Consider the following 135,958-nt stretch of genomic DNA (forward strand, 5'->3'; position numbering starts at 1 on the left):
CAATATGAAGCTGAAGCTTAGCCGCCGAACGGCATCGAAGGCATTCATTGAGCGCCATTGCTCCGTCACACGTCGAGGGGAGAAGATAGCGCTGTGCTCAGAACCGCGTCATTTCCCACACTCGAGCCGCCGTTAGCTCAATTACATCCTTTCCAGCATGAAGTGTCGTTTTTATCTTACCTTTGTACCACGCCGCGCGCATCTCGCGCATCCTAATCGGGCCACCCCTTCTCTTCGCGAACCGAAGAAGACGGCCGTAAAGGCAATCCACTGTGCATGGGAATTCAATCCATTGCCACCGCGGCCCTTGCATACGCGCCGAGAAATTGACGCTTTCATTGGGGCACGTGACTAAAATACTATCCCAGGATGGCTCCCTCTCCCTCTCCGCCTCCTCTCGCCTCTCTCTCACACCCCTTCCTCTCTCCATTTCTCGCTCCTCCCCGTCCAAAGCCAGACCGTAGGCGCTGCGTTGGTGATGCTTTTTACCGGCGCCAAATTGCCCTATGACCGCACCCTTCTCCGACAGGTAGAAAAGAGCGCGCGCATTTTTCTCGGCGCACGCGCACCGCCGACAAATCGGCGCGACTCGCCAGCTGCTGGCGCGCGCTTTTTTGGCGCGTTTTTGCCGCGGCAACGTATCGGTTGAGATAATCGCGATGGGTGTGGGTTCGAATCCCGTTCGGGTAATTAATTACCGGGCGCTCAATAATGGAGGCGCTCTTAGGTGCCGGAATGACAGGCGAGCGTTAGTGTTTGGATGCGAGAGAGAGTAACGACGAGGGGAGAGAGATGACTGAAATGTGAGAGGGAGAGAAGGAGAAAAAGAGATAGATAGAGAGAGAGAGAGCGAAAGAGATAGAGAGAGAGAGAGAGAGAGAAAGAGAGAGAGAGAGAGCGAAAGAGAGAGAGAGAGAGAGGAGAGAGAGAGAGAGAGAGAGAGAGAGAGAGAGAGAGAGAGAAAAAGAGGAATTATTCAAAGCTGTTGACTCTATAGGTGTCAATTACAAGCCTCCAATGTCATAATCATCCGTTTGTGAGGCTAGCTGAGAGCGATGTTTGATGTTTATCTGTCAATGACTTCAAGCTCCGGCCGGTAAATTGCCGGAAATTGACAGTGCGGGGTCAAATGCCGCGATGGGATTAGACGTAATAGCGCTCAACCACCAACAACGAGTCTGATGCCAATCAATTCGACCGTTCACGCATTCGAGTGTACCGTTTCCGCCTGTTGAAAATAGCTCGTGGTCTTACTGGCGTGGGTTGGTTGTCCGGTTCGGGCGGTTGACCAGATCACCGAATGCGAATGAATATCGGCTTTGCTGGTCCAACCAGAATTAACAGGTACGGTAATACAAACGCTGAACATGGCGATCTATCGGGATTAAAAAAAAAAACAATGAAATGACAGTGGTCAAACATGAGCCACTCCGAAACTGATCACAGTCCAACACGAACCACTGAAACTGATCGCGGTCTCCGCCGACACTGATGGAAGTCAAACAGAGTGACACGCGAAATGAAAACCCTTCTCTGTGACGGTCAACAGACACCCACTCTGCAGCTGTCCAGTCGTGGACGGGATTTCTGGGTCAACTCCTACCAGGCTCACTTCGGTTCAGTTCAGAACATTTTGGTAACCAAAGACAAGAACATCGGAGAAAATAATCGCGCGGCTGACGCGTGGAAATGCCAACGATGATGTCTACAGCATTTTAGGCGCAATTTCAAAAAGTTAAAGACCAAATTCAAAACGTTCACGTGCATTTTGAATGTAAACTTTTTGAATTTGGTCTTTAAATTTTTGAAATTGCGCCTAAAAAGGTGGTGTATCACATTGCCATCTTGTTCTTTCCACAGGACCATGGATATTAATGTCGTTTCAAATGATTGAGCTTGATGTCTTACTTGTAACCTAAAATCGAATTATGCATAGGTAGTAGGCACCAGAGATGTCAATCGGATACCAACTTTTTGGTATACCGATACCAAACCGATACCAAATTGGTATTTGGTATTTCAATCGTAATGTGTCTGGTATTTTGTTGTTATCATGAACCCTCACTAATGTATAGGAGGCTAAGAAATCGGTAAAAAGTTGGTATTTCCCTCATTTTACCAAGTTGGTTTGGTTTCGGTATTTCCCCACGGTTTTGGTTGGTATTTGGTTTGGTATCGGTATTCCGATTTTCCGTAATTGACACCACTAGTAGGCACACATTAAATAGTCCATAGAAGAAATGAGGGCCAATATGGTATTCATGGGGCAAGCTATTGCGTCTACCTTCGTTCAATTAAGACGCCGTCTGTCTTTATGTCCATTTTAGGCAGTCACTGGAAAGTATAAACGGATGTCTTCCTCATAAGTCTTTGGTCCTTTCCCAGAAGGGAACCATATATTCTAGCACGGGATTATCACCGCTGATTTAATGTCACATGAATCTTTCCAAATATCTCCTGAATAGTCTAACGTCCCAACACTTTATTTCCTGACACGTATTTCTATTTTAGTCGCTCAGCGCAGTATGTTCGCAGGCGTCCAAAAGGAATTTAAGCTTAAAATTCCGTTGCCGTCACCCTGAGTGTAAATTTTCGTCGCGTCTCCCAGCGCCAAGTGGATCTAGACCGGCTATGAGTTGTGGCTGGTGGATCAAAATTCGATGAGTGATCTGAGCTCTGGTGCGATGATAGCTGCTCCCGGGAACAGACGCCGTCTGGGATTTAGCGTATTGATATAAATGGCTCCCGCACTGCGCGGTTGAACGGGTGGTTTTTAGCACCAAGCACATGGATGAAAGTGAGCAGGCATTTATTGAATGGTATCTGTTTATTGAACAGCAAAACTTAAGCTAAATGCATAGGTACGGGCATAAAAAAAAAAATCAGTTGCAGGGTTCAGCCCCTCTACACAGACGCAAAAGTAAAAACAATTTAAGATTGCCTAGTAAAAGAAGAAAAAACTAAACAAGCAAGTAATGTGATGCCAATCAACTTATCAGTAGCCCCGTTTTAGAAATGGCTAGTTGCCAGATAGTGGAATTCCAATACCGAGACATTTATTCCACTAGCGAGACATTTCAGGCACATTCCGCTAGTTTTGACGACCTATCCGACCAGAAGGCTGGATAAGTCGTCAGAACTAACGGAATGTGCCTGAAATGTCTCGTTAGTGAAGTAAATATCTCGGTATCGGAATTCCACTATCTGGCAACTAGCCCTATGTAAACGGGGCTAGTGATGCCAATAAGATGGTCAGCTAAATGCAGCTCCCCTGCTCTTTTTCTCCCTCGCCTCTTTGTCCACTCTCTCTCTCTCTCTCTCTCTCTCTCTCTCTCTCTCTCTCTCTCTCTCTCTCTCTCTCTCTCTCTCTCTCTCTCTCTCTCTCTCTCTCTCTCTCTCTCTCTCTCTCTCTCTCTCTCTCTCTCTCTCTCTCTCTCTCCCCGTCGTCACTCTCTGCAGCGACTGTCACCTACACTCGTCCGGCAGAAGAGAACTTCAAAGGCAAAACACTGTCCTGGGAGGACGACGATCTTTAGGAGTCCCCGCGAAACGTAAGATGTCGTTATGAAGTTTGACTTCAGTTAAAGTTATTGCGTGGCGAAAAGATGAGTCCCTTTATAAATATATATGGCTACAATAATAAGCGCCGACATGGCTAATTATGTAAATAGTTTTTATATCTTCAGACCTTTTTAAAACATTCCAACTTCTATATCAACATCTGCCTAGATATGGGTGTTCGCTGTTGATCTAAATGCATACAAAGACTCGTAAAAGTCGACAAAGTTGCTTTAGAGCAATGTCCTTCGATCGCTATGATATTACTCATGCCAGAGACCTTGTGTTCTGAACAAAAAAAAAATGCATTTCTAGAATTCAATTAAACATTATCTTATGAAACACAGATTGCGTACAAAGCAATGTCTGCATAAAACCACCTCTTAGCCAAACAGAAATATTACTTTACTATTTGTCGCATACAGTTTACTGCACATTATCGAAATTTCATAGCAAATGCAGCCTCACTTTATCAGAATATTTACTCACTGAGTTCGATCATGTTTAAATTCATAACCAAACTTCTTTTGACAGATTCCTTTATGAGTGAAGTTGAATGAATGTTTCGCTATAACGTGCCTTGTAGGGGAGAGCGGGGTGAGTTGTATCATGTCCAAGTTGTATCAGGGCGAATTGCGCCAAACTTATCCAATAGATAGCGCTCGTGACACGACCAGCCGACGAGGTTTTCCGGGCGCCACCTTTCCCTGTTCTGTCGTGTGGCTGGGTGGACGCGTCTCGAGGTGAGAGCCGATTTTATGTTTTTTTAATGTAATTCTAAAAAAATAAGTTGCAGGAAAATGTGTGTTTTGGGCATTTAGATGTGCACGAATTTGAAAGATCTCCGTAGCGGTGGTGAGGGTAGGTTCTAAGGCTGCGTGAGTGAAAATGGATTTCTCCAGCTGTCCGCTGTTTTTGAGCACGAGGAAGTTTTTTCCAAGATGGCGGCGAGGTACATGTTGTATCAGAGCCGGGTGGGGTATGTTGTAACATGTATGTATGTATGTATGTATGTATGGGTATGTTGCTTTTGATCGCGAAAGCTAAGCCCTGGCTCGCATTTGTAGGTAGCTAGTCAATACTCGTTCCATTTCGGCACAATGTGTTGGCTGCTTTGCTCTTAACGGGTCACTTTTGCGTCTAGTCTGTTGATGTTTCGTTCGTTTCGATGTTTCGTTCGGATTGACCTAAGTTTGGTCTAATACAAGTGAAGCCTTTGAGCATATACATTGTATTAACCCCATTTAATGTTGTTGTTATGTTCAAAACCAGTAGCAAGCACACTCCCTGAAACGTGAAATAGTGATAGGTACAAATTACCCCACCATGTGATACAACTCACCCAAGCCATGGGGCAAGTTGTATCAAAAACATTGTTCTATTCGGCAGACCGTAGAAGAAAAACTAGTAGAGGTAGCGGAAAAGTTACTTTGCACAAAAAAGCAGAAGAATCAAGGAAGGAGATAGTATGGAAATAATGAGTTTATCACGGATAGTTACGAGGTTATGGGTCTCGGAGTAAAAACTGATACAACCCACCCCACTCTCCCCTATGTTTCATTACAAGTGCGTTTACTGTCCAAACACTGTTTCAGTTCCCACTCTGAATTCGAACTGCTTGTATTAACTCTAGACGGCATAGTGTTTACTGTTTAACTTTCTTGTCGATTTGTTAACGACCGGCTGCTAACAGCTCTGTTCGAACTTTGTCGTGCGAGCAGTTTGTGCCACGCCCCCACCAATTAGCACCTCTTGTAGCCGCGGAAAAACAGCTCTCGCACGGAGCTGCGTCCGCCCGCTCAGCTGTTTTGCTGGCACTGCTAAGCAGGGCTGTATCCTCTGAGCCTGCTAATGAGCCGCTAATTGTCGCATTATCATGTTTATAACCGGATAAATGCACTCCCGCAGGTGGTACGAAGAAAAGAAGCAGCGCATCCTCTGTTTTTGTGCGTGGTTGTTAGCGGTGTAAAGACGCTCGTGTAGTATTTTGAGGAGACTCAAGCGTAACTTCTTCAGTTTTACGTTTAAAACCGTACACGAAGCCTGGGCCAAACTCCAAAGAAAGAAAAAGGTGAAGCTCGTTGTACTCGTTTCTTCCAAGATAAAGCATGTTCAAACTCGACGTTTTCTGTTACAAAGGTAAACGCACTCATTGACATTTCAGCACTCAGTCGAAACACTCCGTTTACCATTTTTGTCTGCATTCTACGGTCGATAGTGCACCGGGAAGTCCAATCAATCTCTCCTGGCCCCGTCTAACCTCAATGTTCTGAGCTATGCTCTTTTCCGTCAAAACACAGACCGACCGACATTCTTGACCACTGATCCCTTACACTCAGAAAACACTTTGAGAACATTTTTGAATAAGGGCTCATATGAGTGCCAAAACAGGGCTCAAATCTGTATGATTTTAAAATCGGGATCAGTTAGGCGCCCTTTTCGGGCTCAAAGTACATTAGCCCCGAAAGCGGCATCAGTTCGTCTTCCTTTTCGGGCTCAATTCGAGCTGCGTTTTAGGGCTCCATACGACATTCCGCCATTCCGTCTTTTGCTGTTTTCAGTGCCATGTGTTGGTGTACCTACCGCCGTGATTTCAAAATGAATGGTAAGTTATTAGTTATCAGTTATCGCTATCTTTTAGAAAAAATCAAGATGTTGATGCTCATGCCATTTTAATCCCTTATCAATTAAAATTGTGGTGGCATTTGTTCAGAAAAGGTCTGATCTACAATTGTGGCGCCGTTGATACGAATACGCACGGGTTTGATTATTCATTTTTCTTGTATTTGCGCCACATGAAAGCATCATATCTGGATTCAGGATGTCAAATAGTGTAAGAATGTGCAAAATTTTTGTCTCGTTCTTCGTGATGATGTGATTGAAGCAATGCTTTCAAGGGTGGGTAAGGATTTTGTTACTTGTTCGTAATTGGTTATCTTGATGCTCAACTAAAATTAATCCTAACCTTGCCTACTAACCTATTAAGTTAAACTTAGTACCAATACCTACCAACCTACAACCTATTTGGATCTTTCATATACTTATAACATGCTGCTGCTTCTGCTAACATGCTGCGGAATGCTGGTTGACATGATGGAATGCTGGTATCACAGTGTTCCATGTTTCAGAATTTTAGGTGAATAACCACACATGATGGGGAAAATATTTTCATCCTAAAAATATGACAAGTGGCTTTATTTCATCTTTGCTAAAAAAATATGTCAAAAGTTTGATTCAACAGCCAGCTGCCAGGTTACGCATGACTTGACAGTTGATGCATCTACTCTACATCATTTCATTTCAGATCCTGTGAAGGTTCTGACAAAATCTGAGGTAAAAAATGGCATTATGCAGTTTTGCGGAAAGACTAAATCTATCCAGGGCTGGGAAAAATGCTGAATCTGCTACATACCAGATATTATGAGAAACTCTTATTAGCTACATTGCCACAAATGTCCCTCACATCATTTCTGCTATAGAAAATGATTTTACAAGTCAATAGAAATTCTGGACAGAACTTTCCACTACCATTTTTTATCTTTTCTCAAAGTGAGCTTTAAATGTTTTGATTTAGTTGGCTGCACGCACAAAAAAAGATACAGTATCTTGCTTCTGCCCCGTGAATATTCTTTTTCTTATTTCTTACTCTTTGTAGGAAGCATACAAATACCAAAATAAGTTGCTGTGGGGTTTTCTCAGGGCAAGTTCCAGCACCCCCCGGAGCACCAGGAAGCTCCAGTGAGCCCTAGAATTTTCCTATCAGCATCCCAGCACCTTTAGGATTCAGAAGGTATTAGCCTACTCAGGCAGAAAGTATTTGGAAGAAATCAGGTTGATTTGGCTTATCAGTCTGGTCAACAATTTGAATTTACAATCATTGTGCATGCCGAACCCGCTGCACAAATGTTGCCAGTTGTCACCTATCAAGGTTTAGAGGTAACATAATAAGTGAACATTAAAGAAGTAAATAATTATTCTTTTCTGGGCGTTATTTGATCAATATTTCAATCAGATCTCACCTTCTGCGCAAATCCGATCATATCTCCCTGTATCTTTACATCTTGCTTTGCGTGCTGGGCGGCTACCTTGCTCTTTAACTGGGTACTGCACGCCGCTATACGGACAGTTGTCATTACAGCACTTGAAATTAGGCCTGGAACATCCCACGTCCCTAAACTAGAGGCAAAATGAAAGATACACTTGCCGAAATAATGCAAAAACACCCAGAAACACTCATCAAAACCCATCAAACTAGCCACGCGAAACGACAACTAGAATCGTCTCTAATGCGCCAGAAACAACGCATCAACCACTGCATCAACCAAACACACAAACATAAATGATGTTTTTGTATATTTTTGTAAATTTTACTTAACCCATTTATGCCCAGGAATATTGACCATCATGAAAATCGACGAAATCAAAATATGTTATGCTCCTACCAGGGCCTTGCATGGAATCGAAAATAATTTTTGCCTGCAGCAAAAGTTTTTCGAGAAAAACGTAAAAAACATGCGTTGCGAAATCGCAACGAAGGGCACACCGGGCGCCATCAGCGTTGCGAAAACGCAACGACGGGCACATCAGACGGACATAAAGTACACTGAACTGCCGTATACGCTAATATGTTTTGACAAAACATCAATCAACTGTTGACAACTATTGCTTGAAAATGCGGAACCCACATCCGTCGTGCTCTATAACCCGCCTAAGAGCCTCGGTGAGGAAGCATAACTTCATGATTCGCGAACGGGGAGCATGGCAACACGGTCATTGTCAACCATTTACGTTGTCCATTGCTGTTCATTTAAAGTTGTGGTCGACACGTATCCAGCATGGTGTGTCATTTCGGGAACTAGCGACCCGCGGCCGGGCGCCGCGGAGATGTGCCCGCCATAGGGTTTTGGGGCTATTTTTTCACGTTTCGGTCTGAATCGTGAAAAGTACTGGTCGTAGCAAATATGTTCCCTGGTTTCTGAATTTTCAGCCCACGTGGAATGCGATAGGACAAGAGTCATTTTCGTACAGACAAAACCATACCCGCGTTTTTTGGTCAAAGTAAAAATGTTCAGCAGCTTTCAACACGTGGGCCGCCGCAAAACAGGGTACACCGGAGGACTTAAGATTCAATATCTCCTAAGCCATCATAGATAGCAAATATGTTCCCTGGATCCATGTAGATAATACTTCAGAGAACACTTCAGGCCAAAAATTGTTTCTCGACAACTTACACCCAGCCCGCGTTTTTGGCTCAAATGCAATGCAATACGGCAGCCGACCTTTAGGGCTCAGTTAGCGAGTTTATTTTTTAGCGAGCACTTCGAGCATTTCAGCGTTCGATGAAATGACATATTTTTTCAACGCAGTCATTTCTTCATTTGCATCTAAACGCGACCTATATGATAAGGTGACGGTATCGTCACACTAGAAGGTGTAATTCATTGTAATTTATAGGGCTAATTCTCGGCGGACAGCAGCAGACGGCCACCGACTGACCCACCATCTAAAGGCAGTTTGGCGAAGCAGTATCGTGAATCACAGCCGCGAGATGTCCCTAGCGTAGAACACCGTCTGTTTGCCCAGTTTAAATACGTGCTGTTTGTCCTCTGTCAACCCCTGAGTCATGGGGCTGGGGTCGCGGATGAATGGGCGACCGCCCGCCGCGCGGGGAGGGGGCTGCTCCCCTGACGCGGACCGCCACGGCGTGGGGACGGTCCCGCACTCGCGTGCCTCACGTCGCCGCCTCACACCGGTCAATTACGCTGAATTTGAGGAACCGCCCATATTGTTGTGGGTGATCCAACGCAGACCATGCCAGAACCTATAGGTATTTTGTTCAATTGCTGTCAGTGTCAACCACTGAGGGGGTGTCACCCGTGTCAGCTGGCTCAGACCCATGATATCCCCATACCGAAAGCGACGTTCCAAAGAGCAATATGCCTATAGTAGGTAATGGTATAGGCATATATAGTATATACAGTGTGTTACATTAACATATATTACATTAGCCGGTCCCGTAGCTCAGTTGGTTAGAGCGTTGGACTCCGCGTGGTGAGAGCACGCGTTCCCGGTTATAACAGTCCGGGTTCGAAGCGCGACGGGCGCTTGACATTTATGGGCCTCCTGACAGGTATGGTTGCGGTTGGTGGCAGGCCGTAGCCAGGTGAAGTCAGCGAGGGGACCGGCCGTGCGCGGCTTTGTGCGCACGTTAAACTTTGGACTCTAAATTCTGCCATAGAATCGGAATTGCGCGATCGGAGGGTAGAGGGCAGGGTCATCGCAACAAGCTTCGCTTAGCGGTGGCTCTGTCCTTGTGAATCCTTCCCATCAAAAGGTTCGGACAAAATTTATAAAAAAATATATTATGTTTACTTCGAGAATGTATGCATGTAAGTACATGATGTGTTAACCTACTCCAACTGTACAACTTTGCCCTCTCAGCTCGAGGAATAATCTTTTTTTTTTTTACTTTTTAAAGACAGATTTTTAGTGACTTAGCCCGCGCCCCGCTGGGGTCTGCGTATAACACGCCCTACTGGGGGGGGGCTTTCCATAGCCCCCCCCCCCCTACTAACTTCGAAACTACTGGGCCGATCGTCGAAACTCAAACGGCGTCTGATAGCCCCGGAAAAACTGTCGAGCAAAACCTAATTTCATTGACCTCGAGGTTACCGATGACGTCACAGGTCAGGTCAAAGTAAAAATTATTAGCATTTTGGTTTGTTGATATTTTGGGCTGTGGCCGCCGTCTTACAAGTCAGATCAGGCTCATTTTTGGTTTACACACTCGTGAACAGATGTTCTAGATACCCTGAGGGTACCAAACTTGTACCTACTTTGATTTTCAGGTCAGGGTCAGGTCATCACAGATCACGGAAATATTGTATCATGCGTCGGGTTTTATGGTCCATTTAGGCCATAGATTTCGAATTTGATGTCTTCTGTGTCATTCGAGGTCATTTTTAGTCGAATTTAGCTTAGGTCAGGTCACTTTCAGGTAAAAAAAAACAACAAATTTTGATCAACAAATGATCATCGATTAATGACCCAGAAGTCGGGAAAATCGGGACCTGTTAGAAAGTCGTTAAGTGTGGCTGCTATGGGGGTTTCCCGGGGTGCCGATCACGAATATCGTGTTAGTTTTGATCACAGATGATGTCATTGAGCATTTAGACCAGGTCAGGTTAGGTCAACCAGTACGGGTATTCGTAATACGTGTCAACCGCCTCTGGCAACTTCGTAGCATGTTACGAAGGCACCAACACTACTTCGTTAATGTTCAAATGGTTGCTAAATTTGAATTCAGCTCCAAAAACTAGCCTAGAAACATGTAAAACTCGGAAAAGTGGACCGAGGTCACCAAAGGTCAATGACCTGACCCTTCAGGTGACCTTGACATCCACCCACATGCGTGGGAGCAACATCAAATCACATGTTTGAACGCTTGAAACCACAAAAAGCTTGCAAACGCGCGGCTAATTATAAGACGAGCCGACATACGCCGAATCGCGATTCCGGCCAAACATGGTCTCGGAAAGTAGGTGACAGGTCAAAGGTTATTTGGGTCAGGGTCATGAAATTTTTAAGGGTAGGTGTAAAATTGATCAATGCGACGGACTGAATGTTTCGTCGCGATCGGCCGCTTTTTACACCACTTATTCGCGAAACGCCTTAGGGGATGGTTGCATCACCCCCCCCCCCCCCTGTGCCGTCGAGGGTTAAGCAGTCGAAAAAGCACTTTTGGACAACTGACATGTGATGGAGACATGGAAGAGCAGTAAAAACAGCTGCAATGCCTTCAGTTTTACAATAGGCAATCGATTGGGATGCAACACGAGTTTTACCGGTCAGGTCATGAGCTCGACCTTAAAAAAATGTTCATCTTTAGAGGTCAAATTACACGCCATTCTACACCATTGGACGAGAGAGACATGATGCTGGCAGAACTGATTGCTTTTAATGCCTATGTAGCCAGAACAATGACAACAATGCAAAGCTGGGCTACGCTTCGCTTGCGTTCCAGGACCATTATAGTGACTAGTGATGTCAATTACGGAAAATCGGAATACCGATACCAAACCAAATACCAACCAAAACCACGGGAAAATACCGAAACCAAACCAACTTGGGAAACTGAGGGAAATACAAACTTTTTTACCGATTTATTAGCCTCTTATACATTAGTGAGGAGGGCTTATGATACCAACAAAGTACCAAACACATTACGATTGAACTACCAAATACCAAGTTGGTATCGGTTTGGTATCGGTATACCAAAAAGTTGGTATCCGATTGGCATCTCTAATAGTGACGTCACAGGAAGGGACGCGGGTGGACCGGTGATGACCCGCCCGCTGTCAAAGGGCGGGCGGGTTTGACGGGCGCACAATAGCGGCCCGCGCGCGTGTTCCTGGAAGCGCTAGCGAAGGCACGGGCGCCAGAAGGGTTGGACGCTTTGACCCTCTCCCAGACCTCCCGCTGTTACTGCTACTGAGAAGCAAAATAAGTGACGGTGGTATTCACGCAGGCTTTTCACTTATTTCTGACGTTTCGCACTTGTCGTCAACAATACCCGTCCCCTAGAGATACTGCGCGAACACTAAGGTAGCCGGACTGTTAGCTTGAAACGCTGCGCCGAGGGAAAAACATACTGCTCCATGGTATAATTTCTTCCACGTGTGACCGGTCTGGAGCCTTTTCGCGTTAGATCGATGCGTGGTTTTATCGATATAGGATCTCCATCGATCTTAGAATTTACGATCTGAATGATGGGGGGCGGGGAGCAAGATAAAAATTGGTCTGAGCCAGAACAGTAGAATCGAAGTTGGGCCCAGATTCACCAAAATCTTACGAACTCCGACTCCGGAGTAGAATCGACATCGCTAACTGAATGGCTCAAAGTCATACCCGAAGCCCGTCTGCCGAAAAATAGCCATTTTCACGACGGGCGTTCTGGCGAGTGGACTTGTATGGCAGTGTTCGCCATGGGCCGGGCCAGCCCAGTGGGTCATGAGCTGTGCTGGGTCACGGGCTGGGCTGGGCCCTCAAATATAAATAATCGATGGGCTGTGGATGGGCTGGGCCAAGGACTGTTAAGTGGACTCAGAGGTTCGCGACTGAGCTAAAAACCATAACTAGCTTATTACTGTGCAAGACTAAAAAACGAATGCTAGCATATATGTGCAATGTGCATTGTGCATGCTGCTCCCAAAAGATTGTTTCTTTGCACCTATGGGTGACATGTTATACCTGTTTGGTGTCCAGGACTTTTAATCCATTTATTTTTGACGGGCTGGGCCGGGCTGGACGGGCTAGGCCGGGCTGGGTTTAACAATTTTACTATGCATGGGTTCGCGCTGGGCCGGGCTGTCAACCCATGGGCCTGGGCCGGGCTGGACTGGGATTTTGCGGTCCGCGGCGAACACTATTAAATGGACTAAATCTGCAAAAATATCTTTTACAACAAATATGTTCATATCATGACTTTATTTTAGTGCTTTAACCCTCGGATGTGTAGGGGCAGTTGGATGGACCCGCCCCCTCGGTTTTTCGCGAATAATCTCGCTCAAAAAGCGGACGATCGCGACGAAACTTTCAGTACCCCCGAGTTGATCAATTTTACACATACTCTTTTTCTTTCATGACCTTGACCCAAATGACCTTTGACCCCTGGCCTTTTTCTCGAGACTATGTTTGACCGAAATCGCGATTCAGCGTATGTCAGAGATCACATTATCCGCGCATTTCCAGTCTATTTTTGTGTGTGTTGTAAACGTCCAAACATGTCAAACGATGTTCGTACTTCGTCCCATGGGTGGGTGCCAAGGTTCCGTAAAGGTCAGGTCAAGGTCATTGACTTTTGAGGACCTTGCTTCACTTTTTCGAGTTTTACATGTTCTTGGCATCCGTTTGAACATTGACTTAGTAGTTTTAGTGCCTTCGTAACATGTTACGACGTCGTCAGTGGTAGTTGACTTGACACCTATACTATGGATAGCCGGCAGGACGCCTACTGTTTCACCTGACCTGAACTGACCCGAGCTAGCCTAAATGCATGAACTCATAATCTGTGATCAAAACTAACATGAAATACGTGATCGGCACCCCAAAAACTCCATAACAGCTTCACTCTATAAATTTCTAGCAGGTCTCGAATTTTATGCTTTTGCACCATTCTAGTTCACTACAATCTGTTTTATTTATTTACTAATTTATTTATTTGTTCACTTATTTATTTGCATAATCGCCAACAGAGCTATCTCCACTTACAGGCGAAGTCAGGCTTAAAATCAGTAAATAAAAAAGCGTAACATAAAATAAAATAATGAGTAGGGGAGAATGGGGTAAGTAGCCAGGTGGTGTAAATTAGCCGCCCCCACCTGTACGATATCTGATAAAAGTGAATGAAATAACTCTAGTCTCTATTCATTCGTCATGGGTAGAACTAACTCGAGGACTAAAATGTCAAATTTTTCCCCCTCGTAGCTTTATTCACAATTAACCCGCCGCCATGGTGAGGCCGGGGCTTTTTTGGCCACACCAGATTACCTCAGAAAGTAAGCAAGCTAGATAGACACAGTAAAAGCAATAGATAGCTCGCTACAAGATCTTTCAGAATCATTCGGGTCATTTTTGATCAGGCTATCGCTGAGGTCACTAGAGGTCACTAAAGATAAAATTTTCACGATTGTTGTAAAGATTGTTGTAAAGATTTTGACAACTTCTCACAAATCGGCGCATAAGTCGGGAACCAATAGAGCTACAGCGCTGCGGAAGAACGCATTCGATAGCTCTTTCAAAAGCCTTTCTGAATAATGTCTCGGATGACCTAAGCTCATCGGTTTTGCGTCCAGAGTGCAAAAACTATCAAAATAGGACGTTTTTTTTGGAAAAGGTTTTCGTGTCATAACTTTTATCTCCAAGCTTGCATGACGCTGATTTTACCGGCATCGCGTTTTTCTCGTCGAGACGTGTCGAATGAACTATAACTTGACCTGAAAAGGTCAGAAAATTTAACCTCAGGTCAAATCACTGAAAAGGTCATGTTGCATGTCATTCGACTCCTATTGCTGAACTGAACACATTTATGGTGTTTTCAGCGCTCCAGCATGTTTCTATCTAAAGTTATTGTCAAAAAGCTGTTAGTAACGTTTCATGATTTGAGATGACCTCACGGGCATAAAGTGGTCACAGGTACAATTTTCCGATTCAGTGTGTCATGCTTACCTATGTCACGATGTTTGAGGTTGTTTTCGGCCAAACAAAGAGCATTTCAATTTTCCCCCGTTGACTTATAATGGAGAGGTAATAGAGAGGCAAAATTTAGCTGACCTTAGGTCACCCACCGATATGAAACTTCCGAGATATACGAATTGTTCATACTGATTTCCTCATGCAAAAGTTTCAAATTTTCAAACTTCTGCTTGAAAGTTTGAAACGAGGTTCAAACTTCTGGGATGTATGTACACTGTAGGAATGACAGAACCACAAAGTTTTTTAGAGGTAGGTTACTTAACTTGACCTGGTGACCTGACCTTACGTGACCTGGGGTCAAAATTTTCACACACGATGCGAAATTGATGCATGATAAGCTATACAAAGTTTCGTTACACGCGCAAAAAACTGGCAGGTGTGGCCAAAACGCCCCCCTCCCAGCCCCAGCCACTCGGGCGAAGGTTGATAAAACGTGAATTTCATTAGAAAATGGTAAACTTAACTTCAGTTTAAAAAGTTGTGCCTATTTCATGAAATATTTGGGCTGTAAACGAATTCCGAGAATATAGCGCCATTCCTGGGGGTGATCAGCGGTTCCAAGAGCAATATTACCTAGTTCCGTACAGCCATGACTACTTTATAGACAACAATTTTCAGAATGACAATGTGAGGTTATTTGGCCGTGACTAGCGGGCCAACGTGGCCGGTGCGCTCAAGGTCACTTTGCTGGGACGGCCGAGTTGTCATGGTCAATTATACCATAAATGACATAATTCATGACCAACTTTAACTACCTTGATCATTTATGCCTTATTTCCTATTGTACAACTGTAAGGGCATGTGACGTCATCAAATGTATTAAACGTTTTATTTTGCTAATAAATCCGTTCAGAAAAAGATACAGCCGCGCAAATTGTATTATTGTGTTCAAATCAGCTCGTCAAGGCGCATCGAACGATATACATGATGACCTTGAAAACACGTGACCTTGAGGTCAAGCAACCTGAGGTAACGTGACCTGAGGTCAACCTTTGGCCTTGACCTATCGAGGTCAACACAAATATGTTTCGATGGGGACTGGCGAGAGAATTGCGATGGTACTTTTAGTTTTGGCCTAGCTCTTGATTACTTAAAAAGCTATTCGTAAAAAAAACTGTCATCGCATCTAGAGCCGCAATTTGGACTAGGTATTTGTGACCGATTTTTTGAAAACTATGACCGCTGAGTCAACTTCCAAAATGCGTCAACTGCGTCATATGAGGATACACGTCATTGCTTAATCTCAAGTTGACTCGCCTATAACAAGAAATCCCGACCTCAAACTAACACCGGCCAAATTGCCCCACACCCCGGCCAAATAACCCTGCTGGTGGGGCAATTTAGCCGCTTTGTAGACCTTTGTAAAATGCCACAATTTCAATATAAAAAGTTACTTTATCGTTTCAAGTTTACTGTCCAGTAAAATAAAATGAATGCGACACCTGCCAGCGTTAAGGAAATGCAGAAATATGTCGTCAATTTTAAGTAGCATCGTTTTCTTTAAAAAAACGGCCAAATTACCTCATTCTTCCCTACAATAGTACCTACACGTTTAACCCTCGCCGGCCGAGGGGGGGGGGGGGGGGGCGGGTGCCGGGACCCCCCCCTATAGGGTTTTTTCGCGATAGCTCCGAACACGCTGGCGATAGAGAGCTGAAACTTGGCATACCTGACCTTTGATTCGGATCTTTAGACACCAACCGCATTTTCAGGTCAGATCAGGTCACTGACCTATGACGTCATAAGTAAACCTCTGCACGGTCGGATGTCGCAACTTCGCAACGCCCTCACTGCCAGAGGAGCTTTCACAGGGAAATGAAACTTGCAAGATCTAATATCCATTACGAGTCTCATAACCTGTATATCTCGGATTTTTCCTAAAGGTCATATGAGGTCAGGTCATTTTCGTGACCTCACCATTATAAGTCAAGGGGGAAAAACTGCTATTCTGGCGCCGGGAACGATCTCCAACTATCTCAAGCACACAGAATCGTGCTTTTATGCACTCCTTGCAAGGTTACATGCGTCACTTTTGCAATGTTGACCTTGCGTGACGTCATTTATGACGTCAATAGGGTCATATTAGTTTTTTGTCAATAACTCCCGATCAATTTGAGCTAACGAGTTGGGAAAGCAGCCAATGGACTCAGGAAGACCTGCCGAATCGATCGAATGATATGCGATATGACCTACTTCGACCAATGTCGTGACCTGGGGGCGCTGACCTGACCGTGACCTGAGGTTAACACCCTAAGTTGACATCACCCAAACAAAAAGTATACCATTTGACGCGCCTCAGCGAGGCGAACACGATGCTGCCAAAATCGCGGCTCTGCGGCCGTGTTTCGCGAAGTTATTCACCAAAAATGGAACCGTACCTTGGGGCACTTGACCTGACCTGAGAGGTCACCGGTTGACCTAGGACCTTAAAATCGGGTATCAATCTCTGCGTCTCGTAACGGCGCACACGCTCCTTTTTCCGGCGACGCGCTAGCTCTTCAGGGGCGAAACGGCGAGGGTCGTACCCGCCCCCCGGGCCCCCCCCCCCTCGGCCGGCGCGTATGTAGAAAACCAATAGGTCCGGCAAGGGTAAAAAATATACGGTAAAATTGCACACAAATGAAATAGTCTCATAATGCTTGATAATAGCCGTTTTCACGACGGGCTATCCGGCGAATGCACCTGATTTGACCAAATCTGCACCTAATTTCTTTTACAGCAAATATCTTCATTTTGTAAATTTATTTCAGTGTTTTAATCGATGATGCTCTCTGATAATATGACAAAGCAGGCATATAAGGAATTAGTGCAACCCTAGCTGATAGCTGCCAAGAGACTCACTGAACCTGATATGACCAGATCTGCACCCAATCTCTACCAGATGTGCACCAAATGTGTACCAGATGGCCGTCGTGAAAACGGCTAATGGACTGCGCCCGAAACTGGCGTCTTACTTTGTTATATATTAAATTATATTCGGCAATATATTGAACCTTATTATGAGGCTACGGTTTCTCATCAATCAGGGGTGTAATTTTATATCTCTTTGGGGGGGGGGCACATGCACCCACAATCCTGAAAAATGCCCCCACAATGATGAAAATGCACTCACAAGTCTTCTTTTACAAGCGCCCTGTCGAGAACACGTCGCCCTTTGCATGCTCTAACGACGTTCTCCTGACCGTCTCGCGTACCTGGATAATATAACGTTTTTAATCACTCAGCGCCCTTCCAGGAGAATGGCGCCCCTTTTGACAGCACTGCGCCCATCTCATGGTCTAGCGGCGCCCTCCTGAAAGTCTCGCACCCTTATGTCTCTGTCCACCGTGTATCCCTCGACTGTTCGGCGCCCTTCTGGCCTCTCAGCGCCCCTGAACCACATAGCGTTTTCAATCACTCGGCGTCCTTCTAATAGGGGAATGGCGCCCCTTGTCATGGTCTCACGGCGCCCTCGTAACTGTCTGGCGCCCCTACGTTCCCACCAACTTAGCATTAATGACTGTGCGGCGCCCTTCTGACCTCTCTGCGCCCCTGGATCATATAGCATTTTTAATCACCTGGCGCCCTTCTGGGAGTGTGGCGCCCTTTTGACAGCACTGTGCCCTTCTCATGGTCTAACGGCGCTCTCCTGACCATCTCGCGCCCTTATGTATGTGTTCACTTTGGATCCCTTGACTGTTCGGCGCCCTTCTGGGCTCTCAGCGCCCCTAGACCATGTAACGTTTTTAATCGCTTGACGCCCTTCTGGGAGGATGGCGCCGTTGTCATGGTCTCACGGCGCCCTCGTAACCTTCTCGCGCCCCTATGTCCCCGCCAACTTAGCACTACCTACTGACTGTTCGGCGCCCTTCTGGCCTCTCGGCGCCCCTAGATCATATAGCGTTTTTCAATCACTTGGCGCTCTTCTAGGAGAATGGCGCCCTTTTCATGGTCTCACGGCGTCCTTGCAACCGTCAGGCGCCCCTACGTCCCGACCAACTTAGCATTACTGGCTGTGAGGCGCCCTTCTGACCTCTCTGCGCCCCTGGATCATATAACATTTTTAATCACCTGGCGCCATTCTGGGAGAATCGCGCCCTTGTCATGGTCTCACGGCGCCCTCGTAACCTTCTGGCGCCCCTACGTCCCTTACGCGGCCTGGCGCCCCTACAGCTGGGCACCCACAATCATTTTAGGAAAATTTCACCCCTGTTTCATTCTGAGGGATTACATATTTTTGCTAGTCCATGACAACTGCCAATAGCAATCCGCGCGTTTGAATCTTTTGTCATTTTTATTCTGAGCGTCGACATATGTATTTAACGTTATTTATCAGCGTGTTGGGGTGGGCCATGTAATGAAATGAATACTGTGTGGGGAGGGGTAATAATAAAAATATTGCCCTCTGTGACGCCACTGTAGCTCTCGGGCGAACAGCACAGTATCACACAGAAAAAGTCACTCAAACCCCCTGCCAGGCCAACATAACACCATCCATATAATATTCAGGTCGGCGGCGAAATAGAATTGACCGGGTACATCGTTGATGTCCTCGGACCTCGATAGCATGCAACTCGGCATCAGTCTGCCTCAAGGGCCAGGGCAGCCACCAGGTCCGGGGTCTCGGCGTCCTCAGCTCCCCTGACGCAGGCTAAAACAGTGGATGAGCGTTTGGCTAGAAAGGGGCGGATAAGCTCAACTGTCAAGCTAACCTGCGCCGTGCTGATGGTCATAGTTTTCCGTGTCGTGCTGAGGGGAGGAGGCGTTTTCACACGTTTAACTCGGCTCCTGGGCCACGTGGTGACACGCGGTAAGTGGCATTCAAAACAGCGTCAAAAATAATGAAGAAAAAAGTTGATCGTTTTTTAAGTCATGTGAAAGGTCAGGTCGCCAAAGGTCCAATTTTGCCTATGTCAACATTTTTTTTTCTTTAAAAAGCGGCGCACAACTCGGGAACCAATAGAGCTACCCAGCCGATAGCTCAAAAACCAATAGACGCAGCAAAACGCACGAGGAAGCAAACGAAAGAACGCGACGAGTCACTTCCGATGAGTACCTGGAAGTTGAATTTCGAGGTCACAGGTCGGGTTAAGGTCAGGTCAAACACATGAAATTGGGCTTTCAGCAGCATGGGTCCAAAACACCTCTGGTGACCTGACCTTTGACCTGACCGAAAAAGTGACCTAAGTAATTTCGCCATTATTCCTGACGCTTTTTCGAACGTCGCTTTCCCCGTATCGCTACATAGCCCAGGAGCCGAATTAAAAGGGAATGTTCAAACACCCCCGCCCACCAGCAGGGCGTGTAATTCCAGGACCCCCAGCGGGGTGCGGGTTATGAAATGCATGCATCATGGTCGTGAAGTAGTCACGAAAAATTGTCAAGATTCCGTTCAAGATTTTGGAAACCGTAGAACGATAGATAATCAAAAATCGAAGATGGCGATTTGATTGTTCGTGGTACCTATTGGCAGTCCAATGACGTTTACGGCATGTCTGTAGGTATGACATTCTATTCTGTGATTTTATACCTATGATTTTTTAAACATGTGTCGTTTTTTGTCGAAAACTCAAATCATGAAGTCACTAAAACCACGATATCTCAAAAATTTTGGACCTATTTTTTTGGAAGCTTTGTCACAATATACTTCTATCAATCCCCTATACCTATGTACCACTACCCACACAAAATTTGGCACAAAAAAAAACATCGCACCTATGCTAAAATTCTGCACCAGCAATATATTCCAAGTGTTCGTGCTTACAAACGGGCCAATTGCCTATATGGACTCTCAGCTGCTCCCGGGTCATGCACAGCGCCTCGCCGACTGAGCGTAGCCAGGCGACAAGCCAGCCCGTCACCGCAAGAACGGCGCTGCCTCCCCCTCCCCTCCTCCCGTCCCCGTCCCCCGACCGGCGCGGCATTCCACAGGCCACAATAGTGACCCCCTCCCTCAGCTGACCCATCCTCAGGTGCGGTGTACAGTATATCTAAAAAGTATGTCCCCTGGTTTGGCTCTCCCACAGGAGGCGAATCGGTAACTTGGCTGAATCCCAGTTGCGGCACCCGGCCGCCAGGGTCGCTGCCGCGCGAGCGGCCTTGACCGCTCGCATGTCATTGGCAGTTCGGTCCCTCCCCATCTATACCGAGGTGGGGAGGGGAGAAGAGGGGAAGAGAGGGGAGGGAGCGGCATCCGCTCGGCACTTGGCGATACCTGGCTGACCCCGCGCTCCCTCGCTGACCTTTGTCCTGCCCTCAGGCGAAGCCCGACTTCCTGGCCTGTAGCGGCCCAGCGGAAAACCGAGCTCGCGGGGCGCGACTCCATTGGCCCAATCTTATAAATGGAATGCTGTCGTATTCACGGCATTAGATAATATTAATAGTGATACCAGCAGTGGATGTGGTAAAATACAGTCCAAAATAAACGAAAGCACTCGATTCGTGCATAATGCGCCCTCCCATTCAAATAAGCCCGCCCACTTCGATAGATGGTGTAGTTTCTTAGGGCGTAAAAGATGCAAAACACTACCGATTTTTTTTAGCTCGGCCACTGGGACCGACAATATACAATTGACTGAAATGCATGAAAACCATTTTGCATTTAGGTAATAGCCGTTTTCTGCACCCAAACTTTAGCCAGTGACGCCCTGTCCATTCTAAAGCGTTTATAAGATTGGTCCCAGCACCCGATTTTATATGAGGAAGTCGTTTAAAAAGCATCTTATTTCTAACGAATTTATTATTATGGCCACTTTTACAAGACGTCTATAGAGCTTTGACTTTTACATTTCTTCCTCGTTCAGGAGAAACGTTTTAACCCTCACCGGACCTTCAGGTTTTCTGAATACCGAGGGGACGTTGGGGGTTGGAAGTGAGGAAACAACCCCCTTCGCCGATTCGCCCCTAATTGAGCTAGAGCCTCACGAAAGAAACGATCGTGTGTGTCGTTACGAAATGCAGCGATTGGTCTCCGATTTAAGGACCAGGGTCAGCCGATGACTTCGGAGGTCAGGTCAAGTGGCCCAAGGCACAGGTTCGGTTTTCGGTAAATAACTTCGCTAAAAATGATCGCAGATCCGCGATTTTAGCAGCATCGTGTTCGTCTAGCTCAGGCGTGTCGAATGGTATACTTTTTCTTCGGGTGAGATCAACTTAACCCTCGCCCGTATAGAGGGGGGGGGGGTCGAACCGACCCCCCTCCCTCGGTTTTTCGCGAATAACTCGCGTAAAAAGCGGCCGATCGCGACGAAACTTTCGTTACCCTCGCGTTAATCAATTTTACACCCACCCTGAAATTGTCATGACCCTGACCTTAATGACCTTTGACCTGCGACCTATTTTTCGAGACCATGTTTGGCCGGAATCGCGATTCGGCGTATGTCGGCTCGCATTAGCGGCGCGTTTGCAGTCTTTTCGTGGTTTTAAGCGTTCAAACATGGGATATGATGTTGCTTCCATGCATTAGGGTGGGTGTCAAGGTCACCGGAAAGTCAGATCAGGTCATTGACCTTTGATGACCTCGGTTCACTTTTTCGAGTTTTACATTTTTTTTACATTTTCTAGGCCAGTTTTAGGAGCAGAATTCGAATTTAGCAGCCATATGAACATTTACGAAGTAGTTTTGGTGCCCTCGTAACATGTTGCGAAGCTGTCAGAGGCGGTTGCCACCTACTACGAATACCCTTACTGGTTGACCTGACCTGACCTGACCCGACTTGGCCTAAATGCATGAAGACATCATCTGTGATCAAAACTAACATGATATTCGTGATCAGCACCCCGAAAACCCCATAGCAGCCACGCTTTACGACTTTCTAACAGGCCCGATTTTCCCGACTTTTGGGTCATTGACCTGACCTGGAAAGTCAACCGATGACCTAGGACCTTAAAATTGGGTATCATCGACTTCCTCTTGTCACGGCCAACACGCTCGTTTTTTCCGCGAAGCTCTAGCTCGATCAGGGGCGAAACGGCAAGGGAGGGTCCAACGGACCCCCCCCCCCCTTATACGTTTGCAGCTGGAAAAACACCAATACGGGCGAGAGTTAACCCTATTAGTGGCAGGGGGGGTTGTTTTTATCCACCCCTCAGGTTTTTCGGGAATATCTCCGAAACCGCTGAAGCTACGATGCTGAAATTTTCTGACTTTTCCTAAAACTAAATTGGGCACATTCCCTGAAAATTTAAAGTTCATACCTTTACCAGGGGCGGCTCCAGAGCACTGGGAATTTGGGGGTCCTATTCGTGAAGCGAGTCATTTGGGGCGAAGATCACGATGCTGATGTATTATAACTGTATACACCAGTTTTACGAACATTGAATGAAAGATATCATGTGATAACATATACAAAGTTATTGTGCATCCTCTTTTGACACGTTTTTGCTATAATAGGCGGATCCAGGCGTCCAAAAAGGGGGGTTATGTTTTACCTCCCAACATAGGTGCCCTGACACCGCCTATGCATGACCAATACAATTGTAGTCGTTTTCTCATAAGAAAATTGTAACATAACAAGACCATTGCCACCCTTTTTAGAAACAGTACCAACAAAAACCTTATTTACTATACTTTTTGTGTACCCCAATCTCAATTATCTGTATCCGCCTATGATTTTTGAAAATGCATATTTTTAGGATCCATGTGAATTCCTGGTTCATTCTCTATCGATCGGCAAAAGTTGCGTTAAGATTGGTTCAGAAACCTGGCCGTGATAAACAGTCTAAAATGTATCTGCAATTTGCCCGTTTTTACCCCCCTGTACCCCACCCCCCCCCCCTATTGACATTTTTTAATTTTTATTTTTTAGAAATGTAGATCACGTTGAGCGAAATCGAATGCCGTTTGAATTTTGAAAATCGGCCCGTTAGATCTCGAGATATCAAGGGGGGTCGTAAACAGCCCCCCCTGCCACTAATAGGGGTAGCCAGGAGCCTGCCACTAATAGGGTTAAGGTGTTAACCTCGGGTCAAGGTCAGGTCACAGCCCGTCAGGTCACGAAGCTGGTCAAAGGAGGTCATATTGCATATCAATCGATTCGGCAGGTCTTTTTGTGTCCATTAGTGGCTTTATCGACTCGGTAGTTTTAGTTGATCGGGAGTTATTGACGAAAAACTGTTACCCTTGGTTACGTGATAAATGACGTCACGCAAGATCAACAAAGCAAAATTAAAGCATCAGACCTTGCAAGGAGCGCATGAAATCACGATTCCGTGTGCTTTGAGATAGTTGTATATCATTTCCGGACCAAACTAGCAATTTCCATATTCCCCTGACTTTAAATGGTGAGAGGTTTAAACCTGATCTCAGGCGACCCTTCAGAAAATCCGAGATATACATTTATACAAGTTGTGAGACTCTCGATCATACTATAAGATCCTGTAAGTTTCATCTCCCTATGAAAGCTCTGCACTGAGGGTGTTGCGAAGTTGGAACATTTTAGGAGTGTGCACACAGTCCTAAAATGTTGAGGACAGTTTAGGACAGTTTCACACAGCTCATTTTAGGACTGCTCATTTATGACGTCATAGATCAGTGACCTGACTTGACTTAAAAATGCGGTTGGCGTAAAAAAATCCGACTTATCAAATCCCGACTAAAAAAATCGACTTATAATCCGGTTAATCAAATCCCGACCATGTTTTTACCTGGCCATTAATGTTCTAGCCTTACAGGTGATTGTTTGAACGCGGAAGATGCTGAATCTTGGTTAACCCCATACTTATCGTATGATAAAGAACGTCAGTGTTAGAAAGTTAATTAACAATTTTATTTAGGATAGTTTAATTCAAGTGGGTATAATCCGACTTGACAATTTACTAGGAGGGTTTTGCAGCGCTATTAGTTCGGCATTTAATTATAAATCATTGCTAATTTCGATCCGGATATCGTTATTCAATGCTGGCCTTTGCGTCCTCAGAAAGTTGTTTATAGTCATGAAGGCTTGCATTGACCCATACTTTCCATTTTTCAGCACTATTATTCGCCGTAGTTGACCAGGTGTTTTTTTCAGCTCTCCCCTGAATCCTTTGGCTTAGACCTGGCGTATCACCCGTGCATCGCAAGACGCACCTACCACACACAAGTTCATGATCCCCACGAACCCACATCAGCGTCCGTTCGCTTGGTGTGTGACCCCTTGATCTTTGGCCGCGACAACTGCCAGCTTGCTGGAGCACCCCTCCCTACACGCGCTGCCCCGCCCGCTCCCCTCCCTCCCCCCCTCGGGGTCGTGTCACGAAGGTTCGGGCTTACGCTACTACCGGCCGCTGCGCAGCTGTCACCTAGCGCCTGGGAATGTGTGGTCTGGTGCGGATTCAGCCAACTACCGGCTCGCGACACCAGCGCCACGTAGTGGCGACGGTACATTCTTTTTAGACACACTGTACACTGGACAAATGCCTCTGCCGGGCTGACGGGGTCCATGTTTGAACAAGGGATTAAGGGAAGCCTTCAAACATCTCAGACGGAGTTTTCGCCGAAACTACCAGCTAGCGCCATCCACCGGTGAACGGCGGTACTAAACTTCATTCGCTAGTTCCCGAAACGACACACCATGGGGTGATGCTTTCTTTTTGGAAGCTAGACAGAGCCATTACCCCCACCTATCAGACCCCACACTGAGGATTGGGAGTAAACCAGTGCCTCACGTATGCGCGTATATTCGCAATCATTGTTAACCACCCTCCGAGGAGTAAAGTTGAATTCCATTGCAGGTTAGTCGTACCCACTCTCAGCAAAAAGAAAAAAGGACCGATCCGGCTCTAACAAATTACCCGCGTAAGGCATAGCGCATCAAAACAAATCGACTCCCAGTTTATCATGTTCACACCTAATCCAAAATGTTCATGGCCCCACTCTCAGCGACCTTCACGTGTAACCTCTTTCTCGAGACAATGCCAGGACAGAGTGGTGATTCGACGTCAATCCGTCCTTTCCATCTTCAGGATAGTTGAATCCTCCTCCACGCCTCAACCCCCTGTTCCGGGCTGGACCGGCAACGTATATCGCAATCGGGCAGCTCACATAGGAGCGCGCCTGTAGCCGAGTGCAGTGAGTGCTTGGGAGGGGGGAAGGGGGTGGGTCATGGGTGGCCTGCCCACTGGCTGGGCTCAGTCTCCAGTCTACGATTAACCGTGTCCGGTCAGACAAATGTCTCCCCTAATTCCAATAATCCTGCTAGCTCTAAAAATGGTCTGATTAGATAAAAAGCCTATCAAAGTAAGAAAACAAGCGTATACTCCACATCAAGCAGCTTATGAATCTATGCGAGTTATGAATCCTAAAAACTATTATTTTTCCAGGTCCGCCCTCATTACCCCTACCGAAGGGCTCAGCTACCCCCAGAGGGGGCCTATCCCACTATTTGCCGACCCTCAGTTATCTTTCCTAACGTAAATGTTGGTAGTCAGCAGATTCTATCCAGAGAATGGCGATGCCTATCTGTCGCCTGATACCAGAATACATCCCCGTTGTTCATTATTTATGCACAATGTACATAGTAGATCCAATTTCCAAAGGACCTAATTATCTCTCAGCTCCGTTAGCATCGCCGACCGTTTGATGCATGGGTCCTTCTCCTTTTCCTACCATGCGATTTTCAGATGCATGGGAACACATTGCTTGGTGAACGAACAGCCCGAGGCCGATAATCTGCGAGAGAAAAAGAAAGGAGTGTTTGTGGCTGTTTGAGCCAGCAAATATGAAATGTGTCGCAACATTTTACGTGCGAACGCACCTTGCACTAAACATACCTATCCTATACACGTCCCTCATGGCATAGGCGGCGGAGCGGGGGGGGGGGAGGGGGCACCAGGGCACCGTGCCCCCATTGATTTGCCATTTTAACATTATCCCTATAGGCGTTGCATGGAAATGGAAATGGAAAGAATGGGACCAAAAGTCGGCAGTGCCCTCCCCTTAATTGAAGATATTCCGCCGCTACAGCCTCATGGCTACAAAATGAAAGAAGGAAAGAAAGAAAGAAAGAGAGAGAGAGAGAGAGAGAGAGAGAGAGGGAGAGAGAGAGAGAGAGAGAGAGAGAGAGAGAGAGAGAGTTGGGGAACGAGGAGGAGAGGGAGGAAGATGGGGGAGAGAAAGAGAGAACCCACAGCGTATCACGAGTGAAGTCTACTGTTGATATTCATACTTCCGCTACCCTGCCAATGTGCCCATCGTTGCGTTTTCGCAACACCGCTGTCTTTCTGATGTGCCCTTCGTTGCGTTCCCGCAACGCGACCGTAGTCATATTTGAAAATAGTCACAAACCCTTTTTGTAGCATTATTTCTTAACAAAATGCATATCTACGCTATTGTAGGGACTCCGCAGAATATGTTTACACAATTTTCATTACGATATTATTAAGCACTTGGCCTACTTATCTTGGTTTTCGTGACGTCATCACTCACAAAACCTTCGACTTCCCTCTGGGAGCTCTAGGCAGTAACTTACCGGCCGCACAGACTTGTAACTGCGTAGCATCATGCGCACAACCATGCTACATACGCTGAAACTTGTCTCATCGGTTAGTCTCTTTTACACACTTCTCAAGCTTCGATCACGTCGACGCTTGCTTGCGTTGCGAAAACGCAACGAAGGGCGTAAATGGGTTAATGTTACTTACAAAAGAAGGTTTATTGGTGCGTTAAAACTCTTATTCTATTCGAATATGTATAATTTAAAGAAAAATTCACTTAAAACTGACAAAAAATATTGTATGACGTCATCAAAAAGAATTAAAGATGTTGCAGGATACTGCTTCATAAAAGATGGCTTTTTAGAGCTGTCATGGGCAAAATGAGTTGATTCTTTTCGTATTTTTATTGATCATTGAACAATTTCCTTTTTAAGACAATTTGTAATGTTTCATAATTATGTCGTTGCAATATTTCACAAATAATAAAATTCCTTTTTAGAATATTTATAAGAAAGATAGCGCATAAAAAGGCGTCAAAGAGCGGCCAGATTCGTCATAAATGGAGCACAAAGCTGACGTTTTGAACTTGTGTTGGCTTTACAGATGTTTTGTTCATATTCGCCGACGAGATCACTGACCGGTGGTACCTCTATTTCGAAAATGTGCGAATTTTGATGTTTTTATTGTATTTTCCTTTATGATCTACGGAAGAGAGAAATGCTGATTTTGCTACAAATGAAGGAACAATAAACCGATATCTGCTACCTACTGGGGTATGAAAGTATGAGGGATTTCCCAGCCCTGAATCTATCTCATTTTGTCTTTAGATTTTTTTTTTGTTGGGACACCCAATTGAAATCCAATTTTAGAACACTGTGACACCATGCCTGTGTGCCAAGTAAGAGGAAGGGTCTACAAGTATAGATCAAGATAACCAATTATGGACAAGTTGAGCCTTGAGTCATCAGCTCTTATTTGTGGTTACAATAGGTACCTTCAACTGCATGATTTTGCACAACTTCCATACAGGCATCCAGACTGGAAAAGGTTCAAGTCCATACTTATTCTGGTGCTTTAATATGGCAGTTCAAAGATGGAAGGCATATGATGCTACAAAATGAAAAAAGTAATTCAACTTACAAAAAATAGGTATTCATATCTATCCTAAACTAAACTAACCTAAACTTACCTAACCTAATCCAACCCAACCCAACCACCCCAACCAGCCCAGCCCAGCCCAGCCCAACCCAACCCAAAACCTACAGTCTAAAACCTAGAGCTAAAACCTGCAGCCCAAACTGGAAAACATCCATATGGTACGCCGGACGCCCGTGAAGCCGTCATGCGCCGAAGTTCGGCGCAAGCTATTTTGCAATTTGCGCTGAAATTTCTGCATTATTTGCGCCGAAGGTTAGTGCCCTTTTGCGTCAAAATTAAGCCACTTATACAAAAAGCACGTTTACATCTGCTGGCCAAGGTTTTATAAACCACACAGAACGCTCTGGGCCTTAACCACTAGGGTGTGTCGATAGTCGCAGATTCGCGTTAGACAAAGATATAAATTGGCGCGAGCATGCCAAAACACTAGCCCTGCAGTTGGTTTTGCGTAAAAATGCGATTTGACGAGGCTCGGGCAGGTCGAAGTTACAGCGAAAAAGTCGCAGTCGACGGTGCTGCCACCTACATTGCCAAAAACGGGCACTATCATATCGTGATAATTGGGGTAGTTTCAAATGAGAAATGACTTCTATTTTTGTTCAAACTGCTTAAGAAGAAATTAAACTTTTCGGAAACACACATTTTTCCCAAATATCGCGTTCCATTTTTTCCTGTTGAGTTGTTAGGAAAGTGGTAAATTTCAAGGTTGACGGCTAAAAAACGAAACAGGAGGAACAGAGCAGGAATCACCAAGACGTGTGCCGCGCCGATGCTGTAGCCTGTAGATAAGGGGTGAGCAACAGAACCAGCATACCTAACGATTTTGATCACTGATAGATATTTTTCTCTAAATTGAAGACTATTAGTAACTCAGGCAAGCCTTCTAATATAGGTATCGACAGGGTTGCGGTAAAAGGTACAATCGATGGCACATTACAATTATTCTGAGTTGGGTAACAACACTCTTCAGATACCTACCATCAACAACCTCACTATCTCCTATATGGGAGCTATATCATCTGATTCCAGCGCCCTGAAAACAAACAGGTTATTACCAAAAATCTCTATATTAGCGCCTACCGACATACGCTGAATGACGCTATCAATACCCGACATTTGTAAAAGGTGATTCGCCACACAGCCCGCCGGCGTCTGAGGGGTTGAATAAGTGAGCCAGATTGCCAGCGACTCACCGCTGAACTACCGGGCATAACAAAACGGACGATGCGACATGACTCAGAGATCATCACAGACGCAACGAAAAATGTAACCGAATGCCATCTGAGCTGTTGTTGTTGTTGTTGTTGTGTGTTCCCTCCAGCCGCGTCACCGCGGTGTAGCCGTGCGGCTCTGGAGGTCCCTCACGGCGGCCGCCAGGGCCGCCACCTCTCCGTCGTCGCGGACGTCTTCCGGGTTCAGGAAAATCGTTCCGTACATCCGGAGACGTCAGCCCATGAGGGCCGGGCACCGGAAGAAGAAGTGCCGGGGCGTGTGGCCTCCTCCCGGCACACGGTGCACCGGCCCGCCGCACAGTCGGTGTCAGGGCACTGGCGGCAGTCGTCGGAAGGGTTCCGTCCAATCCGGTGAAGGTATTGGCGGGATCCTGACCAGTGGCCCGCGCGGAGCTGGTGGACGTCGACGGCTGACGATCTGTCCCCCGTCGCGGCCGGCGGCGGCAGCCGGTTCTCCATCAGGGTCCGGTACCAGCCCTCCGGCCAGGCGGCGATGGTGCGGTCGCGGGCCAGTCTGGCGGCCGCGCGGTGGGCGGTAGCGACGTCCACCGGGACCGCCGCCTGGGGGAGCGCGGTCGCCTCCTTGGCGATCTGGTCGGCGCGCTCGTTTTCGTCGACACCGCAATGGGACGGCACCCACTGTAGGTGGATCCGGCGGGACGGACCGGCGAGGGCCGCTAGTTCGGTCCAGATGGCGGCTCCTAGCAGGGTCTTCTGGGACGCCGGGCCCTCTCAGCGTCGCGAGGGCCGACTGCGAATCCGAGCAGATGGTGATCGGCGCGCTCGGCTGGTGCGGGTGGTCGCGCAGGTGGTTCAGGGCCGCGCGGAGTGTGACCATCTCCGCCCTGAAGCTCGAGCAGAGTTGACCGGCAGGGACGCGTAGCTCGTCGGTTGCACCGTCCGGCCACTCCACAAAGGCTCCTGCTCCTCCGCTGCGGACTCCCGCATCCGCCGACCCATCCGTCCAAACCCAGATGGCTTGCTGGGGGAGGGACGCTAGGTGTCTCTGCACCGCCTGGTGCAGTTCGTCAGGTGGGGCGTCCCGCCGCAACGCTCCGATGTCCAGGGAGAATGTGACGTGTGGGCAGGCGGCCACCTCCCACGGCGGCGCGCGGGCGGGCAGCAGGGGCTCGATCGTGAGCACGATCCCAGCAGCCCGCCAGGTGTCGTGCCCCACCCCGCCCCATCTGAGCTCGTGCGGAACCCTCGTTCAGATACGTAATATCGCTATCTGCCACCTCGCGGTTCCCTTGTCAAGCCGAACTCATAGGCGGCGGAACGGGGAGGGCACCGCGGCACCGTGCCCCCTTTGATTTTGGCATTTTAACATTAGCCCTATGGGCGTTGCATGGAATGAATGGGACCAAAAGTCGGCAGTGCCCCCCTTAATTGAAGGTATTCCGCCGCTACTGGCCGAACTGATGACACGCAATGGCCAGTCAGTCACAGCTCAGCTTCCTGCGGAACACAGGAAGACACATTCAGTGAGAGTCGGCGGTCATTGATTGTGTCAATATTATTGACATGGTGACTAAAGAACGGTTATATTGCGCCAATACTGTTGCCAGTAACAGCACCACCAATCTTTTGAACTAAAACCACTTGACATCGGTAAAAAGAAACCCTCTAGCTTTTTTCAAGCAATCCGTGAAATAGAGGGGATTAGAAAAACCGAAAACCCAAATATTAGCACTAGATAACATAGATCTTAAATTTTGGCCAACATTTTTAAAGCATAGGTACATCAGAGGAGCTGTTGGCGGCTTACCGTCGCGTCTGTGATGATCTCTGAGTCATGTCGCATCGTCCGTTTTGTTACGCCCGGTAGTTCAGCGGTGAGTCGCTGGCAATCTGGCTCACTGATTCAACCCCTCCGACGCCGGCGGGCTGTGTGGCGAATCACCTTTTACAAATGTTGGGTATTGAAAGCGTCATTCAGCATATGTCGGTAGGCGCTAATACAGAGATTTTTGATGATAACCTGTTTGTTTTCAGGGCGCTGGAATCAGATGAAATAGCTCCCATATAGGAGATAGTGAGGTTGTTGATGGTAGGTATCTGAAGAGTGTTGTTTCCCAACTCAGAATAATTGTAATGTGCCATCGATTGTACCTTTTACCGCAACCCTGTCGATACCTATATTAGAAGGCTTGCCTGAGTTACTAATAGTCTTTCATTTAGAGAAAAATATCTATCACTAATCAAAATCGTTAGGTATGCTGGTTCTGTTGCTCACCCCTTATCTACAGGCTACAGCATCGGCGCGGCGCACGTCTTGGTGATTCCTGCTCTGTTCCTCCTGTTTCGTTTTTTAGCCGTCAACCTTGAAATTTACCACTTTCCTAACAACTCAACAGGAAAAAATGGAACGCGATATTTGGGAAAATGTATGTTTCCGAATTGTTTTATTTCTTCTTAAGCAGTTTGAACAAAAATAGAAGTCATTTCTCATTTGAAACTACCCCAATTATAGCGATATGATAGTGCCCGTTATTGGCAATGTAGGTGGCAGCACCGTCGACTGCGACTTTTTCGCTGTAACTTCGACCTGCCCGAGCCTCGTCAAATCGCATTTTTACGCAAAACCAACTGCAGGGCTAGTGTTTTGGCATGCTCCCGCCAATTTATATCTTTGTCTAACGCGAATCTGTGAGAAAAACCCCTCTGTCGACACACCCTATTAACCACTCCTGACTCCCATGTTTGAGCGTCCAAATTAGTTGATGTTTCCATGGAAGCTGAATACCACAATACGTGTAGCGCACTGTAGCATCGTGCCGTGAAATAAGGCTCGGGACGGAAGTTCCGGGGTCACAAAAATTGGTGTGGCGGTGTTGTCGCGGCTGGCGGGCGCCAGCAAGGGGTTTAAGTTTACGACACCACTCTTGTTTCAGAAGAGGTGTCAGCGATTCGAGACTACTTGGGCATGCGGGCAGCGGGGTCGGCGTGGCTGCCTGCGGCTGCGGCCACACATCTTGGCGTCCTGGAGGCGGAGATGCTGATGGTGGCATGAGTCATCACTGGCTGCCCGATTTCCATGCTCCAAGACTCGCCGTGAGGGCCGAGGCGGGCGTCGTGCCGATGGAGAGATGAGGAGGGATGCGCTGGCATCGCGCCTACTGGCGAAGGCGCTCTCCCTCCCGTCGGAGGACCCGCCGCGTTGTGGCGGAAGCCCCCCCCCCCCCCCCCCAACCGTGACTGAAGTCAGTGACCGGCTGGAGAGAGCGCGGGGGAGCGGTGTGGGACCACTGGAGTGGCGCTGCCCGCCGAGGCGCGCTTATCCACGAGACTGCCCCCGTAGACGCCAACAGACGGCGTCACGGTCCACCTGGACCGGCTGCCGATCGGGGCGTCCGCGACAGCGAGGAGGAGTGCTGCGGAGGCGTGCCTGGGAGCGCTCCCCCAGCGTGCGACGTGGGCCTGGGTCGACGGGTCTGCGACCGGGGGAGTAATAGGAAGGCGGCGCTGGGGTCCTCACCGAGCACCCAGACAGTACAACATTGGTACTGCGGGAGGCGGCGGGGAGGATTTGCTCCAGTTACCGATCTGAGATGGTGGCGCTCAAGACGGCAAAGCAACATCTCCTGGAGCACCCGTCCTTCGAGGAAGACCCCATAATCATTTGCTCCGACTCGCAGGCGTCGCTAGCGACGCCACGAGGTGGACAAGTGGCCCAGACACCCCCCCCCCCCTCATCCCCTAGGTGCCGCCATCTAGGAGTATATGATGGCCCTAGTGGCTGTAGGGGGCCGAAGAATCCACCATAGAAGGAGGGCGGCGATAGCCCGATTAAGCTGGGCGTCCAGTGGAGCCTCGGCTCTATCATGGGCATTGGGCAAGGACTCTGCGAGCACCCCCGTCTCCTCCATCTTCGACGGCACTCCAGTCAGAAAGCTGTCCCCACCCGAGTTTCCCAGCAGCATGGGCCACATGAAACCGAACAGCGCCGAGCCGCTCGACGCTGAGGACCAGGCGAGAGTAACAGTGAAAAGGTGAAACGCTCGAAACGGCGCGCGCCGCCGGCCGAGGGCGCCGAGCCGGCCCAGGCCGGCTGCGGGTCAAACAGAAGCCGTCTCCGCGGCGGCCGCCCAGTGACAGCGACTCGGACTGACGTCGAGGCACCGCTGCCGCCTCCGCCGACCAACCCGCCGCCCAGCAAGGGCAGTTTGAAGGCGGCTGCGCCGGTGAAGGTGGCGCGGCCTGGCAGGGGCCGCGGCCGGCCCACTCCCAGCTACCCGTCCCGCGAGGTGCTCAGTACCACCGACTCGTCCGATTCTGAGGCAGCGCCGTCGGCGGGCCGCCGCCAGCAGTGACGACGACCGGCTGGCGGCGTTCGCGCGGGACTTGTCCGACTCCTGGTACTCGGACTTGCCGCCCAAACTGGACGCCGGCGGCGTGAGCACCAGCAACGCCAATAAAAAGTCCACCTTCATCCGGCTCTTCTCGCACCGTGTCAAAAGGACTACGCCGCGCGGCCGGCCGGCCAACTCGAATGAGCGCAGCGAAGGGCACACGTCCCCGACGGCGGCACTGGCGCTTCCCGCCGCGCCGCTGCCGGCGTTGCTGGCAACGCCGATCCAGGCCCATCGATTTCTACTGTTTTGTTGCCTACGTGCCGCTGCCGCCGCTCAGCCAGCACAATGGCGTGCCGGTGTTGCGCTGTCGAATCGAAAAGCGGCTCGTGCAGCGGACGGACGGGTGCGGCCCGCGCGATGAGCCGCCGCCGCACACCGAGCTGCGCCGCGCGGACGTGAAGGTGGAGCTGGCAGCGGCCTGCTCAGTCCCCTCGACGGCGTCGACCGGCTCTCCGGCGATTTGCGGTCAGAAACGCCGCCGCTTCTGGGACCCTGCACCCTGGGACCAAGGCGTCAGAGCGCGGCGCTGCCCGTGAGACGTTAAGTTAGCACAGGCAATGTCGTCTGCACTCCTTGCAGTTCATGTTGAATACACAATAGGGTGTGTCGATAGTCGCAGATTCGCGTTAGACAAAGATATAAATTGGCGCGAGCATGCCAAAACACTAGCCCTGCAGTTGGTTTTGCGTAAAAATGCGATTTGACGAGGCTCGGGCAGGTCGAAGTTACAGCGAAAAAGTCGCAGTCGACGGTGCTGCCACCTACATTGCCAAAAACGGGCACTATCATATCGTGATAATTGGGGTAGTTTCAAATGAGAAATGACTTCTATTTTTGTTCAAACTGCTTAAGAAGAAATTAAACTTTTCGGAAACACACATTTTTCCCAAATATCGCGTTCCATTTTTTCCTGTTGAGTTGTTAGGAAAGTGGTAAATTTCAAGGTTGACGGCTAAAAAACGAAACAGGAGGAACAGAGCAGGAATCACCAAGACGTGTGCCGCGCCGATGCTGTAGCCTGTAGATAAGGGGTGAGCAACAGAACCAGCATACCTAACGATTTTGATCACTGATAGATATTTTTCTCTAAATTGAAGACTATTAGTAACTCAGGCAAGCCTTCTAATATAGGTATCGACAGGGTTGCGGTAAAAGGTACAATCGATGGCACATTACAATTATTCTGAGTTGGGTAACAACACTCTTCAGATACCTACCATCAACAACCTCACTATCTCCTATATGGGAGCTATATCATCTGATTCCAGCGCCCTGAAAACAAACAGGTTATTACCAAAAATCTCTATATTAGCGCCTACCGACATACGCTGAATGACGCTATCAATACCCGACATTTGTAAAAGGTGATTCGCCACACAGCCCGCCGGCGTCTGAGGGGTTGAATAAGTGAGCCAGATTGCCAGCGACTCACCGCTGAACTACCGGGCATAACAAAACGGACGATGCGACATGACTCAGAGATCATCACAGACGCAACGAAAAATGTAACCGAATGCCATCTGAGCTGTTGTTGTTGTTGTTGTTGTGTGTTCCCTCCAGCCGCGTCACCGCGGTGTAGCCGTGCGGCTCTGGAGGTCCCTCACGGCGGCCGCCAGGGCCGCCACCTCTCCGTCGTCGCGGACGTCTTCCGGGTTCAGGAAAATCGTTCCGTACATCCGGAGACGTCAGCCCATGAGGGCCGGGCACCGGAAGAAGAAGTGCCGGGGCGTGTGGCCTCCTCCCGGCACACGGTGCACCGGCCCGCCGCACAGTCGGTGTCAGGGCACTGGCGGCAGTCGTCGGAAGGGTTCCGTCCAATCCGGTGAAGGTATTGGCGGGATCCTGACCAGTGGCCCGCGCGGAGCTGGTGGACGTCGACGGCTGACGATCTGTCCCCCGTCGCGGCCGGCGGCGGCAGCCGGTTCTCCATCAGGGTCCGGTACCAGCCCTCCGGCCAGGCGGCGATGGTGCGGTCGCGGGCCAGTCTGGCGGCCGCGCGGTGGGCGGTAGCGACGTCCACCGGGACCGCCGCCTGGGGGAGCGCGGTCGCCTCCTTGGCGATCTGGTCGGCGCGCTCGTTTTCGTCGACACCGCAATGGGACGGCACCCACTGTAGGTGGATCCGGCGGGACGGACCGGCGAGGGCCGCTAGTTCGGTCCAGATGGCGGCTCCTAGCAGGGTCTTCTGGGACGCCGGGCCCTCTCAGCGTCGCGAGGGCCGACTGCGAATCCGAGCAGATGGTGATCGGCGCGCTCGGCTGGTGCGGGTGGTCGCGCAGGTGGTTCAGGGCCGCGCGGAGTGTGACCATCTCCGCCCTGAAGCTCGAGCAGAGTTGACCGGCAGGGACGCGTAGCTCGTCGGTTGCACCGTCCGGCCACTCCACAAAGGCTCCTGCTCCTCCGCTGCGGACTCCCGCATCCGCCGACCCATCCGTCCAAACCCAGATGGCTTGCTGGGGGAGGGACGCTAGGTGTCTCTGCACCGCCTGGTGCAGTTCGTCAGGTGGGGCGTCCCGCCGCAACGCTCCGATGTCCAGGGAGAATGTGACGTGTGGGCAGGCGGCCACCTCCCACGGCGGCGCGCGGGCGGGCAGCAGGGGCTCGATCGTGAGCACGATCCCAGCAGCCCGCCAGGTGTCGTGCCCCACCCCGCCCCATCTGAGCTCGTGCGGAACCCTCGTTCAGATACGTAATATCGCTATCTGCCACCTCGCGGTTCCCTTGTCAAGCCGAACTCATAGGCGGCGGAACGGGGAGGGCACCGCGGCACCGTGCCCCCTTTGATTTTGGCATTTTAACATTAGCCCTATGGGCGTTGCATGGAATGAATGGGACCAAAAGTCGGCAGTGCCCCCCTTAATTGAAGGTATTCCGCCGCTACTGGCCGAACTGATGACACGCAATGGCCAGTCAGTCACAGCTCAGCTTCCTGCGGAACACAGGAAGACACATTCAGTGAGAGTCGGCGGTCATTGATTGTGTCAATATTATTGACATGGTGACTAAAGAACGGTTATATTGCGCCAATACTGTTGCCAGTAACAGCACCACCAATCTTTTGAACTAAAACCACTTGACATCGGTAAAAAGAAACCCTCTAGCTTTTTTCAAGCAATCCGTGAAATAGAGGGGATTAGAAAAACCGAAAACCCAAATATTAGCACTAGATAACATAGATCTTAAATTTTGGCCAACATTTTTAAAGCATAGGTACATCAGAGGAGCTGTTGGCGGCTTACCGTCGCGTCTGTGATGATCTCTGAGTCATGTCGCATCGTCCGTTTTGTTACGCCCGGTAGTTCAGCGGTGAGTCGCTGGCAATCTGGCTCACTGATTCAACCCCTCCGACGCCGGCGGGCTGTGTGGCGAATCACCTTTTACAAATGTTGGGTATTGAAAGCGTCATTCAGCATATGTCGGTAGGCGCTAATACAGAGATTTTTGATGATAACCTGTTTGTTTTCAGGGCGCTGGAATCAGATGAAATAGCTCCCATATAGGAGATAGTGAGGTTGTTGATGGTAGGTATCTGAAGAGTGTTGTTTCCCAACTCAGAATAATTGTAATGTGCCATCGATTGTACCTTTTACCGCAACCCTGTCGATACCTATATTAGAAGGCTTGCCTGAGTTACTAATAGTCTTTCATTTAGAGAAAAATATCTATCACTAATCAAAATCGTTAGGTATGCTGGTTCTGTTGCTCACCCCTTATCTACAGGCTACAGCATCGGCGCGGCGCACGTCTTGGTGATTCCTGCTCTGTTCCTCCTGTTTCGTTTTTTTAGCCGTCAACCTTGAAATTTACCACTTTCCTAACAACTCAACAGGAAAAAATGGAACGCGATATTTGGGAAAATGTATGTTTCCGAATTGTTTTATTTCTTCTTAAGCAGTTTGAACAAAAATAGAAGTCATTTCTCATTTGAAACTACCCCAATTATAGCGATATGATAGTGCCCGTTATTGGCAATGTAGGTGGCAGCACCGTCGACTGCGACTTTTTCGCTGTAACTTCGACCTGCCCGAGCCTCGTCAAATCGCATTTTTACGCAAAACCAACTGCAGGGCTAGTGTTTTGGCATGCTCCCGCCAATTTATATCTTTGTCTAACGCGAATCTGTGAGAAAAACCCCTCTGTCGACACACCCTAATACACAACCATGTTGCGAAGTAATAGGCGCCGGGTTTTTCAGTTCATAGAACTTTTTCCCTGGCTATTACACCCCACAACCGAACACTGACACCTTGCACAAGTATGACTGTGTGTATGAATGTTAATAAATACATGAACCAATGTTGTGTTTTCGGTTCCAGTACCTTCTTTGGGCACCTCGGCAACAAGTAAGTAATCCGTTAGCTTTGCCACACCTAAGATAGGCTCCCACGTTGTTATTTGCTCCCGGGTTAACATAAACCGGTTTAACGTAACTTTTGCATCCCGGCCAAAATTGCCGGGTTAAAGGGACCATCCCACCTTAACATTAGTTTTGAGTTGAGATAGCCAAGTTTGCGGCCAGGCTCAGAAACCACCATTTATCCTGGTCGCAACCCCCGCAGCTTTATGGTGTTCAAGAAATTTCTTCCCTTTACTTGCAGGGTGGGACCAGCTTAGTCCCTATCTCTTAACCATTAGCGGTTTCTTGATGACGTCAGCAGTCATTTCAACGCCCGCCATTCCTTGAACCCGAGTTTTGCTGACCTTGAGCTCCCTTTGTTATCAACGTGAAATCCGGACATCCGTCGTCGGTGCTGAGAAAGCCTATTGCTTTTCATTTTAATTTGAATATTAGAAGATACCCACCACTGGAACTTGGACTGATATTATACCAAGGCCGAAGATGATCAAGCTGCCTGCTATATCTGGAGCTTGGTGTTCAACTTCAACATGGAATAAAAAACAAAATATCAAAGCAAACTGGATATGGTACTCCAAGTTAAAGTCCAAAGAAATTTTGAAGAGCTGACAATTGACATTAATTCTTTTCCTGCAAGGTTTCCATATGGAGATCACACCATGAAGAAATATTTTTGATGTTAACAGTTGAAGGGGATTGATCATCCAGTTTTGACGAAAGACGCTGCTGACTGTCTTTGGTAAAGGATGTCGGCATGAGGTGCAATTGTGCTTGTGAAGTGGTTATAACTGGTCTTTTCACAGTATTAAATTAAATGTGCCATTGCAGCCAAGTGTGTTATCATGTAAGGTAAAATCAAAACCACAATGTTGGTTTTACGAGCATTGAGAAGGCTGGTAGGTAACACCTACCTGTGCTCGTAAATCATGCTGCCAAAGTTTTCTAAATTAATTTTATCATACACTTTTGTTATCCAGAATGGTTGCACTATTGTTTGGTATCATATTATTCCATGTAAATATGGTAGTGTAAAGTCTGACCAACATGTTACCAGATTTGAAGCTGTTACGTTACCTAAGTACCTGTTTTTTACTGGCGTGGTGAATGTCACCTGGATTTTGTTTTGAGGTGCAGACCTAGTAACTCTGACTACATGGGTTTGAAGCTATTATCTATTCTGTTTTTACTGGCCTGGTGAATGGCGACTGATGTTGTCCGTGGATGGCACTGAAACAAATTTTGAGTGTCATGTACAGTGTTTTAATACAATGCTGAGGGCTGAAAGTTGTCTTGTTTAGAGTGGTGAAAGTTCAGGATATGCCAGCCACCATGGTGGGTCAGAGTTAATGTGTTGCAGTCAGTTCGGCTTCGGCAAGCACACGGATGGGCATACGCATCAAGACCTGCTCTGCCATACTTTCAGCCAATTTTACCTAGGTAAGTCTTTTCTTTTTTTCTGCCAAAAGCTATGACATTGTGAATTTCAGTACTGTGGCCTGTGTGTAGCTTTCAGACAAGCAATTCTAAATAAAGCTCTGATAAAGTGCAAAATCAGCAATGCAGCCCTCTATTACATTTTCTACAACATCTTACTTGTTCCTTGCATGGAGAGAAAAATGCAATGTTATGAATTCGTTTATTCACATAATTTGACAAGCATGCAGTTACCTGCTACTATCACTGCACAAAACAGCAGAAAACATCAGTTGATCAAACACAAGACACAACAGAAGTTTACAACATATAGGGCTGCCGAACCTGCTTCCTCCCACCACAGTTGATGCCATTTCCTAGCCTGGCTTGATGTGAGCACTGAATAGCTGCTTTGTCTAATTACAGCTCACTACCATTCAACTTAAACTACTCTCTTCAAAGTAAGAGTGAGAGCGTTCAGTGTTCATAGCAGCTCGACAGACGACAGACAACAAACATCTTGACAAACCAACCAGTATTTGATTTGGCTAATGATTTATGTGCTTGTTGTAACATGGCCAAACTACTTTAACAGCAATAATCCCTGTTTCATCTTGATCTTGCTTTTATTTCCATTTGAACTCAGATCTTGAAACAATCATCTGAAGTGATATCAGATACTGGCTTCCGTTTCTCTTGAAAGCAAGTTAAAACAACAATGATAAACTAAGGCAGGAGATGTGAGTTGTGGCAGTAGATTTTTGATTCAACATATGTAAACCTTATATTGCTTGAGACCTCTGTGACAGACAAACAAATATTTATAGTTTTTTGATAGTTTGGATTCTTGGCTTGATTTAGCAAATCAGCTGTGAACCTTGACTTTGAAATCACATAAATGTCATGGTACCCGAACAAATCCTCGCATGACATTTCTTCGTAGCACAATTTTTCGTCCGCATTTCTTCGTCTACAAATCTTCGTCGGTGCATTTATTTGTCCCTCAATGCTTACTCTTGCATATATTTGCGTTGAAGAAGAAATGCGAGCCGATTTTCATATACCCTGATGCGAGACAAAGTAATGCGATACGAATAAATGCCCTGACGAAGATTTGCAGACGAAGAATTGCGATACGAAGAAATGCCATAAAAAGAATTGTCCTGGAATCCTTCATTGGCCATCATATATTGACCTTGATAAGATAAACGCATCATTCGCGCAATATTTGTCGCACTTTGATACCAAATTATTGCTTCCAAATGCCGACGTAAAGAAAACCTTTATGTGACGTCATAGAAACAGCGGAGTTCCCAAAAAGTAGACAAAAATAAAAGTCTTATATCTCGAAAACGGGTGAATATTTTCCAGTAAAATTTGGTAGATGTTCATTTCCGCTCTTTGTGATTCACGCTACATCACTTTTATGCCAATTCATTAACTTTTTTGAAGGTGGGAGGGTCCCTTTAACTGTCCCACCGCTCGAGACTGGCGCTAGGCTGGCCGAGCAAAAAAAAAGTTTGTCCGCGGCTTCGTCTTATTCGCAGCTGCTGGACACGGGGGAGGGGGGAGGAGGGGCTGCATCGGACGAAAAGCGGGCTCTGGTATTAACTGGATTTTTTGCCAGCTGGCGCCGTATGGTGGCGCTAGCAGAGCTCCTTACATATCAATGCTAGATATAAAAGAATAAATATTTACCAATCAATTTTTCATTTAAAGCCATTTGAAATATTTATGTCCATCCTGCTACCGCGCTTATATCTAAAATTAAATACCTTTCGTGCGTCGCCAGCTGGCCAGCCAGCTGACGCAATCCAGTTTTTACCAAAGCCCCGAAAAGCGATGAGGTGAGCCCTAATATTGGCTTCACCACACAATTTGAGCCCTCAAACTGGATTCAGGTGAGCTCGAAAATGGGGATCGGGCTGAAAACTGGTTTCATAGTGAGACTAGTTTTGAAGCTTGACACCGATAATGGGTACTGACTGAGCTCTGTTTCTGCGATCAATGATACCGATTTAAGGGATCGTATGAGCCCATGTGGCGTTGTTCAGAAAGTATTCTCGAAATGTGCTGTCTGTTTTGAATATGGTACATTAGCCCGAAAACTGGTCTCTGAGACCGAAAATGGGGATACTGTTTTCTCAGTGTACCGGTCTCTGCCCTCAATAACACCTCACCAGTTTTTCTGATCGTTCCGTTCTTCCGCCGAGCCTGCCGCGTCGGCCGCCGACTCTGCTGTCGATCTCGACTGCAGCTGACAGACCGGTCCGACGGGACAGAGCGTCGGGACAGAGCGACGAGCTGCGCGGACGGGACGGAGCGATTGGCATGTCGATTGAATTCGACGGCTCCGACAGTGGCCTCAGCGCCGAGGGGGTGGAGGGGAGGAGGGGTTGCTGGGCTGGGTAACAGGGGTGGGGTGACAATAGGTGACTGCTTGGGGGGACAGAGGTTGAGTGAAGTTGGAAGCTGGAGTCCGGAGTGTTTCTAAGCAATTTTCGTAGGTGTTATGTTAAAGAAGTTGAGGTTGAGGATAGCTCTCATCTACCATATTGGGACGAGCAACGAAGGTCGAAAATAGCTAGTCTTACCTTTGAGTCCGTGGCAGACACGCAATACTTTCTAAGCGTTTTTCCTTTGCCAGCATTGTATCTCTCATTTTTTTCATTATTTCTTTCATTGAATTCTCCTCGTCTGGTCCGGATAAACTACAGAAAATGTCACTTCTGTAATCATGAATTATCCGTGCCGCCAGTGCAGCACTCCGATCCTTGCCTTTTATCCATTCGCTCTGTCCCCTACTCTTCCCCTCTCCCCTACTCTCCCTAAGGACAACTTGAAGACACCACCCGCTACCGTCTCTCCCCGCTCCGCGGAGTCCTGTCGAGTGGAACAGCTGATAGTATCTGTGCCCCCGGGACCTATCCGTCCGTCGCCCACCCCGCACGTGCCTGTAGAATGCCCGGAGGGTGTGGTTAGGGACGACTGGGGATAACGAGAAAACAGACGGTGGTGAGAGAAATAACGAAACAGCTGAGAGGTGGTGAGAGGAATAAGGAAAACATCTGCTGATAGTGAGAGCTATTCCGAAACAAACGTTGGCGGTGAGAGAAATGTGGACAACAACAGGCTATGAGGTAAGTAATATTCAAACCTAGTGTAGGAGCACTTTCGGGTTTGGTCTTTGTTGATAAAACTAGACGGGGTTATATATAGATACAATACATGATCTACGAAGCTCCATAGAGAGTCCAGGGTTCACCGTAAGTAATGTTCAGTCCTATAATAACCGCTTATTTCCTTTGCCTGATTGACCGGGATTTCGCGGATAGAGAGAGGGAGAGAGAGAGAGAGAGAGAGAGAGAGAGAGAGAGAGAGGGAGAGTGAGAGAGAGAGAGAGAGAGTGAGAGAGAGAGAGAGAGAGAGATAGAGAAAACAGACAGGCAGACAGACAGATAGATCAGGCCGGGCTATGTCATGCTCCCAACTGACCCCAATCAGACATCCAATCACTTGAAGCCCTGACTTACACGGAGAAAAATAATTACTCCCCCCGGGAATCGCGATCCCCTATTTGGGAATCAACTGACACCCATGGTGTAATCCGATTCTGAAAAACAGTGTCCATACACCGTTTTTTAGTGTAAATTGATCTCGGTCAGAATCACATACCCAAGGGTCATTTGACTCCCAAAATTTTGACTCCCATTTTAGGTGTCGTGTCAAAAGATCCTGCACGGTGTCAGTGTAAAATAACACATCTAAGCGTTTTTGACGCTATCATGAGGAGTTTTTATATCTTATAGGTGTCATTTCACACACTTGAGCGTTTTCGCAATCCGTGACTCCCTTATTAGGTGTAATTTGATCCTCAGTGGTGTCATAATATTCCGTTCAAATGACCTATTGAGTGTAATTTGACCCTAGGTAGTGTCATAATATTCCGGTGTCATTTGAGCCCCATTGGGTTCAAATGACATCGGAATAATATGGCACCACTGAGGGTCAAATTACACCTAATAAGCGAGTCACGGATTACGAAAACGCTCAACTGAGTGAAATGACACCCATAGGGTTAAAAAACTCCACATGATAGTATCAAAAAACACTAAATTATTACAGAAATTGTTTTGACGTCACTGGTGGTATACCACCATCTCTTGACTCTGCAGTGTTGGTTCCTATAGGAACCAACACTGCAGAGTCAAGAGATTTTCGGTGAATCAGACTCCGAATCCAGCTCCGGCTTCCAATATCGACTCCGACTCCGACTTCGGCCAGAACTGTCGTTTCCAACCGACTCCGACTACGGCCAGAACTGTCGACTCCAACGGACTCCGACTCTGACTCCGTAACCCTGGTGTAGGTTCAGTGATTTGAATCAATGCCCCGAGTGACGTCATGTGTGAGCTAGCCATGGCTGGTCCGCTACGAAGATGAAATAGGCAATAGCCCAATCAGCAGGCTGCACTGTCAATTTGCGGACGAAGATTTGCGGAAAAAATGCGAGACGAAGAAATGTGCGGACGAAGAAGTGCGAGACGAAAAAATACGGAGACGAAGAAATGCGAGACGAAGACATGCAAGACGAAGAAATGCGAGACGAAGAAATGCGAGACGAAGAAATGCGAGACGAAGAAATGCGAAACGAAGAAATGCGAGACGAAGGAATGCGATACAAAGAAATGCACGGACGAAGAAATGCGGAGACGAAGAAATGCTCGGGCGAAGAAATGCGAGACGAAGAAATGCGATACAAAGAAATGCGCGGACGAAGAAATGCGGAGACGAAGAAATGCTCGGACGAAGAAATGCGAGACGAAGAAATGCAAGACGAAGAAAGGCGGAGACGAAGAATTGCGCGGACGAAGAAATGAGTGGACGAAGTTTTGCGGACGAAGAATTGCGCGACGAAGAAATGCCATGCAAAGATTTGTCCGGATACGCTGCGGTATCAATTGATTTTCGGTGACCCAGACTCTGACTCCAGCTCCGGCTTCCAAAGTCGCCGTCGACTCCGACTCTGACTCCGGCCACAACTGTCTCCACCCGACTCTGACTCTGACTCTGTAACCCTGGTGCGAACCACAGCTCAGGTCCAGTGGTTTGAGTCAATGCCCGGCCAATCAGCAAGCTGCATTGTCGTGTGACGTCATTTGTGTTCTAGCCATGCCGGTCCGCCACGAAGATGAAATAGCTCGACCTTGCAGGAAAACCGTTAGGAAAGCCGTTGACTTCAGTTGCCGGAAGTGTGCCCACGTGGGTGCGTGTGGTGTGAGCGGGGAGAGGAACTTATTTGAATTAACGCGCTTTTAATGTCGCCAAACGCCCAAACATTGTTTAAAGTGTAGATTTACTTCAAGTAATAGTGCTTTAACGATAAACTTCAGATATTATTTGTAGTGTGCTCAACATGCGTATTTAAACAACGAGGCGCCCTGCACTCGGCGAAATTTTGAAGTACGAGTAGGACAAGATAGCAACGCACCATGGAGACGGAGGTAAGTTTTTATGTCATTAAGCTGCAGAATAACTCTACCTAAGTAGCAATAATCACCGGTTGATGGAACATTGTTGAAATGTGAGTAATTCCTTACGGTGAATGGAGTCACGGACCCATGAGCCTTACGATAAGTTTTCATTAGATTTCGCCATACATTTCGTGCCCAAATGTTTTGGAATTTATTGTTGTATATAAAATAAAGAATGACATGCATGTATTGTTAATTTGCGTCACGTGGTTAACAACTGCAATTATGACTCTGTTGGAGAGTGTATTTTGATCCCATAAGGTGTATGTTTCCGAGAATCATTTGACAATATCTGGTATATTTTATCTATTGACGATGACGTCTTCTTTTCAATCATGATTGAAAAGAAGACGTCATCGTCAATAGATAAAATTGTAGCTGCAAGGGTGAAGACACATGTAAGCTACATTTAAAGTCTCGTTGCAGTCTGGCTAATCGTTCCTATAAGCTTCAGAAGCAAAACATACCCATGGGTATGTTGGTTAGTTGTACCATACTATTGGTCTCAAGATAAGGGCCCAGGCGACCTGTTTTTCTGATGCGATGAATATACCCTTTATACCCTCGCCGCAGCTCGGTTCGAGTGCATCCCTCACCCCTGCACACAATCCAATCCCCGCACTCCAATATTACCGGTATTTCTTATATAGGAGACCAATAGTACCGGTAATATTGATATTAGCTGATGTATGACGCTAACAGGAACAGGCTCTGAGCCGGTATAGAAAAAACCATCCGAAGAGTCATTTGACACCGTTGAGGTGACACCTACGAGGGGTGTTTTTTGAAGCGTACCAAAAACGCGCAGTTTCCAGGAGTCCGATTACACCCGGAATCAGACACCCCCGAGGTAATCTGACTCTGGTTGGGAGTGTATTTTATACCACATGTCAAATGATTCCCGGAATCATACACCGTGTGGGATCAAAATACACCCTCAAAATCCGATTACTCCCTGAAGTGACACCTAAAAGGGGTGTTTTTTGAAGCGTACCAAAAACGCGCAGTTTCCAGGAGTCAGATTACACCCGGAATCAGACACTTCCTAGAGTATTATGACTCTGATTTGGGGTGTATTTTTATTCCATAAGGCGTATGATTCCGGGAATCATACACCGTGTGGGATCAAAATACACCCTCAAAATCCGATTACTCCCTGGAGTGACACCTAAAAGGGGTGTTTTTTGAAGCGTACAAAAAACGCGCAGTTTCCAGGAGTCAGATTACACCCGGAATCAGACACTTCCTAGAGTATTATGACTCTGATTTGGGGTGTATTTTTATTCCATAAGGCGTATGATTCCGGGAATCATTTGACGCCGTACGGTATAAAAATACACCCCCAACCAGTGTCATAATACCCTAGAAAGTGTCTAATTCCGGGTGTAATCGGACTCCAGAAAACTGCGCGTTTTTGGTACGCTTCAAAAAACACCCCTTTTAGGTGTCATTATTTTTTTCAGTGTACCTGACGTTTGTCTGCCGTCCTGACACTGCCAGAAGGGGAGCGTAGGACCACCACGGCACCCCTTCTCCACCAAGGCCTTCTCCACAGCTCCTCTTTGAGAAAGGCAGGTGTCTTTGGGACACCCATTCCCCCTGGGGCAAAGCCGACCTTCATAACCCAACGGACCGGGTAGCTAATGACCTCACGTCGTAGATATGACTCGATAGCGTGTTGTGGTAATCGTAATAATACAGATCGACGATTTATCATCATTATCTTGTTGATCATAGCGATCCTACAGGTTATTGAGGATAGAGTCGCGCTGGGCAGTGCGAAAGATAGACATCAAACTCTGATATCCTTGAAGGTGATCAATGTGATAAATCAACAGAATGTGTGGTATGGGATCAACAACAGCATCAAAACACCATCAACATACCACCGTTAACAGCTGGAGACAGTAATCAATAAACAACTCAGCATCAAAGACCCCAACAAGCCGAGATGGATGAGTCTTCGCCAGGCTTATGACGTATAATGGTCTTGTGCAGGCGCGCCTCTTCGGCACGTTACCGTTATTAACGACGTCATAATGACGTCATTACTGTGGGCCGGCGGCTGCTTTCGATGAGCCACAGATCCGGATGGTTGACTGATGTTGACGACATCGATGAGTTATAGATGCCGGAAATTATCGATGTTATCGAAAGTATTTATGATACACCGAGGAAGGTGTTTTGATGCTGGCATTAGGTGCCTACCTGCATGATTTGATACGGCACCGTGAATGTAAGAAGTGTGGAATTGTATTGTTTTCATTTTCTACCTCTTCTCCCACATCCATAACATTCTCTCTCTCTCTCTCTCTCTCTCTCTCTCTCTCTCTCTCCTCTCTCTCTCTCTCTCTCTCTCTCTCTCTCTCTCTCTCCTCTCTCTCTCTCTCTCTCTCTCTCTCTCTCTCTCTCTCTCTCCCTCTCTCTCTCCCTTTCTCTCTCTCTCTCTCTATCTCTCTCTCTGTCTGTCTCTGTCTGTCTGTCTGTCCGTCTCTCTCTCTCTCTCTCTCTCTCTCTCTCTCTCTCTCTATCTCTCTCTCTCTTTCTCTCTCTCTATCTCTCTCTCTATCTCTCTCACGGATTTGTTCTCTCTCTCTCTCTCTCTCTCTCTCTCTCTCTCTCTCTCTTTCTCTCTCTATCTCTCTCTCTCTCTCTCTCTCTCACGGATTTTTTCTCTCTTTCTCTCTCTCTCTCTCTCTCTCTCTCTCTCTCTCTCTCTCTCTCTCTCTCTCTCTCTCTCTCTCTCTCTCTCTCTCACGGAATTTTCTCTCCACTTCCCATTACGTGATGAGCCAAATGACGCAATCAATGGTAAGTCAGTGCGGTAGGCCAGCAAGCGCACACTGGGAATAACATGTGTCCCAACACTCGGGAAAACTCCATGGGGGCATTCCACGTCAAGTGGGACAAAAAATGATCATTTTGAGCCTCACCTCCTCCGATTTTGCGAAACTTTGTGAAACTACTCATCTATATGTGAAAAGAACGGAGACATATTTTTGTCAAAATATGACGTCACGTTTCCGAGATATACGTCATCAAACATTGACATAGGCAAGGCACATTATCATCTTTAAAGCGTCATAACCATTGAAGTTTTAGACATATCACCACGAGACAAAGTGTGAAATGGAGGGAATAGGTCAGGCTTTAATTTGAGGATAACAATATTGATGTAATTAACTAATTAGTGAACCTAATCAAAATTCAAAAAATAGATTTTGATTTTCCAAAAAAATGGGTACCCTTCGATTTTGCTGATTTTTACATATTTTATTCTCCTATACATTAGCTACATCATATAAAAAATCCAGAATGGGCCGACGTCTACGTAACTGTCTTTTGGACTTCGTAATGTCTGGCACTCGCGTATTTCGTTTTAGCAACCAAGGAGAGGCGCTACCCGGAGATGCTTCTTTCTACCCCAAACCAAAGCAAACAAACCTAACCTGACCTGACGAGACCTGACCTAATCTAACACGCGTAAATATGTAACGCCCTCACGGCAGTTGCCGACTGTCCAATTTCCAAATGCTATACCTAGATACGAACATTAGCCCTCACGACAGTTGCCGGCTGGCCAGATGCTACTTAAAAAACAAATGCGTGTTAAACACTTGAGGCTGACCCGCTGCGAGTCAGCGACCTTTATTAGATTTCGAGGTGGGTACACTCGGCACACTTACTACTAAGCCACGAAGATACCTGGTCATCGTAAGCCAGTTTTTTAATGATGAAATTGGGCATTCTCCGGGCAGCGCCTCTCTTTGGTTGCAAAAAGAAAATACGCCTGACTCTCCCAGCGCTAGGGGAGAAAAGCCCGGTTTAGCCAAAAAAAGGTATGAAAAAACGGAATTTGAATTGTAGATGGGGCGGTGGGGAACTTTATCGTGTGCCAATTTCATGCTCTAGATCAATATATTCAAGATCAAATGAGGTTAAACGTGATCAAATTTGCTATAGTGACTATTTTGCGTTTATACGCCTATAGCTCTAAGAGATACTGGCCGATTTTCCTATTTCTTCCTTTATATGACATTTGTAGTGTTATGAGAATCTCAAGTTACCAAGTTACAACTTACCATAAATTTGGCAATTAGTGGCTTGCTAAGAGTAAGATGTCGCCGGCAGAGGCGGGGATCGGCCGACGCGGGAAACGTCATAGTCACATATTGTGTTTGCACCCTAAAAATTTAATTTTACCAGTTGATTTTCGTATTTATTTTAACATTAGATTGCCTGTACATTTTTAAGCCTTCACACAAAATTTGACACGAATCGATCATAATCAGCGGTAAGAAGCGCGGTGCAAAGATGGGACCGTCCCGCGCCGGCACAGTCTACCATTCAGGCGGCAACGGCCGGCGCCGGCCGCCGAGCCGCTCCGGCAGGAATGTTTGACTTTACACCGCTATTAGGTACTAGAAAAGTTGTGGACTGATTTACCTATTTCTTGCACGGGAGGATTTGCAATTCGATTCTGGACAGATACGTAAAGTTTGACGTTAATATAATAATTATGGCGTGAGTTATTGGCGATAAACAGGTGGAGTTGGCGAAATCGGCCCCTTCCACCACCCGTGCTACGTTGCACTACTTGTTGCTATATCATCCGAAGTTATCGTTGGCCCACTCTAATTTTCTCAGCACGTGTGCCTTACGTCTAGTGGAAGACAATATCTAAATTTGAGCAAAATCGAAGGGTACCCATTTTTCACAAATTACATTTTAAGAAATACATTCAAAATAAAACAAATTCAAAATCACCAAAAAATGTAAAAATTGTCAAATTTTACTAGCATAACTCCTTATGTACACGTTTCAGTTTGTTTGAAATTAATAGCTTCAAAAATGTTGAAGCTATAGATCATTCAAGATTGCAATACACGTCCAATTCTGCTAAAAAAGCAGAAGTTTAGCGACTTGTATCTCTGTAGCCCGAGGGCATATGACAAAATCCTTTCACCCTCGGAGGTTTCACCCAATAGCCAATAAGTATACCAAGTTTGAACAAAATCGCAGAGGTGGCCGATTTTGGCTGTCCCGGTTGACATGGAATGCCCCCATGGCAACACAACGAGAGAATAGCCTAGCGCGAGCGGCTAGGTTCCGTTTACAAAGAAGGACTTTTTGTTTATGTTCGTAACTGATTTTCGGGGAAATGATGAACGTTCATGATCTGGATGCATATTCAGTAGGATGCTATTAAATAACGCTGCTGTGCTCAGGGACGGCGCCACGGATTTCGCCTTGCGGGGGCAGGTTTTCAGAAAAAGGGCCCAAACAAGATGGGGGCCCAAACTTTCCGAAATATCGTCAATACCGTCAATACTATGCAAGCCTTTATTTGTAGGTACCTTGACCTACAATTCCCACAACCGTTGCCTTCTACACAATAACTTTTGTGTTAAAAGACACCCTCTTAACCCTCGCCCGTATTCGGGTTTTTCCAGCCACGAACGTATGGGAGCGGGAGTTCGTTGGGCGTTGGGCCCGCCCTAGCCGTTTCGCCCCTGATCAAGCTAGACCTTCGCAGAAAAAAAACGAACGTGCTGCCCGTGACGAGAGGAGGCCGATGATACCCAATTTTAAGGTCCTTGGTCATCGGCTAACCTTCCAGCAGTGTTCGCCATGGGCCGGGCCAGCCCAATGAGCCATGGGCTGGGCTGGGCTCTCAAATATGAAGGATTGATGGGCTGTGGATGGGCTGGGCCAAGAACTCAGAACTGTAAAGTGGAGTCAGGGATTCGCGATTGAGACAAAAACTATAACTACATGGCTTATTACATACTGTGCAAGACTAAAAAAAAACGAGTTGAAGTAAAGCACGCATGCAATGTGCATTGTTCATGCTGCTCGCAAAATGTTGTTTCTTTGCTACCTTTGGATCCCTGTGAGGTGTCAATAATTTTTAATCCATTCATTTTTGATGGGCTGGGCCGGGCTGGGCTTCGACGCTTTTACCATGTATGGGTTCGGGCTGGGCCGGGCTGTGAACCCATGGGCCTGGGCTGGGCTGGACTGGGATTTTGCGGCCCGTGGCGAACACTGCCTTCCAGGTCAGGTCAATGACCTAAAAGTCGTGAAAATCGGGACATGTTAGAACGTCGTAAAGGGTGGCTGCAGTCTTCATGCATTTAGGCCAGGTCGGGTCAGGTCAGGTCAGGTCCACTAGTAAGAGTTTTGCTGGGTATTCGTAGTAGGTGATAACCGCCTCTGAAAGCTTCGTAACATGTTACGAAGGCACCAAAATTACTTCATAAATGTTCAAATGGTTGCTAAATTCGAATTCAGCTCCAAAAACTAGCTTAGAGACATGTAAAAGTCGAAAAAGTGAACCGAGATCATCAAAGGTCAATGACCTGACCTGACCTTCAGGTGACCTAGACACCCACCCTAATGCAGGGGAGCAATATCATATCCCACGTTTGAACGCTTGAAACCACAAAAAGACTGCAAACGTGCGGCTAATGCGAGCCGACATACGCTGAATCGCCACTCCGGCCAAACATGGTCTCGAAAAGTATGTCGCAGGTCAAAGGTCGTTAGAGTCAGGGTCATGAAATTTTTAGGATAGGTGTAAAATTGATTAACGCGAGGGTACTAAAAGTTTCGTCGCGATCAGCCGCTCTTTACGCGAGTTATTCGCGAAAAACCGAGGGGGTCCGTTCGACAACAGGCAAGACATTGTTCTTGTGGTAACATGAATGGTCTTTGTTATTGGAAGCTGTTTACACTTTACTATCCTGACCAACGAATTCCACGTAAACAACCTGAATCAGCCTGAGCAGCCAAATTCTAAAGAAAAGCGTATTTTCAATACTCGAGTTTATCATGCCCCACCTCCCGGCTGGAAAGTGAGACGGACAGTGGCTCAAACAGGAGCTCGGCTCGACAGGGCCGGCCCAAAAACACCGGTACACACATGACACACGAGCGGCGCCTCGGGTAATGCCCTTAGGTTGACCTAAAGGCCCTCGCATGAGTGATATGGGCCCTCTCAAGTATGGTACAGTTGACCCCGAAGGTTGACCGGCGGCCAGGGTTTAGTGCTAATCGCGGGCAATTTCGATATCATAGGAACCCTATGTTCCTATGTTTCCCCGAGACTGGATATGGGCCCTCTGAGGTCTCGAATGGGCATTCGGAGACCTATTACGCCCCATTAGGCCTAGTATGGACATTCTGAAGCCTGGTATAGGCACTTTGTGGCCTGATACGGGCTTTCCGAGGTCTGTTCGGGTCTATGCGGCCTGACATTGGCCTTCTGAGGCCTTGTAGGTGCCCTCTACGGACTGGTCTGGGCCTTCGGAAACCTGTCAGGTCCCCATTAAGTCTATTATGAACCTTCTAAGGCCTAGTAGAGGCCTCAGAGACCTGACTTGGCCCCTTGATACCTGATGTGGTCCTTCTGAAGCCTGGTTTGGGCCCCTGAGGCCTGGTGTGGGCCTTCTGAAGATCGATAGATCCTCAGTTTGGCATGGCCATTGGAGCCCGGAAAAGGCTCTTTCTTGACTGGTAGGGACCCTCAGAGGCTTGATATGGGCCTTTTTATACTACTAGGGGCTTCTGAGGTCTGGTATAGACCCTCTCAGACATTCTAAGAACCTTACCAGACCTTTCAATGGCCCTCTCAGCACTGTTGTTGGCCCTCTAATGACTGGTATGGACCCTATCAGGCATGATACGGGCCCTCCCAGTTCTTGCAAGGGCCCACTCAGTACTGCTGCAGGCCCTCACATGAGTGGTATGGGCCCTCTCAGGTATGGTACGGGCCCTCCTAGTCATTGCAACAGTCCTCTCAGTGCTGCTGGGGGCCCTTCCATGATTGTCATTGACTGACATAACCCTCAGTAATATGTCAGGGTACGGGACCTCACATAACTTGTGGTGGCCCCCTCAGTACTTTTATTGGCCCTGCTGTGGGCCCTCGAAGTACTGATATGGGCCCTGTCACGGCTGGTATGGGCCCTCTCAGGTATTTTACAGGCTCTCGCACTCCTTCCAAGGGCCATCTCAGCACCGCTGCGGGCCCTATTATGACTGGTATGGGCCCTCTCTTTCTCAGGCATAATATGGTACCTCCCAGACCTTGCCTGGGCCCTTTCATATATTGAATGGGTCCTCTCAGAAGTGGCATGGGCCCTCTTTGGCGCGGGCCCTTTCTACAGCCTGGGAAGATAGGACAGGGCCACAATCACCCAAGATACAAAATAAATGATTTTCTTTCACTTTTTTTTTTGCTAAATTGGGCCCTTTTCCAAAAAACATGGGCCAAAGCCCGTAAGTTTTATCTTGGCGGCGGCACCTTGAGAAGGCCCCCTTTGGCTTGATTCCCCACTCCTGAAGTCATTTCTACAGCTCTGCCCAGAAGTCTTCTTTCTGCACAGCCAGAGAGTATTCCTTCCATGCCTGACCTGCTGGCTGAAAGAGGGCCCCAGTGTTCAGAGTTGGGGGGGCGGCTGCCCCCCCCCCTGCCCCCCTGTGGCGCCGTCCCTGGCTGTGCTTCCAGATTTAGTACACCAGCCGTCATTTCTTGCTGCTCGAACGTCTGGCCCGTGCCCTCTGACCTATGACCTTTGACCCATAAATGTCTGTTACCGACAGTCTTTCCTCCCACACAGGCTATGTCGAGACGCCAGACGGCTGAGAGGACCAACAATCAAATCCCAGAGGAGGGCTCGTGGCGTCTTGCTCAACAAAGACCGCCCGCTGTCGCCCCCGCTGCCGCTACCGCCCTGCTTTCGAACTCCTCTGTCACAGAATTGAGCCACCGCCCCCCAATTTGCCACACGTGCAATTGTTGGTCCTGAATACTCCGTGACAGCGCCGCAGGCAGATTGATCAGATACGACCCGCACGCGCGCCGTCAACGCTAATGGATAGCACCGCAACGGCATGGATGTGGCATTTTCTTTAACTGCATTGTAATTGGACTAAACGCCGGGCAATCTTGGCCGGTCGCCCGCCAGCTGCCGGCGTCTCGACCAATCAGCGAGCGCGTTACAGCCGGCCGCCGGCCGCACGCGCTACGCCGGCCAGGGACAGCCAGGGAGCCTCTGCGGGACAGATACGCCGCGGACGGCGCGGGGTTTGAACGGTTTTGGTTCGTGCGGCTCGCGCAGTGCGCTGAAATTTAGCGGTTCTCTGCTGAAAAGTGAAAGAGGTGGAACAAAACGCTCTGCCTTTGTGACTGGTGACTTTTGAGGTTTTAGACAAGTCAGGGAGGCAGAAATATTGTATTACAAACTTTGCAAAACAGTGACTTACGAGAACTACAGTGACTTTGGTAAAACCCTGCTAGGGTTGAGAGACTTGTGTGTTTTATTTTACGAACTGAGTTGTTGGGTCGATTCCCGCGCTAAAATTGACAGATTTAGCCGCCCCATTGATGGTGACAGAAGATCGCGAGGACTGACAACATGACAAGTTCTGCGAAATCTACAGATGCCGAAAAGTCAGATGTTGAGGTAAGTTCTACCATTTTATTTCGTGTATATTTGGAATCCAGAGTACACCAGTAATTCATAATTAACTTCTGACAGAACGTTTACTCATTGCTCTAGTCTTCAGTTGTAAGTAAAATACAGCACTACGTCCTGAAGAAGTACGCTATTCCTAATTATTATTCTGTCGATCTATGCATAAATTAACTATGCGTGCATAAAGGGACACAAAACTTGTGTTGCCGCGTTCTTGCAGAGCACATTTATGAATTATGAACCATGTAGAAAAGCTCATGGAAGTCCAATGCTCTCCCGTCTCAGTCTGTCTTTGTGCAATCAGAGACACAGTCCATATCTGATATATCTGAATCATATCGCAATTCGCAAACAATTCCTAACATTGATAGCGCTTTATCGATTCCTTGTAACCACATTCATTGCATTCGTCGCTATACTATCATTCAATATTTCCTTTACAAACTTCTGCGTGTAAGCAAACACACTACACAGTGCGCATTTATATTCATGATTACTGAACCAAATCAGCATCACTACAATAGCAACGCCAACACAAACGAACAAGACCACCGAAACAAGCCACCATCTGAACTGATTTGAGTTACAATCGCCAATGCGCTGAGCGAGCTCAAATGGCACCGCTATCTGCATTGGTGAGGAGTATGAACCATCGTATATTTTTTCCTGAAGTGTCTGCAGTGCTTTTGGGCACAGTGTTCTGTCCTGTGTAATGTGTGCTGTCGATCGGTAAGATAGTGTCACACAGGACAGAGGGGCTGCAGAGATAGATAGATAGATAGATAGATAGATAGATAGATAGATAGATAGATAGATAGATAGATAGATAGAGAGAGAGAGAGAGAGAGAGCGAGAGAGAGAGAGAGCGAGAGAGAGAGAGAGAGAGAGAGAGAGAGAGAGAGAGAGAGAGAGAGAGAGAGAGAGAGAGAGAGAGAGAGAGAGATGTGATGGATGAATATTGCTGACGCCCTCGAGGGACCAGAGTGACAGTGGGCGGTGAGAGGGCGGGAGGGGCAGGGATTGTGGGTCAGGGCTGTGCTATGTGGGTGGGGTAGGGTGGGAATACGGCGATGTCCTTCCCGGTTCAGGGTTTGGACTGTGTGGTGGAAGGATGGGTGTCAGAGGTTTTATTCCTGTGCACCTGATGGGATGTTTTTCTTTGTTGTGTATGGAAGAATCTCGCAATTTCTGATTATATACTCTTCAAATTATTGATATACACTGTGCTTCAAATCATTTCGTCTGCATTTTAATCTGAATTGTAATTGAATCTGTGATGCTCCTCCAACATTTTCGGCGATATGATAGCAGCTGATTTGTCGTGTAGCAACTTCATTTTGAGTTATCAATATTCAGCTTTCGGGTCATGATTCACCTAATCCTTATAATTTTGTTTCGCAATGTCAATTGATAATAACATTGCTAACTTCACCAAAAGACGTTTTCACTCCATCACATATTTATCGTTAACCGCAGATATCCGGTAGTCCTACCGATACAGTATGATGCATACACCATCCATTACCTCCCTACCCCTCCCTCTGCCTCCAGACAGCCCCCCCCCCCCCCGTTCAATGACCATCGTCTTCCGCTGCTGCTTCGGACCCCGTCCTCCAGCCCGGCGTCGACCTCGGTCGCCCATTAATCATATGCTAATGGTCGCCCGTTAATGGCAACGCAGATGGCGTCTGTTCATTACTGAAACTACATTATCGCTGATCAGGGTGGTCGGGGCACGGTATACCTGTGATAGTGGGGATTCAGAGATAGTTTGGGGCAGTTACAGTGATATAGTGGGAGTTAGGATGCTGTTTGGGGTTTTCGGGGTAGGGGGATGGGGAGAGGATCGTTTGAGACTATTCGGGGCGGGCAGCTTCGGCAACAAAGGCATTGAAGTTGCACGTGTTTTGGGAGGTGAGCATTAAAGGGACCCTCCCACCTTCAAAAAAGTTTATGAATTGGCATGAAAGTGATGTCGCTCGGCTCAGAAAGAGCGAAAACGAATATCTACCAAATTTCACCGAAAAATATTCACCGGTTTTCAAGATATTAGATTTTTACTTTTGTTTACTTTTTGGGATCTCCGCTGTTCTTAGCGACTTTATTTGGAAGCAATAGTTTGGCAGCTGAAAGTGCGGCACTTGTTGCGCGCAAAGCAGCATATACCACCGCGTGCTACAAAACGTTTTAGTCAAACATTTAAAAATTGTTAGATATCTGCACTGACGTTACACATTCAGAGGGGTATTCCAATGCATTAGCCCCTCTGAATCAAAATGCTGCAATTTTGAAATTCAATATTTCCGATTTAAGGCATTTCTCGATGTTGTGAGTGCCGAAACCGGTAATTGTGAGCCAGGGACCCCATTTTGGCTATCTCAACTTAAATCTAATGTTAAGGTGGGAGGGTCCCTTTAATTCGTATTCCGCCTGTCCGTGTTTTATGCGAAGCATCTCACCTTCCGAATGCACATCACAATAGAACCCACATCGGGGTAAATAGACTTTTAACATTGATTTTCCATGAATAAGCGCCGACACCTCCACCCCTCCCTCCCTTCACCCCCCCCCCCCCATTACTTCCTGGACCTTCCCCGCTACCACATCAAACATTGACCAGCCGAGGTGCATAAACTCCAAATCAGTCTGATGAGCTTCGAGATATTTCGCAAATCGGCCAATTAGCAGTCCGTGATTTGCATAAACGACTGCTATGACACCTCCCGCGCCCAATTTGGCGCCTAACGAGTGGGACTCAGTGACAGGAAAAGGTAACGGTCTCTTTTTAGCGCGCCGCGTGAAAAGTTGGCCGATCTGCAGCGGGGGGGGGGGGGGGGAGGACGGACAGTTCACTGACCCAAAGGGACAAGTTCAGTGAACCGATAACAAGATGGGAACTGGAAGTAGTCAGGCGTGAGGGGCGAGGGGTGTTTCCCCCAGGACAAGAAGCTGAATGCGAAAAGTCGAGTATTTGTGTGGCTGGAATTTCTGGTATAGAGATGAAGTGATGAATTTTGGTATAGAGGTGCGTTTGAATGTAACACGATTTTTTTGTAAAAGAGCACTAAATATGTAAATCGTCCCAGTAAACGACCGGTAAATGATGGTTTGACAATAGTGAGTTGTTATCTAAAATGAACATAGCTCGATTTCTACCTTATCATTCAAGTAAACAATCTGTGTAGTCTGACATGTAATTCTTTTTGAGGCATTGTTAAACGCTCCTGTCGAACATTGGCATCATTTCCGTTATTTACAACCCGAACAGCTGAACGTAAAAGGACAGTCAATCCTTCATTTTGATATGTCACGTACTTGTCAAAGCCGTCGGTTAGACAGGGACGCTTTATAGAGAATTACGCATCCAAAAGGTTGGTCCAGCTGGAGTGTTAATGTACAAACGATTTGCTTTATCTGGGTCAGTATCTGAGGGATCTATTTGCCAGCTGTGAGTTGTGACTCATATATCGTCAAGACCATGTAACATTTGTCAGATGTTCAACCGTCTCGTTCAATGGCAGATTTGTCACGGGGCTATAAAACAGAAGCTCAGCTGAAATGCCTTGTAATAATAATGTGGGATTATGGTAGTTGATAACCTTTCATTGATGAAAAGATTGGGCAGGGTAAAACAAAATGCTAAAATATTACTATCAAAATACTACACACCTGAGTTTGTGCTTGAGTGCTACATTTCTGATTGCTACACTTGCATCGAAGTCAAGTAAATGTGCACACACTTTACTCAAAATGTATGTATTGCAGCTTTCATCCAGTGTATGTACCTGAAACGATTTTTCGGTAAAACTTATAAGCGGTAAATCGCATTAAATTGTTTTAAACTGCTAGTAAAAAGTTCACTTTAGTCCCTCAGTCAGCCTGCCATCCGTCTTTTCTACTCTCGTCAACGATATCGCTGTCTCGGAACTCGTACTAGGCAACGTTCACATCTGACAAAAGCACGAGCGGCGTCAAAATCCCCGCTGTGCAACTGAGGGCTAACGCTGAAAGTTGGAACTTCCCGAAATGACGGACGCTTCAGTGCAGTATTGATTCTTTCTCCTTCCTATGAAGGTGCCGCGGACACGGCCGACTCAAACAAACTTTACGCGTGTTTATGACAGTTTTTGAAAAATAATTATCCAAATCTCAACGTGTGGGCGTCGTTTACACGCTTGGTGCTTGAGCTAGCGCTTCCTGAATTTTAAAAAGCAAATATATTACGACAGTTGTTATTTCACGCCTTTTAACATTCCTTGTGAGTTTTCGTCTTTGTTTCTTGCCTCTCGCTTTGTTGTTTTGAATTTTATAACGTAACGAGCACACTCGAGTGGGATTCTTGAAAGACTGGACGCATTATTCATCACACCCTTGTTAATCATTGGCACTCAGGCGTAGCTGAAATTGAATTCAGAAAAACACTCAGCCGTCTGCCTCTTTCATCGTTCCTCTGATCGTAATCGCATACAGTCTTCGCTATAAACCCATTGACGCCATCTTGGTCCAGTCGTTAAAACAGTCCGACTCAATACGGTCCGATCAAAGCCGCTCGCCGCCGCGCCGCGTCTCGGCACCCTTTTTCACAGATGTTTCCATCCGGGGTACGTCAAGCGTCACGCCCCCTGGGGCGCTATACTCTACCCTTCACATCTCTATCGGTTCTCCCGGCCATAAAACGATACAATACTGTCATCTGATTTTCACATGCCTGCCGAACCCTCGCGAATTGCTCGGGGACTATGGGCGAATGCTAGGAGAGTATTGGAGACCTCCTACGGTTTTTAACGGCACACAGGCTGGCTGGCCGGTCGGGAGAGGGGAGGAGGGTGCAGTAACGACCCACCCGTTCGACCTCCCCTCCACTCCGAGCCAGCCCCCGGCACCGGTGCGTCCGCTGCTTCCCGGGGCGCTCGTAAAAACGCCGTCACCCCTGTCCCGCTCCGTCACGGCTGGCTATAAAACATGTCTGTCCGCCGCCGCCGCCGCCGCCGCCGCCGCCGCCGCCGCCACCGCGGTCGGAGCTTTGGAGCACAGAGGTGCCTCACGTTAAATGACATGTGTTGAAAACCGTCTGGGCACCGGTATTTTCGCATAACGGTTCCCCAGACACCGCTTGAATTGGGGTTTCAACGGGTTATTTTCATTTTAAAACGGGAACGAATGGTGAAAAGATGGTTTCAAGCGTGAATTTGCAACCGATAAAAGCAAATGAAGGTGTAACAATCAACAGATGCACTATTCCCATCGCTGTCTTGCCGAGAGTGTTGAGTGTTGAGATTAAGTCCATGTCCATCAGCTTAAGAATTTAGTCCTGTGCTTCTGATCACAACAGGCTCTGGGAGTAAACAAAATGATAGCTACAAAATTAACTGCTACTGATGGTTATCCTTCCTTTCTTTCTCTCCCTACTTTCGTTTGTCCCCCCCCTTCTCTCTCTCTCTCTCTCTCTCTCTCTCTCTCTCTCTCTCTCTCTCTCTCTCTCTCTCTCTCTCTCTCTCTCTCTCTCTCTCTCTCTCTCTCTCTCTGTCTCTCTCTCTCTCTCTCTCTCTCTCTCTCTCTCTCTCTCTCTCTCTCTCTCTCTCTCTCTCTCTCTCTCTCTTTCTCCCACGCTGGCCCACGCACAATATCAGTTTCCACGGGGCACTCAGCGCACTGATAGCACCGGAAACGAATACGTCACGCTCTGACAGCTGCCGGAAACTGACGTCGGTGACGGATCGGTTTCCCACGGGGCTAGTCCGCTCTGTCGCTATCTGACAGGATAATCCCGGTCGACAGGTTTCTCCCCTGCAGCATTCTCGCTCCATACCTACCGACGTAGTGCCTCCCTAGGGTATCGTTGAGTTACCTTTCAATTTTCAATGGAAATACCGGAAGGAAGCCATACATTTGCCGGTCTCGGCCGGCCGCCTCTGCTCGACGGTTAGCGGTTGGAACCTTCCTGCAGTCCACCTGTTGTAGTCATTGTTACAGTCGCTCGGACAGGAGGAAATCGCTCTCTTCCTATGGATGTTGTGGTTCAGACAGGCGGATGTCTCGAAGCAGGGAATCAGTCGGCAGTGGGCAGCTGAAAATGTGTTATTAGGTATCCATCTTGTGTGCGGTATAGGACAAGTGTTTCCGATTTTCACACAGTTGAGAGAGTATTTTAGGGAGTATTGGTGGTTGAGATCGTTTGAAGATTGCCTGTTTCCGATCATTGTCGCCTCTAGATAGGGCAGTTCCTACCAGCACCGTGTGAAAGTCGCCGATTTTTTACACCTGCTTCGCTCAACGTTTAAATTTGACCTTACTCGCGCCTCGTGGTTTCAATCCAGTAGCACGCTTTGTATCGTTTGCTAGTATTTGAAGGAGGCCCATTTCGGTCCTTCTTTCGTCCTTTATCCCATATCCGGTCCAATAAATAACCTGCCCCCAAACAGCTTTATCGGCTATCGATCTCGGCTTTGAAGATTCAGCCAAAGTAGGCCAGGGTCTATCACTCACGAAACGTTCCTAGACAAGCCGGAAGAGGCTTCTCGACCATCTGTGCACGTTTTCAGCCGTGTTCTCTCCAACGAGGAAACCTGGGATTTTGTATGGCGTCCTAATCTGAGCCGGCTCCCCTGCGCTATCACTATCAGGAAATCAGGGGCGTCCCGCCATCTGGGCACATTCTCCCCGGGACTGGCGTGGTTCGTGTCGCCCAGAAACAAGCGACTGATTTATTCCCGCCCGCCACATGGGGCCCCATTATTCATTTTTGGGGTTTCTCGGCCGCCGAGGTGGCGCCGGGTCGTTTGAAAAAAGCTCGGCTGAACCGCTGAGGAGAGTAGACAGAGGGGAGGCGAGGGAAAGAGAGACCTGCTGAGGGAACCTGACAGCCCCCGACAGGTTTCCAGTCCCTGGGTGTAGTATTACTACCTGTTCTGATTCTCTGAGAGCCGTGGTGGCAGCCGCTGACACCGGCCGGGACAGGTCCTCACGAGCGCCGAATTGGGTCTCGGTTTCCGGCGTGACGTCACAATCAGCTGTGGTTAGAGCTCCCATTGAGGTTCGATTAGTCGGTGAGAGGGATAAAATCGGCCGTCAGTCGTCAGCACTGAAACGTGAGCCGTCAGCGCGGTCTCGCGGCGAGCCGCCGCCACAGCCGCCGGCCTCCAATCGACCTGAAAGAACCGCGAAATTATTCGCCCCCAAACGACGCTGAGGTTTCTTTTATAGACCCACCACAGGGCTAACCACAAAAGACAGATTGTGTCGCCCAAACAAACACGCGAGCACAAAACAGCCATTCATTTTAGCACGCCGACTGTTTTATTTGGCACCTCTGTCGATTATTTTAGCACCAGAGAAGACGTTTTGTATAAAAACCGGCCCCAACGGCGGCATCCAACGTTAGGAATTTCCCGTTAGAGTGGCGCTTTTTTCCCATGATCGCGCCCACAGAGGGCATGGATTCCCCACGACCTCTTCACATTCCCACATCAAGCCCTCCGACAGCAGAGTGCACTTGACTAGCGGTGGCCGTTAGTCCACCCCACCCCGGCCGTTTTTCGTGCTCCCAACCCTCCGAGGATGCTCCCTACGGACCGGTAATTTTACAGCGCCTCGCGTGCCGGTCTGCCGACCCAAACCGACCAGTCATGGACCTGCCAGGAGCGATACCGGCCAGAAAACCCTGTGGCACCTCGGTCGACGTCGCCCGGCTGGTCGCAGATAGCTGCTGGGGCTGGGCACCATATGGCAGACGGGACGTGAGGTGGCGATCCAGCCCCACTATTCGTCCTCTGGGGCTCTCTGGAGTCATCCTAACTCACCCGCCGCCCGCCCACCGAAAACCACCCGCCCGCCGTCCGCCCAACGCGGGCCACCTGTGAAGCGAGACCATTTGAAGCCCAGTGGGCGAGTATCCTAACGCCGTAATCAGTTCGTACTACGGGGTTGATTTAATTAGCAACCAGACGCTCTCCGGAGCGAAATTACAGCGCTAACGTAATTGCAACGTTTCTCGTCGAGGAGCGAGCTGAGCGCGACTTGCATGGTGACTTCACGCACGCGCGGGCGCCGCAGGCGCTGCGCTGACGTGCGACGGCTTCCGGGCGCCCTCTGCGGGCTTCTGGGCGCCCCGGCGCGCCCCTGGGCGCCCTGAGGTGGTCTGATGGTCACTCGCAGCTCGGTAGTCTTTGCATGATGGATGAATGCGCCACGAGGAAGTTATAGTCGTCTGGGCCAGCTGAGAGACGAGAGACGCCATCAAGGGAGGATGCGGGGTGTGAACAGCACGGGATTTACATACGAATGTGAGACCAAGTGGCCAGCGGCTGTCAGTGAGGACTGAGAACTGTGTGTGTGTGTCTGGGAAGATCGACAGCTAATGGCCCGTAGAGATGCAAATGACGCGAGGGAGATGCAAATAGTGTGAGAGAGAACGGTTGTGAATTGCAGAAACTCACCGCGGGCTATCAGTTGTCGCAAAAAACGAGATTATTCAATTGCGGTTTGAAAAACTTGATTACTGAAGCGAGCGTAAAAACGCGACTGCCATCTGCCCCATTAGTGAAGATCTCATTCGGTTACGGTAGTTTGAAATTGAATGGTCCGCGCTTATTGGAGCGTGCATTTGTGTGCGGTAATTTTGAACTCAGCGTAACACACGCCACGTGCGGCGGACCGCACATACGCGGCAATGTTTCAGCATTCGTCCCGCTCGGCTTATCACAACAGTTGGTCCATTGGCCAAATCGCTTAGTAAGCCCGGGCTTAACGCGGCCACTACATCATCCTGGACATTGTTTGCGCTGAAATTAATCTCGTTACTCTCATTTTTGCGGCCATGATTACATGGACACCTGCCCCGCCGCTGGCCCGATGCCGCAGCCGCTGCCGCTGCCGCTGCGCGCTGCCGCTAGCCCTTCATTGCAGGCCCTGCCGCCTCAAATCCCGCCCGCCATATGGGGTGTTGCATTATCCCTCACCATCGCCGGCTAAAACCACGGCATTCAACAAATAATTAACAGCCACGGTGCTCGTTTATTATTTTGCGCACGCGATCAAAGAAGCCGCCCTGGCCGCGCACGGGCCGCACGCACATGTTCCAGGAAATTACACACGGCGTAATGGTAGCGCGTTAGTGCGGGAGCGCTCTGGTGTTGATATCACGTGCTGGTAGTCGGGGAGGCCGGGGTTAATTATGAGAGGAGAGCAGATGGACCACCTGGTTAGAGGTGACGTCACGGAAGGTAAAGAATGATGGGTGCTGTGCAGCAGTGGCGGATCCAGGATTTTCACTGGGGAGGGGCTGCAGGTCATAATTGGGCGCCACGCCCCGGATGGGCGCCATAGTCGCATCGTATTGGCGCTGAAATATTGGCGCCCAGTGGCCCTGACAAGAGGCGCCCAGGATCAGTATGTACAGTGACACCACACGATTGGAAATATCGGTGCGGAGCGTACTGAAACGACGTTATTCGACTGATTTTTGCATCCTAGTCCTAGTATGCGGCACTCCGATGAGTTGCGAATTGAAAATTGGCGCCACTGCGCCTTCGGCGCAGTGGCGCCAGTTTTCCTTGGGTGGGGGCTGCCAGCCCCCGCAGCCCCCCCCTGGATCCGCCACTGCTGTGCAGCGCCCGTCGTCGAACGTTCACTGTTTAGTGATTACCGTCCACCGCCCACCGTCCACCTCTACACACCGCCCTCCGTCCACCGTCTACCGTCCACCACCTAACGTCCACAGTCTACCGTCCACCGCCCTCCGTCCACCGTCTACCGTCCACCGTCCACCGCTCACCGTCCACCGTCCACTGTCTAATATCCACCGTCCACTGTCTAATGTCCACCGCCCGCCGTCCACTGTCTAATATCCACCGTCCACTGGTCCACCTCTGCCATCCACCGGTGTCCGTTCAGTGTTCATGACTTTTTATCTATTTGTCTGTCTCTCTGTTCGCGTCCTTGTAATCTTCCAGTTGTCTGTGTGTCCGTCCCTCTGTCTGCCAGTCTGTCTTTGTGGCCTTCCATCCATCTGTCTGTTTCTGTATCCGTCTGTCTGCTCCGCCTTAATACCCCATCGTCTGCCCTGCCTAACCTACAGGAGGTAGGGTCAGGCCACCTCCGGTTTAGTACGACCTACCTCAGAAAAAAAGACGGCAAAATGATAACATTTCCGGCGTAAACCCTTCCCGCAGCGCCCCCGCGTCTTCCTTTGTTTGCTGTAGTGTGTGGTTTGCCGCCTCCCAGTGTAATTACTATCCAAGGCCGGAGGATACGGAGGCAGTCCAACTTTTCCCATCCGGTCCGCGGTTTACCCAGTTTATGGGTGTTTTGGTGGTGCGAAAAAACGACCCTGTCGTGCTGCCGTGATCGAGACACATGATCCTATTGGTTCCGAACTAGCCGGGGTGTGATTTCGTGTTTCCCTGGGGAGACACTGCAGTTGGCTGGTGACCTCTAGGATGCTCCCTCCTCTGCCCTCCTCCCCACTCTCTCTGTCGGTGCCACCGCAGACCTAATTACCCAGTGGTCTACATAATGACAAGGGAGCGTCCCTGCCATGCACCCTCACCCACGCCGCCTAGTTAAGTCGTTATGGTCCAGCATATCATCTTTTATTCCTTTCACCCCTCTGTGGCTAACACATAAAGTAGCCTAACCTTCAAACAATACCCCGCTCCCCTCCCTCTCTTCCTCTCTCTTTCACTAACCCTTCCCTCTCCCCCGTCTACCTTTCCAGCTAGCCCTTTTGTTAGACCGATGAACTTGTCCGTCCGTTTGGCGGCCTCTCGATGGTTGATAACATAAACTTATGTCTACAGGTCACGAAAGGGTCAGCTGTTGCCCAATGGGGGAGGGGATGGATACGGGGGCACTCTAGAGTGGGAGAGGGGTGCTCGGAGGGCCAGGGGGTCATGGGGGGGGGGGTGTCAGTGAGGGAGGGGTTGGGGGGGGGGTCCGGGTGACAGCGTTGACAGCGGCTCTGGCACGCGTCGGTGGGTAATGGATGGGGTACAGCACGACCCCCCCCCTCACCCCTCCATCCCCAGACCCCGCCCTAGCCGCGCTTCTGGCTGATAAGGTTATTTTGGACCGCAGGGGTTGTATGTGGGGGGTCGGGGAAGGGGCAAGGGTGATGAGATGTCCAGGTTTGCTCGGAACAAAACGTTAGTCGTTCGGCTGCCTCTGCAACGGTTTTTTTTAGAAGACCAGCGATGCAAATAGCAAAAATGCCTTTCACTTTAGTAGTTTAATTAAACAATAATTTATTCAGATAATTTGATAAAAATGCAAAAGGCTCTATAATATCAAATAAGCCTCTAGGGAAATAGCAAATGGGTATCTACTTCATTAAACTTTAGTTTGGTAGGATAACGGAATGGCTCCTCAAAGGCAGTTTTTTTTGTCTGTTTTTTTTTTCGTAATTCGAGAGAAAAATAACTACAGCGTGTTTTGGTAAAACAATGGAGATTACTAAATGGTATAGCCGCTGCGAATCTCCCGCTGCTGAGCTTGCGTTGCCATCAATCAGAGCCGGCAATGTCCTTGCAGGTCTGACTTGCTGAACATTAAGCGGAGCACCTGCCTTCCGTTCGACATTCTCACGATTTTCGCACTCCTAAATCACTGCCAACGGCATGCATTAACACCTAATGATCGTTAATGGTGAGAAAACTGGAGCGACACTGAGCGTTATTTTCAACTTGCAAACTGCAACGCAACATCAGCGGTTGAAGCATTTGAAGGGCATATAGCTTTGAGAGTTTGAAGGCTATGAGAGTAAGAGAGCTGTAAGATATTATATACAAACTGTGAGAATCGCGTGCGCTGTGAGAGCCACTGGTTTGGAAAAAAATCCAGGAGCTCTGTCAGTTATCCGGACTGAATAGGAATCCTTTGAAGTTCAAGAAGTGTATGCAAATCTTCGTGCCGAAGCAGACGCACGGCGAGGGTTTCGACGGACATCGTAAGGGCTTCGGAGAGAGAGAGAGAGAGAGAGAGAGAGAGAGAGAGAGAGAGAGAGAGAGAGAGAGAGAGAGAGAGAGAGAGAGAGAATGAGGGAGAAGGAGAGAGAGGAAGTGAGGAGATTGAGAGATATGTTGTTCGATTCCAGGAATGATGGTCTGGAGAGTTGAAGGTAACTTGGATGAAAATTGTATTATTGACATCCCGTTCCGTTCTCTGAAAAATTATTTTCCAACTTCACCGTCCGGCACACGTGGGAGTGTCCACGGCGCTACTGAAATGAACCGCTGAAACTTTGATGCGTAAGACACTGGGTGAACTCTGACCTGCGTGAGTTATTGTTTCACGAGAGCCGCCGTTCCGTCGTCGTTTCCTTGTCTGTTTTCGTTACAGATCTGAGGTGTTTCCACTGGGAACAGAGAAACAGCCTGGAGAAGTCGAAACCTAGCACCAGCGCTTAGTTGGGCGGCTAAGGAGCCCAAACACCTCACAATAGCCTTTCACTTTCAACACACACTGACACTTGTGTTGATGGGGCGGTCTGCTGCCTTTGATGCCAAGGTCTGGACGTGTTTGGATGGTTGGGTGTGGTAAAATCAAATACGGAGCGATACCACTTGTGCTAGCGGCGACTGGTGCATTTGAGTCTCTATTCACGATTGCGGGCGCGTGTGAGAAGTGCTTTAGACCATTCGAGATATCCATTTGGTGTGAAGCGTAATGATGATGCGTGATATATTTAACCCTCGCATGTGTAGGGGGGGGGGGGTCGGATGGACCCCCCCATGGTTTTTCGCGAATAACTCGCGTAAAAAGCGGCCGATCGCGACGAAACTTTCAGTACCCTCACATTGATCAATTTTACACCTACCCTGAAAATTTCATGACCCTGACACAAATGACCTTTGACCTGTGACCTCTTTTCCGAGACCATGTTTGGCCGGAATCGCGATTCTGCGTATGTCGGCTCGCATTAGCCGCGCGTTTGCAAGCTTTTCGTGGTTTCAAACGTTCAAACATGTGATTTGATGTTGCTTCCATGCATTAGGGTGGACGTCAAGGTCACCTGAAGGTCAGGTCAGGTCATTGACCTTTGGTGACCTCGGGTGACCTCGGTTCACTTTTTCTAGCTGTACATGTTTCTAGGCTAGTTTTTGGAGCTGAATTCGAATTTAGCAACCATTTGAACATTTACGAAGTAGTTTTGGTGCCTTCGTAACATGTTACGAAGCTGTCAGAGGCGGTTGACACGTACTACGAATACCCGTCACGACGCCTCCTGGTTGACCTGACCTGACCTGACCCGACCTGGTCTAAATGCTTAAAGACATCATCTGTGATCAAAACTAACACGATATTCGTGATCAGCACCCCGAAAAACCCATTAGCAGCCACACTTTACGACTTTCTAACAGGTCCCGATTTTCCCGACTTTGGGTCATTGACCTGACCTGGAAGGTCAACCAATGACCTAGGACCTTAAAATTGGGTATCAACGGCTTCCGCTCGTCACGGGCAACACGCTCGTTTTTTCCGCGAAGCTCTAGCTAGATCAGGGGCCAAACGGCAAGGGGGGTCCAACCGACCCCCCCCCCCCCCCCTACACATTAGAAGCTGGCAAACGCCGCACACATGCGAGGGTTAAAAACATCCCCGGATAGTTGCGTGCGTTTTCAAAACATCCTAAATATAGTAGGGCTTTGGTAGGCTTCAACGGTCTCCAGCTCATTTGACGTAACTCTCGACCGAATGAGTGGCACTTTTGGGCAACTCATCATTATTTCACCTGCGTGACTCCTGCTCGACCTTTTGAGCGTTTTCTCCCACGGGCTCTAGTGAGCCGTTGCAAAGCGTGATTTGCGTGGGAATCACGATGGGAACTACGCTGGGAAGTCAAGGGAGGTTCATGCTTTGGTATGACTGACACAGTGCGTTACTCAGGAGTGACGTGAGGTTTAGTGACGTCATGATGTTATGTTGTGATGTTATGTGAATGATAGTATGTACACTGGGGTGTTGGATCTGATATCAGTATCTAAATGGATGCGACACGATGGCATGTGATGCGACCAGCTTTCCAACGATGATGTGTTTATTACCTCGCATGCTACACAAGTGCGTTATTTCGACAGCTCCCTACTGAGTTATCAAGGACATTTTCCCTCCCCCAGATGCTACAGTTCCAAGCTTGCAACAATTGCTAATTGTAATGATCGTAGTACTCATGTCATCATCAAGTAACAAAAGCAATACACAATAAATGTCGAGCAGTGAACAGTGTGCGCACCCTGCTCCTTTGAGAAAGCGTGAATCCCCATTATTATTGGACTGGGTGAGCTGTGATAACTGGCAAACGCTTATAAGCGTTATTTTCCCTATAATGGGGTAGGGAACGAGTATGCACATTACTCCTATGACAGCGTATGAAATAACTACCTAAATTTGACAGCTTTTCTCCTCGCTACCACTCTAAGCTGGACTCACTACCGCTTTTACAGAAGGGCTGTGACAGCGCAGCCTTCTGCTCCACTAAGCTCAACCGAAGCTCCGCGGGATCCACTGAATATAAACCCTTCACGGCGAACAATTAACGCCCCAATCAATATTCATTATTTGCCGAATCTGTCGCTAGAATGAATTTCAAAGACGAGTAAACTATGTAAATGAGGTCCGGCTGAAATCGGCAAAACTTCATCCGCTAAAGTGGCCCGCTTTGAATTTCTCGAGAGAAATGAGCCTAATTTGATAACTGTGGCCAGAGGGTGCTTTTGAAAAGAAGTAAGAGATCTTACCGAATTCCTTTGGGTATCTTTATTACGTCAGGGACAGGCTGGTGGCTTAAAACGATGGATGTCATATTCAATGCTTTATGTAGATGTCTATGCGCTTTGATTCGTGCTACCTAATGATTGAGAGGAACTGTGGGGACTCATCATGGAGATCATTTTCCTATAGCAAATGGTTTCAAACGCTACTGAAATATTGATGCACACTGAAAAAAATCGGGGAACCCCATTTCTTACAATCTGACACCACATACTCCAAAATACTCCTAAATTAGGCTCCGTTTTCATGATTTTAGGATGTCATGGGTGTTGTGACACCCGACACGGGAGCCCCATTACCTTTTGACGCCGCAAAAATGTACATGACCCCCTTGGGAGAGGTTCGGCTAGCGAACTCCCCAAAAATTGCAGGCCAAAAAATTGGAGTGTCGCTGAGACACCCCCGTTGAAACCCCTCTGGGGTGTCATTATCCTGGAGTGACACCCCGTGTTTTCTGCTTCAAATCCTACCGATAGATGGCGCAAACTAAAGTTGGTAAAATCGGGACCTGTTTTTCACGAATGGCTGGTGCATGTTTGGAGCTAAGGCAAAAGCGTGCATAGCGTAGAGTGGCCAACTATATCATGATGATATCTAGACTGATTACCGTGTCATACGTTGGTCGTGCACACTACAGGGCGCCGCAAGGCCGCGAACGGAAAGAGTAACTCCTCACCCGATTATAAATATACTCTGAGATTCTCGTTCCGAAGGAGACCCCGTAGCCGGGTGCAGTGAGTGCCTTGGGGCTGGGTGGCCTGTCCTCTGGACGGGCTCAGCCCCGGCGACTCACTAGGGTGCCTGCGCAGACTAATGACTCCCCCTAATTCCTATCATCCTTCCGGCTCTGCAATGGTCTTGTCGACCGAAAGGGCCTAACCCAACAAAACAAAACAAACAAATTCCGAAGGACATTTAATCCTCGCCGGGAGTTTTTCGGAAGTATAGGGGAGTGAAATTTCCCTGAGGGATTCCCTGCTGAAGGCGCGCGGTTCCCCGCGTGGGGGTCAGGAACAATATGGGGAGTTATATCAGAAAAATAGGGGAGTTGAGCTGCTATATTTTACACCCTAATTTGGGAGTTTGACACCCTGTCGGGTGCTTAGGGACCAAAAAGGGGTGCTCGGCTGATATTTGAGGGGTGTCACCTGCAGTCTAACGGAACCCCATGTGGGCCGGCGCTGACCCCCCTTTAGCGGCTGCGACTCCCCACTATGCGTCGAAACCCTCCTGGGGTGTACGCCAAACACCCCATTTATAATAGCTCAGCGACTCCCCTCAAAACACCCCACTCGGGTGTTATTTTTGACATGACCGTCAATACCCCGTACAGGGTGTCATTTTTTCTTTCAGTGCACATGGTCATGTGACCGCCTGAAAGGCCAGTTTACTTTTCCCATGGCTAACCGGCTCTGCATCTTAGCAGCAATTCCAGAGCCGCTGCTGACCCGTTCGTCAATTGTTGACGATTTCTCGGTCCGGAAAATAAAGCCATTAATCTAGCTCAGCACACACATATATCTCTTGTCCTGGATTTATCATTGAGATTAGATCACGCTGTTGAAAGAGATTCATGAAGCAATCGGAAATACGAAACAACTTCCATTCAGCATAAGATTCATATCCGTAGCCGAACTTCACAAAATGCTTACTTTTCTTTTATTCATGTTCCGATAATCAAAATCATCATTAAATTTAATATTCAGGAAACCATTAGCAGCCTTACATATATCTATTAGCAAACTCACTGTTGTGTGAGAAGCTTTACAGGTTTATTTAGCACTGCCGACCGCCTAGCATTATAAAATACCGACACATATTTATCAACTCGATTATCACCATTCACCTTTTACACGGACCCCTGTTAGGCCCATGAATGTATCATAGCTTACGCTGCTAATCTCACTACTAATGTGTCGCCGTTATGGTTTTGGCCGACCTCAGGACATCCCTCAATTCATCTTGCCACAGCTGAGCGAGGTGCATTAATAATCACCGCACGCAGAACAATTAGGTAATGGCGCCACGCGTTTTGTTGCCATGGAAGCGGCACGTCGAGCCAGAGTGGCTGTTGAATGCAGTTTGATGTCGGAAATTTGTTGAATTATTTGGGCCGGCTTTTGCGAGTCTTACGCAAAAAGCAGGTAAATGTGAAGGCCTGGCTACACTATTCGTTTTCTGCGTGCGTTTTTTGCGGGTTTGCGGGTTTTGCGTAATATCGTTCTAGAAAAACGAACGATAGGTATTACGTTTTTGTGAGTTTTTTTTATATTCAACTCTAGTTAATTAAGAGCTAAATTGACTTTTGCGCATACATTTTATTTATAAGTTATATTATCTTGAACTTTTTCTAGAACGATATTACGCAAGAAACGCAAACCCGCAAAAGACGCACGCAGAAAACGCATAGTGTAGCCAGGCCCTGGCCAGGCCTTGACTGTCCCACGGGATGTACTCACTACTCAGCCGTCGCGGCGCACCATCCCAGCACCAGCCTTTGCTCGGCTAAACCCAGTGTCTTCCCCTCATCTTCTTTTCCCATGCCACTAAAATAATCTAAATAAGGATAAATCTAGAACTGAGCTTGTCCTGGTGGCAAGAAATTATACTTCAGGGATAGTGCATTTCTATAATTATTTCTTAGGCTTAAAACAGGTAGTTTGTCACGTCTGTGTTAAGGTTTAACTCAAGCAAAGTATTTTCGATGCATTGAAAGTTGAAACATGCATTTATGACTTAGGTACACCGTTTCGTCCGTATTATTATTTCAATAAGCGAGGTTTTAAGATTAAAACTGTCACCCGTATACTCTCTGAGCAAATAGAAAACCAGGCCAGAGCACCGTCTCAAGGGACGACCCATGGAGACATTGCATCGACTAGGGTTCTCCATACTCTACCTCGGGCCGGTGCCCTGCTCCTGTCCTCTTCCTTGTAACGCCCGGCTCCGACGACATTTCACCATAAATGGAATAGCCGGGGGCGATTGGACGCTCTTGGCGGCTGCTGCGCTGGGTAGATACTGGGAGACGGAGAGAGAGAGAGAGAGAGAGAGAGAGAGAGAGAGAGAGAGAGAGAGAGAGAGAGAGGAGAGAGGGAGGGAGGGAGAGTATATTTATTGCAACATGAGCTATTTTTATGGGTTATAGAATGTGGCGGACCGTGTCCGACTTTCAGAGGCACGCCTTTTAATTTTGGTATTCAAAGTTCTCTTCTTATCCCACCATAGTCCAATCAGACGGAAGGAGTCAGGATTTGCGCAACAGACTCTCTTTTTAGCATACTGTGCCGATCCCTCCGTTCAGCTATTGGAGCCAACATAATAAAAATGAAATGTTTGTGTACCTTTACGTAGGCATTTCAATTTCATGCTATTTCAAAGTTATGCCACATTTCAGAAAAAATCAAACCTGACTTCAAAGCCATAAAATTGGCTTACCAAACTGAAACGTCATCTGCTTTTTTCAAACGTTGTGAGTTGTGACCGTTGTTACAAGAAAGACGTAAGCAATTGAATCGCTGAACATTAAGCAGTTGCAATTGTCCCATTGGTTGCAAGCATCCCAGAAACTGGAGACGCAGTCTCCGATCCTCAACAATCCTTAGACTCTGAGCACGGGGGTTCCCCGCCTTTTAACCGCTGATAGCTTATAAACCGGTGACGACCCAACACTCTGTTTTGTTGACATCGGAGTGAAGTTGCGATGACAGCGCAGACCCTAGCGGGCTAGTTCCGTTCCAGATTTAGACTCTCGGGGATAGTAGTTGTCAGAAGCAGATGTCTGTTGCTCGGCGCGGAACAGTGGGGGGGGGGGGAGGGCGTGACCTTGATGGGATCAGGCAGTAGAGAGGGGGTGACGACGAGAGATGATGAGTGGGTGGGAGTAGAGTCGGTTAGCTTGACGAGATGACCCGAAATGGGCAGCTGCAAATTATCGATAGACCTTCCGTCTCGTCTAGAACGTATTGATCTTCTTAACTACTGATTATTTAACACATGAATAAGCAAATGAAAAAAAAATAATGCGTATAAATGTTTCTGATATAGCTACGTAATTCAACATTTTAAGCTTTAAAGGTAAATCAAGGGCCAGGGAGAGCTGGTAAGGTTAATCGCAAAGGTAATTGTGCGTTATCATGACATACCCAATCTTTAAATTTACCCGATCCAACATTTGGTCTGCCACGTAAATAATGAGTGATGACTACTATTGACTAGGTATGATTTCGATATGAATCCCATGTCCTTCGCCCTCCTCCCTTCCCCATGAGTCACCAATCACTTCATCGCAGGTGAAGGGGAAGGGGAGAAAGGAAGGGACTGGGGAGGTAAGAGAAGGATGGCCCCCTGGACCCAACACGTGTCAGCTGACGGCTGACCTTGGCCAGCTGATTGCGGACATACCAGCCCATCAAACCCCGTGACCCAATCTCATGCCTTCCGTCTAGACACACTCGCTCCGTCTGGCTGATCAGCTGATAGGATCAGCTGATTAGGGGGTGACCGTCTGACTATAGCTATTAACCAGCTGTTTAGTTGGGAAGGTAAACGGTTTGTTAACAATCCGGATATTGTAAGAGGATGCGGGTTGCGGATGTTTATGAACAACTTTACGACGCTGCGAAGTGTTCCAGTCAGCTTATATCTAAGTAAAATGCTGATGGGAATCGGGAGTAGGGACAAGCGGATAGCATATTGCTATTGTATGTACAATGTTTCTCTGTAATTTATATCAACCAACGGAGACAGAACAACTGGAACGACACCATGTTTTTATGCACTCCAGTGCAGCTACATGGATAAACCTAGCCTGCTTTGGAAAGATTGATCTATAAACAGCGCTGATGCTTATTAAGGCATCGTCTTATCCCTATTCCTGGCGGGCTCCGCCGGGACAAGAAACTGGCGGGGGGGGGCCGATTCGGCCCCCCCCCTGAGATCTCGAGAACGAAGCAAGATAGCGACAAGCGGTAAACGGCATCGGATACGCATGGACAAGGTCTACAATTTTTACAAAGGTCATTTTCAGGTCAGGTCAAAGATGACGTCACAGGGGTCGAAAAAGTCAAAATGGCGGCGCTAGATATGGAGAGAGTTTTTCTCGAATAACTTTCGAATTAGTCAAGATAGGAACAAACTAAGGGCATCATCGTGATCCTCTCGTCAATCCGCATCGAATGACATATATGTTGACCTCGAAAGGTCAAGGTCAAAGGTTGACCTCAGGTCACGTGACCTCGAGGTCATCATGTATATCATTCGATGCGTCTTGACGAGCTGAACACAATGAGACCATCCACGCGTCTGTATCTTGTTCCTGTACGGAGTTATTGGCCAAAAACCTTTGGTGACCTTTGATGACGTCACATGACCTCACAGCTGCCCAACAGCAAAACAGACCTCAAGGTAGTGAAGGTTGATCGTATATGAAGTCATGTATGGTATATGGGGCCATTCCGACCCGTTTTAGTGGTAAAAACAGGGAGTTGATTTTTCCCCCATTGACTTATAATGGGGAGGTCGCGAAACTGACCTGACCTTAGGTCACCGATATCAAAATTCCGAGATATACAAATTGCACATACTGGTACCCTAACTAAAGCCTGAAGAGAAGAAATTGATCGGTCAAAAACTCTAGCTCTGGCGTGATTGCAAACTTTTCTGAGGTAGGGTCACCAAACCGCCTCTGGTGACCTGACCTGAGGTCAGATCAACTCAAAATTTTCAGACATGTTGCGTAGAAGCCTTATAGGAAAAGTCAGAAAATTTGAGCTTCCTAGCTCAACGCGTTTGGGAGAAATAACCAAAAAACCTCAGGGGGGGGGGGGGCTCCTGAGGCCCCCCCCGCCAGGAATAGGGTTATGTTCCTCCAGCGGAAAATGTTCCAATTATGTCTGACAAATACCGCCCACCCGCGTTCTGTACCATAATTACCAGTATTTATTCTTTGAAGTTGCCCGGATATGTTGCCGCCGTCTGTTACGCTTACCCAGACAGTACACATATTGCTCGGGGCATGTGCACTTTGTGATAATGACGGTTTTGTGCGGAGATTCGCTCGGCTCGATGCCTGGTGTTAGGAGTTCGGCGGTGATCATAAACCATTTCTAACAAGTGAATGGAATGCTACTGATCCTGTGCTATGTTTTGTTGGTGCAGATGTGTTATATTCTGCTCCACGATTACCTTTTCTTCTTTCAACTTCTATAGATTCAAAAATTTCAATTTAATGATATGATATTATATAATTACGGAATCTGAAGCATTACAGATTGAGTTGTTTTTTTTTTTTACAGCGACCCAGTACCTATAACAACCATTTTGGCACACCTACCTTAATAGGTATTCTTATTTGATTTCTATTCTTAGCATCAATACTTGAGCATGCCACTCGCTGATCAATTTCCTCGCCATCACCGAAGCGAGAGCGAATTGTGACGGCACTTTGTAACGCCTCTCATCGCCGGAAAATTGGACACCAAAAGACAGCCGTCATCAGTCATGAGCAATCGAAAATGGTGCGAGGATGGCGCCCAGTTAATTCGGCGGCTCCAGCCTTTTGGCGCCAAACGACAGCGCGAGCTGGCGCCGAAATGGCGCCAATTTGTCAAAAAAGGCGGTGACGTATCGGCAACGATACCGTGCGATCGTGACCAAAGGGATAACAAAACAACAACAACAACAACAACCATTTATTTAGAGACAAAGTTGTCGACAGTGGTGTTATGGGGAGATGGCACAAAGGCCCACAGCCTATCACTAGGCACCATCCCCCACCCGGTTTGGTCATGTTAGCTTAGTCCTGGCCATTATATCGAGCAGCGACTGAAAGTAATACCGAGCTCCAACCAAGAAAAATCAAACAAGTAAACAAGAAATGAAATGAATGCATTAGAACCGTTCAGTACATTTATGAATTATTAGAACCGTTTCGTGTCCAATAGGTATTTTTGGAAAAGGAACGCTACCCTCCGGGAGCAGTTCAATGTGTTAGTGTTAGTGCCGTATATGAGTGTATCGTGTTGTTCAGTAGATGTGAGGTGATTGAAGTTCCTACCAAGTACAGTTGATATGCTTTGGAAAAGGTTTTGTCTGATTGTCGTGTATAGTGGGCAGTGTATTGTGAAGTGCATAGTAGTTTCTGTTTTGTGACCGCACCGGCAGTGTGGATGAGGATGTTTTTGTATTTTAAATAAGTGTGCGTTTAGCCCCGAGTTCCCTAATCTGAGTTGTGTGTGTAATGTGTTCCCACGTTTACTGCCCATTGTATTAAATTGTGGTGGCCTCTTTGCCCCAAGTGCTTCTGCGAGCTCTCTCTTGAATGTGTGTTGGGTTTCCTGAGACCTTATGTGTGCTGGTAGCTTGTTCCATTTCCTAGCGGTGTTGGGTAAGAATGACTTTTGAAACTGTGTGGTTTTGTTTTGAGGTAAGGTAAGTGAGGTCGAGTTTCTTAATGTTCTGGTGGTGTCAGCGTGTCGGTGATTGGGAAGTTCTGTTTTTATGTACTCTGGGACAGAGATACATTTGTAGAGGTGCCAAAGTAGCGTCAATCGGTGAATTTCTCGTCTCGTTGTTAGTCGGTCCCAGCCAAGTTCTAGTCTAAGTTTGTCGTTGGAAGTGCTAAAGTATGCTCCTGTAATAAGCCTTGCGGCACGGTTTTGTAATGTCTCAAGTCTTCGTTCGTCATAAGCCGTCAGATGTCCGTCAAAAATGGCGTCACAATAGTCGAAGTGTGGTCGTACATACGTCAAGTATATCTTCTCTATAACAGGGCGTGGCAAAAAGGGGGCAATTGCATAGAGTGGGCTTAGTGCTGTGTTTACTTTTCGTATTATTTCATTAACGTGTTTGTGGAATCTAAGGTCACTTGAAAAAGTCAGTCCCAAATGTTTGTGTGAGTCAGTCATTGGTATTGTCTGTCCAGCAAAAGTCAGGGTTGACAAGGGACGGGAAGGGTTGTTGCTGAAGGTTTGACAGACAGTTTTTGCAGGGCTGAATGTGATGGCCCACTGTCTTCCATACTCTTCAATAAGGTTGAGGTCGCGTTGCATGGAATTTTGCACATTGAGTTTGTTGTGTGAGGTATATGGTGAAAAAAGTGAAATATCGTCAGCGTAAAGCAAAGCGGTATTTTCTGTTTTGTCGGCTAGTCCGTTAAGGTATAGGATTGCTAGTAAAGGTCCAAGAATTGAGCCTTGTGGACATCCGGTATTTATTGTCTGTAGGGTCGATGCTGAATTTTCTATTTTTACCATATGTTGTCTGTCAGTAAGATATGATTTGAGCCAGGCGTGCACTTTGTCAGTAATGTGGAAGTCCGTTTTGCATTTATAAAGAAGTCCAGCGTGCCATATTTTGTCAAAATATTTACTGATGTCAAGGTATACTGTCATTAAGTGTTGTCCCTGGTCAAGTGATTTGTACATGTTGTGTGTAATGTGGGCTAGTTGGAGTTGAGTGCTGTGGTGAGGTCGGTATCCACTCTGCTTGTCAGAGAGAAGTCGATTGGTCGTAATATGTTCATATATCCTGTTGAAAATGATTCGTTCCATTATTTTTGATAGGGATGAAAGGAGGCTGATGGGGCGATAGTTGATCGGATTTGATGCAGAACCTTTGTTTTTGAAGATGGGAGTGATATTTGCAATTTTCCATGAGCGGGGAAATGTTGCAGTTTCTAGAGATTTGTTTAGCAACTTTGTGAGAGGTTCGTATATTAAGATAGCAGACAGCTTTAGTATTCTGGCAGGCAGTTTGTCAGGACCAGTGGATTTATGCATATCTAATGTATTGAGGAGTTTAAGGACTTCTTCTTTTTCCACAATAATATTACTTAACGTTGGTACCAATGTTGGATTTGTGTTCGGTTCTGGGCCTGGTAACATTGGGGTGTTGTCAAGTTGTGTTTGAGAGGCAAAGAAGTTATTCAAAAGGTCAGCTTTTTGTTGCTCGTCAGTTACTGTGTTTCCGTCAGTATTGTCCAGAGGTGGAATCCTTGCTCTGTGTCTGTTTCCTGTCAGAGTCTTCAATGTCTTGTGGTACTTAAATGGATTGTGCTTCAGGTTCAATAGTTTGTCGGCTGTTGTTTGGATGTAAAGTTTCCGTTGTTGTTTGTTTATAAAGGTTACATAATTCCTCTGCTGTCTCCATAGGTCCCAGTCCAAGGTTGTCTGTCGTTTTTGTGCAAGTCTAAAAAGTCTGTCCCTTTTCCTCATGCTATTTTTTAAATGGTTGGTCATCCATGGTTTATCTTTGCTGCTGATAATGCTCGTAGACATTCTGAAATGATTGAGAGGATGCACCTTTTTTCGAAAAGAAAAAAAAGCACCTAACTACAAGGGAGGGAGGATTTATTGAAAGAAAAATTCATTGGTTGTTCGACGTCCTTTTAGGAACTGTAACTAAGCGAGGTTCAGCTAACACCGGTCGAATGGGACCACCTCATAACCTAAAAATACCAAACCTTCACGGACCGGACGCCAGATATACGACAGCCAGGTGAATGGACACCGGAGCCGTTAATGAAACCGTAGTTTTTGGTCTCGTTCATCAGAGGACTGTGACAGGTAATATGTGGAATGATGTCAGTGGTGGGAATGGACAGGTGGCAGGGGGGAGCAGGGGCAGGGAGAGCTATAGGGACAGAACATTAGCGAGAGACAATGCGAGCTGGACTAATGGGACATTATGTGCCCGCTTGATTTATTTTTGCGTTATATTCGCATTATGTATTGCGGTATCCGTTGAATTGTTTTTTCCTCGCGTTCCCATACCCGATACTCAACATGCTCTTTAGTTAGGTATTCTGAACGTTTACTGTGTAATTAGTTTTTTTTCGTTGTTTTCTCTGGTAAAAAGTTTTCGGACCTGACCGTCACCATTCATCATTTGACAGAATACAGTAAAGAAAGAAGCCATTTCCTCCCTGAAATTCATTTGTGAAACACATTGAACAGACTCACAATGTATTGCACACTGCACAGCATGCAACAAAAAGCTGTGATGGCTATTTTCGCTTGCAATGAATCTAATAAAAAAATCTGCAACCTAATAACATAACGGTCGTAAACTACTCAGCATCACCCCAACAGATGTGCAAGGGTAACCAGGGGCGCATTGGGGACGAAGAGGGAGTGGGGTGGGAGGTGGGGCTGGCAAAAGCCCGATAGGACGTGTGCCCATGCTAACTGTTTGTTCACAAGGCATAACGCCCGAGATCGTAGCTCAACACTGGTGCATTTATTAATGTCGTTAACGTAATTTCTCGGCCATATTTGCGTCATTGCCCTTTCAGTAATTGGTGTGTGTGTGTCGGGCTGTAGTAATTATAATATGGTATCAGGGGGTATAGCTTAATGAACTTGCCACATCTGCACTGCAATGCATGCTCACTAGCGTGTGAGCGTCATAATCATTGCTTAGCTGGGAATTGGGATAACACATTCATACCTATTTAATATGTGGACTGTTTTTGTTCTATTTAAAGGGACTATCCCACCTTTAACATGGGGTTTGAGTTGAGATAGCCAAGTTTGCGGCGAGGTTCAGAAACCACTATCTATCTAGGTTGCAACCCCCGCGGCCTCTTGGTGTTGAAGAAATTCGTTCCCTTTATTTGAAAATGGGCCTTGTACAAGGCCCTATCTTCAACATGGAGCGACCGTTAGTGTGACGTCACCTCGCTTAGTCATTCTGATTTAAATGGGTTTGTTCGTTGAAAAATCGCTTAAAACTTGGTCTGAACTTTGTTGTGGTGCCTACAGAGTAAAAAGAATCAGCTTTATGACAGTAATGTGGCCTGGGGAAGGAGGTAATTTTGGGCTGTGACGTCACATATTTGAAAGTTTGTGTGTGGAATATGGGAAGCCTAAGATGTTTAATGAAAAATAAATGCCAGAACCGTGTTCCTGGTCATCCAATCTATTAAGTCGGGCACAATTTAACTGGTTTTAACAACATTTTAGAAGGTGGGATAGTCCCTTTAATTAAAGGTTCTTTGCGCGAATTTTAGATTCGAGTGCTAAAGTTGCATCACTTTGGAGGCTCTACAGACTTACAGAGGTTCTCTCATTTCATTTTATGCAATACCTAGTCCTACTTCTTATCTTCTGCCAAGTGCCAAACCACTACCTACTGCTAAATCGACTTGACACTTTTATCCAAAGGAAAATCTCGTAATTATTGATAATTTAGTCTCCGGTCAGAACTGCGCCACAGAAACGCCATACCTACCAAATTACCATGTTTGTCATAAGGCTTTTGGGCTTACATATTTAGTAATTATATGTCTCGATATTAATTAAGGTTGGTATTTGACTTTTTGTGACCTAGGCTGACCTTATTCTTCCTTGAAACTCGATGAACTTAGGTACAAGTTTGGCACGAGGCACAGGCTCGGTACCCGCAGGGTACCGACATCGTACATTTACGAGTTGTTTTACAAAAATGGAGTTAAATATGACTGGTTTGGCCGTCGGAGCCCGCAGTGTGCTGTGTGAACATGTTACCTACGGGCTACGTGGATATTTTTTTTCATCGATTTGACCACTGCACTGACCACTGACCAGTGACATGCGAGTTGTGACGTCCTCGAGATACCTCGATGCGGGGACAGCAAAGCCTGTCCCCGTGACCCGTTATTAAGGACATTCAGTGTTCCGTGTTAAAATCAATTAAAATCAGCTCTTCCCTGCTGCTTGAAGCATCCCGCGAGGGCCCGAGGCGTGACCCCGCGGACCCGTCTCCACCGATCTGCTTTTCGGGTTCGAAGGCAAAGCGGTTAATAACTCTCGAGCCCCGACTTCAATGTCACCACAGACACCACTACATGTCCCCTAACTTTTTACTTTGTCCTTGTGCATGATCCTCTCCCAGTTTCTATCCCCAGAAGTTGGCTCGTCGACCAGCTGCTCCTCTACCGCCCGAGGCTAGCAGTCCCCGCCCCCCGCCCCAGGGTCCCAGTCAGCCCGCTGTCGTCCGTCCGCTGCCAGCCGCGCCCGAGCCCCACGGAAACAGCTGACTTTTGAACGCCGGCCCGCAAAGGGAGACGAATGTGGCGCGTGCGAGCTTTGTTTTGTTTTGTCTTTGTGGTATGTGTTCGTGTTCGTGTTGGTCGTGTCATGTGAAACTGTTGTGTTCTTTGTGGGGGCCGTTGCAAAGGCATTACCCAAATAAACGTCATGTCATGTCATGTGTGCTGTGCTGTGCGGTGATAAAATGTCATTTTCCTAAAATAATAGCTATTAGTGTAGTTTATGGGACTATTTTATAGCTATTGAAGTTTTCTAGAGACTGATGTGTCTTGCAGTGAGGCTGGCAGATTGGAACATGCTCACATTTTCAATGTTAGGAGCTGCTGCGTTTGTAGTTCAGATTCGGTGGGCCTTGCTGATCTCCGAGGAAATTTAGCCCAAGATTCTTCACAAACAATGTCACGAGTAAGAAAATGAGTTTCATTTGCTGTTTATATCGTTTGCAGACTGCAGTGGTGAGGGCTGTGTAAATGTCACTTGGTCCAGCGCTCGTATGTGGGGATCCACCTGCTTCCGCCAATGACCTACAGGGCTTGTATTGATAGGAGAAGCTCCCTGAAGGGCAAGCTGAAACTGTGGCATTTTCAGTGTTTCAAAAGCATGTGGCTTATGAGCTTCTTTTTGCCTTTTCACTTGCTATTGCCTTTTTACTCACAGTTCACAGTTCACAGACAGAAGTCTTTTCAGTTGGGTCTATGCTTGTCCTGTCCTTTGTGTCTGACCTTTTCTCCGCAAACAGCATCCCTCGTGTTGACTGCCTGTGTCTCTCACTAATATTTAACTCTCTCCCCCTCTCCCCAGATGGCAGCGCTTGTGGCCCTGCCCGTTTCACTCGCCGAGCTGCTGGAGGTCCGAGGACGGCAAGGGCTCACTTCCCGCGAGCTGAGGGCGGTCGCTGCTCAGACCTGCAGACACCTGGCCACTCTGCTGGAGTCAGATGGACATGTTGGTAAGAAAAAGGGACCAGGAAATGATATCTGTCGGATTGAAAAGCACAAGTTGGGTGCTGAGATAGTAACTGATCACCTTTTGTGATGGTAGCTACATATGGATAAATTTTATGCATGTGAGGAAACAGATTAGGTTGTATGCTGTTGGCATTGTAGTATTGGTTTTTGTGATATCTGTGCATTTGTGCATTCGAAATGTTAATTGTTAACTACCACCTAATGTCATTTATGCCTAGAAAGGTGGCTAAAGATTTTAGGATAAAACCACACTCGACCATTTTCCTTAGGGAAAAACTGGTCTGATAGCTGTGAGTCCTAATATACTGACAATTCTTGATGAGTCCTTATTCACTGCTCCTAACAATTGTTGTGCGATGGTCCCCAAAGGAGGCTCACTTAGTTCCTGCAGTTCGATAAAGTTTGTCAATGCTGAACAAATGAAGCATAGTATGCCTGATGATATTCTGATGACTGTCTCAGGATCAATGTTGGCAATAATTTGCTGGTCCCAGTCGGGTCCTAACAATTTTGTTCTCTTTTACAAATTTATACTCCGGCACCTGAAATCTCTTAAATTTCCAGCCTGTGTGATGAAAAACTGATATTATTGCACCTAAAACATGCAGTTATATCATTCTGAGAAGTGAGAACACATTCTATCAACTGTCACATTTAGTAGGTCAAGCATATTTTCCTGTTGAGTGTTGAGTGTTGAGTGCATATTTTCCAGCTGGCCGGTTCTCCAGACAGATTTTATTCTCTGGGACCAGGACCAAAATTCACAATTGCAAAATTGCTCAAGATGTGCTCCATTATATATAATCTATCAGCTAAAAACTACATCCCATTGTTTTCCAGAAACTGAAGCCTCATTTTGACATTGTGACTTTGTGAGGACTAAGGGCTCTTCAATCTTCATGAATATTATTCTTTATCTGGCTTCATCAATATCTTGGCCTGGTATGGTTTCTTGGTCTGGAAAGTTCTCATCTCAACTAGTGTCACGCATCTAAAGTTGCTGCACAATGGGTCGATTGATGCACTTTTCTAAAGGATAATAAAGCAGGCTAGAGAAGGAAGAAGTTTATTATTTACAGCTAGCATAATTTCGTATTTGCTTTTCAAGATGATCAAAAGTGCTCTTTGCGCTGTATTAGAAGTAGCAATGAATCCGAATCAGCTAGAATGTGGATGAAAAATCATTTTGTGGCGGAATTATGCATTTGTCAACATCCTGCTGCTATGGTGATATTGGCTGCTTCCAATAGCTGCGGCCGAATTCACGACTTCTGCGATAATTTGCTAGACAAATCAAATAACCTAGTTGAGTCTGACGTATCCAAATAGAAAATCGCCTTGTTTGTTTGTTTGTTTGTTTGTTTGTTTGTTTGTTTGGCATGCGTATTGCGTATATTGACTTCTCACCAACAAATTGCATAGCACGCTTGATATGCGTTTGTTTGTATCATATCACCTTACAGAGTTATCACACCCATCTGACTCCCCCTGTCCAGCACATCCACAATATCTCCAATCTTCATCTCCTATCCTCCGGCCCGCCTAACTCGTATGTCGCGGCCTTGATATGTCGCGTCGCCCGCTTGCCGTCCGTCCTCTCCAGCGTTTTTCGTCGCCCGTGTGCCCGCGGCACGACGTGTGACGTATCGCATGTCTCCTCCGGGCCGGCTGGTCCATTAGAGCTGCACTCCAGGTGTATGGGTAAACACTAAACAGCGGCTCGGGAGATCCCTGCTGTTGACCCGTTAGGTAATGGGAGGTGGCGAGGTGTCTGGGGCTTTGTCGTGGTAAGAGCGAGAAGCATACTTGCTGGGTGATGTCAAGCTAGGTGAGCTGCGTTCAAAAGCACTTGTATGCATGCACTATGCACTATGCAGTATGCATGTCGGACTGTAGGTATGTATGTATGTATGCATCCACATTACAAGCCTTTCACATACAGGGTGACGATTACGGCTTTAGTTGTGTTGGGGTGAAGTAAGTTAGGTAGGTATGCAATTGCAAAGGTGACGTAAGTTAGCGATGGGTTATATCAGATAAGTTGAAGTGAAGCGAGGTTAAGTGTCAAAGCGAATTGCTCTGATAAGGAACTCTGAGATATGAACTGTTATTTTTTAAATAAGCCCCCAAGCCTAGAGGGAAGGGCAAATGACTGTTTGGACTTTGGCATAGCCTTGTACACTTCGCTCTGATGAGGCTAAGGGTTGATGGCAGGTTTCGGAGTTGTAAGTTAAACGTATCGGCAACAGTGATTTGATACACACATGTTGACGCGCCTGAGGGACGGTTCGGTGCCGTGTTTTTTTTCTTCTGATTTCAGCGATTGAAGTGGCGACGTCGCTTTCAGTTGGACAACTTTTAAACCGCCTTTCAGTAGCACGTTTGACAACTTGAATCGGTTTATGAACAAACTTTGTGGAAAGTTTCCGGTTTCTGGAATTCTCCCCAATTTCTCCGTCTACCGATTGCGCCAAAAGCCTTCGGTGGTTCCTATGACAAGAACATAACTCAACGATTCATGGATTTTTGATAGATTCAGTCACGTTAAATTTTGTTGTGAAGTATGAGCTTTTATGCCACACCGTTTGCCTTGCCCTAGAAAGGTAGAAGGTAGTACTTACCAGAAACATTTTCATCCTGGTTAGATATTAGGTTATCTTTGGGTGAACTGAAATGACTTAAACAGGCATTTGAGACGCCCAAAACTAAAAACTCTTGGCCCTTGGTTTGTTTGCTAATTGCTAGGATAAGTTTGTATAAGTTTCGCATGGCAGGAAACAAGTTTTTGTTCTACACTTCTCCCGAGGGCTGTACTTCTGTAGTACTTTCAGATGAGGTTACTCACCAATTGAAGTGCAATGTTTTCCAGGAACAGTCAAAACGTGTTCCCGCACCGGGAATCGAACCCGGGCCTCACGGGTGAGAGCCGTGTATCCTAGCCACTAGACCATGCGGGAGGTTGGAGAAAGCGATTTGTATGTCTGTAAATGATCAGACATGATTGAGTTTTATTCACGATCGATGGCAACACAAGTCAAATTCCTAAAACCAGACGTTTCGGCCACAGGGTGCCTTCGTCAGTGGACACTAGTGATTAATTAAATTAAAAACACATAGTATCAAAAACAATCGGTATAAATCGTTCGAAGTCGACACATCGGGCACAGGTTTCGAAATGCATTCTTTGGTTCAACATTAAAAACCTAAATTGAGAACAGTATTCATCACGCCATTGTTCTTGTCGCGTTCTTTTGATATGCTGAAAATTAAATTATATAATGAATGTACCTACAGGTCACAATGTAAATGTCGGAACGTTTAATTCGCTCGCCTTTTCTCAGAGTCTTTCAAAATTCGCCAATCACCTTTCGTTTAGACACGGATCACCTAACGGATCGGCAACTCTCCCCGATTCCCTTTGTTATCGGTGTACCCGCGGAGCGGGCTGCCATCTAGCGGCGCGGATATCTTCACTAAGGAGGGGAGCCGGCCGCCCGCCGCAACCAGTGTTAAAAGGCACGGGGAAACGGGTGTGAACGCAACACCCGTCCGTCGTTTCCATCCTCAGGATGTTCAGATCAAGTTCAAATCCTTCTCCTCCACGCAGCAAATCTTGATCCGGGCTGGACAGGCAACTTAATCTCATGCGGGCTGCTCCCTTGAAGCGCACCACTGCTCCCATGGGAGCACACCCGTAGCCGGGTGCAGAGAGTGCTTGGGGGGCTGGTCGGCCTGTCCATTCGGACGGGCTCAGCCCCGGTGACTCTCTAGGGTGCCTGTCCATACCAATGTTTCTCCCAATTCCTATAATCCTTCCGGCTCTGCAATGGTCTCAATGGACCGAAAGGGTCTAACCCAACAAAACAAAAACAAACAAAGGTTAAGAACGGATTAAATCACGGAGTCTCTCTAACAGCTGGAATGTTACCATAACATGGAAATGTTACATACTTTATTCCCTAATCAGCTGGAGCATGCATAATGATCCAAATGTTTCTAGTTATGCTTGAGTTATATGAGCAAGAAGCACGTCCTCGCAACTTTAACGTCGTTTTTGGCCGTAGGTACACGAAGACCTTTCCTCATCCGTCTGCCCATAGTAAGAGTTCATCCCCTGTTCCGATCTAGACGGTCACCGGCTACCAGTTGGAGTAGATAACATCGGAGCAAATCCAACGAGCTGGCCATTAACGAGACTATAGGTGGACCTCGGCCCCTGTTTCACGATACGACCCTCCCCGCCGCTACAAGGTATCGACACTTAGCCGGTTTTCATTAAAGGGACCCTCCCACCTTAACATTAGATTTGAGTTGAGATAGCCAAAATGGGGTCCCTGGCTCACAATTACCGGTTTCGGCACTCACAACATCGAGAAATGCCTTAAATCGGAAATATTGAATTTCAAAATTGCATCATTTTGATTCAGAGGGGCTAATGCATAGGAATACCCCTCTGAATGTGTGACGTCATCGCAGATATCTAACGATTTTTAAATGTTTGACTAAAACGTTTTGTAGCACGCGGTGGTATATGCTGCTTTGCGCGCAACAAATGCCGCACTTTTAAATAAAGTCGCTAGGAACAGCGGAGATCCCAAAAAGTAAACAAAAGTAAATGTCTAATATCTTGAAAACCGGTGAATATTTTTCGATGAAATTTGGTAGATATTCGTTTTTGCTCTTTCTGAACCGAGCGACATCACTTTCATGCCAATTCATTAACTTTTTTGAAGGTGGGAGGGTCCCTTTAAGACGTTGGCAACATTGTGAAGTTTGCTTACGTTTCCATAGGAACGGAGGCACCCATACCTGATGATGTTAGGTACTGGCTAGCAGCGTGCCGCTAAACAGTGACTATAGCTTTGGCCCCGAGGCTGGTTTAGCCACGTGTTACATCTCAAGATATCTGTGGCTTAGAGCCAGGTCAGGTCATTTTGCACCCTATATATTGCCTCATATTCAACATTCTCTATATATATTAATATATATATATATAATACTAATAATAAGTCAATAAGAGCAAATTGAAAGGCCTCTCATTTGGTCTGGGCGGGTCATTCTTAACACCCTCAAACATCGGGTTACATGTTAACAGTGGCATGAAAACGGTCAACAGCAGTTTTTTTTTACTATAACTTTTGATAGACGTGCTAGAGCGATGAAAACACGTCAGATGTGTTCAGCTCGACGATACGGATCGACTGATATGCAGCATGACCCTTTCCGGTCAGGTCATGACCTTGGCCTGACGTAAAATTTTCAAAATGGCCTTCCAAGGTCAACCTACGAGTATAGTTCATTCGACGCGTCTCGACGAGAGGAACACGATGCTGGCAAAAGTAATGTCGTGGCTCGTTTAAGTCTAAAGTTATTACCGAAAAAAACGTTTTTCGTAAACACGCCTATTTTTGGAGTTTTTGCCCTCTGGAGGCTACACCGTTGACCTGAGGTCAAATCTAAGAATAAAACTCAGAAAGACCTGTGAAAGAGCTATCGAATGCGCTTTTCCGCGGCGCTGTAGTTCTATTGGTTCTCAAGTTAGGCGTCGGGTGTTTCGAAAACTGTTGAAATAGACAAAATTTGCCTTTAATGACCTCTGGTAACCTGACCTTTGACCTGAGGCCAGTTTTACCAAAAAATACCAGCCGGCCGCCGAAATAAAATATCCAGCCGAAAAAATAGCCCCCACACAGCCACGAGTTTCACCAACAAAAAAATTCCAGCCAACATCGGCCGGAAATATTTGTCGCCGTCAGTCAGCTGATATTTTAATATCGATAATGGTCAAGGAGATTGATAAATTATTTAAAACATGTTTCCAATAAAGTTAAGCGAGTTTTTTTAAAGCAAATACAACAAAGATTGAAAAATATTATTATTGGAAAACATAACATATATTTTCAAGAGTTGTAACCACAAAATAGACCATAATAAACTTGCCAATACAAGACCACCAAATTGTAAACCTACGTCATTTATGACGGTCACGATAGGAAGCGTGCGTTTTAGTGGATCTTTTTTTCCTGTCAGCCTATTATTTTTCATTTTTACAATACATTCAACTTGCAATTAACCTTTTTGTCTGCTTTTAGTTGCACCTTGTAGAAAATAATCGTGTCGAACGTGCACGCAATGTATGGACCCCCACTCCCACCTTTTATGAGGTGGGGACTATAATAGATGGGACCCGCTCCCGACGCGGGAGTCGCACCTCTTTCCTAGATGTCAAAAGAGTGGGGAAGAAGCGGCAAACATTGTTCCCAGAGGCGCCACCTGAAGCTGGACGGACAGTTCCGCTGCCGAGCGAGTGAACTGCGGTGCTGCGAGGCGGCTTCGCGCGCACTGCATTACACCTACTTCTAGGACCAAGAGGGCTAAGGATTCGCCAAAGCCTATATGGGTAAAGCCTTGTGCCAAGGCGAGTGTCATACCTCAGGAAGATACCTACCCAGATTAACTGCACCGCGGTCATTGCAGGGCTGAGGGCGGTCGTTCGCCCCACTTCGGCGAGGTGGAGGTCATGCTGCCCGGCTAGGTGGTTTCAGCCGATATGCAGGCCCCGTTTGCCGGGCCCGGTCAAGACGAAGGAACGCCACACAGCAAACAATATAAGCTCCGGCCCCGCTACACTGGTCCGGCTCGTAACAATACCTGCGCTAGCTTCGTCGACCGTCGTTCGACTGCGCCCAGTACCGCTCAGTGGAGAGTCCTGCCGAACTCGTCCACGTGTGCCGAGATCATTCGTTGCGCACGGACACAATCGTCCGACGGAGACCGCTTACATGATGATCGCGTGGTGACCACCTTTTCGCCGGCTTCCACGCCCAGTCGAGCCGTCTGGCTACGCCCCAACCAAATGATCGTTCTAAGCCTTTCGACTGGTTTGCAAAACTCGGGTCTAATATCGAAGCATTTGGGAGTTAGGACACGTTAAATCCGTGTTCATGAACAAATATACATTATGCAACTAAAAACGCCTTACCTACTTTAACTTTTCTGGGCTGATGACAAGGTAAACACCTATTCATTGTAATATTTCTAAAATGTAAATAAATCATGAGCGATGAGCGTAAAAAAGGTGAAAAAAGCGATCAACTAGAAGCTAGCGTGGAAATCCACTGACGTAGGTCGCCTCGTACTGGCGCAGCTCGTACAGCGGCACCGGCGTCTCCCGCACCCGGCCGTCCACCTTGCCCGCCCGCGCCATCAGCCGCTAGAAATGGCTGCGCTGCCGCTCAAACATTAGCGTGACCGCCTGGCCGGCCCGGCTAACGCGCGCCGTCCGACGCACGCAGTGTGCCTTCAACAGCGCCGGGATGTCGTACGACACGACCGCGTCCACGGCGTCCACGTCAATACCGCGCGCCATAGCCTCGAGCACACCAGCATCTCAGCTGGCGCGCGCCGCCGCCGCGCTGGCCCGCCGGCACTGCCCCAGGGAACTCGGCCTCGCGCGCGCCCAGCACCGACAGCGGTAGCTCCAGCTGGTGCGCTGCCTCGTTCCAGTTGACCAACACGAGCGAGCGCCGCCAGTCGGGCTGTCGGAGCAAATTGTGCATCAGCAGCGGCTTCAGCGGCTGCGGCGCCACCACGTTGAACGACTCGCTCAGCTCGGCCGGCGTGGTGAACCTGCCGACGAACTGACCGGGCAGTGCGACGGCGGCCGGCCGTGCCGGCCACCAGCAGTCGCGGCTGGAACAGCGACATTCGCTCCAGCTTCTCCGGCCTCCGGGTTCTGTGACAGGGTAGCCAAGAACGGCAGCTTCTGCAGCGGCAGGTGAGGCGCGCAGACGGCGGCGGCCGTCAGCCAGCCGGCGATGCAGGGCGGCGGGCCGTGGCTGCCGCCACCCGCTCCACCGCTTTCCGCCAGCCCGTCTCGGCCATCTCGATCACCCGGTCGGCTTCGTCGATCACCAGGTAGCGCAGGTGCGCTAGCGAGAAGCCCTTGGCGCTGGGTATGTGATCCATCAGCCAGCCAGGAGTGCTCACCACGATCAGCCAGGGAGACCGGGCCGCGCGGCCCCACCGCCACCAGTTGGTGCCCCCCCCCTCGTGCCACTTCGTCTCCACCCAGCAGCCGGACGCAGAGCGGCGTGTCGGCGTCGTACTGGCGGAACACGGCGGGCACCTGAGCGGGCAGCGCCTGTGTAGGTAGCACAGCTAGCGCGCGCACCCGGCGGCCGGCGCACCGCGGCGCCGCGCCTGCACCAGCGGCAGCACGAACGGCAGCGTCTTACCGCGGCCGGCCGGCGCCGAGACGCAGAGGTCGGCCGGTGGCAGCAGCGACTCTGCGGCCGCCAGCAACTCGGGCAGCACCGTCACCTGCACCAGGAACACCTATTCGATGCCCTCGGCGGCCAGCCGGGCGCGCAGCTCGGGGCAGAGCGCCGGCAGATTGGCCGGCGCCGGCCGCCGGTCGCCAATCGGCTGCGGGTGCGCCAGCCAGTCGGGCAGCGCACGCGGTGCACGGCCTGTCGGCTCGAGCGCTCCACCTCGTCCAGCACGGTGAAGTCGTCCGCGGCGGCGTCTCCGTCCGACTCGGAGGTGTCCTCACTGTCGTTATTGGCGACGGCGGCTGCCGCTGTGCGCTCAGTCAGGTCGGCCATCACAGCAACACTCGCCGATGATTGGCGTCATCGAAACCGTCGGATGACGGTGGATTCACCACCGTTTTTGCAGCAGAGACTGGAAAAACCTCAGCAATAAACAAGGAAAAACATCACAACATGCCACAGCCCGCAATTGTGCATATTGTCATTTTATTTCTCACATGACAGAAAATATTGGCTGCCTTATTCTAGGAACTGGCATGAAAAACATAAGCTAAAATCAAGCTAAGTGAATTATTATTGTATTTCAACATGAGACTGGGAAAAAATCCTTGTCACTGTCAACATGACCAGCGTAACGGACGGGCTGCATGAACGTTTCGGCGCATGATCTGAAAACTCTGTGTGCAGAAATTTCAGCGCTGAGGTGAACAAATAACATTTTGACCGCAATTTGCCTGGTGCCTCCACAATTTAGCAAAACTAACTCACAATACTTACAGCCAGTTTTAACATGATCCCTGCATGACTCATGCATGCAAGATACACATGCATTCAATATCAGCACAGTGCACACAGCACACACATCAGTTATGGATTCATTTACATTTTACAACATTACTATTATTTTCTTTTCCTTCAATATTGGCAGCATGACTTGCTGAGTTCAGTGGCACAATCTTATGACAGCATTCAGCAAGTTTGTTCGGGTTCGCAACCATGCAAACTTTGCACGTTTTGCTTAAAAAACAAGCCTTTATACATTTCTTTCATGCTATTCAATTTCTTTTTAAATTTATTCTATCTTGAGTTGAATTATCTTGAATTACTATCTTGAATTATTATATCTCGAAAATCTTGCCATTTTGGTCTTAGCAATGTCAATGCACCATGCCGCACAGCTCGAGTAAGTTCCACCCAAAAGTAGTAGTGGTATCAGTAGCTGGCACCTTGCAATGTCAAATGTAGATGAATATGTGAAAACAGTGACATATTTATTTAAAATCTTGAGTCCAATGAGCCTACCCTCTCTGCCTCTCCTTCCAGCATTTCTTCAATCACCTTCGATTTTCGAAAATGACCTTCCATCATTGTTTTCCACTTCCGTGCGAGCAATGAACTTGTAAGCTGACCACTAGTTAAAGGGACAGTATCATCGAAAAAAAAATCCATGTATGGAGCTGATTTTTTTTTTACTAGCATTTCTTATTTTTCTGAATCAGAAAAACATAGTTTGAGGACCGAACTCGGTGAAAAATATTGCAACCACATTTCATTTTCATGATTCATTTTCATGAGCGAACCACCACTATACAAGCATGGCCGCCAGTTTGGAAGCATGCAAAATTACTACAGAACTGGCGCAGATAATACATTATTGACGCTACGCTTACGAGGTCGTTCTTCTGATTGAGTTGTCCTTAGGGAGAGGTAGCCTTAGGTATTGCCTATAAAAATATAACGTGACAATTGGAGAGAGTGACAATTGGACGTGACAATTGACAATAGGAGAAAATATCACGTGACAATCACGTGATAAACGTCATACATTGGAGGGAGATTGTGATTCAAGCTGGAGGAATTCCTTTGTTGAGCCGCTAGAATCCGAAGGAAACAGCGGAAATTGCCTACGACTATTTAATGAATTTAACGGTGATGAATAAGTGCGAAAAACGTTTTGGCTTTATAAAATTTGATGAAATGACCAGGGTAAAAGTTTTATTACTGGCGGTCAATTCAAAACGGCGCAAACATTTAAACAGTGAAGATAGTGAAGCACGATTCAAAGTGTGGTACACCTTTCGTACTTTGAGCGGCGATAGCGGGATAACGGTGCGGAGCTTCGAGGATCGGTCTTCAGTTCCCGGACCAGAAAGGTGGGGCCTATGCAATGTCAAATTTCATCAAAATGGTGATACTGTCCCTTTAATGCGCTATCATCTTGCTGTTGGGTGCTGGTAGCAAAAAGATAATATAAAGCGAAAAAAACTAACACCACAACACCAAACACCCGTCTTGTTGGTTCCTTTTGGTCCTGCCTGGTGACAAAGGCTCTTTCTTTACGCAATATCATCAGTATTCCTCTTCTAATCTTGAAGCCCAGATGCTTTACAAATTGGCCATGAATGATACTAAATTATTATATCAACTGAGAAGCGCAAATCACGATAATTAGTAACAAATGAGGCCAATTATCCCCACACGACATCAAAAAAAATAGACGGGGTCGCCTGTCTATTTTTTGGGGCTGTTTTTCTACATATAATGGCGCAGATAAACACTCCATTAATGCCGCATTTGCCGTTGGTGAAACTCGTTGGCTATTTTTCTGGCTGATATTTTTTCACGCCGGCGGATATTTTTTCGCCTGGTTGGTGAAACTCGTCGGCTGGCTTTTGACAGAAAAATTGCGCCGGGCTGCTATTTTTCTGTTGGTAAAACTGGCCTCTGACCTAAGAAATGACTGAAGTATTTCCGCCATTATTTTTACGCTCTTTGGAATGCCGCTTACCCCGTGTGGCTACGTGGCCCAGAAGCCGAGTTAGGGGGGGGGGGGCGGGCGGGGGTTTCATACACCCTCGGCCCGGCGCGGTTGGTACCGTGTACCGGCCCGGCGTGGGTTTTTACTTTATGCAAGTATATTTGTGAAAGTTATAGGTTTAATTTAATCGGCAGATGAATATTTATCAAAAATATACTCATGAAATATATGTAAGAGATGACAGCGATCGGAAAATTACCCATTTCACGATGGACGCTAGGTCACCCACGTGGGTATGAAAACAACGATTTTCATGACAAAGGATACAATCTCAAATACTTAACCTGTCTCTAACGATTCTTGCCATTCTCATTTATACCATAGATATCTTCTAAGCTAGCTGAGAAACCATGTTCCGCAGAAAAATCACTTAATTAGCTCCGACACGGCGCCCTCAACACGCACGAGGCCGGCCGCTTCCTTAGTGAAGATAGTTCACCTAAATGCCCACCAGGTGGCAGGGGAGACAGGTCGCGGGGGGAGTTGCCGATCCGTTATGTGATCCGTGGTTTAGAAATCGTTTACGTTTTGTTTCCTAGTGCCATCATTGCAGCCGCTTTTGCCCAGGTAAAGAATCCAGGTTTTTCGTTCACTGTATCTTGGAAACAGATGTGAGCTGCTTCCAGAGCTTTTCTCACCGATTTTGACATGCCTTTTTCAATGACATGAGCACTGTTCCAGTTTGGTAAATTTTGACATTTTTCGATATGAAGGACGAGTGCGTTCGATCTATTGTGGTTCCGGACATCGCGTTTGTGTTCTTTCAGTCGTGTGTCGAGTCCTCTTCCAGTTTCTCCTATGTACGATTTGTTGCATGGGCCCGAGCAAGGAATTTTGTATACCACACTGTTACTATCTTTCTTTTCAGGCTTCGGCTGAGTCAGATTTTCCACTTTTCTTCCGGAAACTATCGTTACATTCGATCCATTTGATCGAAGTTGTCGTGAAATCGAGTCGGCATGTGTTGAGTTTGGTATCGATATATATCGGCCACGTTTCTTCTCTTCTTGTCTTCGTTTTCGTTTCTCTTCGGCGCTTCTCCTTCTGATTTCTTCCGCTTTCTGTTTCATTCTTAGTAGGAACCCTTTTGGATAGTGAAGCCGGTCGAACGTATCGAAAATGTGCTTCAGTTCGTCTTCTAAGAAGTCTTCGCTACATATTCTAAATGCTCGTAAGAAAAATCCGATAACGATCCCACTTTTCACTCGTTCGTTGTGAGCTGATAGAAAATGGACATAATCTTCTTTGTTTGTAACCTTACGATAAACCGTGAATTTTGCTTTCTGTCCACATCTCATGATAAGGGTGTCTAAGAATGATATTTTTTGCTCGTTTTCTCTTTCGATCGTAAATTGGATCTTTTTGTCGACTTCGTTGAGGACTCGGAGTTTTTCGTCTAGGTCGACATCTTCGGGGACCACCACCAGAACGTCATCAACGTACCGGAGCCAGGTACAGTCTGCCCCCATGATGTTCTTGAATTTTTCTTCCTCGAGAAGTTCCATATAAAAACAAGCAGCCACGGGGCTCAGTGGGGACCCCATTGCGAGTCCGTTGTGTTGTACATATTCTTGTCCATTGAAAGTGAAGATGTTGAATTTCATGCACAGCGAAATTAATTCCAAGTAGTGAGTTCTCGGCAGTGGAAGTGATTGTTCGTCGATTATGCTAACCACCCTCGCTATCGCATCTAAAGCCCCATCTACCGGCACATTGGTAAATAACGATTTTACATCAAAGCTAGCCAACTTCTTTTTACGCATGTCAATGTTCTTCAGCTGCTCCATCATATCTGTTGAATTTCTAAGATGAGATCCGCTTATGGTTCCCAACGCCTTCGATAGTGGCTTCGCTAAAACTCTTGCAATCTTGTGAGGAGCGCTACCTATCCCTGAATTAATGGGTCGCATCGGTATACCGTCTTTATGTACTTTAGGCAGTCCCTTCAATATCGGAAATTTTGGTGCTTCCTCCAGTAGATGTAGAAGTCTTTTCCCTTCCTCTGATCTTTTCATGATCTTACGCGCACTTTTGTTGAATTTGTTGCTTTCCTTCGCACCGAATCCCGCTTCCTTCTTTGCATAGGTTTCTGCATCAGCCAGAAGATCGTTCAGTTTTGTAATATATTCGGAGCTGTCCATAATGATCACACCACCCCCCTTGTCTGCCTGAGTCACGATTATATTTTTGTTCTCCGCCAATCCTTCTAATGCCTTCAGATAACGCTTCGGCAGACTCTCCGGTTCTTTATCAGCTAGGATTTTGCACACAGCCAGTACACCTTGAATAAATCCCTTGTCGGTATCGTTGTCGTTCCACCGGTAGTTTCGATCGACATGTCCCGTATATGCACATCGGTCCGCCCCTGAATCAAACTTGAGCCCAAGCGAAAGAGCTTCAATGCGCCCACTGTCGCCGACAGAGAAAGAAGCTCTTTCGCTTGGGCTCAAGTTTGATTCAGGGGCGGACCGATGTGCATATACGGGACATGTCGATCGAAACTACCGGTGGAACGACAACGATACCGACAAGGGATTTATTCAAGGTGTACTGGCTGTGTGCAAAATCCTAGCTGATAAAGAACCGGAGAGTCTGCCGAAGCGTTATCTGAAGGCATTAGAAGGATTGGCGGAGAACAAAAATATAATCGTGACTCAGGCAGACAAGGGGGGTGGTGTGATCATTATGGACAGCTCCGAATATATTACAAAACTGAACGATCTTCTGGCTGATGCAGAAACCTATGCAAAGAAGGAAGCGGGATTCGGTGCGAAGGAAAGCAACAAATTCAACAAAAGTGCGCGTAAGATCATGAAAAGATCAGAGGAAGGGAAAAGACTTCTACATCTACTGGAGGAAGCACCAAAATTTCCGATATTGAAGGGACTGCCTAAAGTACATAAAGACGGTATACCGATGCGACCCATTAATTCAGGGATAGGTAGCGCTCCTCACAAGATTGCAAGAGTTTTAGCGAAGCCACTATCGAAGGCGTTGGGAACCATAAGCGGATCTCATCTTAGAAATTCAACAGATATGATGGAGCAGCTGAAGAACATTGACATGCGTAAAAAGAAGTTGGCTAGCTTTGATGTAAAATCGTTATTTACCAATGTGCCGGTAGATGGGGCTTTAGATGCGATAGCGAGGGTGGTTAGCATAATCGACGAACAATCACTTCCACTGCCGAGAACTCACTACTTGGAATTAATTTCGCTGTGCATGAAATTCAACATCTTCACTTTCAATGGACAAGAATATGTACAACACAACGGACTCGCAATGGGGTCCCCACTGAGCCCCGTGGCTGCTTGTTTTTATATGGAACTTCTCGAGGAAGAAAAATTCAAGAACATCATGGGGGCAGACTGTACCTGGCTCCGGTACGTTGATGACGTTCTGGTGGTGGTCCCCGAAGATGTCGACCTAGACGAAAAACTCCGAGTCCTCAACGAAGTCGACAAAAAGATCCAATTTACGATCGAAAGAGAAAACGAGCAAAAAATATCATTCTTAGACACCCTTATCATGAGATGTGGACAGAAAGCAAAATTCACGGTTTATCGTAAGGTTACAAACAAAGAAGATTATGTCCATTTTCTATCAGCTCACAACGAACGAGTGAAAAGTGGGATCGTTATCGGATTTTTCTTACGAGCATTTAGAATATGTAGCGAAGACTTCTTAGAAGACGAACTGAAGCACATTTTCGATACGTTCGACCGGCTTCACTATCCAAAAGGGTTCCTACTAAGAATGAAACAGAAAGCGGAAGAAATCAGAAGGAGAAGCGCCGAAGAGAAACGAAAACGAAGACAAGAAGAGAAGAAACGTGGCCGATATATATCGATACCAAACTCAACACATGCCGACTCGATTTCACGACAACTTCGATCAAATGGATCGAATGTAACGATAGTTTCCGGAAGAAAAGTGGAAAATCTGACTCAGCCGAAGCCTGAAAAGAAAGATAGTAACAGTGTGGTATACAAAATTCCTTGCTCGGGCCCATGCAACAAATCGTACATAGGAGAAACTGGAAGAGGACTCGACACACGACTGAAAGAACACAAACGCGATGTCCGGAACCACAATAGATCGAACGCACTCGTCCTTCATATCGAAAAATGTCAAAATTTACCAAACTGGAACAGTGCTCATGTCATTGAAAAAGGCATGTCAAAATCGGTGAGAAAAGCTCTGGAAGCAGCTCACATCTGTTTCCAAGATACAGTGAACGAAAAACCTGGATTCTTTACCTGGGCAAAAGCGGCTGCAATGATGGCACTAGGAAACAAAACGTAAACGATTTCTAAACGAAAGGTGATTGGCGAATTTTGAAAGACTCTGAGAAAAGGCGAGCGAATTAAACGTTCCGACATTTACATTGTGACCTGTAGGTACATTCATTATATAATTTAATTTTCAGCATATCAAAAGAACGCGACAAGAACAATGGCGTGATGAATACTGTTCTCAATTTAGGTTTTTAATGTTGAACCAAAGAATGCATTTCGAAACCTGTGCCCGATGTGTCGACTTCGAACGATTTATACCGATTGTTTTTGATACTATGTGTTTTTAATTTAATTAATCACTAGTGTCCACTGACGAAGGCACCCTGTGGCCGAAACGTCTGGTTTTAGGAATTTGACTTGTGTTGCCATCGATCGTGAATAAAACTCAATTTGTATGTCTGTTTGGACACTGACCCTGCCAGAAGGGGCAAGTGACGTAGTATGTAAGTTCTTGTGATCTTTCGTCGTGGGCGTGGTCGAGAGACGATGCTTGGGAAGTCCACCAATTTCACATGCACTGAGCTGACAGTTTTCTCACAGTTTGTATGCTTGCTGGACTCAAAACCTCCTGACCTATATGGTGGGATTGCGTACACAAATGAACACAGTTTCTGAGTAGGTACAGTCAGTCCTCTGAAGTTTTGTCATTTGGTGTTGAAATCTCATCAAGCCGCAACATCATTGCTGTTTGCAACTTACAAGTTACAACACTCTTTGTATTTGCGCGCGATTATTTGTGAAATCTCCACCTCGTTCCATTTTCCTGGAACTCATTTTTTAATGCAGTTTAACCGACTTATACGCCGATGCTCTTGTCGTGACAGGAGGATATTGTTGCTATGATATAGCTCTGAAAAAGGACGACTTGGCCGTCCAAAGTTTTCCAATTTGCGACTGCACCATGCTCGTCCGCGACATTTTGAGGTGATCCGAACTTCTTTGTCTGTGAAACTTTCCAGATGATAGAATGTTCTGCTCGACCGTGTGGAAGGCCGATTGTGTGAAGCTTTCGCTCGTGTTTTGCAGTGTCGGCGGTTTGCTACAATTGCGTGCGCCGTGCTGCCACGGGAAATTTGAACATGCATTCAGCATTGTCGACCGAAGACTTATGCGGCTGACTGGACATATTTACGAATAGTGAATACCTATTAGGGTGTGTCGATAGTCGCAGATTCGCGTTAGACAAAGATATAAATTGGCGCGAGCATGCCAAAACACTAGCCCTGCAGTTGGTTTTGCGTAAAAATGCGATTTGACGAGGCTCGGGCAGGTCGAAGTTACAGCGAAAAAGTCGCAGTCGACGGTGCTGCCACCTACATTGCCAATAACGGGCACTATCATATCGTGATAATTGGGGTAGTTTCAAATGAGAAATGACTTCTATTTTTGTTCAAACTGCTTAAGAAGAAATAAAACTTTTCGGAAACACACATTTTTCCCAAATATCGCGTTCCATTTTTTCCTGTTGAGTTGTTAGGAAAGTGGTAAATTTCAAGGTTGACGGCTAAAAAACGAAACAGGAGGAACAGAGCAGGAATCACCAAGACGTGTGCCGCGCCGATGCTGTAGCCTGTAGATAAGGGGTGAGCAACAGAACCAGCATACCTAACGATTTTGATTACTGATAGATATTTTTCTCTAAATGGAAGACTATTAGTAACTCAGGCAAGCCTTCTAATATAGGTATCGACAGGGTTGCGGTAAAAGGTACAATCGATGGCACATTACAATTATTCTGAGTTGGGTAACAACACTCTTCAGATACCTACCATCAACAACCTCACTATCTCCTATATTGGAGCTATATCATCTGATTTCAGCGCCCTGAAAACAAACAGGTTATTACCAAAAATCTATATATTAGCGCCTACCGACATACGCTGAATGACGCTATCAATACCCGACATTTGTAAAAGGTGATTCGCCACACAGCCCGCCAGCGTCTGAGGGGTTGAATAAGTGAGCCAGATTGCCAGCGACTCACCGCTGAACTACCGGGCATAACAAAACGGACGATGCGACATGACTCAGAGATCATCACAGACGCAACGAAAAATGTAACCGAAGGCCATCTGAGCTGTTGTTGTTGTTGTTGTTGTGTGTTCCCTCCAGCCGCGTCACCGCGGTGTAGCCGTGCGGCTCTGGAGGTCCCTCACGGCGGCCGCCAGGGCCGCCACCTCTCCGTCGTCGCGGACGTCTTCCGGGTTCAGGAAAATCGTTCCGTACATCCGGAGACGCCAGCCCATGAGGGCCGGGCACCGGAAGAAGTGCCGGGGCGTGTGGCCTCCTCCCGGCACACGGTGCACCGGCCCGCCGCACAGTCGGTGTCAGGGCACTGGCGGCAATCGTCGGAAAGGTTCCGTCCAATCCGGTGAAGGTATTGGCGGGATCCTGACCAGTGGCCCGCGCGGAGTTGATGGACGTCGACGGCCGACGATCTGTCCCCCGTCGCGACCGGCGGCGGCAGCCGGTTCTCCATCAGGGTCCGGTACCAGCCCTCCGGCCAGGCGGCGATGGTGCGGTCGCGGGCCAGTCTGGCGGCCGCGCGGTGGGCGGTAGCGACGTCCACCGGGACCGCCGCCTGGGGGAGCGCGGTCGCCTCCTTGGCGATCTGGTCGGCGCGCTCGTTTTCGTCGACGCCGCAATGGGACGGCACCCACTGTAGGTGGATCCGGCGGGACGGACCGGCCAGGGCCGCTAGTTCGGTCCAGATGGCGGCTCCTAGCAGGGTCCATAGGCGTAGGAACGTTTTCGAAAGTGGGGGGGCCAAGGTTCCAGAGGTCCAAAACCTAACCTACCCCCAAAATCCGATTTCTCCTCGGATTTCGGCCACTTTGTTTTCGCAAACATGATCAGAGATAAAAAAAAATCGAGACAAAAACAAAAACAAAATTGGTTAAAATTTCAGGGAGACTCCCGTCCATAAACTCAAACTGATGGACGCGTTCCCCTGTCCTCCGCAGCCGTTGGCACCCATGCAAATTCCAGAGGCATCCAGCAACTTCTTCATTACGAGCAAGCGTGAAACGTGCAAAGCGAGTCTTTTCAATATACCTATAAAAATCAGCATGAACGGCCCAGCTAGGCTCAGCCAGACCTATAACGTTTTTAAGAGGTTTTATATCAGCGACCACTGCAACTGGGCTGATTGACTATCAGAGGCCGGTGTGGGACTTTTAGAGGTCGGTCTGGGCCATCAGAGGCCAGTTTAACCCTCGCCGGACCGGACCTATAGGTTTTCTACATAGGCGCCGGCCGAGGGGGCGGGGGGCGGGTACGACCCCCCTCGCCGTTGCGCCCCAGGTTGAGCTAGCGCGTCGCGGAAAAACGAGCGTGTGCGCCGTTACAAGACGCAGAGATCGATACCCGATTTTAAGGTTCTAGGTCAACCGGTGACCTCTGAGGTCAGGTCAAGTGCCTCAAGGCACGGTTCCGTTTTTGGTGAATAACTTCGCAAAAAACGGCCGCAGAGCCGCGACTTTGCCAGCATCGTGTTCGCCTCTCTCAGGCGCGTCGAATGATTTACTTTTTGTTTGGGTGAGGTAAACTGAGGGTGTTGACCACGGGTCACGGTCAGGTCAGCGCCCCCAGGTCACGAAATTGGTCGAAGGAGGTCATGTCGCAAATCATTCGATTCGGCAGGTCTTCCTGAGTCCATTGATAGCTTCCCCGACTCGCTAGCTCAATTTGATCGGTAGTTATTGACGACAAACTTATATGACCCTTATACCTTCATAAATGACGTCGCGCAAGGTCAACATTGCAAAAGTGACGCATCGAACCTTGCAAGGAGTGCATGAAAGATTCAGTGTGCTTGAGATAGTTGAAGATCGTTTACGTCGCCAGAAAAAAAGTTTTCAGTTTATCCCCATTGACTTATACCTAATGGTGAGGTCACGAAAATGACCTTAGGAAAAATCCGAGATGTACAGTCTGTCTTAAAAGTACCGCGCAAAGTGACGGTGGATCCATCGAGCCTGACTGAGCAAGGGCCTGCTAAATTTGGGTCACTGAAGCAACTGACATCCTTATCCATTCCCTAGGTCAATTGGTCGGTGACTTTTAAATTAAAACAGGCCCTTTCTCGGTCAGGCTTGATGGATCCACCGCCACTTTGCGCGGTACTTTTAAGACAGACTGTACAAGTTGTGAGACTCCTAATGGATACTAGGTCCTCCAAGGTTCATTTCCCTGTGAAATCTCCTCTGGCAGTGAGGGCGTTGCGAAGTTGCGACATCTGAAGACCGTGCAGAGGTTCACTTATGACCTCATGGGTCAGTGACCTGATCTGACCCGAAAATGCGGTTGGTGTCAAAAGATCCGGCTTAATTCAAAGGTCAGGTATGCAAAGCTTCAGCTCTCTATCACCGGCGTGTTCGGAGCTATCGCGAAAAAACTATGGAGGGGCGGCACCCGCCCCCCCCCCGTCGGCCGGTGAGGGTTGAGGCCCTCAGAGACCAGTACAGGGCCTGCAAAGGGCAGGATGAGACATTTAGATGCCGACTTGGGCCATCAGAGGCTAATGTGGGCCCTTACAGGCCAGCATGGGCTCTCAGAGGTCAGTGTGGGACCCTAAAATGCCGGCATGGGCCGGTGTTGGACCCCAGAGGCCAGCAGAAGGCCCTCAAAAACCAAGATGGGCCTCAGAGGCCAGCATCGGGTCTTCAGAATCCAGTGCAAGGCCCTCAGAGGCTAATGCGGGTCCTTACAGGCCAGCGTGGGCCCTTCGAGGTCAGTGTGGGGCCGTAACAGACCAGCATGGGCGGGACCTTGAACCTAGAGACCAGCGGAAGGCCCTCATAGGCCAAGGTGGGCCCTCAGAGGCCGATGCGGACCCTTAGAGACCGGCATAGGATCTTCAGAATCCAGTGCGGGGCCCTTAGAGGTCAATGTGGGACCCTAAAATACCAGCATGGCCCGGTGTTGGACCCCAGAGACCAGCAAAAGACCCTCAAAAACAAAGATGGGCCTCAGAGGCCAGCATCAGGTCGTCAGAATCCCGTACAATGCCCTCATAGGCTAATGACGGGTCCTTACAGGCTAGCATGGGCCCTTAGAGGTCAGTGTGGGGCCCTAAAAGACCGGCATGGGCCGGCGTTGGACCTCTAAGGCCAAGATGGACCCTCAGAGGCCGATGCGGACCTTAGAGGCCGGCATCGGATCTTCAGAAATCAGAATTCAGTGCAGGACCCTCAGAGGCACCTAAAGGTTAGTCTTGGGACCCCAGAGACAGAAATGAGGCCACCAGAGGCCGGTGTGAGGCCCTCAGACGCCGACTGGGCCCTTGAGGCCGGTTTAGGGGCCCTCAAATGAGGTCAATGTGGGTTCTCAGCGGTCAATGTCGGCGCTTGACCGCCACTGAAGTGCCCTCCAAGATCAGTGTAGGACCCTCAAAGACTGGCTTGGGAGCTGTTAATAGCTAGCTTGGGATTCTTGAGCCTCGTGACAATCGAATAAGGGCCAGAGCCCCATACGCCCATGGGGGCCCATTGGTTGTTGGGGGGGGGGGGGCAAATGATATGATGGTCCCCTGATTAGCCTTTGGAGGGGGGAAGGGCATGGCCCTGATCCCCCCTCTGCGACCGCCACTGCACTGAAAGTGGAAGGGAAGGGGCAGATACAGACATTGCTGGCCCCCAGCCTGTTTGAGCCGAGGCGGGGGCAATGGTCACCCTGGCCCCCAGCTATAGTACGCCTTCGACGAACTATGCCGACCCCAAGCAAATCCGGTCAAGCGTAGGTCGTTTGTATACGCATTCTCCTGCACCGTGCTAGTATTGTCTTATACCTTTTCAGTGCTCGCTGTCCCGTGCCTCGTATTCAACAAAATTCTGTCACCAGGACCCACAGTCTTGTCTCTGATATGGTTTCCTTCATTAAGTGAAGGAAATTGCGGTCAATAACGCTGTAGAAACAAAAGGGAATCTTCATTAAAGGGCAAGCTGAATTGTTGTCAAGTTACCGGGTGGTAGCACTGGTACCTAGGCACAGACAGACACTTAAGTCAGCAAAAAGTGGGGGGGCCAGTTAACATTGCTGGCCCCCCCACCTCCGAAAGTGGGGGGGCCATGGCCCCCCCGGCCCCCCCTGTTCCTACGCCTATGGCAGGGTCTTCTGGGACGCCGGGCCCTCTCTCAGCGTCGCGAGGGCCGACTGCGAATCCGAGCAGATGGTGATCGGCGCGCTCGGCTGGTGCGGGTGGTCGCGCAGGTGGTTCAGGGCCGCGCGGAGTGTGACCATCTCCGCCCTGAAGCTCGAGCAGAGTTGACCGGCAGGGACGCGTAGCTCGTCGGTTGCACCGTCCGGCCACTCCACAAAGGCTCCTGCTCCTCCGCTGCGGACTCCCGCATCCGCCGACCCATCCGTCCAAACCCAGATGGCTTGCTGGGGGAGGGACGCTAGGTGTCTTTGCGCCGCCTGGTGCAGTTCGTCAGGTGGGGCGTCCCGCCGCAGCGCTCCGATGTCCAGGGAGAATGTGACGTGTGGGCAGGCGGCCACCTCCCACGGCGGCGCGCGGGCGGGCAGCAGGGCTCGATCGTGAGCACGATCCCAGCAGCCCGCCAGGTGTCGTGCCCCACCCCGCCCCATCTGAGCTCCTGCGGAACCCTCGTTCAGATACGTAATATCGCTATCTGCCACCTCGCGGTTCCCTTGTCAAGCCGAACTCATAGGCGGCGGAACGGGGAGGGCACCGCGGCACCGTGCCCCCTTTGATTTTGGCATTTTAACATTAGCCCTATGGGCGTTGCATGGAATGAATGGGACCAAAAGTCGGCAGTGCCCCCCTTAATTGAAGGTATTCCGCCGCTACTGGCCGAACTGATGACACGCAATGGCCAGTCAGTCACAGCTCAGCTTCCTGCGGAACACAGGAAGACACATTCAGTGAGAGTCGGTGGTCATTGATTGTGTCAATATTATTGACATGGTGACTAAAGAACGGTTATATTGCGCCAATACTGTTGCCAGTAGCAGCACCACCAATCTTTTGAACTAAAACCACTTGACATCGGTAAAAAGAAACCCTCTAGCTTTTTTTTTCAAGCGATCCGTGAAATAGAGGGGATTAGAAAAACCGAAAATCCAAATATTAGCACTAGATAACATAGATCTTAAATTTTGGCCAACATTTTTAAAGCATAGGTACATCAGAGGAGCTGTTGGCGGCTTACCGTCGCGTCTGTGATGATCTCTGAGTCATGTCGCATCGTCCGTTTTGTTACGCCCGGTAGTTCAGCGGTGAGTCGCTGGCAATCTGGCTCACTGATTCAACCCCTCCGACGCCGGCGGGCTGTGTGGCGAATCACCTTTTACAAATGTTGGGTATTGATAGCGTCATTCAGCATATGTCGGTAGGCGCTAATACAGAAATTTTTTATGATAACCTGTTTGTTTTCAGGGCGCTGGAATCAGATGAAATAGCTCCCATATAGGAGAAAGTGAGGTTGTTGATGGTAGGTATCTGAAGAGTGTTGTTTCCCAACTCAGAATAATTGTAATGTGCCATCGATTGTACCTTTTACCGCAACCCTCTCGATACCTATATTAGAAGGCTTGCCTGAGTTACTAATAGTCTTCCATTTAGAGAAAAATATCTATCAGTAATCAAAATCGTTAGGTATGCTGGTTCTGTTGCTCACCCCTTATCTACAGGCTACAGCATCGGCGCGGCACACGTCTTGGTGATTCCTGCTCTGTTCCTCCTGTTTCGTTTTTTAGCCGTCAACCTTGAAATTTACCACTTTCCTAACAACTCAACAGGAAAAAATGGAACGCGATATTTGGGAAAAATGTATGTTTGCGAATTGTTTTATTTCTTCTTAAGCAGTTTGAACAAAAATAGAAGTCATTTCTCATTTGAAACTACCCCAATTATAACGATATGATAGTGCCCGTTATTGGCAATGTAGGTGGCAGCACCGTCGACTGCGACTTTTTCGCTGTAACTTCGACCTGCCCGAGCCTCGTCAAATCGCATTTTTACGCAAAACCAACTGCAGGGCTAGTGTTTTGGCATGCTCCCGCCAATTTATATCTTTGTCTAACGCGAATCTGTGAGAAAAACCCCTCTGTCGACACACCCTAAATTACCTATGCCTGGGCCTTCTCCTTCAATGGTCGTTAGTCGTTTGCCAGCTATTAGACCTCTTTTCTCTTATGTATATTTTAGATGAACTCGAAAGAGGAAATTCATTTTCTACTCGTCTACAGAATGCGAATTGAACACTTCCGCTGGGCAAAACGTTTTGTAAAGCAGGTCATAAGTCGTGTTTGCCCAACTAAAAGTTTCCGAGTCTCTTCCTCATTTCGTTTTTCATCCTGTGAAAGGTAATGCTAATGAAATTAGAACTGCGAAGCCACACTCTCCCGGCCCCCGCCGAAGTTAGTTGGTAGCACCGCTGCTCCACGGCGTACATTTCCTACCAGCCCATAGGGTTTACATGTTAAATGGCCTGTTTTCGGCGAGCGATATCTCGGTCAACCTTTGAAGGAATCAATAGTTCTTAGTCTCAAATGATAGATCGATGAATTTTCTTTCGACAATTCCTCTACCATTTTTCACGAAACCCAGCCGATCTTCTACGGCGTACAGGGTAAAGATTTCTCTGCACGCCAGCACCCGCGATCCGCCTCTCCGAGCGTCGGTTCGCGGTCCTTGGTAGCGCAGTCGGTAGTGTATCGGGCTACAGATCCGAGGGTCGTGAGTTCGAATCCTGGGAGCGCCGCGTGATTTTGGCTAGAATTAAATGATGTAGATTCTTGAATGTTTGCATAATCAATTATTAATAGCTAATTGAATGTATCGGCCCACTAATCGGCCCTTAAAACCTGTTATTTAAGAAATTTAAGAAATGATTGTCACGTGCGCGTCACGACTGCCAACCATAAGCGCTACCATATTCTAGATTGAACTAACTTTTTGCTAGTCCCGACCACATATAGTAGGTTTTCTAGTAGTTATACTAGAAATTCCTACCAAAGTTCGTCCTACCCTTCACTCAATATGCGTATTTACAAATTGCAACCGAGCTCCGCCGTGGGGTAAGGTGGGCAGGGGTTTTCACACTACGGCTGCGGTTGAACTACCGTCTGTGGTAGAAACTTCAGGACGATGGCGCGTTTCATACGAAATGTGGCGCAATGTTTGTTTGCTTCCGAACTTGTACTGTTATTGCTGTGAATTCTTGAAGTGGGAGTGTTTCAATAACAATTTGTGGATTATTTGAGTTTCTTTATATAAACATAGAATAGTATTATGAAACATTGTGTGGAAACTGCAAATACTGATATGATCAATTACTTAGTTTGGGAATTGATACACATTTTATAGATTTGTCTGGCAAATGGTGTAACAAACCTCAAGCCTATCATGATCTGAAGCTGTTGTAACAAATCAAAATTGCTTTGATGTAACATAGTACCTTGTTGGAAAGACTGGAGCATGGTTCAAGATGATGTGTAAAAATTCAAGATTTGTGGGAAAGCTTGTGACTGAAGAACGGAAACAGTTCTATATGATGGCTCAAACATGGAAATGGACAACAAAAGTAGAGTTTCAACATTCCAGCATGTGAGAATAACTTCAGAAATTCATAATTCTTGTAGTATTGCATTCTTCTTATGTACAGTTATAGGTTTTGCTAGGGTATTTGAAATTCATTGTGTCAGTTGAGATATAGATGGATTGCGGACAAATTTTAGAATCATTGCATGGTAGCTAGGTATAAGGTACTTGTTCGGTAAAAAGGTATGTGATGAATGCCATGAGAAGGTTTTTTATGATTTAATATATGGTCGTTGTTGTACCTACAAAAATGCAAGCTTACTAGCAACTAGTTTCTGAATCAAATCGAAAGTGTTTGCCATGAATGTTAATATGTACCTGCAAAGTATGTTAATAAATTTGTGTGATGTTGACCAGAGAGCTTTATCATCTGGGCATTTATGTCGCTTCTTACATTAGGTGTTAAGCATAGTAATTACGGATGAACTTTGTGCCAATATCTTCAATGCACAATGTATGTAGCATGTCTACAACCCTCACTGATCCTGCTATAGCTATAGGCATTTGGCACCAGCAAGACCAAGGGCATGAACTTCACAGTTGCTCAACCTTTTGTCATGTAACACCAGTCACTTTTTTATAGTGCACATAGCAGTGCACACAACAATGTGCAGAAGGCCTACACAAAAACAACATGATTAGTGTGCACTATGCACAGGATTGTACCCTGATTATTTGAATATTTTGATCACTCAACAGTCAACAGTCAGGAGATAACTATTAAATATCACATTTATTATACATCACTTGTCAAACAAGAGCATGATGATTGATGACACACATTTTGACAAGCAATCATGGTAGTATTCCAATAAGTTGGACAGCCATCTCCCTGGGCGTCATTTTTTCCAGGAAGGTACCTCTGCAGGTGTTGTGGTAGGCCTAGGTTGAATTGGGTCAAGTTAGGCGAAGTAAGGTGGTTATGACCCGGTCAGACCGTAAGGCCTGGTCAGGTTGATTTTAATCTTTCATTCTAATTTGACATAAATACCTATTACCTATGTTTTTGCTCCAGCCTGAATTCCATTAGATAATGAGTTAATTTTGCTTTGTTCTTATCTGTCTTGTTTTGTGTTTTTGTCCCTTATATTTTGCCCCATAGGCAAGGGTGGAGCTTTTCCAGGGAAGGTGGTGGAGCATGATTGGAGGCGCTCCACCAGACGGCATAGGAGGGCACGGTTTCTGAACGCACACTGATGCCTGATTCAAGCCACGCTGTCTTCATGCGTGGCGGCGCGCTACTTAAAAGTCCCTAAAAGAACGGGAAGTGATGCCGATAGAACCTTCAATCATTCTGGGCTAACGCTTATTACTTGGAAAAAGTCGCGATCCCATTTCAATCGAAAACCTGTGGGCCCTTGTTTAGCAGGAGGTAATGAAGAGCCACCCGCCACTGCTCAACCGCAGGCACAGGTTTAGACGGCGTTGGTCCGCATCAAAGCCAGTGTGCTGGAAAATCCATTGGTTGAAATGCTCCAGAACATTCGCCACTGTGTGGGTTCCTCACTTCCTCTCTGACTGTCCCTTGAAACCACTCCAAAGATATGCAGAAACCAACGAGGTGAGTAAACGAGGTGAGTAAAGTGTGTTTTTTTATGAAAGGTGGCTACAAGCTCAGTTAAAAGAAAAAGTACCAGATTGTTTTGCTTTTACAGCGGGAAGAAAGGTGTCCGGATAATGTCGTTACACCCCCTGTGATGTTCAAATGGTTGCTAAATTCGAAATCAGCTCCAAAAACTAGCCTAGAAACATGTAAAACTCGAAAAAGTGAACCGAGGTCATCAAAGGTCATTGAGCTGACCTGACCTTCAGGTGACCTTGACACCCACCCTAATGCATGGGACCAGCATCATATCACATGTTTCAAGGCTTGAAACCACGTGAAGACTGCAACCGCGCGGCTAATGCGAGCCGACATACGCCGAATCGCGATTCGGGCCAAACATGGTCTCGAGAAATAGGTCACAGGTCAAAGGTCATTTGGGTCAGGGTCATGAAATTTTCAGGGTAGGTGTAAAATTGATAAAATCGGGGGTATTGAAAGTTTCGTCGCGATCGGACGGTTTTTACGCGAGTTACTCACGAAAAACCGATAAAGCGCACCCAAATAGGCAGAAATATGCACATGCGATATCCTATACTGCGAAAAAAGGTGCATCATTTTTGAACGTCGCGGACAAATTGTAATTACCCTAAGCTCAGGCAGATGTATGGTAGAAAATCCACCAAGTGAAATACACTACGGCGGAAAAAAATACCCTACGGCGGAGCTCGGTTGCAATTTGTAAATACGCACTCAATATACCCTGACACTCTCCTGCTACTCGGAAGAGTTACAGAAAAGTTTGCAGATCCGCCTTACAACAGAGTGCTCGTCTCGTGCCAGGCATCGTGACGCTCTTCTTTTCCGCTCGGTTTCACGTACAAACACTCACCCATTGCGAACTAGGCCGTAATTGATTCCAACCGCGCTGTCTGTGTCTCCACCCGCCCTTCATCTAAACTTACGGCGACAGCACGCACCCTTGTGTGACCCTCGGGGCTCGTGACCCCGCTGGGGAACAGCCGCCCGGGAAGACACTGGGTTCGTTCGGAGCGTCTTGTGACGACCGCGAGGGGCGGTGTCGGTCCCCAAATGTGGGTGTTTGTCGCGTACCGTGGCGCTCGTCTGAACCAGTTAAAGCGCCGGGATGGATTTGTTTTGGCACCGTTCGCGGCAGACATTGGAGAAATCGACCAGGTGTCTAGGTGGATCGGTCCTTTGTTCGGACACCTTTACAGAGCTGAGGGAGGCTAGAGGAGACTGTCCAGTGTCCACTGTGCTCTTCAGGTGCAGCACTTTAAAACACGTCACCTTGTGAGCTTTTGGTGACCTGACCCGACCTATCATTTACTGAACTGTACTTATCCAAAACTGACAGGTGTCAGGTGCTGTCATAACCTGACCTGACATGACCTGACATGACCTGACGTGCACTGAACTGTGCTTACCTGCATGGCCTGGCCCTATAGTCCTATTCGATCGCACCATGTTCTGCTCAAGATAACTGGCCTGACCCAACTTGACCTATATTTTTCTGCGGCTGTCCCACTGAAACACATTACCACTCGGGTCCTACAGAGCTGACCCTTACTTACCGTGACCCCTCTCTTTCTCAGTCGCAGTCCCGCTGAAGCACACCACTGCCCACACCCTGCAGCTGACCTGACCTGATCAGACTTGACCTGACCTGACCTGTACTGCACTGACCTGACCTCTCTGTTTCACAGCGGCTGCCCCGCTGAAACACATCACTGCCCAGACCCAGCTGCTGACCTTAATTGACCTGACCTGACCTCTCTGTTTTCAGCGGCGGTCCCACTGAAGCACATCACGGCTCAGACGCTTCAGCTGACTGGGTCCGGCCAGGTCCGGCTCAGTCACACCGAGCTCTATTCGGATGTGTACAGCGTTACTGCCGGAGATATACAGGTGAGAGGGGGAGAGGACAGGAGGGAGGGAGGGAGAATGGGCGCAAAATGACCCTTAAGTCGGCGCGCCCTAAAACCCCAATAAACAAACAAGGAGAGAGGGAGAGGATAGGATTGGGAGCACAAGGCAGGGATGCGAAAGGTGGGGTTAGCGAAACTCATTAACCTCATGGTAGATGATCATAAAGTCTTAATTAGGAAAAGCTTGAATGGGATGTGAAGCAAAGGTACAAAAGGTAGCATTCATGAGATTCTGTCCGAGCTGATAGGTGCCTATGATAAAAACAAGCTTGGGAGATGAAGTATTTTTCAGTGTGCTAAATTAGTAGAAATGCAAATCTTTTTATAATCACTTCGCTTATTTTGACGATTCACTGTATACACAATCTCCCTGGTTCGTATTGTTCGTGCTTATCATGCGTTTCGATACCATTCATACCGGGCGTCACCATAACTGCGATTTTTTTTCTCGTCGAAAATACTGCTAACAGCTAAAGCGACATTTCATCCTCAAAATCTCCGCGTTTCAAAGCGCTCAAATGCGGCTCGGAAATTTTTCAATTACACTATCTCTTGTAGTCCTTTTCAAGAGATGCTAGTCAGGAAATTAAACTTAATTAAACTAAATTAAACTTTTTAAATTCACGTCTTTGATACGGTACGGACACTGGGCAACAGATATATGTGTTGCATTCATGTTTTTCAACATTAATCTACAAAGCAATATCCGGGCATATATTCCGTTTAGCTCAGCGTGAATGGTACTTTGCGATGCACAAGCACATTACTATTTTTTTTTTCAGTTTCATTGCGACTGAATAGTTATTTTTCTTCTGTTGATATATTTGGTACGATATTAGTCCTTTTCAGGAGCTTCAGAGACATCATATTAGCTCCCACCATCGTACATTTCAAGGAATGCTGTGCATTTTTCACTTTGATGGTGTTTGCTCACATTGAGCAACTGAATGTCGCGATTCCAATTGCTTTGGTGTTGTGGGACGGGGCATACCTTTAATGCATGTTATCGCAATTTGTCTTGCACGCGCTTACATAATTCAATGTAAAGGACAAGAGATCACCCAAGTCACTAAAGAGAGTATTTTTTCTCATGAAACAGCTTAACACTGGACGTGTGTACCTATTTATAATTCCTGCGACATGTTTTCATACCCGTGCATTCGATTATGATTTATACCATGCAGCATTGTGAACCAGGAACAGTACCAGCAGACCTACCTAACATAGTCTGTATTGTTGTCCTCCGGCGCGGGCGGTGCCGGCCTAACTATTAGCTCTCCGTCCGTACTGCTGCATGTGATTTGATTTCATCTGACAGCTGACAGCGTGCTGTGAATTCGTAAAACTTGGGCGTGACGTCAGTCGAGGCCAGCTGATATGTGATGAAGTCGTTTTATTCAACATCTCGTCACTGGACCCCAGTCTGTGGATAAAACAATAGCTGATGTGTCGTGACCTGGTATTGACTTGACTTGGGTCAGTTTTATGAACCTGCAATATTAGCCGTTTTCACGACGGCCATCTGGTACACATTTGGTGCACATCTGGTGCAGACAGGTGCAGATTTGGTCAAATCAGGTTCAGTGTGTCTCTTAGTAGCTATCAGCTAGGGTTGCACTATTTGCCTATATGCCTGCTTTGTCATATTATCAGAGAGTATCATCGATTAAAACACTGAAATAAATTCATAAAATAAAGATATTTGCTGTAAAAGAAATTAGGTGCAGATTTGGTCAAATCAGGTTCAATCAGGTGCACTCGCCGGATAGCCCGCATATTTACGTCTGGACAACGAGTTGCGGGGAAAAGTGCTGATTTTGTTGCTGTTTTAGGAGCCGGTGATTAGGCTGGATTTTGGGGTTACTTTTTCGTTCCGATTTATGTATTTCATAGTGTTTGGCTTTTGAATATTTTAGTTCTTTCAGATAAATATTAATTGTCTTACAAATTTTGTAAAAACGTTTCATTTTTTATAAGCCGATCTTCAGAGTCCTAAAAATACATCAGCACTACAATCATTGTAAACAAACAAATGGAGAGCACCACTTGGCTCCGTTCCAAGGCGCTTTTTAAGTTTATCTGGTTGTTTCCGTACTCTTGTACGTCGTTTTGTTGGATGTTTTGAATCCCTTAAGATTGACATATCATATTTAAGAAGCATGTGACTGAAAACAATCCGAAGTATCCAGGAGGCTGACAGAGGTCTGACTCCTGAACAATATCAATATTGATATCAAGTTGAACTTAAAGTTATGAAATTTTGGTTGATAAACACAAGTTGATCGGGCTCATATATCAGCAAGAAAAAGTAAAATTAAAAGAGCTTATTGGCCGAAAACAAGCTATAATTTGCAGGTCTTGGAGCAATACTGAAGAGCGCGCTGAGCAGGATCATGCCAGAAAATGACTGATGAGTGCATATTGATGTATTGGTATGAATACTGAATGATAACCATAACTTACAACAGCAAGATAAATTTGTGCTAATTATCAAGCTAAAAATATAGAATGAATGGACTTTGGCAGCTTCACTATGCTTAGATGCTATGCAGATTGTAATGTGCATCAGGTACTCAGTGTCTGGCAAATGAAACATGCGATATTCCATTGCTACTGGAGGAGAAAGCTTGGATCACTAAATCCACTTTATGTTGATTTTGAAGTTAATCATTACTGTATTTCTTGAAAAAGGATTGTTATAAAATTGTCAATGATAGTGATCATATAATGTGTTCATAGTCATTCGTGATAGTGATTGTTGGTCCAATATACAATGGCAAAGCTCTCAGTCTCAGCGTTTCTTCCTGTGGATGGCCAGCAGTGACTCAGAGCTTAGAAGTATTAGTTTTGTTCACAGGGCTGGGATAAAAAGTACTGAGGGTAATCTTCCACCAAGGAACTCTACTTTGACATGGTATGAGATGTAGGCACAAGTAGGTAGGTGCTTAGTTCCTATAGTCAGCAGTTGTGTAGGTTTAGTTGGGTTAGCTTAGATCAAGATTCAGCTAAGATTAGGTTATGCTAGTTTTTTAATTTGCCAAGTGTCCATAAAAATGTGACCTGAGCAATGAGCATACCTGAATAACCCGACAGCTGACCTAACCTCAATCATCACACATATTTGCAGCCTACCCAAGACCTGCATAGCAGTAGCACCCAGTTATAGGTAGGTACTCACCCTAACTCAATCTTACCTGCTAACCTTCAACTTGCCAATAGTTAGCTCACCTTGCCAAGCTGCATCCAGGGAAACAGTCAACTGAGGAACGGGCTCATTGGGTGGCTGGTGAGTCTGTGCATTTAAAGTGTTTCTTCTCTGAAGCTGCTCTGCACTGCTGTATGTCATGTTAGATGCTCAGAAAATGTGGGAAATGATTACTAAGCTACTTTAGTGCTTTGTTAATGCTCGAGACATGAACAAGTACAGATCCTGCAGGGTACAGTTATGACTTAGGTGCTAGGTGAGTATGTTATGTGAATGTGCTGTTCCCTGTTTGACCATAGTAAGTATACAAACAAGCACAGGGTCACAGTTATATTCAATCTCCACATAAACATACAACAAAAACGGCCATATAGCCTCACTCCGAACACATCACAAAGAACATAAGCATTTTGGGGCTGATCAGCAATTAGGTGCCAGAAACAGCTTTTTAGGGACCAGAAACAAATATTCCCCAAAATTTAATGATCTACCTTCAATTCAGACATGAAGGCACAAATAAAATAGTTCCCTCTCCTTTTGGAATACACAAAGCAAAATATTTAATAACTTCTAGTGGATGGACAAGAGCAATTAGCATAGCTTCCCCACAAGTTAACTTCTGACACTGATGAATTACACAGTGTAGGTATATGAATTACACTGGCGCTTATTCGCTTCATATTTTGTAACAATCGCGCTAAAACTGCAATATAACAGCACCATATGCTTCTTGACAAAATGCAAAAGTAGTAAAAATTTAGCCCTGATGGCATTCATTCTTGGTGGAAACGTAATTACAAAATATTTTGTAGTAACTATTAAATTCCGGCCGAAAACAGTGCGCGGTTTAAAAAAGAATCATTCCAATTACGGTCCATTCTTGCGGTCCTGAAATCGCCACTATTTCCGGCCTCTCCAACGCAACTCGTTGTCCAGACGTAAATATGCGGATAGCCCGTCGTGAAAACGGCTATTATGACCCCGAGCCAGTGCCATGGACATGGTCTTGGGTCAGTATGATGACCATCGGTCAGTATCACGACCCCTGAGTAAATAATATCACCTGTGGTTTGTATCACGACCTTTTATCCGCTCATGCCCAGGTGCCCACAAAATGAGTTGACTCTGTCTCGGTATCATAAACTGCTGCATGTGATTATCATAAACTGCTGCACCCTGTGTCATTTCACAGCCCTCAGCATCATGACTCTTAGATCAGTACCTCATCTGCTCCCCTCCCTTGCGCTCTTCCCTCCCTTCCTCTACCCCACCAGTCTGCCTCCTTTCCGGTCACCAGGTGCCACTGGCAGACGCCAGGCTCGAGTATTGGCCCAGCCAGCCGCCGTGAACCCCGACATTATGGCCGGTTGATTCAGCCGCCGGTGTTATGTGGGGACACCGCACTGGGCCCGCGATATTGCCCACTGCTGCTTTATTGATGGTGTATTGGGTTCGCTGATTAGTGTGTTTGAGTCCTGGGCGCAAAATGACCTGAGTAGTCGGCGCGCCCTAAAGCCCCAATTAACAAACAATGTGTTTGAGTTCGGAGTGTTATGTCTAATTGGACGAGGTTCTGCCGATGTTCGAAAATGGTTAGCAAGGGGCCACGCCCAGCACAATTTGGTGTGTTCATTTCCATGGTCGTGCAAGCGGCTCTGTTGGACGTGTAAGTGGTAATGTCTCTCACAATCATTTCCATTTATATGGGCATTGAAAACGCATTTATCTGTACAACGCTGGGGGCAGATCCAACCATTATCACCATCGAAAAACTGCAGAGATTTTCCGGAACTCAAATGCAACAATGCGCTGCCAGCATTACAAACATTGCATGTCATGTCTTTTGAGTCTTGCGATGATAGGTATGACAACCACCACACTGTTTTGAATTACCTGAATTTATGATTCAGTTACTGGGGCCACCATCTCAGCTCCTGCTGGCATATTTGGTGTGCTGGAAATACTCCTCCGGTAGGTATATGTTACCCGTATAGCGGCGGTACCAGGTGGCTGGCGTATATTATTGTAGCGAGGGTTCGTGGGCAGTTCGCCACCTGAGACCGACAGATTTGTTGGTGATGGGCGGTAGGGAGTTGGAGGGGGGGGGGGGGTGAGGGGAGTGATATCCTGCCCCTTGTGGCGGTGGGGAGGGGAATGCAGGGGTGGGGCTTTGGGACATTACTCGGTGCTGGGTAAACGGTGCTGAATGACAATACAGTGACAGAACAAGTCCTAGATTCTGTGCCAAAACGGGAGAGGAAGATTAGCGTGGTATGTAGGTATTGTACAAAGTCGACAGACTTGTTCAGTGTGTCCTTAGACAATATGGGGCTTGAGGTAGGCAAAACTTCTCGGAAACTGATGCCCTAGTTTCTGATGAGACTTACGAGACGTTTTAAGCTCATCCTGGGCAAGCATGGATGTTTGTTTTCTTAAGTTCACTCTTTGCATCTCATCTGCAGCGCAAATGAGCAAAGTTTGATCCTTCCTGCTATGGTCTTTGATGTATGTAGTCAGTACCTACCTATACCTGGTAGACGCACTCACGGCGATGCGACCGAAGGATGTTTCGCGGTACAAAGTATTACGGTCTTACTCTACCTCATCCAGATTAATCTTAGTTAAAATTCTGTTGAGCATCAAAGCCTTTTGAAATCCCCCTCTGCTATGCTGGCTTCTTTCAGCAAAGTAATAATGTAAAGCTGTCGTCGTGTGATAATTCATATTGCTGTCGTCGAAACTTATTGCGTCTCCGCCGTCAGACATTTGACGGGGGTCGCTAATAAATGTGAAATTTATCTGTCCTTTGCCAAGCCGTGTCTCACGATATTACATAGCTTCGTGCGCGTTCCTTATTATTGTCATTTTGTAGACGCATTCCGTCCTGTAGCTAGGCTCATTGATAACAGGCTGTCTTATAACACAAGGTGACTGATTACCGCTACGTACGTCCCGCTGCTTTTTATTGAAAAACGATCAAGAGGCATTCCTCCCCGAACATTTATCATGTGATTGCTTTTGCCAGTTGAATGTCGCAATGTCTCTGCATTGTCGTTTATTTGCCGATTTGTCCTCCTATTTTATCCTATTATCTCCTATTTTTTCTCTCCCTCGCCAGTTCTCTGTCTCTCTCTCTGTCTCTGTCTCTGTCTCTGTCTCTGTCTCTGTCTCTCTCTCTCTCTCTCTCTCTCTCTCTCTCTCTCTGTCTCTGTCTCTGTCTCTGTCTCTCTCGTCTCTGTCTCTGTCTCTGTCTCTGTCTCTGTCTCTCTCTCTCTCTCTCTCTCTCTCTCTCCCTCTCCTCTCCCTCTCTCTCTCTCTCTCTCTCTCTCTCTCTCTCTCTCTCTCTCTCTCTCTCTCTCGGTATCTCTTCCACCTGAACTGACCGTCGTTTTTCTCTCCCCGTGTTCCAGCCGGTTCTACGCTCTCTGGGTGAAGTTCTACTGACTGCCGCAGCAGAGTCCGTACCTGAGGAACTCACCGGCGTTCTGACAGACCTCAGGGACGGCCTCGTGACTCTGCAGCAGCTGCCACAGGTGGGTCACGTGACTCAACGCTGGGTGATGCATAAAAGTCACGTGATGGGTGGAAATTGGTGCGAGGAAGTCACGTGATGACACCCTGTTTTGTGTGGATAAGTGTCACTGATAAGCCATCCGGCTTTGGAAATGATATAGCTTCGAATGATGGCAAGATGAAATGAGCAATACGAGCTGGAGTTTGCAGCCGCTAAGGGCGGATTCCCGCTGGTTTACTGCACAGTTGTATTCCGGCGAATGGTATTTACGTGGCCTTTCAGTCATATCATGACCGAAGTAGTACAGTTTGACCGCCATTTCTCCAAACCCAATCCAGCCTACTGCGCTATTCGCCGTTCGGGCGTGCGCCATACACCATATCTCTTCTGTCGTTATCCCGTTGTTCGCTCGTACCTCAGCGGCGGGCCATCAAACACACGTCATGACTGCTCTCACGGTCCATAGGTGGCCTATCTGACGCGCCCACACACCCATATTGCACGCGCCACACATAAATCACTCTTCGCCGGGCGGCGATAGTTTATCCGGCGCGCGGAAAAGTTGCCCATCTGGCGCCATTTTCCCACCGTTCGGGCGGTAAAGTATGCCCGCCGACAGCCTCCGGGAGGAGACTCATGAATTTTGCCACGAGGGCGCTGACGTCAAATTTCTGTTCCGGACATTGGGGACTTGGCTAACGGGCTGGCGATGGCCTTGGGTTGGTAACTGTTGGGGAATATGCAACGGGGACGTTTTGAATGGAATACTCATAGCGGCAGAATTGAAAACGTATTTCGAACGTAATGAGATCATCAAGATGTCGTCAGGGACAGGATATTGGTACGGGCATGTGCTACGACATTGGAATAATGCGCCCCCGTATCGCCTGAATGCCTGAGAGGGCGTTATTGGCTCGTAACTCTATGAAAATCTGAATATCGCTTTCCATTAGTCTAAAGCCGGCGCTTCGTTATAAGGCAAGTCTGAGAAGGATTTCGATGCTTTTGACTGTCGACAATATCCAGACCAACTTTGCGACATTTTTGGGGCCTCGTCTCCGTCTGGGTCCATGAAAGATAGATCACTTGGTCCACTTCCCTTGGCACCGGTCCGCGAGTGTAGGTTCTACCCCTCAACTCCCCAGCGACTATGCCTCTCCATCTGCTCGGTTCTCCGTTCAATTCTCGGTAACTCTGAGCCTCATGGGTTCCGCAGAAGTCGCCCAAATCGCCCCTGATGCCTCGTGTGGAGCCCGTGTCCGGCCTGACAAGAAGTTACTGTCACCCCTTGGTAGCAGGGTTGGCATTTTTGCCGGCAAAAACTAGTTTATGCCATTTGCCGGTTTAAACCGGTTTTAACCGGCAAAAAGTGGCAAAAACTGGCAAAAACTCAGAATATCACAATGCTATGCCTAGACATGATTTTGAACAGGAAACATTTTAAGGAGAATTCGGTGAAAGCTTTATGCTTTCAAACAGAAGTGACATTGACCATTGAAATGTTTCATACCTAACTCAGAAACATTTTCATGGGCTATCCATAAGGAGCTATTAAGATGTCTTTTGGGGGTAATAAATGAGCCAATGCAAGGGTGACTGGGTGAGTCCTGCACAATCAGAAGTGCGAAGAGGCATCTGCCATTGATATGCGCACGGCACCGCATGACACCCTACTTACCGAGGCCGCCTTGTCCCACTCTCCCCTTACATGGAAATACATTCCGTTGTGGATGTCTACCGACATGCATAATTGCATAGACATTTTAAGCAGGGATAAGTAATGAGGCAACTTCAGAATGTTAAGTGCATCTATATAACTACCAGAAATGCATTAAATGCATTTCTGTACATTTCAAATCCATTCCTAACTAGAAAAGTTGTAGGTTTGGCCATCTGATTTTTTGCCAGTTTTTGCCAGTTTTTGCCACCAGGGTTTCTGCCAGCCGGTTTAAACCGGTTAAAACCACTGGCAAAAACCAGTTTTTGCCACCCCCTGCCAACCCTGCTTGGTAGCGGAACTCACCTAGAGTGACTGACAAAGTTGGTCGGGAAGCTGGTCCCGCGATCGGTCGCTGAAGTCGGGGAATTCGAGCTGAGTAGGCAGGAACTGTTTTATTCAGTACCCGGTTGCGGTGGCCAGTTGATGCCGGAACCTAACCGCTGTTGGTGACAGATACTGGTGAGATGTATCAAGTCAATGTGGTAAGTTGGGTAATTTTGAAGTGTGGTGTTGGGAACTATCGGTGTTTCACGCTGGTTTATTACGACTTGGCTGCATATGGATGATTGTTCAATGTTCTTGGTCGTTGGTTTCTGCTGTTGCTGCCTGCTGGGATTTTTGATTGAAGTGGATGTTGTTTGCTGTTAAGACGCGGGTCGCGGTTGCTCACGTACCGATGGTGATTGCATTACAATGCATTAGTAATCAACCATTTGTCAGCTGGTATAAAGGCCGACATACTCATCATGAGTTATATTGTATTTTCATTTTCTGACCGCAGTCTCTCACTAGGATATAATTATTTTTATTTTCATTCCTAGTTTTTTCCCCTTGATTCGCCCACATTCGGGGGAAGGGGATATTCGGCAGACTCCTGGCGTTTGTGATAATCAGTGGAGCCACGAAGGAGACATTACCTTACCTCGCATCCGCCGCCAGTGTGCCATCACCATCAAAGCCGCCCACAGCGCCCACAGCCGCCCCCGCCCTCGCCCTCGCCCTCGCCCTCGCCCTCGCCCTCGCCCTCGCCCTCGCCCTCGCCCTCGCCCTCGCCGCCGCCGCCGCCGCCGCCGCCGCCGCCGCCGCCGCCGCCGCCCACCGCTAGCCTAAAGTCGTCACACTCAAACCTGGCTACGACTTCAGTCTTCACGACGTTTTCCGCTGCTAAATCTCTATTGGATGAGCTAACATAGGTGCTTTGGTGCCAGCGGGAGACTCTCGCGTACCCTTGCCTTGTTTGTTTGTTTGTTTTGTTGGGTTAGGCCCTTTCGGTCCAATGAGACCATTTCAGAGCCGGGAGGATGATAGGATATAGAGGGAGACATTGCCTGCGAACCTTGCCATTATGTGGTTTGGCGGCTCGCTGGGATGGTGACGCCCACAGTACTCTGATCTGTCCACCCACCGACGAGTGAAGAGGTCGGCACTGACGGAGATTAATGTTGGGATGGTCATCAGCCACACATGTCTGTGTGCCGACCGACAGAGTGTCTCGATTCCGGCTTTATTCGCTCGGTTGACTTATGTCTCTCTTTGGCCTTTATTTGTTTTGGTAACGTTTTTATATAAGGATCCATGTGGTGGCTTGTGGTGGTATCATCAATGGGGGTGTTGATGACGGTGACGGTGGTGTTGGTGATAGCGTTGGTGCCAAAGAACAAGGTAATTTGGCTGCCCTGTCTGGTAGACCTTGCCAACCCACATGCTCCCCGGCCAACGACCGCCGCCAGCCGCCGGCACGACCCCAGACGAATTCATCTTGGACCAGAGCTCCAGCCGTGACTGTCGTGAGCACAAGTTTCTGCTTCTCGGGAATTCAGTGCTCGTTCTCAGCTCCGTCTGGCATTTCATGAAATGGAGTGGTTTTTATTTCCATAATGGTCGTCCCGCTGACATTTCATCCGCCTGTGGTGGCTATTTCTGTTTACTTTCCGAGCTTATGTCGGTTTTTGGTGATGTTTGGGCTATCTCATCTGTCTTTCTCCTGGTAGGACCTCTCCGTGACGACGTTTTTACTCCTCACCTCTGCGCCGAATTTCGCCGCCGCTCGCCGATATTTGCCGCCGGGCGGTGCGCCACGACCGTGCCCGTCGCGCCGATATTGCCGCCCCCGCGCCGCCATCCGCCGCTGGCGCCGTGGACGGTGATAAAACGGCGACGAACGGTGGCGAATGAGACGTGAATGCGCCACTATTGCCGCAGGCGCGGCGATTGCGGCGCTCATGGCGCTCTGGCGGCGATATTGATGGCCGCGGGCGAACCAGCGATCCGGCTGGCTGGCCAGCGGTGGTGCCGAAAGCGGTCGCTGCAGGCCAAAGGGGTGACAAAAGTCGATAGGGGTGCCACCGCGGGTGGTCAGATTTGGTGTTGGAATTGGGAGATTTGGTGTCAGAAGTGGGAAATTTGGTTGGATATTTGGTATCAGAAGTGGAATATTTGGCGTCAGAGGTGGGATATTTGACGTCAGAAGTGGGATATTTGGCATAAGAAATTAACTATTTTATGCCACAATTCACAAGTGGGGAATTTGGTATCAGGGGTAGAATAAGTGGTGTCAGGCATTGAATATTTGGTATCAGAAGTGAAATCTTTGGTGTCAGCAGTGTGATATTTGGTGTCTGAAGTGTGATTATCGGAGCAGCCTGGAGCCGCAGCTGGGTCGGCCGGCGTTGAATGTTACGATAGCACTGCGGGGAGGATGGATAGGTGACTGTATGTCACCGTCCGTCCTGCAGCGAGTCGATGTGGACCGGGGCAGATGGGCCTCGAGACGTGATGTAGGGAATGAGATGGTACCGGGAGGTCTTATGGAGAGGGTCAGAGGGGAGTGGATGGTAGTAGTGGAGCAGGGGGCTTCTGTGGCGAGAGATGACTGGGACGCAGGTGGTGACGTGGGGCTTCCTGATCCAAACGGTCGCACAACTCGCGGGAGGATATTGGACGCGCAGTTCCTGGGAGGACATGTGAGAGACATTTCCGCGTACGAGTGCAGAGTTTTAACTTGGTGAGATGAGCGGATGTGGCCAGCTGTGGAAGCAAGTTCAGAATTGAATTGAAAGGTGGCATATGAACTTGGAAGACGAATGCCGGAAAGACTTTTTGTTAGCATTTGGACATCACGGACAACAACGCTGTATTTCGATGTCTGTGAATTTTTCATGCCAGAGTCGTCTATTACTGCTATCGTCAACCTGTGCTACCAAAACGAACGTCGTGTTATTGAACTACTCTGGACACCAAGTTTTGATTCTTGAGATAATTTAGATGGGCTCAATTTTATCTCATTTCTTGTTGCGTTTTTATCGCAATACCACCGACGCAATTTCTGCTCGCAATCTGCCGTAAGAATCACTTTATCTCGCTCTCGTCTCCCGTCGGCACCAATTGAAACATCTGCACGGGCTCGCTGTTTACCAACTATCACTCCTCTAATCCCTGTCCGCCTTTTTGTCGGCTCGGTGTCGCTCGGACCGCTCCTCCCCTTCACTAGCTGTCCTGTTGGTGGACGATAACAAATCCGAGACCAAACAGAAAAGGGCGACGCCGGCCGCGACGAAATGTAATGGAGAGATCTGTTGGGATTTCAACGGAGAAGGCAATTTGTCGGGACGTAACCGGCGCCAACTGTTGCTTCGGCTCCAAAGATGCGAGTCTGACGGAGTCTCAGATGTCTGCTGGATTCTTTGGTCTCTGTGTCGAGTTCATGTGTTGAAATGGATAATGTATTGTGCCAGTTAGGCTGCCGGTTGTAAGTTAGTTGTGATTTATTTCTGGGCTTCGGATCGTAACGGGTAAATTGGGAGTGATTTAGTGCGGGACTGTTGGTGATCGTAAATCGTACAGTGGTCCTATTTGCTGATGACATTGTTGACCTATAGCGCGAATTTTGGTGTTATTTTGTTATTTGAGGTAGATTTATAGATGTTCATTATGCCAGTAGCAAATAACGTTTGTTGTCTGTTGAACCCTTGTTAGACATGATAAGGCGAAGCTGAGACATTTCATTCCTCGCCATTTAGTCCTATGACAGAGCATAACTTGCATCTGCCCATGGGTGAATCTTGCTCTTCCCAAATTATTGTCATTTAGTGCCTGTATAATGCTCAGTCGTTACTGTTGAAACGTCTCACTAATTTCTAATCATCCCTGCCTTATTAGTCACCGCTGGTCCAGAGTGGTCTTTAGCTGGTTTAATTCCTCATTTGCACCTCTCTCAAGAACCCTGCCAGATTACTGCCCTCGGCTCAGTGCACCCATCAGAGAAACAATGGGACAGGAAAGCGCACTGACTTTGATATTGCTCTCGTATCCATATATTCAGGCGGCTACTGCGTATCTTATATTGACGGTACTCTGGCCCTACGACTCCGAAATTACGACATTTTGTTGCGCTGGAATAGTTAAAGACATAACCTTTTCATATATTGATGCAGAGCTTCGATGAAATTGTTGAAAATCTGAACTCAGAAATTTATATTCTTTATTGACAAGAAATGGGACGTTCCTCGTGATTTAACAAAACTGCAGCACCTGTTTTTTTATAATTATTATTTATACCACCAATAACAAACCGTGTAACGGCCTGCTCTCCTCTGCTGTTCGGCCGTGCGGGCTCCTCCAGCACCCCCCGAGGCGCCGTTGACGTGACAGAGAGGGCTGTGTTTCGTCCGAACGGCCCCGGTATCGTATCGGTGCAGTTATCGGACGCCGTTCGGGCGGCCCGAGATGGGCCCGAGCTCGATTTGTGTGGTGGTGGGGTGTGGAGTGGTTTGTACAGGAGAAAAGAGAAGGTGTGGCGTGAGGAGAGACCCCTGAATAAGGAATTCAGGAACTGATGGCTGAAAGTGGTTTCCTGTCGTCAGAAGTCGTATGCGAAAAGCCATTCAACCATGCGCACCTGTCTTGGTAACTAATACGACCGAGATAAATGTATTTGGTATTGTTCTAGCGTGCGATTCCCTGACGCGGTAAGAGCACGCGTCAAACTCTGGAATTACTGGACCTAACTACTCCCAAATGTCGTTTTATGACGCACCTAATTCTTTGTAGGTGTGAATTAGAGTGGCGTCTTCTAAGTTAAGTGCTGTAAGTGCTGTATGACTTAGTTTTTGACGTGTGCTGGTAAATGAATGGTATTATCCCAATACGTGCTTTCTAGACTTCGATGCTGAATCGGTCAGTGTTTGTGATGACAAAGCATGTCACATATGAGCGCATCTGGCTCTGTAGCACCGCTCTGTACTTTGACATATTGCTTTCTTTTTGTATTTAGCTCGAGTAGCTACGATTGATCAAAAGCACAGATATGAAACTTCACATCCGGGAAGCTTGACATTGTCGGCAAAACATCTTGTAGTGCCACTCTGTACTTAGGCTTATTGATTCTGGTACTTTTTGTATTTATAGCTACGGTCAGCCTAAAGCCCAGATATTGAAGTTCACAGTCCGGATATGGGATTTACGCTGCTGGGTATGAAGTGAATCCAGGGCCCAATCTTACCAATGCCGTAAATAGGATTTAGCAGCACTGGCCGGAGTTTACGGCACTGATATCAAAGATATCCCTTTTATTTACATCCAGCTAATCTTGTCCAATGATTTTGATAGCGTGAATGATTATGAATGTTGCCTGAACGAATAAATAAACGAATAAATAATAAAATAAACGAACGAATACGCTACGATTGCCGCGGCCGGCACCGCTGACGGAGCAACATTGGAGGTGCAATATGGGTAAAATGGACCACAGATGAGGCCTGGGTAGGGTGCTGGAGGCGGGGAGGGAAGGGAGTGGGGGTCTCATGGAGTGAAATTGAACGTGTCCGAGGCGATATTGGTATAGAGCGTGGTTGAAGTGGTCTGTTGCTATGCGACGCGAACCACAGTGGCATCGATGAATCTTCGACACTGATGAAGGGTATGGATGAGGTTTCATGCGGGCTACTCAAATGCGGACTTGATGCAATTTCGATTGTCGGAGGGACCGTGGCAATTTGTTCGATTTCCAATAACCACTTGGTTTCGCAAGCTCGCCTGGTTACAGGGCTGCTAGGTTGCCTGCGAGCTCAAATCAGCCACCGTCTAACTGTTTCATGGGCGAGGGGTGGGGCGCCGCCGCCCTCTCATGGCAATCACGTCATCAATGACGACTTTAACCCGCGCCCTGCTGGGGGGGGGGTGTTTGAACACCCCCCCTTGTGGTTTTTCGCAAATATCTCAAAAACGGCGGCGCGGAGCGCCGCCGATTTTGGTACACCTTATCATACATCAATTCTACACATGTTGTGAAAATTTCAGACCAAGGTCATTCAAGGTCAGGTCACCAGGTCACTTGAAGTGACCTCACCTCATAAAAAGTTTCAATGTCTGTCATAGCTACACCGAGTGACCGATCGCTTTGAAACTTTCAGCGATTGCTAAGAGCAATAGCATGTACAAAATGTATATATCTCATAATTTTGATATCGATGACCTAAGGTCAGGTCAATTTTGCGACCTCCCCATTATAAGTCAATGGGAGAAAATTGAAATGCGCCTCTTTTGGACGAAAGACATTACAAACACTCCCAAACACTGAATTACAAGTGGTTTAGACACACTGAACATGAAAATGGTGTCCGTGACCCCTGTTTGTGCCCTGAGGTCATCTTAGGTCACGAATGGTATCTAACAGTTTTTCGCAAATAACTTTTGATAGAGGCATGCTAGAGCGATGAAAACGCCTTAGATGTGTTCAGGTCGACGATACGGATCGACTGATATGCAACATGACCCTTTCCGGTCAGGTCATGACCTTGACCTGAGGTCAAATTTTCAAGTTGACCTTTCAAGGTCAAGTTATAGTTCATTCGATGCGTCTTGACGAGAGGAACACGATGGCGGTAAAAGTAAGCTCGTACAATGCTTGGGTCAAAAGTTATTGCAGAAAAACTGTTTCCGAAAAAATCGGCTATTTTTGCAGTTTTTGCCCCCTGCAGGCAAAACCGTTGACGTTAGGTCAAATCTGAGAGAATTACTCAGAAAGGGCGTTAATAGGGCTATCGAATGCGCTTTTCCGCGGCGCTGTAGCTCTATTGGTTCCCGAGTTATGCGTTGGCTTCTTGGAAATTTTCGACATTCGACCTGGAAATCGGCGAAATTTTGCCTTCAATGACCTCTGGTGGCCTGACCTTTGACCTGACCAAAAAATTGACCGAAGTGATTTCCTCATTATTTTTGACGCCCTTTCGAACGCCGCCTTCCGCGTATCGCTACGTGGCCCAGGAGCCGAGTTAGAAGGGGGGGTGTTCAAACACCCCCCCCAGCAGGGCGTGGAAATCCAGGACCCCCAGCCGGGCGCGGGTTAATCGCCGATGACGCCGAACGCCATTGTGGATGACGCCGGCGCCGCCTGCGTTGACGCCCGGCGAGCAATAAATCACTGATCCCCCTGTCACTAACTGTTGCTGATTCCTCGCCCCAGCCGGCATCGGCGCGGTCTGAATGGCCCCGGGCTATGGGTCCATCTGTACAGTGATTAGCGCTCTGCACAGACTCACTCAGTCTGAAGAGACGCTCCTGTCGCGTGGTGCCATAAGTTGGGATGAGAGCGGACAGGAGCGAGCGACGGCGGGGCCTAATGCGAGTCCTTCGGTTCGCTAGCTTACGGGCGTGGCTCGTTACAATTGCCCCGGGGTATATGGTGTGACGTCATCAGTGAGAGAGGCGCCGCCCCATTGTGTGCCCTGGGGCGGGTCCGATTGTTAGACGCGTGGCTCGCACGGGGGCACAAAACGCCTCGCGCCTCGGGTCATTCATCATATACTTGTGCGCGCGAGCAGAGAGGGGGGACGAGCGGGGGGGGTCAGTTGAGGGGGCAGATGGTGGTGGGGGGGTCACGGTGGCGGCACGCGCCACTGGACGGGGGGGGGGGGGGGGCGCCCCCTGAGGTCCCCATACCCCGCTGTGTTAGTGCCATGGAACCCTCAGCGGCGCTGTGTTCGTATTGAAAACGACTGCCTTCCGGAAAATAAAGCCATCTGCGTGATTTGCGCTATTCAAATGAGGCGACCGAGTGAAAGAAGAAAGAGCGACAGTTCGCGGGGTGCAAAACGAGAGCCAATGTGGAAAACCAAACAGTGGTGGTCGTGGTATTCAAACTTTAACTAGGTTTCGGCCGAAATGGTAATGCTTTTATGGCCGGACGAGGGGGTGTATTGATTTTATATTCAGTTTTGCTGCTGGTTATTCATGATGTGTGGCATTCAATTATTTGATAAATGTTGCTATTTTCTCTTTGTTGATTTCTCTACATCAGTCATCACTATATAGTACTTTTATTTTATGAGTGCCGATAGATGATGGCTGTCGATTCACTTTTCAATTTAGCGCTGCATTGATTCAAATTTATGGATGCCATAAACCACAAATCTTTATCGGAATATGACGCACACAGTTTAATTTCCCTAACTGTCACACATCTAGCTGATGATATCTCATTTATTTTGATCAATGTTCATTTAAGATTTATATGTCACTGTTCCACATAATCAGATAAAACAGTACGGTTGCATCAGACTCAGTGTAACGCCTAACTTTCTGCCATGATTTTGCCCGCGCTCCCTAACTCCCTCTCGGTTCCTCCCCGCCCGCCCGTCGACCATTGAGAAGGACCGTAGCGCCGTTGATTTGTCGTCCCTGCGCCGCCGCTCTCTCCTCTCGCTCCCTGCTCTCTCCCGCACCTTTCCGCTGCCTTTCGTATGCAGATTAGGCTGCCTGCTGCCGGTGGCACTGACGATCACGCGGCGTAAAAACGGCTCGACTTTCCGTCACGGTGGTATCGGAATACGCACTGCCGGTTGACGGATGAATAGACTGATTGACGGGCTGACGGGAGAGTGACAGGTGACGGGTCTGAATGTGGGAGGGGAGGAGGGGTAGAGACAAACAAGGTTTTGAAGAGCGCTTGAGTGTGTGTTTGTGGTGTAAAGAGATTAACGGATTCTTTGGTATAACGCTGATGAAGCCGTTGGTGACTTTTGCGACATTTACCGCGGATACTAATGCCTCTGCTACTCATTGTGCATTGCAAGTGTGTTTTTAGTTTAATTAATTTTTTTTAACCAAAGGCCGCAAATGCGTTTGCATTACGCATTTACTCTACTCATGCATCTGCAGTGATGGATGTTAATGGCGATGCTGATGATGCTGGTGACGTCGATGGTGACGGCCTCACCGTCATCGGCCGACGTGGCGATTGGCTGTAACGATTACTGGTATGCCAATGCTGGTACTGGGAAGTACAGCATTAATTGGAACGCTTAGTAACAAGAGCTTTGCTTACAGGTGATTTCTTGAGACGATGTCTTGTCTGTAGATGGTTAAAGCTTGTGAAATGAAAGCTTCATTCCGTAGTTACTTTTATTCAGTGATGATTGCTCGTGCTGTGAGCGTCAAAAACAAATAGTGCCTTGTTACCATGTGTAGCTAAGTCGTTGCTAGGTAGGCATAGGAAAGCGGTGGCAGTAGCGGTAGCCACTGCGTTAATTGCTGCCACTGGGAAGACCGATAGGCCCCGTGTGTTGGCACACTGAGGGAGGGGCGAGGGCAATGGAGAGAGGGGGGGCGCACGGTGGGCTATTGTATCCACCAGCAGAGAATAAGGCGTGGGAGAGAGGGATAGGGGAACGGGAGCGAGCGAGCCACCGAGCTGAGCTGGGTAGGGGAGAGAGGGCGGCTCGATGGAGCGTGTGTTAGGCACGGGTCCCCCTCTGTCCTCGCGATGGCGCGTGCAGAGGGGGAGGGGAGGGGCGCTGCTACAGCGGTGATCAGAGCCGGTACTTCAGAGCGCCAGTGGGTGACGGATAGTGGTGCCGGTAACACCGGTCCGCGAGGCGGCTGGATTGGTCGGCTATAGCGGTGCGTGTTCGTATGTGTTTGTCGGTGTGTGGAAAGAGGAGTTTTTAGTTTTTGATGAGGAGGCTTCTGCAGCGTGATAGGACTGAAAGGTATGGTGAGGCAGTGTCCGGTTTGATGGTCTCTCTCTCTCTCTCTCTCTCTCTCTCTCTCTCTCTCTCTCTCTCTCTCTCTCCTTACTACTGTCTTCTCTCACTCCTTTTCGTTTCACCGACCAGACTGTCCAAGCACAGGTCTTTGAACTACCACCCATTCCCTGAGCTCAGCCGAGCTGATCCGCCCAGTCCCCCCCCCCTCCCCTCCGAGCTCTGCTGAGCTTCTATCAGCCTTACCGCCGCTTCCCCGGGGGAGCTGTCCCCACCGGCTGCCCCCGGAGACTGGTGGCCGGCGATATCGCCCGGCTGCACGGCGATATCGCCGGCGTATCGCGGCCGTTTGGTTCTGCCGCCGACAGACAGGTGATAGGAGCGGCGGTGGGGACGGGATGCGAGTGGCCTAGAAAGCAGAAAATAGGAAGTGGAACTTGGGATATGGGTCACCCAAAGCGGACATAGCTGAGCAATAACCATGTTTTATTTCAAACCGCCAGTAACAAAGCCTTTTTGAATTGCTTTTTTTTGCTGAATATGTTTAGATCGCTTTTTCTATCATTGTCATTGTGTACGAAACTCCCTGGTAGGTGGATCACCTGTGCTACTTACAAATGCTCCTGGAAGGAAATCATCAGGCATGTCTCTGAACCCGACCCTTAGTTCTTGTAATGTAAAAGGCCCAGGTCCGAGTCCGCATGCCTTTTCAACTGGATCAGATTGAAAGGACCCCGATTATGCTGATCATCCCATTTCAATTAGTAAATGATTTCCCCGGGGTCGCTGAGACATGCTGCCACGTGCTTCCCACACGTGTCGGCCTCCGATTTCCATCAGCGAGTCCCCAATAGAGATGCCACTTTTGAGCCCGCGAACCCGCCTTCTGCGGGTTTTCAAAACCCGCAGGGTTTTTGGCGGGTTCGAGAAGCAAAACTTGTCGTGTGGCGGGTATTTGGCGGTCAAACTTAAGAACCTATAAATTTTATTTTTTTATTTTTTTAGATGCAAAACACAATGCCAAGTGCATTTGCTCAGGTTAACAATACAATATTCATCAAAACAACTTTTAAAACAGCACCAAATATAAAAATATATCAAGGAAGAACATTTCAAATGCAAAACTGAAAACAACCAGCAATAGCATCCAAGTCTAGCAATGACCAAACCAAGGTATAAGCAACAAACTACAAAGCATAAATAAATGCTGATGAAAGCATTTCATACATAAAAGAACCTGAAAGCAAACATATAGGAAGATGAACTGAAGTCTATGTGCATGTGCACTAGATATACCTACATTATGGAAGAACCCAGACTTAAATGAGATGTTTAAAATCAGAGCAAATGCCACATGTTACTTTATTTGCGTCTGGTCGGCATAAAAAAGCTATCAGCTAAACAAAATTTGATGTAAATTCATTGATTACCTATCCTGTGTTCTGTTCCACCCTATATTACGAAAATAACACACCAATTACCCTTACAAAAAATCAAAATATTGACTGGCATGCGGCCCAAACATAACGCAGTACAATACTGCAGGCGCACTTTCGACATTCTGACAAGGATTGGCATTTGACTGCGTCAATTTTGGTCTCTGAGGCGAAGGAAAGCTGTCATTGATGACGTAATAATTTTACAATCAATTTTTCTGTCTTGGTTTTTGAATACCGCAATATAGCAGTTATACATGTTACAAAACCACGTAGCTGGTCGCATTTATTTCTTTTGTCTTTTTACGTCCTAATCATTTGTATGCCGAGAGAGGACCAGCCCGAGAGCATTGCCAAGACCATCTATGAAATTATTACATTTAATTTAGTATTTACTGTCTCTTTATTTCTTAAAGGAAGGGTGCCACCTTTTGGATACAACGCAGTTTTTACAAGATTAGCCTCACATGAACCTATAAACCGGCTTCACTTACCTATGCTCGAGACGGTCAGCATTGAATCCGCACGTGAAGTTATCATTTGCGAGTTTTGCTGCCAGCATTCGGGCAGGCAAAAATCTTCAGCACTATTTCCTCGTCGTGTTAAGGGTATTTTATAAAACATGAAATTAGCAAAGGTATGTATAAAAGTTATACTTTTGAAGCATGTTTTATCATTTTGAAAGGGTATATTTTTTCTTTATGGTATACACTTAAGTTTTAAAATTTTAATTGGGAAGTTTTTCTAGTAAGTTGCATGAAGGGTGAAGGGTTCCATAGATCTCTTAAGCATTGTAAAGGAAAAACCTTTACTCGACTTATTTGATGTTCTTTAACTGTTGGCAAATATGGCCAACAGTTACCTACTTGGTTACCTACAACTTAGTTCAAATCATGTTATCTTCTTCCTTTTTATTTGTTCATCTTTTTGTCTCAGTTGCGCCATCAATGCAAATGGCAGAATGATATGTTGCCATGACAACAGGATATGCCAGCCGTCCTAGCTGCCACATCAAACGACCTTGAGTTGTAGTGGTGATATAAACAACGATCTTTTTTTTTGGCCAATGTATTAAATGCAATGTTTCGGTTTTTGTATATTGTGGACGCGCTAACCACGTCTAAAAATTCAAATAAGTTAAATAGATTCATAGAACAAAAATTTCGGAAGGTGGCACCCTTCCTTTAACCGGTGATAAACCTCTGAATTGTAAAGCTTTAGCAGTTGTGTAAAATAATTTTATCAGAATGGCACATGAATATGCATTATCAACGGTGTTTTCGCAACAAGTTCACACTAACTACGGCCGCAATAATTTACTCGCTGTAACATTCCTTGCAATCAGCTGTTGGTGACGCTTCTGACGCATGTTTCCAGAAACGCGTGGTTCGTTCATTGGTGGTTAGTTGGTTTTTGCTGGGATTTTGCATGATTTGTTTTATGTGTAGAAGATCGACTGGATACTCATTATTCACCGTGTGACTATTTATTTTTAACTGGAAATCGCATATCTTTAATATCAACCTTCATTTGATAACAATATCATTCCAGAAGCCTAACATTGAGAGGGAGCCAGAGTGAAATTTTGATCCTCAGCCAATGCTGAAGGGTAAGGTGAGAGAAAGATTTTACTGAACTCTTTTCAGAAAGGAATTTCAAATGTATTGATACATTATTCATTTTCCACTATCCAGTGTGCACTTCCTGAGGACTTAGCACAGCAATTTCAAGTCCTTACTATTTGTTTGGCTGTCTTTCTGCACAGCAATGAAGCAAGTAAGGTTTATATAGCTCTAGCATTGACTCAGCTGTATTTTTTTCTTGCAAAAGCAGGTTTTTAAAATTGCGGGTTTTTTGCGGGTTCGGCCCAGCCAAAATCAGCTTGCGGGTAGTTGTGGTTGGGCAAGGGGTAGCTGCGGGGCGGGGCGGGTAATGAAATTGCAAATTTGTGGCATCTCTAGTCCCCAACCACCTGTCGATGGGACCGGAAGTCTCATCCCCGTTCCTCAGAGGACAGTCGATACTGGTTCAAGATGGTCGCCCATTTCACGGATGGCGGCCTCCTTTGGAACTGCCGTGCGCCACTGCTGGGCCACGTGAACATCAATGATCGCAGGGCGGGTGGCGGTGTGGAGAAATTCGCGAGCGGTGCTAAAAAGGGAGGAGATAGGAAGAGAGAAGAGAATGGAAAGGAATGGTAGAAACGGATGAATGAAGGGGCTGTGATTATTGATTGGGTTCGGTGCGCAGTGGGAGATGATATATCGGGTTCCCTGGGCGTTCTTTCGTGTGAGAAACCGCACCTGTCGGCGGTAGGTATAACACAATGGTGAAAGGCTGCCGCGCCGGCGACTTCAACGCCGTGCTATTCACCGCTGAATGCCTGTGGTGGTAGGCTGTACCGCATCACTCGGCAGCCGTGCGGCACAGTAGGGAGACTTCAACGCTGGCGCGGGGAAACGTCAACGCCCGCTGGAGGAGTTGAAACGTAACACCGCGCGACGGCGACTATTTGTCAGGCTTAGCGTTATGCGAGCGATCCGTTTCCAATTTTATTCGATCGATTTGTCGTTTTATGGTGTAGCCTGGCATTGTCGAGAGCTAGGGACAGTTTAACCATCCGGAAAATGGTGCCCTTTGAGAGTGTGTATCGATACACTGTCGTCGCGGCGGTGCCGTCTTGGGTCCTTCATTCGATTACCGTCGTCTCCGTCTTTAATTCGCCTCGTGCGCCTTTGAATGGGGCGCCCCGCATTCCGTCTGACTCCAGCCGAAAACATTCTTCACAATCTGCCGGGTCCATTTTTGTTCGTTCGTCAATTCACTCGGAGAATGCCTGCCTGCTCCGGCCGGGGACATTGGTACAGTTACCGTGCACTGAGCGGCGACAGAGTGGTTTTGTCCCCATTTCGGCTACTGGTTCGGTAGCGGTAGCGCTGTCCGCCGTTCTGTTGTAGCATTGTAGCTGTGGCGGCTCGGTTAAAAGCACCGCTAGCAGGGGATGTTGGGGAGGGGAGGTGGGGAGAAGGGTGCCCGGCTCGAGGGTGCGACATCTCGGGTTAGTTAGAGGACAGAGGTGGTGAGAGAAGGTGCTCTTTTCCTGCGCTCTGCCAGCTGCCTTCAGCTGTGACTGGTGAGATCTTAGTGGAAGATAAGCGCTGCGGGTTCGCGTTTTGGCAGTTGCTTAGACTATGTATAGTTATTGGCCTCGCGGGGCAGTGCTTGTGCTAGTAGGAAGGAACTGTGGAGACTAATTTTCAATCAGTTTGCTTTTAGTTACTTGCGTTGCACAAGTTCTCAACTTGTTTCGCTCGAAGGCCTGGGAGGCCGACTCTTCATCAGTAATGGGACTCGATCCCACTTTTCCCTTGGGAACTTGGGCAGGTGGCTGCTCGGAGGGTATTGGCGTGTTTGATTTATTCAGGATTGTTGTTGCTGTCTTTAAAACAGTCTGACGTTTGTTTCTGAACTAATTTCACGGGCGGTTGATTTCGTCTGTGGCATGTCTTCTGGTGCTGCCGCTTACTCGCCCTTCACTGTATGCATAGTTGTGTTTGACCCTCTTTGATTCCTTTTCTCTAATTTGTTCCCCTTGGCTGATTTTTCGGTGGCAGTTTGACACCTGTGGCCACGGAGGAATCTCATCTGTCCGCTGTCACCTTAGCTGACTGGCGTGTCGTTGTGTGGTTTTTGTTTCTATGACAACCGAGGACGTGACGAGTCACTGAAGCGTGCTGTGACTTGGTTGTGTTGTTTTCGGGCACGAACTGTCAACATTCCTTCCTTTTGGTCATAGTTCCCTACTGAATAAATCAAAATTCAAATATCAATGCATGTTTAACGCGGGTTTTCGGTTGAGAAATTGGGGCGGTCTGTAGGAATTGTGTGGCCGGTTTCCGAGCGAACGGCCATGACTGCTGTTTTTGTCCTTAGCTCCGATGTGTCCCTTTCCTTTCAATCTGGTTGACAGCTGTCCTCATGTGATAGGTACTGACGTGTTTCCTAATGGTGGAGCATTGGAGTGGGATGGCGGTCAAGTGCTCTTGAATTCTGCGCTATCGCGAAACTAAGGAAAAACGCCAATCCATTAGACGACCTTCAAGGTTAGGCTGTCAGTATTAGGGTATTTCTCCGCATAGTTTTTGTTCATATGCCAGAACAATTTAATTCCAATGCGTCACAATGAGTGGTACTGTGGCCATTTGTCGATACTCTATATCCATAATTAAGGTGAATGGCTCGGCGTCGTTGATCATTATCTAGAGTCTTTCTGCTATGTACTGCACTCGGCACTTCTTTTTAGGTTTGTCTGAATGTAGGTAATCATATTGTCCAGGTGATTTCATCGCTGGTGTTGACACAAGCTGATCAAAGGGATTTGAATACAGGATAATTTTTCATAAATGAAATGGTGCAACTTAGCCCAGCAATATCTCTTTTTACATCTGGATCATGTAACTTGTCTCTGGTAAGTTCGTCGTCAGGACTTTAACTTATTTGCTTATTTCCAATTTCAAACATCTAGATATTGTGGACTACGTGATTTCCGTGGCTTTTTCAAGTTATCTCCAAACTTGATCAATGCGACAGCGCAGTCTGCACTTCTCTCAACGGAACCACTGTTCTCTTTGATCATGTACCGATATTTGCCATTCCTGCATCCAATCTCCCTCGCACAGTGAGTTTGGTCCTGCACAGAATCAGCCTCACCCGGGTGACCTTTTGACCTCAGGCGACCTGTGGACGGATTTTTCACCGCGCGTCCGTGATTTGTTTGCCATGGCGCCTCTCTCAGCGAGATATTACTCGCCTGCGGGCGGCCTTATGGGAGAGCTTCCACCGGCAGCTATTTGAGGGACTGCAATATACCGAACGGTGGCATTGGAGCAGCGCTGTGCCCCCTGGCGTGCGGCGTGCGGGGAAGGGGGTAGGTGGTGGTGGTGGTGGGGGGGGGGGCTGCCGTGCCTATAGTGGTACGAGATTAAATTGTGATATTGATGGTATGGTCCGCCGTGTCTGTGCTTCTGAGTCGAATGCCTTTGTTGTTGTTGGATTGCCTGTGTTGTTCATCATTGCGTATAACTTATTGCGTTATGTGCTCGTATTTTATCTATCAGTTTCCCTTTGCAGCTTAGATGTTTACCCACGCTTAAACC

General features: G+C 47.6%; 1 protein-coding gene and 1 non-coding gene across 2 annotated transcripts; one reads left to right on the plus strand and one right to left on the minus strand.

Annotated features, from left to right (window-relative positions):
* The first annotated feature begins 54,344 nt into the window (after positions 1-54,344).
* On the plus strand, positions 54,345-118,113 carry LOC122373935. Its single transcript, XM_043352393.1, has 5 exons — positions 54,345-54,723; positions 82,335-82,482; positions 110,806-110,927; positions 117,563-117,685; positions 118,087-118,113. Exons 1-5 carry the CDS (start codon positions 54,676-54,678, stop codon positions 118,111-118,113), a joined length of 468 nt encoding a protein of 155 aa, XP_043208328.1. The 5' UTR covers positions 54,345-54,675.
* Trnae-cuc lies at positions 85,387-85,458 on the minus strand. The gene has a single exon. It is a non-coding gene; the product is annotated as a tRNA-Glu (tRNA).
* Positions 118,114-135,958: the final 17,845 nt, after the last annotated feature.

Source organism: Amphibalanus amphitrite, unplaced genomic scaffold (assembly GCF_019059575.1).
Source record: "Amphibalanus amphitrite isolate SeventyFive unplaced genomic scaffold, NRLGWU_Aamphi_draft 001574F_arrow, whole genome shotgun sequence".
NCBI lineage: Eukaryota > Metazoa > Arthropoda > Thecostraca > Balanomorpha > Balanidae > Amphibalanus > Amphibalanus amphitrite.

Excerpts from the sequence above, each read along its gene's own strand:
- LOC122373935 (XM_043352393.1), top strand. The coding sequence starts at position 54,676 with ATGACAAGTTCTGCGAAATCTACAGATGCCGAAAAGTCAGATGTTGAG. Across the intron at positions 54,724-82,334 it reads CCGAAAAGTCAGATGTTGAG|ATGGCAGCGCTTGTGGCCCT; the intron begins GTAAGTTCTACC and ends CCCTCTCCCCAG. Across the intron at positions 117,686-118,086 it reads CTCTGCAGCAGCTGCCACAG|CGGCGGGCCATCAAACACAC; the intron begins GTGGGTCACGTG and ends CTCGTACCTCAG.